Here is a 144,179-nt window from a genome sequence, read left to right on the forward strand (position 1 = left end):
AAGTAAAATTACCAGCATCTTTACCACAGTAAACACATGCCTGTCACCTCACAATTGAAAATGTCATGAAGCTTAATTGTATACAACAATGTGATTAGCTTACATGTTTGGCAGTTATAAACAGAGGTGCCAAAAGTACACACATGTTGTACTTAAGTAAAAGTGCAGTAAAAGCTGAGTAAAAGTAAAAGTACTGACTCAACGTCTTTACTCATATAAGTGTAAAAGTACAGAAATTAAAAAGTAGCTCCTTGAAGGAAAATTCTACCATCTAATTCTATGCAATGCTAACTGAAACCTGTCCTATATTAATATCATAATAATAAAATAATAGTAGTATGTGAGAATACAAATCTAAATTCTAATTCTAATAAATGTACTCAGTTTGAATCTGCTGTGTAGGACACAAGCAGTGAAAGATCATTTAAAAAGTAAGACTTTTTGTTGCCTACATTATAGGTGGTGACTTTAGCTTCACACATAAACAGGATATGAATACAGTCAGGGATTACAGTGAGATATGCCATATAACCCCAAGATTGTAGTGTAGTGGTTCAGCATGGGAAAAAGAATCACAACTCACAATAATTTCTGTTGAGAGCTCCAGTAGGCTCTGATCAGCAGACCTGCAGTTTTTGTGGAGTTACAACACTGAATTTGAGCATTTTCATGAGCCATGTTGGCTGATTTCCATTTCCTACACTAAAAGTATAGTGTCATTATACTATACAGTATAAAACTGGTATAGAGATGGAATGAATTAATCTAAACATTGTCACCTTAAATACAAATTAGTCTGCAACACTTGATGTAACCTTACACTGACCATAAGGACCACAACCATCGACAAAATAAATAAATTGACAATAAATTTAACATAGTATGGCAAGCTAAGCTCTTTATCCCATACAAGCCCAGTATTTTCATGCTACTTTTGAATAACACAAAGTTACCATACTTAGTTTACGTTTCACAATATGATACTTACATAATACATAATTATACATAATAATCTCAGAACCACATCCTAATAATAAAAAATAATACACAAATAAAGAATTTATCAAAACAGATCCTTACAGGTGATGGCTCTTACCTTTAAATCTAACCTCGCTTCTTCCTCTCCTGGCCTGTCTTTCTTATCTTTCTCCAGTTATCTCTCACTCTTCTCTCCCTGTGAAGAACAAGTATACCTATAGCTAGTAACACACTGTGCTACAGACTGCACACAACCAGTTTGTGTGTTTGCTGTTGGTGAGTTGATAGAAACATTGAATTTGTAATTCCCTGACAGTTAAAAAAAGTTTAGACATTTAAAGTTTCAAAAGTTTAAAACTTATTTCATGATCACTGCTGTTCTGTAGCTAGCTAGTAAATGCTACAAAGTAGCAAGGCCACAGCTTCCAGACACCTGCAGTCGCTGCTGCCCACTTTAATGCCCGCTTATGAGCCTGTTTTGAAAATGTAAGCAGTAAAAAGTACAGGTATTTGTGTAAGCATGTAGGGAGTCAAAATGAAAAGTTTTCAGAAAAAAAATATTCAAGTAAAGTGCAGATACCTAAAAACTTTACTTAAGAACAGTAACGAAGTATTTGTACCTCATTATTTCCCACCTCTCTTCGTTTTAACCTCCTAGGACCTGGCGTCCACATATGTGGACATCACATTTTGGCTTATGTACACCAAAATATTCAATTTTGCTCTACAAGGGCCTGATATCCACTTACGAGGACATTATATTGCTACTGTTCTATCAAAATTTTAAAGAAATATCCTCATATTTCCTCATTTTACTTAAAAACAAAAATCAGGTTAAAAAAAAATCTGGTAATTCGTTGTTTTTACATTCATCAGGTCCCAATCAGCCCAAATATCAAAGAGAAATTAAAAATGCATGCCGTGGAAGAGTTCGGGTCTTAGGAGGTTAAGTAAAAACCTGCCCAAGGTCTAAATTTTTTTGTCTGGTTTTTGATTTCATTGGCATTAAATCATAGTTTTAGTTTATGTGATTTTGAATCTTAGTTCTCAAAGTGATTTCCGAATTTTGGTTTTTCTTTGTTATTCTAGCCTCCCCAGCGTTTGCTTGTGTTTCTTCTGTCTCTTTTGCATTACACGTATGTTATCATGCTTAGGGTAGGCTCCAGATACAGTTATCTGTTGTTTATTCTCTGCTTTAAATCTCTGTGCCCTGCATTCTACTTAGTCCACAGCTCTACCCTCTACACACCCACTGTGGCAAAAAGCCATGTCGATAAGATACCCAAGTACTTTTTGACCAAAGTGCAGAATAAACAAGTTGATGCAAACATTTGATAAATTCAAACATTTCTACAAAATGATTTGGGATTTTGAAACTGATTGTGAAACCTTTTAGGCTTAAAGTATGGAATTCCTGCTTTATCTTCCTAAAATGTTGCAATCAATGGGCACAGTATTGCAAAGTATTTTTTATTATGTATCTATCTAGGCTAACGGGCCTCCAGTAAGAAAATAAAAAAGATTTTCACCTGTCTTAAAACTTACATACATTTCAATTAATAATATATTAATTAATTAAGTTATTTATAATATAGTATGTGGAACCAGCCACTTCAGTTGACTAGTCAGAACTGTTCAGACGCTTGTTAATACAAATATCTAAGCAATAAATCACATGGCATCAACTTTTACATAACTAAATACATTTAGGTATGTAGACGTGGCCTAGATGACCTGCTGACAACACTGCTGATCTGATAGGATTTTCCCACACAAGCATCTTTAGGGCTTACCAAAAATGGTCATAAAAAACAGGCAGTTCTCTGGATGAAAATGCCTTGTTGATGTCAGAGGTCAGAGGAGAAAAGCCAGACTGCTTTCAACTGATATGAAGGCAACAGTAAAACAAATAACTACCCATGACAACCAAGGTTTGTAGAAGAGCATCTCTGAATGTGCAGAACAATGGCCTACAGAAGCAGAAGATCACACTGGGTGCTGAGAACAGGAAACTGAGGCTATGATTCACACAGACTTTCCAAAATTGAACAACAGAAAATAGAAAAATGTTGCGTGGTCTGATGAGTTTTGATTTTTGCTACAAAATTGTAGGGTCCACGTGAAAACATGGATTCATACTGCCTCGTGTCAGTGGTTCAGGCTGCTTGTAATGGTGTAATGGTGTGGGGGATATTTGGTACGCTTTAGGCCCCTTAGTAGCCCTTAGTGAAATACCACAGCCTACCTGAGTGTTGTTGATGGCCATGTTCATCCTTTTATGACCTCAGTGTGCACATCTTCAGACGGATAATACATCATGTCAAATTCATCTCAAACTGGTTTCTTGAACATGACAGAGTTTGCTGTAGTCATGGCCTCCACAGTCACCAGATCTCAACCCAGTAAAGCACCTTTGGGATGTAGTGGAACGGGAGATTCATTCATAGAGGGTAGCTGACAAATCTTCAGCTACTACGTGACGCTGTCATGTCAATATGGATCAGAATATCGGAGGATTGTTTCCAGCAATGGCGAGTTTGATTCTTGTGAAGGAGTTGCTCACCTCACTCATCCAGTGACATCCCTCCCTAGCCAATCAGTGACGTGCAGTCTGTTGATGTCACGTTTTCATTTTGACTCAGCTCACTTGGAACCCTGGGCAAGTAGGTACCAAAAAGAGTACCTGGTACCAGGCACTACCACCTAATGGAAAACCCTAAAAAGTCGAGTTGAATTGAGCCAACCAGAATAGGTACTTGTGGAAAAGAGGCTATAATGACTTGGCCAGTGAGTGAGTATATATAGTTGTTGCTGTTGCTAAAGAACCTCTGACTTGATGTCTCTTGTTTTTATCTACAAAAAGGTTTTATTTGTGGTGTTTCTTCAGTGTACCCACTGAAAGTCTGAGGATTGAAAAAAAAACATAAAGTAATGATCAGTTTGAGATTGTTTTGGTTCTTTTATGTATCTTCAAAAGAATTCTCCTTTCATTTTCTCTTTTTTAAGCTATATATTGTGATGTGATTGTGAGGATTTTTTTTGTTTCAGACTCTGTTATTTACTCAATAACAAAGCTATCACTATTCTAAATATATGGATCTCTTTTTCCAATCCCACCAGACTGCAACGACTTGAAATCTCTGTTTTCTCAACTGCGTGCAGTGAACACCCAAACACACACTTCGCTCCTACCCTCATCCCTATGCAGATAAACCATTCTGACACACACAAACACACACACATTCACACACTGTCATTCTTTTTCAAATTGGATAGAGACACAGCCATGCGATATTTACATAAGTAATAACAGCGGCTGCTCCGGGGGCCAGAGGCTCCTATCTCACAGCACAGGATGGGTAATTGCTATTTTGGCATGGAGGTGCTACCTGTGTGTGCGCTTAAGCATGACTCTGTGTGTGTGTGTGTGTGTGTGTGTGTGTGTGTGTGTGTGTGTGTGTGTGTGTGTGTGTGTGTGGGTGTAAGGAAGCAGCATCTGAATAAGAATCAAAGTAAGAGTAGTGAATTTGTAAGGGATTTGTGTGTGTGTCTGTATTTGCATGCTCGGCTTCTGACAGAATAAAGCTCTTCCTCTTCCTCTTCTTCTCTCTTTTTTTCATTTGCAGCACATGTCTAGATGACTGTTTGTGTTAGTTTGGGTCCAGTGGGAAACAGCAGGCTGCCTCTGTAGCCCACAGCTACACAGCTTCTCCGCTTGATATTTAGTGTTGGGCTGGTGCATGTGTTATCAGCACATATTGTCCCATTCTGCAAGTGTGCTGCTGTGTGTTTTAGATGGTTGGTGTGCGTGGATCTCGCTGCTGCCCTCCCTCGCTTTACTTTGTGTGTGTGTGTGTCTGAATATGCTTTTTTCAAGCAAATATGTGGGCAGCTGTCAGTTGCTCTGGACGACTGCGCTTCTGTGTGTTTTGAATGAGTTTGTTTTTGTGTTAGGATGTGGTTGCGAGATGGGACTCTGAGCCGCATGTGTCTGTTTTGCCAAGTGTGTGTGTGTCTGTGCGTGCATATGTGTGCTCCATCCTTACGAGAACCTTTTACATTTGCCCACTAGCAGGTTTATTTTGCAGGAAAACATGCACCCTTTTTTTCTCAGAGGAAATAATTCAGTGGTAGTGCAAGATTAGTTTTAGGCTCTATTTAGAGTCTAAAGTTGTGTCGGAGGATAAATGATACCAATAGAGGGTCTTCACTGGTATGGCAAGCCAAACTGTGTTGTGTGTGTAATCCTCAGCGCTCTCGACACTTCTCCCCTCCTCTGTGCAACTCAGTATGCTGCTGTCACTGTGCAGTGGCGGGACGCCATAGCAACCAGCCCACCTTTAGGTGATTACCATGCTCAGCCCAACCTCATCCACCTCCATCAACACCCATGGTGCAAATACATCCCACCCCCGGGAGGAGAAGGAAGAGAGGAGGAGGAGGTGGTTGGGCAGGAAAGGGAAAGAATTGCTGGTCTAAACAAAATATTTCACCTCTGCATTTGTACAAAATTAGCTTTTCAAGATATTTGTTTTTTGTCATTCTCACCAGCTGTGATGATAAGATCAAAAACGGACAATAATTAGGCTACTAACAATCCTTTGCAGCGAAAGCCTAATGCAAAGATCTGTGTATTATGTAAAATAATATATATGGTTGCTCAGCAGCACACCAGATTTATCCATTTTCTTCCACTGAGTTTGGGTGGGAGGTTAAACCAGTCATCATAGGGGGTATTTTTGGATTTTATAGTTAGTCCTTTGTTTTTACTTCATGTTTTTAATTGAGTTTGGTTTCCAGAGTGGGCTTGTGCATTTTAGTTGAGTTTTTATTTGCTTCAGTGTGGGTTTTAGTTTTCTTTACTATTATTGGATGGAGGGTGTATGCCAGTGAAACTTAGTCCAACTAATACAATAAAAAAGCCTAATTGGGCAAGTTGTGGTAAGAAATTTTACTAAATGAACAGGGACTAAGACTAAGGGTATTTGCTCTATAATTTGCATATTTTAGTTATTTTTCCAACTTCACAAACTCATTTCAGTGAGTTTTGTTGTTTTTAGGAAGTCTAGATTTAATTTTTATTTTAGTTAGTTGAGTGAGTTTATTTTAGTTTAGTTATAACATTGAGAGAGACAACCATTCACACTTACATTTATAATCATGCCTAACCTGTCTTTGGACTGTGGACTTTGGACTACCTGCACATGGGGAAAATATACACAGTTCTGCAAACTTTATCAGCAAAAAAAGCACAAAATGCTTAGTGGTAATGCACAAATGACTTGTTGTGTTATTCATACACTGTTCTGTGATGCCAGGCTGAAATGGTTCAAGGCATAGAACCCTTGAACTAAAGTGATAAAAACAATAAGAAGTCAGTCATTAGTTAAAGTAGACACTGTACCTTTTAGTTAAAGATTAAAGTCAGCTTATTTTAAAGGCATTACCTGAAATGCAAAATTCTTCCAAGAATTACCCCACCTAGTACAATGTGATATGACTTGACTTAAGCTTTAATTTGCTGTGCTGCAATACAGACATGGCATGAAATTCAATATCTGTAAAATGCGCCAGCCCTTTTCTTTACTGTCAAACAAGACAGGATGATGTACTTATCTTACTGCAAAACCCAAGGAGGTTTGTGTTCTCTAGTGAAACACCTCACCTATTTTTCATACTGTTACTGGTTTGCTGTAACACAAAACACTGCCGGGTACACAAGCAGCTGCAATTAAAACATTCTGAAGAAGAAGACAGAAACTTTAAGAGTTCCTCAACACAGTAGCTAATGTCGTCTCACAACACACTGTGAGATAGACATAACCTTTAAAAAAAAGCAAAAAATACCCCACTAGGGTTACAGCACATATTTTTACAGAGCATTTGTATAGTTTTTTTTAATACATAATTGATTGTAAATATGATATTTGGTCAGATGTATTGTATTAGCTTGGTTAAGGTTTGGCATTACAAACTACTGAGTTGAGTTTAGAAAATGACATGGATTGGTTTAAAATACTCTAAAGGCCTTACATTACTGGTTTCCATGGTGATGCTTTGTCTGGATAAAATATGTTCCTCTGACACAAAATATGCTTCCTATTAAAATAATTTTAATAGATTTATGTTACTCATGTGACCATTTCTGTTCATGGAAATAAATAGATCAACAGATTGGCTTATTTGTGTCAGCAAATCACAAATATACATGTTAAAAGAAGTAAAAATAAAGGTTTCAATACAGAAACAATACAGTTGGCTTCCAATGTACCTCCAGTTCTGACTGATCTGGAGAAAACATCTCCATTAAAATACACACATACCTTGTGTTTTTGAATGCTTTTCTCTCTTTTTTCTCTCCATCCCCAGCTGCCCCTCCCTGAGCCTGGTTCAGCCCAGGTTTCTTCCTGTTGAACACGAGTTCTTCCTTCCCACTGTCGCTAATTGCTTGCATATAGGGGACTGTCTGATTGTTGGGGTTTTCCCTTTAATGTTGCATTGCTTTGAATTTATAAGTGTTGAAGTCGGCATGTATTTGGTTTTCATGAGAGACCATTGTTGTTTTTGTTGTGGACATTGTGTCCCATGTTGTATATGCTGCTCTTAATGTTGCATTTTAACATTTTGTTAGTCGGTACTTCTGCAATCTTGGCTCTTCTAGAGATTTTGATTTCAGCTGGACTTCCTGTTAAAATCATGTTTATAGATAGCATTTACTGTAACTGACGAGGCCAGACTACTGCTCACATGTCCGTCATCGTAAATACGTGATTTATTTTTTATGCCATCAGCGATGCCAATCCATGTAATGAATATGCAGATTTATGAATTCAGTCAATTAAATGCAGTGAAGTATGTGTCACCATTTAACATTAGTAAATCACTTATTCATTTGCTGCCTTGTTCTGCTGGTTTTGCAGCTTGCTCGTCTTGAGGCTGAGGTGGATTTGGCAGTAAAATGTGATTGTTTTATGGCTGGAAGCAGGAAGAAGGGGCTGTCCTTACGCCACATGATGATCTGAGGCTTTGCTTGGTTAGCAAAAATCACTGTGGCTGGGGAACCACTGGAAAATACAGTGTCAATTTTTTAAACCCCTTCTTTTGTAACATCAGTAACGCCAAGAGCACACCATAAAGGCTGTCAACTTACTTGTTATGAAGGCACCACAATTCTTCACATAGCACCTTCCATTTGTCCCAATTTGTCTGAGAGTAACAGCTGAAGGGCCAAATGTTCATTGTGTGCTCGTAAACTCCCACCGCCTTCTGTGCCGCCTCTTGATTCTCACTAAGTTGGGAGACGATGCGAGATGGAACGTGAACTCCATCACCAAATCACGCCACCAGCTCCGACGGTCAGCCAAGTGTCAGTTCATTTGTTACCGCGACGATGGTGTCTGCACATGTGCATCTGCGAATTGTTAACTATGCAATTAAAACAATGCATCAGACTGAGGGAGAGAAAGTCTGTGCATGGCTTTTATGGATGCAATGTGACTGACACATGTGCGCCTGAAAAGAAATCCATGTGAAGAGCTATACGTGTGCATTTGTACAGCTTATCTTCCACATGCATAAACTCACCAATCCACCTCCTTGTCTTTGAGGCTCCAAAGCAGCTGACACCATGCCATAAAATAGCTTAGAGACACCTTAAATCATCTCCCCTTCAGTGCTTATTCCCTTTTGCGGCTGCCAAATGTATTTCGCGTGTAATCTTTCACATACAAATTCGAAAGCTGCCTAGAATCGGAGGTGATTTGTAGCTTGTGTTGACGCTTTAAGCACTGAGCGATTGCACTGCCACAGACATCTAAATGTATCTAACGGCAGCGGTTTAATCTGGCAGCCAGTTGAGTATGCGCTGGATCGTTACCCAGCCCCCTAACAACCAAAAATGATGCCTCTACAACAAAAAAGTAGCATAAGTAGGTTTTCATGGGGTTACAAAGAATAATTTGTGACTTTGATATGACTTCGCAGGCTTAACGCCTCATAAAACAAGACACAGCAACTTGTAAATCACACATTTTAGTCACAGCTTCAGAATAAAGGTATCCATAAAAGATTCTGTTATACTTTGTATTTATTTATATCAGACTTTCCAGAAAATGCCATGCGACTTCGATATGTCTTGATCAGAGAGGTTATATCAGAGCGTGGAGAAACGCTCTGTGTGAGCACATACCACCTGCTGTTCACTCTCAAACCAGTGGCATTTCCCACAACAACAACTCAGGACTGCAACATGAAGGGTGGTAAACAACAGGGTAGACACAATAACGGCCCAGCTCTGAAAACCCCCAGGTAAATCTGAAATGACACAAAGGATCTCTAACTGGTCGCTTGCTTTTCCACAACAGCAGAGAGAGCTCGCGCCTGCTGGGCTCGACTGCCAAACCTGCCGTGATGCTTATTGATTGACACACTGCCGTCGGGGGGTAGAGAGCTGGGTGGCAGGGGCGTGAATAGGTCAGAGAACAACCAGTCAACATTTCGTGGAGCACACGGATGGATGCTGCACGGTGAAGTGCTTGTGGAGGGAGTTAACATGGCAAGGCTTTCTCTGTGAACTGTTTACCCAGTTGTGACACTAGCAGGACTTTACCAGTATGGACTACACATGTAAAACCTTAACCCTTTAACACCTAGTGTATCATAAACATACAGGTTTTTATGTAATATAGAAGGTTTTGAGTCTTCTACATTTACAATACATTTTTAAGCAATAAGTAAACAACAAATTGTTTGGTGCAATTGTGATACTAACTAATACGACTATATTCAAATTAATAGATATATTTTTTGTAAATTTGTCAGAAGGTTGAATTGACACACATGCTAATGCTACAACTGTTAGCATATCCTGCTGCCTACAGTAGTAAAGCAGTATTTTTCAAAGGCGAGGGTCTGCTGTTAACTGAGAGACTGTTTGCAGGTCGAGATTACAGGTGTCATTAGAAACATAAAATTTCATCAGTCTATTAATATTTATAGCCATATTGGGATCACGTATAATGAAAGTTTTTTTTACATGCAGAGTTACCTGGTGTAACTTTGCACAGCAAAAAGTAACTTTAATTTCTTGTAATGAGGGAGACAAATTTGAAGCTAATTCTAGCTAAACTTGACCACCGTGTCAGGGTTGTGTTTACTTTACATGTTCTCTTGTAAAAGTAAGGCAGAATGCAAAATTTTTTAAATATTATATAAAAGTAAAACACTTATAAACCAGTACAAAAATGTGAGAAAAGCTTGGCAGACAGCTAGTATCCCACTTGGTGCAGGTTACTTTTTAAGCCCCTCCTTTAAAATTTATATGAGCTGTTAAAATCATCAAAAATATTTTGCCATTTAGAACAGGTCTGCAAGTTGCTTCAGGTAACAGCATCTTCAAATGTAAGTAAAACCACTAGGAAGATGACTGTTTGAGCATCTGTTTGGAAGATAAACATGGGCATGAAGTGGGGCATACAATATGTTTTAAGAGCTTTGCTTGATGGGGATAACGAGTGTCCATTGAAAAGAAATACTGGATGATAAAAACGGTTAATGTAAGGAATGTCTTAATGTGGAGCCCAGTAAATCATAGTGACATAAGCTTAGAATTAATGGAGTTTTCAGAGTAATTGCCTTAGGACATGTGGATGATCACAGGCAAAGATGTGTTGAACTGAACCCAAAACAAATGTGCTTAGAGAGTATAGAGCTTGTAAGAGTGTATCCATGTGTTTGTGTGAGCAATGTTTCCAGTCCAGTGGATTTTATCTCATCTTTGACATTCTGGTTCAGAGCTTCTCTCCCGCTGCTTCTTTGATCTCCTCTCCCCTTTTTCTCTTCTTGTCTTCTCCGACTCCCACTCGCTCTGACCTCCGGGGACTGTCTTCCTGACTGTGGTCTCGAGGAACACGGCATGAAGCTGGGGATCCGAAGGCGGTGGGCTGCGCCTTTAGCCTGAGGGGGGGTCGCAGGCCAGCAGGAGGGACTTTAGATGGAACAATGAACCAAACTGTAGTGGGGAGAGTGGGAGAAGAGGACAAAAGGAAGGGGAAGGGGGGCCAATAAATATGTGGTAAACCTCCTGTAAAGGTGGAAGATTGGGCAAGTTTGTTGGCTCAGTGTGTGATGGGTTTGTTTGGAGACTTTCTGAAGGTTAGCTTTGGTAATTTTTATTTAACATTTTCCTGCTATAATGAACTTAAGACTAAAACATAATGTCTCTGCCATCATGCGCTGTGTTATGAAATATATGCTTCCCTAATCTGAAATTAAAGCTGAAGGTACAAGCTTCTGGACATAAAATGCTGAAGGGAGACGTTGACTTGGACTTCCAAAGTGGACTTGGTGAGAAACATCCAAACAGCAGGGAAATGAAGATTCAGTAATCTACAGCACAGTTCAGTTCACTTTTGTCTCTGGTTTTCAAGGCTTCAAAGCTGACTTCAGCATCCTCTGATATCATTTTACATTTCATAAAAACAGAAATGTCAAATGGACTGCAGTTATACAGTGATTTTACATTTTTTTTCTACCAGTCAAAACACTACAAGGCGCATTTATCCATTCACACACGCAAATACACATGTGATGCTTTGTGAGCAATACAGAGGTTTGATATCTTGCACTAAGGCAGGTAAAGCTTTAAGGCTGAAAATGAGGCTAAAAGCAAAGTGACAAAAGCTGCAGTTCCCGGAGTGGCCACTTGAGGCTGCTTCCAAACAGGAGTAAACAGTATATATGGTATAGTACAGGGGTCAGCAGCCTTTCACATCCCAAGAGCCATTTGGACCCGGTTTCCACGCAAACAACACACTGGGAGCCGCAAATACATTTTGACATGTAAAATGAAGATAACACTGTATATATTGTTTTTTTTTTTTTTTTTTACCTTTATGCTTTGTGTGAACAACTAAAGTGTGTTGCTTATGAAATCCATGAAGTGCTACAGAGAAAATTACATTTTATTTATGTAATTAACACATTTTGAACTCTTAAAGAAATATAGCAAAAGGAAAGACGCTGAACTAAAATGATCCATGTAGCAAACAAAAACTGTTGTGAGCCGCCACCCTTATATCGCCTTTGGGCTTTTGGAGCCTTGACCTGACTTTTAAAAAATAATTGGGAAAAAAAAAGCATTATGCTGCTGAAAAATGAAAAATAGATATTTGCAAAATTCTGCCTAAATATGTATTTTACCTGGTTAATGTGTGTGGCGGGGCGTGGTCTGCAGCGTCGCTGCAGGGGAGGGGACGCACCTGAGCGGCACCCGCAATCACGCCTCACCGCCTTAACGTCTGTGCCATCTATGCTGTTGTGTTGGTGTGCGTCGGGCTGTGAGCTGAAAAGCTACAGCCGGCTGTATACGTACAGCAACCGTGTGTGAAAAGTGGTCAATAAAGACATGCTGAAAAGCCTGCTCATGCAAACATCGTCAGGTCTGCCGTGATATGTTTACAATGGAACTTCTGCTCCTGAACCTCTGCGCACAGCGTCTGCAAATCGGGGCATCTTTACGCAGGACTGTAAGCTGTCATCTGTGAGGCGTGAGCGGTGTTTGTTTTTAACATAGTTCACGGTGGAGAATCGCTGCTGACATAATGTGGATCCGAAGGTCCATAATTGGCCTACCTGGGGTTGAAAGTCTCGATAAATTCACGGCGTTTCAGCGGGTACACCGGCTTCCGCGAGTGGGACGCTTATTTTGAGCGATGAAAAAATAAAAGAATATAATTGTATTTTTATATTTCAATATCACAATCATCTTCCAATTTAAACTACAAGTTAAAAAAGAACTAACATAAATAAAACACACTTCAGCGGAATACTTCCCGAGCCACACTGTAACGACTAAAAAACCGCATGCGGCTCCGGAGCCACATGCGGTTGCTGACCCCTGGTATAGTATATACCACAGGCTCAGCTTGTGGAATTAAACAGCATTAAAAAGCAGGTTTACAACCTACTACAAAGACCTGGTTTGGATTAAAAACAAACAAACAAAAAAACAACAACAACAAATTCCTCCATCTGGATGCTGTTGAGACTTAAAGGTAGGAGTGTGGCTGCTTGGACTTTTTGCTTCTTAATTCAGATAAAACTGAGGTTATTGTACTCGGCCCTGAAAAGCTTAGAAATATGGTATCTAACCAGATTCTTACTCTGGATGGCATTACCTTGGCCTCCAGTAACGCTGTGAGGAACCTTGGAGTCATTTTTGACCAGGACATGTCCTTCAACACACATATTAAACAAATATGTAAGACTGCGTTCTTCCATTTGCGCAATATCTCTAAAATTAGAAATATCCTGTCTCAGAGTGACGCTGAAAAACTAGTTCATGCTTTTATTACTTCCAGGCTGGACGACTGTAATTCATTATTATCAGGGTGGTAAATGGTAAATGGCCTGCATTTGTATAGCGCTTTTCTAGTCCCTAAGGACCCCAAAGCGCTTCACACTACATCCAGTCATTCACACACTGGTGATGGCAAGCTACATTGTAGCCACAGCTGCCCTGGGGCGCACTGACAGAGGCGAGGCTGCCGGACACTGGCGCCACCGGGCCCTCTGACCACCACCAGGATGTCCAAAAAACTCACTGAAAAGCCTTCAGCTAATCCAGAATGCTGCAGCAAGAGTGCTGACAGGGACTAGAAAGAGAGAGCATATTTCTCCTGTTTTGGCTTCCCTTCATTGGCTTCCTGTTAAATCCAGAATTGAATTCAAAATCCTGCTCCTCACATACAAGGTCTTAAATAATCAGGCCCCATCTTATCTTAATGACCTTGTAGTACCATATCACCCTATTAGAGGACTTCGCTCTCGCTCTGCAGGCCTACTTGTTGTTCCTAGAGTATTTAAAAGTAGAATGGGAGGCAGCGCCTTCAGTTTTCAGGCCCCTCTTCTGTGGAACCAGCTTCCAGTTTGGATTCGGGAAACAGACACTATCTCTACTTTTAAGATTAGGCTTAAAACTTTCCTTTTTGCTAAAGCATATAGTTAGGGCTGGACCAGGTGGCCCTGAATCCTCCCTTAGTTATGCTGCAATAGACGTAGGCTGCTGGGGGATTCCCATGATGCATTGAGTTTTTCCCTTTCCAGTCACCTTTCTCACTCACTATGTGTTAATAGACCTCTCTGCATTGAATCATATCTGTTATTAACCTCTGTCTCTCTTCCACAGCACGTCTTTTATCCTGTCTTCCTTCTCTCACCCCAACCGGTTGCAGCAGATGGCCCCGCCCCTCCCTGAGCCTGGTTCTGCCGGAGGTTTCTTCCTGTTAAAAGGGAGTTTTTCCTTCCCACTGTCACCAAAGTGCTTGCTCATAGGGGGTCATATGATTGTGGCGTTTTTCTCTGTATCTATGAAGCGCCTTGAGGCGACTTTTGTTGTGATTTGGCGCTATATAAATAAAATTGAATTGAATTGAATTGAATTGGACTGACAAGTGTTCTGACAGCTGTAGCTGATAGCGGTCTGCTAGGCCTCATCTCTGCTGGAATCACTGAATTGGACCTCTGAGCTGTATTTGTACTTCAGTTTTGTTCAGTGAGGTTCCAGTGTTTTATACGTCTGTTACACATCACTCATTAACACATATTTGCGTCTATTGCATTGTAGTGCAGTTTATGGATGGATGAATGTCGCTTGCTAACCAACGTTGCTAGCATTAGCTAACAGCTCAGCACTTTACCCATTAAACCAAATATGACCACTTCTGACTTCCTAAAAAGTCACACTAGTGGTGTCCATAACGCTGACTTTGAGGGTTCAAAACACAACTCATTTTACCTCCAGTCTTTCTAGTACTCACTACCCTTACACAGAGTTTGTAGGACTGTTAAAACTCTCTGTGGCCCATATGGTGGTCCTCGAGGTGACGATAGACATATCGTGTATAATGGAGAGACACACACACAGGGATCTGACAAAACTGCGGTATGTGTCACATCAGGATGAGGTATAGATAGAGATGAGATATGATATAGCCACTATTGGAAGATAGCTTCATTGTCCTCGAGCTGTATAAGTCCTGTGGACTAAATCATGAAATATTGTCTGTCAGGATGGTTTTTAGTTACTGCATGAGGTATGATGTTCACTTAATTTAATTACTGTTGTGTGCTATGAATTCTGTACACCTTAACTTAAAAATCAAAACTTACACAATGTTAAAGCTGGACTTTGTAGCATATCAGTGTGTTTGTGTGTGTGTGCAAACTCAAGCAAAAGATTTGGAGTCGGTGTGCATGATTGGCACACAATGCAGATGTGTGGGCAGCAGATGCCATCTGGAGAAAGCGGAGTTTGCTGGTGGAGGGAAGAAAGAGGGGTGGTGGTGGTAGTGTGTGTGTGTGGGGGGGGGAGTTACCCCCCCCCCCCCCTTCACCACCACCACCACCCACCCTCCCTCAACTCCAGAAAAGAAAACCACCAGTCTGACAGGAGCATAAAGGAAACGATGGGAGTGTAATCAATCAAAAACACAGCCGCTCAAATAAAGGGAGACAAGAGACACCACCCGCCCACTAGCAGCCTGTCCCGACCACCACTGCTGCCCCTCGTCATTGCTTCAAACCTTTGCCACCGTTGGTCTACGAAGATCAAAAGCACCACTCCAGTCACCGATCAGGCTCCACATCTGACTGACGAACAAGAGGTATAATGTATATTTTGGGTTGTTTGACCAATTTCAGTGGACACCAGATGCTTTGTCTGCATCATTACACTGGACAAACTAGGAAGACCATAAAGCCACAATGAGACAGAGTGTCCAGGGCCGACGAGAACAACATAAACCCACACACTCATCTCTCCATCTTTTTCTTAAATCAGCCTCATTTTTTGCAATCCAAGATCAGGACTCAAGAGCTGCCCTTTCAGAGCATGTGAGACACAAAAACACTCTATATGTCTTTCTTTTTTTTTTATTGGCATCTATGAGGGGGAAAACAAAGCCACAGTATGTCTGTTGAATCACTCAAGACAAAGGCAAGTCTATTTGCCATGAGATCACCACTGTGAGGGAACTCCTGGATGTTTCCTTGTATGGGCACATATAAACATATCATAGCCACGGTTTGGAAGCTTCAGTTTGGTGTGACAGCTACAAAAGCAGATAAGAGCTGGTGCGCTTGGCAATATATCCACACAGACACATTCATATATGTATGAAACGAGAAAAAACTAACAACCAGAAAAAAAGGCATTCACACACCTGCTGAGAGTGAGGAAAGTTTCTAATGGCTCTCGCCCTTGCTGGCTCGCCTTTGCAACCTGGGCTGTGAATGAAGCAGTCTAAATCCAAAATGCATGCAGGTGCATTTTGGATTTTTAAAACAGCAGTTTGCACACAGCGCTGGAATACTTTTCTGATCTTCGTGAAAAATTCTGTTTTGACTTTCCAACCCCCAGAAAGAACAGGCAGCCATACAGCTGATAGGGATACAATGACAAGCCCAAGGACAATGAAGGCAGAGGGCATGCTGAATCACTGCCTTCGTAATCTGTGAAAAGGCCACATTTCACTCCAAAGGAGACACAACATTCAAAGGGTGCCGGTCGTGGTTTGCGGAAGCCTGGCTGCAGTCACCGGCCGCAGTGTGTGGTGATGCAGAAAGCCCTAATCTGCCCACACAGTGACAGTCTTCTCTGCAGATCGTTGAGAGGCCGCCTGTCAGCCACAGCAATGGGCGCATCTCACGGGAGCAGTAGAAAGACCTGTGTAGGAGGACAAAGATGAGTGAGAGCACCCTGGGCAAAATCTTAAACGTGGACACAGCTGGCTTTTCTCAGATGTGAACAATGCCGCCTTTGTTTCAAGAAAAACTGCAGGGGTAACAACCATTTGCTTTTTGCTTTTTTGCAGCAGCAGCAGGAGCTCAACAGACAACCAGGTCTGCCTCTCTCACGCTGCACTGTGCCTATAGGTTTCATCGTAAATACCCATAAAGCCGTGATAATATCAGAATAACAGCAAGTGACAATAATCCAATACAAGCTCGCCACCCATCCTGAAACGTGCATTGTCAATTTTACAAAGTGCAATTCTGTGTAATGTTAGGGGAGGTCATGCTCACACTTGCTCTTTAATCCAATTTTTCCCCCTTTCATTCTTTTGGAGAACAGGCGTCGAGTTGTCCGCTAGGTGGCGACCTTGGTCCGGTGCGGCTCGCTCACCTCGGACTCACCTGGAGCCGAACTATCAGCACAGTGAGAGTGCTGCGAGCGCGAAGGACTGAGACTGACGCAGTGCATTTCACTCCCATACTGGAGAGTTCAGGAGCGCTTTCTACAGTTAGTTAAGGTGTTGCTTTTTCTAAACCCCAAACACACACACACACCAGGCAGATTGTATCTTGTAGCTCACAGTCAGTGTGAGTTGGACAAATGTGCGCTATGATTCCCAGTCTCATGCGTCTGAACTGTAGTGACCACTGTTTGGTGTGTGCAGAGGTGTGTGCCTATTTGTGTGAGTGTGTGTGTGTTGGGGGGTAGTTAATGATTATTTCCCCCCGTCTCTTCTCTTCCCACCCCCAGTTCTTCTCGTTTCCTATATGGATTGACGGAGTCCGCGTCAGAGCGCACGGAGTGGACCCGCCTCCTGGCTGTGGAGCGCTCAGTGCGTTTCTCTTCCCCCTCTGTCCGCTTCAGACCCATATTCCACTGGGAGAGAGAGAGGAGAGAGCGAGGGAGTGAGTGAGAGTGTGTGTGTGAGAGAGTGAGAGAGAGAGACAGCAGGACCTGGGAGAAGAGCACCGAAAGAAAAAGAGGAGAGGGGAAAAAACGCAGCACCGACACAAATGGCACTCATGGCAGGGATTTTGTTCACGGCCACTTTTCTTATTTCTGGGATTTCTACATCTCTTTCTTCGTCACGGATATATCCCCCAAATGAAGGTAAGGTCGCTGGGAGGAAAATTAACTGCGGCGGGACTTCATCCCCGCTCCCCCGCGTCTGTGCGGCTTTTGCGCCGCGGAGGCTCACTTCGCCGAGCCCCAGTAGTTGCGAGTGCGTGGAGCCGCGACGAGTTGGGTCACCTTTACGCACTCAGCGGCTTCTGCGGAGCTTTTATGCGAGCGAAACTGGAGTGAGAAGTGCCTGACCGAGCGCGCATCCGTTGTTTTGGGTCGGACTTGGATCGTGCCAGCAGCGGAAAGCCTGGGAGTACTGATACTTTTGCCCCCTCTCCCCTCCAGCAATACGTGCTGTTTTCTGTAGGACAGTGAAGGAGACATCTGCTCCCCCCCCCCCAAAAAAAATAAATAAATACAATTTTAAAAAGCACTTCGCACAAACATGTGTCGAAAAAGAGAAACCAAATGAATATACGAGTCAGTTTGGAGACTCGCAAACCACACATCCGACTGACAAAGCAGCTCTTAATCCATCATTTTCAGAAGCATCCGCAGCGATGTCTCCTGCTGTCACTTCGTCATTTAGGGGAAAAAATCCGAATAAATTCTAAAAGTTTAGCTTTCCTGCCTGGCGCATTACATTGACGCCGACACAACAAAATATTTGTCGTCGATTCATTCAAGATTTTTTGCCGATGATGTGTCAGATACACGTTTACTTAAAAAGGATCAAGTGTTAAAACGAGAACTATTTAAATGAAGTGTGGTGTATCTCATTCAAAACATGCGCTCGGAGGTCTTCGGGGCTGCAGTCGCCTGCTCGAGTCCCGGAGCGCCGCGTGTTAGGTCCGCTACAGATGAGGCTCAAACCCACTTTCTACTGTAAACACTAATAAAATCAATACTTTATTTTATTAAAGACGAGCCCATTAGTTGCACGTCTGTTCTCTGACGGACTCTTTGGTGTGCGTCTGTTCTGCTCGGCACAGCAAAGCTGTCCGACACAACAAGTCCACAGTTAGAAACCCCGAGCGCCGTTTAGTTGGGACTCAAAAGATTCAAATTTAAAATGAGTCTTCATTGTGCACGATGATGTATTTCATGTGCTTACGTGCTCGGTTTTTTATTTAATTATTTATTTATTTACAACACATGCAGCTGATTAAGCTTTTTTCCTTTCAGTGGGAATTTAAAAGAAAATTTAAAGGACCGCAAATATAAAATAAATTTGATCCCTTTTTAAATTATAAATATATGCGTGAATTTTTCTTGTGCGTGATGTTTTACTTTTTTGGAGAAAGTATTGTGTTCGGTTTTCTGTCTGTCACTGTGTTTTTTCCCCTTTTATAAAATGCTTTTTCTTTTTTTTAAATTTTTATTTTAAGTTTACGCACGAGGATTCAGTCAAACGCGTAAAGCCGACGGTGAGCAACCGATAAAATCACGATGTGAAAGGCTCCGGGGGAAACGCGTTTGTCGTTGATAGAAGATCCCTTTGCTTAACGAAAATCAATCAAACCACATCTCTTAGGCACAGCAAGGAATTACGCAGAACAAAGCCTTCACATGTACATCTTTGTAACACTTGCTGGCCCACAGTTTTTACTCCTGAACCATCATCATGAGAAGATTTCCTCAACTACATAAATCGCTTTAAAGCTTTGTGTGTGTGTGTGTGTGTTTGCTTTAATCATTTAAAAAAAAGGAAGCCATTTCTCCTCCTCAGAGTGTAAGGCCTAATTGGATTATATGCCAGTGCTGATGTTGTGTGGACGGTCTGAGACTGCATGCTCACTTCTCTCATTCTTGTTTTCCAGTCACGTTATTGGACTCCAGAGCTGTACAGGGGGAGCTGGGATGGGTCTCCAACCCGACAGAAGGAGGGGTAAGTGCTGCAAAGAAGTGTCCCCTTGTTAGGACGCATGGTCCCCTATTGGGAAAAAATAGAGAGATGATATCCATTGTTGGCAGGAGCTGTAGAGTGATCCGCCAAATAGATACACAGCCCCCTTTGATAAGATTCTGTCCTGGAGAGCATTTTATGGGAATATCTTTGTTGTTGTATTGCGTGTGTGTTGGTGTGTGTGTGTGTTTGTGTGCATCTGGGCTCAGGATTAGATCATTTCACAAAAAAATGAATAAATTCATTTTTTATCTTATATAGAGGCCACCTGTAACCCACCTCGAGACCCACATCGGGTTCAGGAAGCTGCTTTGAGAACCATGAGGTGTGTAAGCACCCCAGTAACCTCACAAGCCCTGTTCCTCTTTCTCTTCTGCTCCCCTCCTCTCCAACCACTCTGTAATGGTCAGATGTGGGGACCGATACTCCAGCGGGCGTCGGGTTTCCTGAATAGACCGTGGATTGAATCGGCCTTTGTGGAGAAACTTTATATCCCTTTCCACCATTGAGTCGAAGCGAAAGCGAGAGGGAGAGGGAGAGGAACTTGGCAGCTGAGAGAGGGTCCTCTGGAATGGATGAATGAGGGGGGGAAAGTGCAGTGGGGTTCAGCTCTTGCCTGCAGTATGACCAGCTACAAAGCAACGGGGAATAGGATCGACAGAATGTGTGATCTCTGGTGGTTCTAATTGGGCTACAGTGGATCTGGTACGAGAAAGAACAGGGGCCGCAGAGGGCCCCACGATGGCCACAAGTGTTAGATTTTAGTTAAACGTAAGGCACATGCAATGCCTTAACCTAGCCTAAACGTGACTGTATAGAAACAGGTAAATATGTATTCAGATGCATGCTGGGAACTAACCCTCACCCTAACTAGCCTTTTATAAATAAAAAAGTAGGTTTTGATGTTTTAGATAAAATATTCATTTTTTGTCCTCTGATTGTCCAAACCTGGGGGGAAAAAACAAATTTCAAAGGCCAATAAATAAATAAATAAATTTTAAAATCACAAATCGTCAAAGCTTAGAGGTCAGGGTCACTCAAACGACAGAAGGTTAGTGATCGTCAGTCAGAAGTCACTTCTTCCAGTTGTCCTGCTTGCACAAATGTGATGAAAACCACAATTAAGCCTTTTAATGTTTTATGAAAATGAATACAAATTAGCAACCGCCATGTCAGCTAATGAATATGAACCCAGGGGAGCAGGATCTCATCTTGTGCATCTGTTGCGAGCTCTGTTGTCGGCCTCTCTAAATGAACTTGATCGGTGCTGCGCTCCGGTCCTCCCCTCAGCCATTTTATCACAAGCAAGTGATTGACAGGGTCCCGGCAGCCGCGCAAAGCCTGCATTCACCCTCTCATTATGACCAATTGGCCTTATTCTCCCTCTTTCTTGCTATCGGCGGGGGGAAAGGTGCAGCGTTATCTCAGCGGTGCTTGATTTCCACAACAAAAGCGGGGCTGAAGCCAGAGAGCAGGAGGGAAATGATAGACATTTTTCTAAATCCTACAGCCACAGCTATGTTTAGCATTATCGTACCACTCTGCTTTGGGGAAATAAGGCTTAAATCCAGATTGTTTATGATAAGGCGTCAAGTAAAATCTGGCAGCCTGACTCACATGTTTCAATTTTTTTTTCTTTTTTGTGCAGTTTTCTAAATGGCTGAAACGACAACGGCCAAAAGCTTGTCTGCTCTTGTTTACAGCCCAGCTCAGTCAAAGGCTCTATTTAAAACACACGGTAAAAAAAAAAATCAGAGGCAGCGGGCTGCTCCGAGGCTCTCGAGAAATACTTGCGTTTCCTCAATGGTGCCGTGTAGAGAGAGAAACTTTATTACGAGTTGAACAAACATTCTCCCTGGGTAAAAAATAAGTCAGACCACACCGGGTAATCTGTGCACCCCCCGCGCAAGCTCATACTGACATCAGTGCCAATCATGTATGCAGATGTAGAGCAGGCGCACATTAGATCATTAGCAATCTTCTAATGCCTAGGTGTGTGTTTGTGTGTGTGAGACGAAGATTTTGTGTACAGCTCACCAAGTAATTGAACTGTAGGCATTGCTGAGCCAGAGACCTAATCACATATTTCCTTCATAGTGGAGGAGAAGCAATAAATATTAATATCTTTGCACAACTCTATTAGGTGTCATTCATAAAATATGCATTAATTTAAGCCATCGATGAACTGCTCTGCTTGGCTAAACCAACAAAATGCTCTTTTGCGCTGTATTGCTTGGCGCAAACTGGCACCGTGTAATATGTACTTGGTGCTTAATTGGTTACATATTACACATTGGCAGTTAGGAGAGCTTTTATGTCTGGCATTTTCTAGATGTTCTTAATGTTGAACAAATTTTCTTTACAGGTTCCTTTTAGCTGCTGTTTGGAAAATACCATTTTCACAAGCAGATTTAAAGTTTAAACTCTCGTCATCCACCCAGTCATTAGGGAACCACTTAGGGTTAGGTTGCTGAACAAGCACAGTTTAAACTGGAAGATCTAACTTTTCCAATTAGCTCTTCTATGCATTTGGCCCTCTGTTGAACACTTTTAATTTGGGAAAGCTACATACAGGAAAATTCCATATAAAGGGGTAGATTTGAAACTAACTCTAAACCAGTCACTGGTGACCTGGTGGAGATGAATAAAGTTTAAGAATTTCCCTCTGGGATTAATAAAGTCTCTCTGATTCTGATTTTAACATTTTATTATTTGTTTCCTTTCCCCAGTGGGAGGAAGTGAGTATTATGGATGAAAAGAACATCCCCATTCGGACGTACCAGGTGTGCAATGTCATGGAACCCAATCAAAACAACTGGCTCCGCACTGACTGGATCCCCAGAGGAGGTGCCCAGCGAGTCTACATTGAGATTAAGTTCACTCTCCGAGACTGCAATAGTCTCCCGGGTGTCATGGGAACCTGCAAGGAAACCTTCAACCTTTACTACTACGAGTCCAACAACGACAAAGAGCGCTACATCCGAGAGAACCAGTTCGGCAAGATCGATACCATCGCTGCAGATGAGAGCTTCACTCAGGTGGACATTGGCGATCGTATCATGAAGTTGAACACAGAAGTCCGGGATGTGGGAGCCCTGAACCGCAAGGGTTTCTATTTGGCTTTCCAGGATGTTGGGGCGTGCATTGCACTTGTTTCTGTCAGGGTCTTCTATAAGAAATGTCCTTTAGCCGTGCGTAATTTGGCCCAGTTTCCAGATACTATCACTGGAGCTGATACTTCTTCACTTGTGGAAGTTCGTGGTTCATGCGTGGATAACTCAGAGGAGAAGGAGGTGCCCAAGATGTACTGCGGGGCAGACGGCGAGTGGTTGGTGCCCATTGGGAACTGTCTGTGCAACCCTGGATACGAGGAGCGCAATTCAGAATGTCAAGGTAAGGAACTGATATTTGTCTATGGCATTTTTTTGGCTCCTTTCTCGATTTATAGACCACCGTCCCCCCTCTCCTCCAGTCCGTCCCACCCTTACAATATCCTGTCTCTGTCTTTTTGTCTTTATCTCGTGTGTTTTGTTCTCTTTGTTCTTCCCTCTCCGTTGGATGTTTTTATCTCCTTGCTCCCTAGCTCTCTACAGCCTTCTCTCCAGTGTTTAGTTGGGTGATAGAAGCGGAGATGACTGTAAATGGAGTAATTAGTGGGCCCACTGGGAGGTGTTGTGCAGTGGGATGCATCCCAGGAGAATTGGTGACACGGAGAGAGGAGACTAGTGCCCCAACTGGTTTGCACTAACGCTGTGTCTTTCACCCCCCCTAACTGTTCTTTCTCTCATTCCCAATAGAGCCCCAAGCTGTGGAAAAGAGATAGACAGCTTTAGAGGAAGAGAAGGAGAGAGAGAAAAGGGTTTATAATTCCAAGCAGGTATGAGAGGAGTAAAAATACACAGCTGGGAGATGGGGCTGAAATAGTTCTATTTGGTAGGAGAGGAATAGCCCTTTGTGGACAATTATTCTACTCTTGGCTTGCCGTGATCCTATACCAGGCAGTTTGATGAGGTTTTAAGGTCAGCACAGAGTGCTTCCCCCTTCAGACTTTTTAAAATCACAATCATGATAGAGCTTGAAGCCTGTTGGTGAATTTAAAATGATCCTAGGAATGCCAATCAAAAACCCACCAATGGATCATTTCAAATTTCTGTCAGTTTCCAAGCTCTTCATAAATGGCATTTTTGATTGCCTCTGACCCACTTTAACTCCCTTGTTTCATTGCACCCAGTGGTCTGTGGCTTATGGTATACAGTACTGTGATGTTAATAACATCTAGTAGGATTCAGCAGCTGTTTTGTTGATCAGTCTTTTGCCAAGCTGGGGGCACACTTGTAAGCTGGCCAGATGAGCGGATGCCAGTTCTGCCAGGAAAGTTTATTGGTAAACCCCGGTCGTCACCACCCACCAACATCACACAGAAAGCAGTGGGCCGCAGCAGTGAGGGGTCAGAGGCTGGGCACGGGTGATTAACAGGGGGGCGGACTACTACACCTCTCCTAATTTACGAGGCAGCCTTTATCTCGGAGGACTAATTGCATGACAAACAGGTCTGGTGATTTAGGGCTACCACTGGCTGCTCGGGGGTGGGGGAAAGGCAAAGGGGTTCAAGTAGTCACAGATGGAGGTTTGTGTGTATAGTTCAGAGTTTATTTGTTGAGCGCACTGTACGATCAGTAAGAATTCTCCTGGAGTGTTGCCACCTCCTCGGGGTTCAGATGGCTCCAGCCAGGTTTCTATATCCAGAGTCAGTTTTAGAGAAGCAGAGAGAGAGAAATCTGCAATCAGTTTACCACAACAACCTCTTATGACTCAGTATGAGAACCCTGATCTCATATTGTATACCATAACTTCCATTTTGTTGCATCATTGGAAATGACTTCTTATCTCTTCCCTTTAATTCTCGTTGAGATAAATAGCTGTTATAGTCATCATAGAAGGCAACAAAGGACTTGGAAGCTTTGATTTTATGTGACTAATGCAGTATTGTAGTGTTTGCCAGCTTGGCACCAGCACTGTTGCTCAAGCCAATATATCCATTTAGTCCCCATATCACTGCATCTGCTTGAGTTTGTTTAAGTTTACAGTGCCAGTACGCCCACTCTATTCACTTTTACCTACAGTTCTACTCTCTTTCTAAATTTCACTTTCAGCTGGATAACATGTGTTGGCTTTATTTTGATTGTGGGTCAGGGACTTGTGGGTTAAAAGGTGCTGGTCCTCAAGTGCACAGATGAGCTGGTTAATATTTCCCCATGTGACAGGCTCTGGGGGGGAGGGCCTCCGCTTTTCTATGCCCGTGTTGACAAACAGACTTACGCAGAGGTTTGGGGTTTCTTTGTGGTAAGGGTGAAATTAAAGGAAACATGAGTTAAGGTGTGGTTTTTTTTTTCAGTATTGTTTTGCTGTTTTGAAAATGTGTATGAGAGTGTCAGCCTATGAGGTGGTTTGATAAAGTTCAAACTGTTTTTGTTTAAAAGGTTTTCTTTGGTGCAGTTGTGTGAGTGGTGTGTGTGTGTGCTTGTCCTGTGTACGTGCAGGGTTACAAGGGCACCCTGGCCCCTGGTTCCCAGCCCAGGATGAATGGGCTCCCCTCCATCATTGTTTGGGGCAGCAGCGGAGCCGTCTGAGACTGGTGATGTTTGAGGGGGAGAAGGATTTAGAGGGGGAGCTGACAGGGGATGTAGGACTTGTATTCTCTACCCCTGGCAGAGGTCAGGGGTCATCCCCTTCCGCATCCATCTTACTGCAGTGTATGACAGGGTTGGGGATCCAGGATTGATTAAGATGTCAGGGTTTTGACAGCTGTGGTAGGGGGAGTGTGTATGGGTGTCTGTGCCTTAGGTGGACCTAGGGTGACTAGGGTGTATAGCCAGGGCCAAGGCAAGAGGGACAACCGGGGCACTGTGGGCCAAGGGGCCCCCTGATCTAAGGAGAGGGGACTGTCTGTTTGTGTTTGGGATCTCGTTCCCTGTTAACCACCTCGCCCACTCTGTGGGGAGGGCGCGGGGGTCAGCTTGTTGTCTCACTCCTCATCTGGTGAGGGAGTCCCTGCTGTTGGAAGTGCGGGAGTGTCTCTGAGGTAATGCAAAGAAGAGATTGGTGGGCACTTTGGCCCATCATGTGTATCATCATGGAGAAATGATAATTGCCCGCTTTTTTCTTGATTAGAAGATTGATCGAAATAACGTTTTTGGCAGTTGTTTTTTCATGAATCAGATTTTAAGTTGTTTCCCTCGAAGCTGCTTCTGTTGTCATGTGTGTTTGTTGGGGATGAGTAGCTTGTTTAAGGTGTGAAGTTGACAGATGCTTCTGACACTGCAGAATGCTTGCACATAGTTGAGCTGTGAAGCTTTCACTCATAACTGCCTCTCATCACAACACAAACAAGTTTCTACTTCTTTGTGAGCTTTCTCTAGAGCCTTATCCTAATCCTAACTATCAAAACTAAATGTTCAACCTTTAGTCTAATTCTGTTGTAAACCCAGTTTTAACGTGATTCTGATTCATCAGCTGTGTGGTCTGTCCCACAGATCAGACAGAAGGCCCTGCCTTGCATGTTTTAAACTGTCAAAGTGTATGAGAGGACATTATATGAACTGAGGCTTACTCTGACCATAATCACTACTTTCCAAAGACCCTAACCCCTTATTTTTTTGTATTTAGGTTTAAATACAAACATGTAATATCGCCCCAAAACCCTGCTTGGATGCATCTTGCATGTGACATCACACAGAGCCAAAAGTAGGAAAAACTGTCTGAAACACTGATCACATCATTTAGTATTATTATAGGGTCTTTACCACACAACATAAAGCAACTTGAGGCGATTGCTGTGGTGATTTGGCGCTATGTAAATCAAATTGAATTGGATCAAATTGAATAATCAAAACTTGTACCATGTTTAATATGAGCATCCACTAATGTAACAGCATATAAAAGACAGAAAATAAGCAAATGCATGGTAAAATCCACTTTAAATTCCATCTGTGCATTTGTGTCCTCTTTAAATCCTGCTTGTGCACGTGTGTGTGTTCAGGACCCGATTGTGATGTCGGTGTGCGATCGGAGCATTTTTGCTTCAGCAGTCTTTGCTGAGCTGGAAACTCTCATTGGTATTGGATTAAGAGGTTTTACGGATGAAGTTTCTCTCCTGTGCTCCGTTCATTATATGTGTGTGTGTGTGTGTGTGTGTGTGTGTGTGTGCGTGTGTGTATCTAGGTCTCCCATTCTATCCCTCCCTCTGTTGACAGTGTTAAATATGCGCTTGGGAGCATCATTCTAAATTCACCACGTAATTCTATTTAGCCCGCCGGTCCCGGGTGACTTTAAATCCACAAACTCTCCCCCCACCACCACTCCTCCAACCCCTGTTTTGCTCCCTTTCTTCCTTCTCTTCTACATATACACAAATTAAGCATTTGCATCTTCCTTTTGGTTGTCTTTTTTTTTTCTTTCTGTTCCATGTCTTCTGTCTCTTCAGATTTCCTGTTGCTTCAGCGGCTATTCACAGGCGTTCCTCCTCTTTTCATATGTCTCTTTCTCCTTTCATAGCCCTCCATTTTTACTGCCGAGTTTCTGTAAGCAATTTTCACCCATTCACGCTGTCTTTTTTTTCCTCCTTTTCTCTTCTTCTTTTAACCCCCCTTTTCTTCTCTCTGCTCCGGCCGTCGAGGTGGTTAGTGTTTGTCAGCCTGTCTCTGGTGGCAGCAGCAGGAAGTGGGCTGAATAATGAGATTACCTTCGCTGTGGGGAGGGAGGCGGCACACCAAACATCATCACCCGTCACTCTCCCAGCGAACACACATGCGCGAGTGACACCCGAGAGCGTGCGCACAAACCCCAGTCATCTACATCTTGGGATAAACATTTGCCACACGTATGCTCGTGCAAACAAACTCTATATATCCAGGCAAATGCATGGAAATAGACGAAGCAGTGAGACGCATGCACGCGCGCACTCACAATCTTTAGTTTTAATTTCGTGCGCACACAGACCCGCACTCCGAGCAGAGTGCAGCAGAATGGAGGTGAATGTACTCATCACTCTCGCTGCCACCAGAGAGGCTCATTTTGTGCCGCTGAATAGAGACGAGGAACGGAGGCTATTACCAACGGAGAGCAGCAAAGAACAACAGATGCAGAAAGAGAGGACAAAATGTCTCACGAGGAATCCTTCAACTCCTCCTCCCTTCTTCCTCGTTCCTGCTAAAATAATTGCTTAAGGGATTTTTAAATATTCTGCTGTTGTTTTCTTCTGATTAAAAAAAAAAGAAGCAGTCCTCTCAGCTCACACAAATCTTCCCTCTACTTGAATGGTAAAGAAGGGGAGGAGGGAGGTGGGGCGGGGATGCTGGTGGTAATACAGCCATCATTAGTCGAGGTGCTGAAATGCTTTTCCTGCTCAGGCGGCCGTCCTGCCTCTGTGTTTGTTCCCTTCATGGCTCGACACTCATCACCCTTCTCTGTTTCTTCTCGTCGTGCCCTGTTTAAGGCGGGAAGCCACCGGTGATCAAGCATGACCCGGGTTGATAGCTGGAGTACTCCCACAGTGCCAGCTACACCTCAGGGTGTATGACTATGCTGCTACAAGTATCCATGTTTATCCATGTTTTTCCTTCTTTCTTTTTTTTCTTTTTCTATGCAACTTAAGCTCCTCTGTCACAATTTACAGTTGGGCCTCATTTCTGTTTCTAACACCAGCTGGAAGAGAGATCTAGTAACTATATTTAAAATGAGCTAAAGGATTCAATAAATCACCAGGACTGTTTTCTGAAAAAATTATTTAAAGGCGCACTAAATGTTGTTGTCATTGGAATCAGATTGATATAAGTGTTTTGAATAGATTTAAATCGAGCGCAGCACTAGGTCAAGCAATTCAAACTCCATTCAGTTTTTATTTATACAGTACCAAATCAAAACAACACTTACCTCAAGGGCTTTATACTGTAAGTAAAGACCCTACAATTATACAGAGAAAACCCCAACAATCAGTTGAGTCCCTTAGGGCAAGCACTTGGTGACAGTGGGAAGGAAAAACTCCCTTCCCACTGTCACCAAGAAATCTCCCGGAAAGTGGTGGACTTCTGCTGCGACAGGACAAAGACACACTGTGGAAGAGAGCCAGAGATTAATAATAATTAATGATCAAATGCAGAGTGGTGTATATTACACTAAGGTGAAAAAAGTTGAGAGAAGAAGAAACACTCAGTGCATTATGGGAAGCCCTCAGAAGTCTATTACTAAGGGAGGATTCAGGGTCACCTGATCCAGCCCCAACTATAAGCTTTATGAAAAGGAAAGTAGCTACCAGGGGGGCAGATCAGCTGATCTCAGTGCTAACCCACATCAGCTGACTGCTCAATACATTCTACACATATCTTCGGCCAGACTCTCTATGAGCCCACTCTTTATCCTGCTTTAGCCTCCTGCTGCACATCTGCAAGCAGATTCACAATCCACTTCCTCCTGTCATGCTGCTTCAATCTGTGTCATATCTGTTATCGTCAGGGCTTGCTCTGTTCTGTGCTTTTTGTCTTGCTGCCGCTCTCCCATGACAGAGCACTCCTGCCAAAGACAAGTTACTGCAGACGGAAATCTTTCTTTGATTACAGTGGGTCTGACTGAAAAAGCAACAAGTGTCAAATCGGCTCCATTCGATGCTTTGTTTAGGTTTTTCATTAGGTAGTTTAGCCACACTGGAAAAAATGACAGGTGTTGTTTTAGCTAAATTAATTAGGGAAATTTGGGGACTTCTGTTTTTGGTTGGACACTGTGGTACACAGTGGGAACGAATGATCCACAGAGTACAGAATATACCGTTGCTTCCCTATTAAGGCCACAAATCTCTAACACTGTACAGCAACTGTTGATGAACTTGGACCTGCTTTAAACTTTTGAATAATCCGTTTTTTGTAATGATCTGCTTTTTCAACCTATAATGGAGCATTTAAGCCTTCAGCTCATTTTAATTTCATTGAAATACACTCGATATTGTGAAGACACACTACTTTTCTTAAGTACACTATGTTTGTAACAGTGCAGCTTACATGGTTGTCAGCTGGCATTAACAACATATGGGCCATGAGGATGATAACATTTCTCCTCTCCTCTCCTCTCCTCTCCTCTCCTCTCCTCTCCTCTCCTCTCCTCTCCTCTCCTCTCCTCTCCTCTCCTCTTTGAAAAGCATCCTCTCTTTGAAGCCCGCGATGGGAAGAGGGAGCGATTAAAGCAGTCAGCAAGCAAATTAGCATGTCAAAAGGCCCTGAATCAATACCCCAGCTCTCTACCAACACAACCCTGCAGTCCTTTCACGCCCACCCCTCCACCCCCCATGCATCTCTGCCATTCCCCCATTCCTCAGGCTGTTCCCCTTCTTCTCCCTCCTTTTTTCCTGCACACTCTCCCTCTTGCTCCTTTGCCCTTTTCTTTCTCCTTCGCTCACTTTTCAGATTTTCCTTACCCCCCCCCCCCCCCCCCCCCCCCCCCTCCCTAAAAAAAGCCCTGTTTTCTCCCCGAGCTGGCAGGCAGACGGAGAGAAGAGGTGGCGTTTGTGGAGGGAGATGGATGGATGTATAGGCAGAGAAAGGCCGACGGAGAGGGAGAAGTGGACAGCCATCAAGTGGGCATGGGTGAACTGTTTTGGAGATGGAGAGAGAGAGAGTGGTTATGAAAGAGAACGAGGGCCTCTGCCACCTTCTTTGTGCTGAAAGAGAGGCAGAGCGGACCTCACTCGCCAAGAACAGCAGAGGAGATCCGAGATGAGGAGACAGGGAGGGAGAAAAGGAGGCAAAAAACACGGGAGGGAGTGAAGTGGAAAGAGATTTAGTTCCAGTCTGGCAACCTTGCCTTTCTTTTTTTTTTTGCACTTCATCTGTCGGTTCACCATCGCACGGAAATCCCTTCGATCTGGGGCAGTGTGTTAGTGATCACCAGCGCAGACGGACGCGGAGTAAATGTGTGTGTGTCTGAACCGTTATCTGGCCCGTGTTTATTCAGTGCATCTGTCTCAGCAGGCGTATCACATGCTGTATCAGAAACTTCTATTAACATCCCGAATCGCAGTGCGCGATCTCTGCCTGCAGACAAAGCAGCTCAGCAGCCCCTCAGATGAACGGCCGGCTCTCCTTCAGTATCTGACAATGGGAGGCTGATTGCAAACACCTTGAAATGTTTTATCTCTCCCTCTCTCTTTCTCCTGCTGATTTCCAACTTAAGATCCCCCCCCACCCCCCCTTCCCACCACACACACAATCCAGCACCATCCAATAGTATCTAGGTGGTCTTTTTCTTCTCTTTCGTCATCATCCTTTTTTTTTCCTCAGAGGGCAAAGAGTTCAGTGGCCAAATCAAAGGCAGCTCCGTAGCAATCAGTTAGGGGTTATGACAAAAAGCCTTGCAATAAAGGGCGGCTGTGTAATCTGATGGGCCCTGAGACTGGATGCAGTGCCCATTCTAATGAGCCGAGATCCCCCTTTTCTAATCACAGCATAGGAGGAAGTGGCACAGTGCTTCATTCTCCCTGGAAAAACACACACACACACACTTAGAATGTGTGATTAGAATAAAAGACTACATGCAGATTGTTGCAAGGAAAACAGATTAAAGATGTGAAGTGGGAGGAAGTATTCTGGGCATCCAAAGCCTCCTTCATCTTAAACAATGGAAGATGAGTTTGGAGAGCCTAAACTGACATTACGCTCGCCTGCGTGTGAATCGGTGCTTCAGCGGAGGAGTCGGTGCATTAGGTTATGGCTTGTTTTTTGGTAATGAGAAAGCTTAAACAGAGAAGCTGGTTACAACTTACAGGTTGCATTTACAACACAGGCTTAAGTGCAGAAATTAAGACATGTAGGGCCAACAATAAATAGTAAAGTTTATTTTTTTAAAACTTAAAACATATGTTTGACTGCTTAAATTGACACTTCTAACAGAATTCAGCTCTAGCATGTTGATTTCCTGCCTGTTGGAACCATGAAGTAAATGTAAAACTGCTCTGACGAGTACCGCCTCTGTTCTAATAATGGTTGAAGCTCATATGTAGTGCCATATTTAGAGCTATCCACATTGCCACACCAATGGACCGTAGCTACATCTGTACTGTAGATGATGAACAAGGAGAGTATTCTCTTTGCCTTTACACTGCAGTCAGTCCCTGCAAGGTCTGCGGCTGAAAAATGAAGAAATACACAAGTGTCAAATGCTTGTAATGACACTCAAGGCTGGCTAAAAATGCAAGTCATTGTTGGAAGCTTCCCATGTTAGAATTCCCATCTTTACACTGCAAATGAACGTGTTTTCAACTCAGTACAAAAAACAAGAAGTCTTAAAGTTATGCCAGATTAATGGTGACGTAAGTAGCTGTGGCTGTGAGCTCTCTGCTAGACCTCATGTTCACTAGCTTGAATAACTGAACAGAATTGTTTTGCTGTTGGTGCTTTTTGGTGCATGTGTTGTAATAGTTATTATATGGGATATGGGATGATAACCAAAAACCATGTGGTTATTTGTGTAAACAGGCTGTCAGTGAAGTCAGATTTTTTTTTTTTTTGTTAATGTGAGAAAATTTGGATTTTATATGTTTCAGTTAGCCGGTATCTGTGTCTGTCTGCCATCTTGTTGGGGTTTTCTCTGCATTTCTCTGTAGGTCTTTACCTTACAATATAGACCAAATATAGACCATTGACCAAATACAAAACTTTCAGATTGTTAGTCCACAAACCAGTCGGTCATGTCTACGTCTGTTATTTTTGTACAGTTGATGATTCCGGTGAAAAAACAGCCTACAACTACATTAGCCCATGTGCTGTATCCTCAAGGTCTGCAAAGCTCACTGTCTGTTAGCTGTAGCTTTATATTTCTATTCAATGTGTGACACCAGTTTCTCCAAGAAAAGCAAAGCTTTCTTTCTTACCTTTGTTAACACGTTTTTTGCCGTCTACAGTTTTGATTTCACCCCAGAATTTTGAGAACAGGTGGCTGACACATTGCTGAGATGGGTATGCACACAAATATGGCAACGTACATGTGTATCAAACACACCGTGGGCTTGCCTCTGAGGTGTAACCTCTGTGCAGGAGAGCTGAAATGTAATTTGGGGATGTGGAGCTCTTGCTGCGCCGGTGGACCCAAAGTTGCTGATCTCCAGCCAGAGGCTGAGGTATGTCCGTGGCAGGGCACATCTCTGGGATTAGAAACCTTGATCCTTCCTGATATCTAGTGAGTTTTCAAATACTGCTAGAAGGGGAAAGAAAAAAAAAGTAACGTGTTCCCTTGAAGACTTGTATCGCTGGAAGAAAAAAAGAGGAAGGGAGAGAAAGCGAGGCAGACAGATAGGATCAAGCTTAAGAGAAAAGACAGCGATTGAAATCAAACAAGGGCACCAAAAAGTGACTTTATTTGACAGAAGGAATGTGTGTGTGTGTGTGTGTGTGTGTGTGTGTGTGTGTGTGTGTGTGTGTGTGTGTGTGTGTGTGTGTGTGTGACAATAAAAGAAAAAGCAAGATGAATTGATTCCTAGTGGCCTGATAAATGGCTGGAGATGTGAAAGGTGAAGTGGGGAGGGGGTATGGGTGGTGATCCCTCTTTGAACAAGCGTAGTGTAGTCATGTCATGACCTCTGGCAGCTGCGGTAGATATTACAGTCAATATCAGCTGTGTGTATTGTAGACTTGATTCACCTGATCTTGAACCGTTTTCATTGGGCCTACAGGGAGCATGAGTGAACTGACCCTTTAAAGAGTGCATTGAGTTGGAAAGACACCAGAGCTAACCTCCTCAATAAAAGCAGCTTCTGCTGTGTTTTTTTTTTTAAAAAGGAAAAAAATTTCAAACCAAAGCTATATGTCCTGATATGTTGTGTTTACATTAGTATTGGGTTTTAGTGTGCTGAAATCATAGACTGTATATAGTAACAGACAGACCAAGCCACCAGGGCATTTCTTCATTTTTGGATTCTGCTTTTTGAAACCTCAGCTTAAGCATTTCGGCTGCCACCATGTTGGGATTTTCTTTTAGAGCATTCTTCCATTGGCATCTATGGGCATTGGTTCAGCCTCAAGTGGCCACATTAGGAATTGCAGGTTTTGGCTTTACTCTTCTTGGCTTTACTTTTCAGGCCTGGAGGTTGGAGCTTGATTATTGACGGCATTAAGCGGGAGAATAAAGGAAGTTATGAGCGCTTTTCTTTGCTTTCACAATCAGCAAAGCTGATAAGTGCAGAACGTCAACTTAAGAGGTGATAAATCGCAACGATAAGAAGAGATAAGGAAAGGCAGAGAGAGCTGTAGATATGCTTGTGTTGGAAGAATGTAAAGAGTTAGAGGAATGTGAAAAACACGACACAGAAACTCGACCGCGGTGGTGCCCACACACTTACTTCAAAGCACGCTGTGCATTTTACCTCATATCCCTTTGTTTGCCCCCTCCAATATCATCCTTGTGCATGTGTGTCTGCTGTCACATCAAAGCTAAAGGCTAAAACACATTAGCAGAGTAACCTTGTCAGAGCAGCAGCCATTAACCCGAGGCTCCTGTTACAAACCCTGCACGCCCTTCACCCCACACACACCCTCTCCACTCTGCCCACAAGGCTAGGTTTAACTATTCTGGGGGTTAGGCAAGGTAGCGTATGCATCCAGCTGTTGGACACACATATACGCTGCCAGCTTAGGAGTGTACACACATCATGTCAAGGCATGCAGCATGAGCAGGAGTCAACACAGTTTCAAACTGGGGGGAGGCTCAGGATGGGAGGTGTCATTTCTATGATGGCAGTGACCTCGTTTCTGTTTCAAGAGGAGAGAGAGACAGAGAGAGGGGGAAAGTGGTCTGATGAGGCCTGAGTGACACCAGGTGAGGTCAAAGGGCAGGGCAGGGACAGTCGCGGTGGAGACCAGCAGGCCGTCACTGGGCTGACATGAGCTGTTGAAGAGCCAGTGACCCGGGACAGTTTTTATGTAACCTGTGTGTGTGTGTGTGTATGTGTGCACTCACACACACACACATCCAGAGCATCAAAAACGTGTCCCCCAGTGCAGAGACACAATGGCAGCGCAGCATTCCCAGGGCTACACACACACCTCATGTGCACACACATGCACAATAGAAGGTGTTTTGAGGCCCCAGACAGCCTGTCGTCTGGGAGCTACAAGTAGATTACCTAAACAAACAACCTAAAAATACCTCCCTTTTTCACCCATAAGTCGACCCTTTGCAACCTCTGCACCGAGCTGCTTCTGAGAAACCGTCAAGGTTGATGTTAAACTCGCCCCCGAGACCGCAGACAACGAAGCAATTTAAGTTTTTGCATGTGCGAGCTTAAGCGCTGACAGATGTGCGCGCACTTTCATTTGACAAACTGTACGTCCCGTGTGCGTGTGGTGGAGCGTGTTTGATTTACGACGGGGTCGTGGTGGAGTCATCTAAACTTACATGTAAGCTCGGTGTAAATATTTTACGTGGTGAATTTGTCACTGTGGAGTCGTTTTTAATGATCCAAGTGTAAGTCGGAGCCCTTTTTCTTCCGCTGTAACTAATAAAGATTAAATAAACCATGTGTTCCGTTTGAAAAGACAACTGAAATTAATGTTGAAAATCCACAGCTACAGGCAGTGGTTTAGCCATTCTGCTTTCATGTTTATCTGGATATCAGAATACATGTGATGGAGGTTAAGGTTTATTTTTGCTTTGAGCTATCTGCAGAAATGTAGCAATTACATCATATTTGAACAATTTTCCAGCTGCAATGTTTCCACCTGAGGTCACACACCTGTGGCAACCAGGCCAGAGAGGGCGGATTTATGGGCTTTTTTGGAAAAAAAAACTTTAATTAATTTAATTTACGCTTTGTTTAATCTGGACATAAGATGTTTGAGTTTCCCAGCAAAAATGGACATGAGAGTGAACAGTGGTTCCAGAACAACACCCACAAGAAGACATATTAGTCTTACACACATACATAAAACAAACAGTGCTCATCCAAATCCACATCACCTTAAATTTATTTATTGAGACCAGCTGCTTAGAGTTAGTTTCTTTTGCAGCTGGTTCCACGCCGAGTTTGCAGATAGAAGGAACATTTAGAGATTATTATGTTAGTTAAAAACTACTCATATCTAGATCTTGAAGCACCTTTTAATAATTATTGAGGCTCTTCTTTCTGCAACAGAACAACAGAAATAGAAAAAAACACACGAAAGTTGACCCAACACAACAAAAGTGTTTTTAGGGTGACAAACCAACCAGAATGTAAGAAGCTAACAGGAAAAGGTTAATAGCAAACATGTAACTACAGTATTAGATGAATGATGCAATTAAAAAACACATTACCTTACATCTCCCTCACAGCGCCGGTGAATCCTCCAGCAGTTCGTCACATGTTTTGGTCTCTGTCGCTTCTGTCACAGCTGGTCTGTCACATTAATGTGTCCCCAGAAACACTTCTGTTTTTTTCTTTTTCTTTTGTTTATTATTTATTTTGTGCTTTTGCAACCTTTTTTCTATATGTTGGTGTTTTCTTATGTGTCATGGGCCACACTACTACCAAGAAGTTGTCATAGTTTTGTATTTTGTAATTAGTTTTTGGTTGTTTCATTTTGACTTTTTGCTTTTAATTTAGGCTAGTTTCAGTGAGTTACCAGAGTATTTTGGGGTTGTTGTTTTTTTTGGTTTATTGTTTGAAAATGTTTAGTTTTAGTTTAGTTTTTATTAGTTTCAGTCTTAGCTTTAGTCTTTATTAATTAATAATGTATGGGAGGGCATGTGTCAGAGGCAAGATTTAGGAAAATGATTCCAGGTATTAGAATAAAAACACTGAACCTTTTGAAAATAGCAGATTCACAGTCTTATAGTAATCCAAAGTCTCAATAAACACCACCATAAAGGCCTCAGCAGGCGGCTTTTAATATTGACTTATTTTTTTTGGCAAAGTAGCAAACACTAGAAATCAGGATATTTTGTCTATGCTTTCATTTTATTTTAATAATTTTTTTTTAATTCACAAAATTGTTTCAGTTAGTTTTCCTGTTTTGGTGAAAGTCAAATTTTTCTTATTATTTTAAATAACCAGCTAACTAACAAAAATGATTTTTTCACATCTAGTTTTAGTTTTTAGTTTAGCTTTTGTTAATCGTGCTTCCCAGCCTCAGTGGTAATCAGCAGCAAGCAGTCAGTGCTACCCTGCAAGAGAAATAGCAACATCATCATACACATGCATTAATCACAAAGGCACATTTTTTGTTTGTTACTTGCATTAATCTTACCAAGTTCGCTTCGTAGTGTGTGATGTATATATTCAGCTGACGCATAGCTAGATTGTCCTTTGTTTAGCTGTCGTGATATTTTCTCCCATTTTGCGCAGAAAGCTCGTGATGTTGATGTATTTCCCAGTTTCAGAACGTATGTGTGACGTATTATGCACTGTGCAAGAAAAAATGGATATGCGAGTGAACAAGCTGTGCATTGAGCATGTGTCACCTTGAGTCTGTGCAGTGATTTGTTGTGTATTTGTACTGCAATGTCACAAGTGGTTTACACTTGTTTACAGAATTGGCTACGAGGCCCCATTGAGACCGCTTCCCTATCACTTCCTCTTCACCTATTCTTAGTGTGTGTTCTCCTCACACATGCTCCCCTTTCCTGCCTCATTCTCCTTGACTCACCGCGAGCAGAATAGTTAAACTCCCCCAATTGTTTAGCAGCGTGTGCGCCCCTGCGAGTGTCCCCTCACACAACAACATTAGCATACCACCCCACCTCCCACACCTATCTACCTATTATTTATTTTTTTTGTCATAACTGAATTGAAATGCGGCTCTTTTCATTGTAAACAATGTCAGGAAAGTATGCTAAACACACACACATGCAGACACACACATATCCAACATGAGACACTAACCCCCCCCAGAGAACCTGAGGAAATTGGACCAAGACAATGCCATGATTGTGTTTGTTTACCTCCCCTGGTCCCTGCTGTGCTGCCTGTGCTTAACCTCCTTACACAAAGCCTGTTCAGCTGATATGTGCATCTTTGTGTGTATTTGCATGCATGCATGGCTCTGCAAAGTGAATCTGCATAGTCCAGAGGACGTTTGAAGGGCTTTTGTGTTCATACCTGAGGGTCTGCAGGTGCACAGAAGTTTGCATGCCTCTGTTTGTGTATGTTTCACTTGTCTTGTTTGCCTTGAATTATAGCCCATTACCCACCTGCTGTGTGAATCTCAGGTCACAAAAGGTCCTTAGTCAGTTGGCACGATGCCCGGCTTTGGGTGGTGCCACCCTTGCCGACCTGGCATGGGCGCAAATGTGGAATCTGAGTGGCTCCCACCTAACGCAGCCAAGTCAAATAGTGTTTCACCAGACAAAGATGGATCTGTTTGCCTGCACCTCTTCCTCATCTTTCCATCCTGTTGCTGTAGCTCTTCTCCATTCGTTTCAAAGTCCTAACAATTTCTGCTCTCTACCCTCCTCTCTTGAAGTCTTTTTTTTTTTTTTGAAGTGCCTCATTCTTTTCCTTACATTTACTTTCAGGACTCTCATTCTTTAAGCAATTGTATTGTATGTTGTGAAGTTGGCTGGGTGGAATACTTTAGATTTCTGCGATATGACCATTGTACTAATATTCCTTCTTAAGGTGAACTTAGAGGAATTAGGGAGGAAGTTGGGGCCTACGTGTCAATAAGAACGCCGAGACCTTGGTCTACAGGAAGTCCTCAGAACAATATTGCAATTTCTTTTTACAATATGGCACCACACTGTGCTCTTAGCAAAAACGGCTTCATAATGAAGCAGGAAACTGTTTGTTAGTCTCTTGTATTATTTGAGCAGCAACTCCTTGGGATGAAAAATGAAGACAACATGTCACCACTTGAGCTTGGCTTCAAAAGTACCTCTGTTCACAACTGGTTTAGTTTCTTCGTTCATATCCACTATACATCGGGTTAACTGATGGATACCTCATTCAGTTAAATGCTACGAAAACCCTTCCTGTCTGACATATGCACACAGTGAGCTGCTGTTGGTTGCTAGGCCTAACCTGTGTGGTACAGTGTGGTACACGACCATCCAAGTGGTTTGTGCTTCAGTTCTAATAAACTTAATCGTATTTTATTAGTCTGTTATTTAGCACTGATTAGCAGACAAAAGCTAGCAGGAATTGGTAACTGAGCACTCCATGTGCTCCAAATTTCATCGCTTTTGGCTCCAAAAAAACCAAACTCACCAAGGCTTCACTGGTTTTGCGGAGTCCAAAACCAATAGGTGGCGTCACTGTGGCTGCGTCCATATTTCATATCCAGTCTGCGGTATAGTCTATATTTGGGTGAACAGTGCTGTCAAAGGTCTTTTACAGTGTCTGCAAAAATTCAGTACTGACTTGTGGAAACGCTGCAGGTTAGAACATTTCAGATCTGATGTTGAATTTGGATGAAAGGCCAAGGCATCAGCACGAGGGAACAGTTTGTTTTACAGGCGTAACCTCGGTTCTCGGAGCCTTCTTTTGTTATAATTCTCCTTTTTTACAACACGCTTTGCTCATCTGGTTCATTGGCCGGTGCTCCTATATGTCAGGTACAGACATTTTAATTAGGGCAGCGTCTTGGGTGGTTCTCGGGTGATGGATTGGTGTGGCTGAAAATACAGTTATAAATCATCTGGCCTTCGACAGACAAACTGCTGGCAACCCTCGCGCTTGCTGGCACCGGCCGCCGGTAGCGAAGCATCGGTGATTGTCAGCAAGGTTGGCTTGGGTCTTATTAACGTTGTTAGCCTCGATGGCTTTTGTTTGAAGCCTTCATTAACACCAGTGAGGATGTCGGCCCAGATGTCGCTCCCAGACTTTTTCACTTTTGCATCTTAAAGGATGCTACAGCTAATATAGGACCTTTTCCCCTGCCAGGTCAAGGTCAAGATGTGTGTCGAGTGTATGTCATCAATCATGGTGATCAGTTTCGGTGGCCGTGTGTCCCTCATCCATCACGCTGATGTGTTTCGCTGGCCGTGTGGCTCTGCGTCGCTGTCAGGGCTGGAGGTAATTAATAACCAGAGTGACAGAATTAATGAGTTAACCTGCTCCACTCTCCTGCTGTCCCAGTGACAGACGCTAACGGTCAGCAGCTAGTTAGCCCCGATAATATGCCACTGGCTCAGGTGTGTCGATATGGAGGCTATTTTGTTTTATACATTCATGTTCGTGTGGGGAATATACGTTCAGCTTGTGAGTGTATATTCCATAGCTAGGGGATAAAGAGAAACATTATTGGAATCGTAATCTTTTTTAGCAGGAGTCTCACCTGAGCAACTTGCCTTCCACAGAGAGGGTAAAAAAAGAGATTGAAAACACACAAAGGCAGGGGGATAAGGCAGAAAGGCAGTTTGAATAGAGATCGTTGGCTCCTCAAGGTGCAGGAGAAGGCGAGACTCTCCTTGCCCTCAGGTCCTGAAAGCCGATCGCTTGGTTTTTTGAAAGAGCGGCTTTGTGAGGATGCCTCCAACCGCTCCTCTGAAGAGCGCTCACTGTCTGTTATGACTAAAAAAGAGTGACCGAGTTTTCATCACCTATAGAAGATAAAGCACGGCTTTGAAAGCGGGGGGAAAGGCAGCAGTTTGAACTTAATTCTCCCTTTTTTTGATTACAAGAGAGGCAATTGTTCTGCCTGGGCAGGCCTGGTTATTGTGCGCCGTGCGCTGGGTGTTACATTCCCGGGGTTTTCGGATGCTTATTGTAGTGCAAGTTCGCTCTCATGCTTTCATTCCCTAGTGTATTGGTTACTTTGTTGTGTAGGCTGCAGAATAGCTTGCCTATCAGGCTTAGCATGAGGGTCACTCAAGGTGGGCTGCAGTAGGTGGGTGTGTGGGTAGATGTGGATTTATTTGGCGGCATCTATCGCTGTTCAAAGCCTGGTGTGTGGGTTGCTGCCACTCGGAGGAAAACTTAGCTGTGTTTTTTTGTAGTTGGCTCGCCTGTGGGTAGCTATCATTGTATCGTTAGCTTTTTCTGTGCTCCTATTTTTTACAGATGGACGCATCGATGGTCCCATTTCCCCCCCTCTCCATTAAACTAAATCAGCCAGCAGAGTCCCCGACTGCACAGACAAAACTACTCATTAACTCTTGCAACTCACTCCAGTCTCCTTTTCTCCAAACGGGCTTTAGCTCAGAGACAACAGGGATGGGGCAGGGGAAGGAGTGACAAAGAGGGAAAAAGACTAAAGCTAGAGAGGAGGATTGAATGAGTGAAAGAGCTGCTGGGGTAGAAAAGGGGAAGAATGTGATGTCCCCGGTCTATGAGGGATTCCATTTTTGCCTTTCTAGAATAGAACAGTAAGTCACCAGTCTCTTTGTCTGTCTTTGATCTCTCAGCTCAGGGATTTGGCACCTGACAAACCCCTCTCTGTCTCTGAAAGGAGGCTTGCTGAGAGAAAGCCTCTGAGAGCGGGAGACAGAAAGAGTAAAAAAAATTAAGGAAAAAAAGAGTTAGAGAGCATCGGGAGCGAAAAAAGAGACGTATAAAAAAGATGGTGTGGGGGGAAAAAATTGGGTTAGACTTTTGAGGGCTGCATGAGAGGATATGACGAGGGCGTCTCAGCTCAGATCCCATTAAAACTCAATACACATGTGTTCCTGTGCGCCTCTATTTGCGTCTGTATAGGTTTGCCACGGCTGGTCCGGACAGTGATAAATCCAGCAAGTCTTAAGGGAGATTCCTCTCTGAAGCCACGGTCTCTTGGACCACCCACTATTGTGGTCTCTTTCCTCTCACACACACACACGAAGGCTCCTAATAGGAAGCAAATTCCCCCAGCTTTACTTGGATATCAACCTCTCTTTTCTTCCAGTTATTCCCTTTGCAGGGCAGTCGCTGCTATAAACAAGCCCTGATATGTTGACATCACATTTTCAAACACAAGTTCTGAAATCCTGAGTTTCAAACCACAGATGAAGATGCCAGAGCCTGTCTATGGCAAAACGGGGGGATTTGGAGTTCTGCAAAGAATTCTGGGACAGCCTGTGAGGGTCAGCTTGGGACAGCTTAATAATTGACGGGCAAAAAAAAAAAAAAAACCTCATCAACCGTGCACAGTTTGAGGTAGGCTGCTCTTAGACTGTCTTTAGACTTTTAAGAGGCTCAGACCCAAAGGCTGTGAAGCATGGGACTCAATTAACTCTCCCACCAGCTTTTAGGATTCGGGGGTTGGGTGGGGGGCACCTTCTCAAACAGCTGCTTGACCCCGCTCTCAGCTCCGGACACTTTCCTGGTCAGCGCACATGTACAAACCCTGACTTTGTGTTTTGTCGACTGAAGCGGTCACAACCTCTCGAACAAAACCCACAAACCCTAGTGTCCTCCTGTTTCTAATGATGACACCGGGCGCTGAAAGATTCCTTTAGAGACAGGGAGATAAGACAAAGTACCCCCTTACTAATCTCCTCACTTTTTTTTTTTTGCTACTGTGAAGAAAAAGAAATGGAGGCTTCACGCACCCCTGCGGGCTACAGTCAATGAGGCCCTTAGCTTAGTGCTAGCGAGCAAAGCGACAGGGATTTAGAGCTGATTGAGGGAATGGGACTGGGCAAAGAATGGCTCAGCAGGTAGCAGCTAGCTTTGGCTCTGTTAACGCCACGCTATGCTAATCCAGCAGCTAGGGAGGAGAGTCTGCAGGCTAAATAGCCTGACTTTATTGCGCCTCCAAGACAGGGATTTCCCAGTATTTTAGAGGGTTTGTGGATTTCCTCTGCTGTTTGTGTGTGCAAGTGTGTCAGCCGGGTGGCGGAATATGTGTTTTTGTTGGAAGACCCGGCTTCCCTCTTGGTGCGGTGAACGTGGACAGGCTCTGATTTGATTTCTGGTGTGGGTAACTCATGCAAAAGTTTGTTTATTCGACTATATGCAGGTTTCCTTGATGTATTTATGACTGTGGTGTTGAAATCCATATGCCTTTCAAAACGTACTTTGAGATCCGGGTTGTGCGTGAGCTTTTGAAGAAAAGGGGAGATTGCTTTACCCCTGCAGACTGTGAGTGTGTAATTATCTGACTTATATTGGGTATGAGTTTACCCATCTGTCTTCATTGGAGTTCTTTTTTTTAACACCATAACAATATAGACAGACACTCAAGTATTTCATTCTAACAAAACCCAAACCACAGCCCTCTGGCCTCCATACCATTTGTTGACCCACTGCCAAGCACACGGCTGCCTCACTGACTGACAGGTTATTCGGTCCAATCGGTGTTGCGACTGTCTGCGCCGCACCTTTCGGAGAATTGTTCTATTGTCCTCGTCTTTCTGGTTCAGCGCTCAGGGGCTGAAACGTAACCCTGCTAGGTTTCTCCGACCATTACAGAAATGGATAGAGGAAGGAGAAACTCCTTGAAAGACGAGCCCTCCAATCAAACTGTCACTCAAAGGAAAGGCGAGCAATGTCGCCAAAAGTAGGAAAAGTGTCACTTAGGTTACCATTTCAGGCTGTGAGGTGTGTGTGTGTGTGTGTTAGGCCCGGGCTCACAGCCTTGTGAGAGTGACAGAGCTCCCGGTGTGCCAAGTGTGGTGGCATTTGTTTGTTAAATGGTCTGAAATGCCATCGGCTCTGGTTTCATTGCAGCTCCACATCTTGCCAACAGAGCATAGCCTAAATTTGTGAGAGAGACAAGAGGTAGTTATTTGATCTTCTCCTTTTTTTTGGTCAGAGGAAATAGCACCCTTTCCTCCAGTTCTGTTGTTTCTGGTAATGGAACGCAGGCTGGTGAGAAAGGTGAAAAGAGAGAAAGCGCTGAAGTAGAAAAACGAAGACAAAGAGAGAGAGGAAGGGGGGGGGGACTGGTGAAAGGAACAGGGGCCTCTCTGCAACATGTTGTTCTCTGTTGCTAATTGGGGGGAATTGGTCAAGCCCACACTGCTCTCTTCTTCTCTTCAGGGATAAAATACAGGTAAATTTCAAGTTCAGTGAGTAGGTAATAATCCTTATTACTGAAACTAGTGTTGAGGGACACGCTGGCGAGTCTACTGATTTAGCCTTTGGGAACAAGAGGCGATTTCTATGGGCTTTAAATGTATCCAAGTGATATCTAATAGTCCATTCGTCGTTTATGAATATATAGGTAAATCTGACATAATTTTTAAAAAGCTACACAGAGAGATGTTGCTGATGCTTTTAAGATTGCATTTCAGCAAATTCAATTCCTTTTTGGCACACACACTAAAAAAAAGATTCTTCATCCTCAATAAATGTGATGCAATAATTTTGAGTAAATTCCAACTAATATCTAAAATCAAATAATTAATCACTAAGGAAGATGTGCTTGGTGTAGACAAATCAAGGCCATTTCATTTGACTAGATTCCATTAGATGTTAGTTAAAATTTTACACTGTACTTATGTAACAAAATTACATGGAAAAGTGGCACGTAATTAAATTAGTTAAAGTCAGCATTTCATTATTCATCCAAAGCCTTTTCAAGTGTGATCAAAAACTACAAAGTAGCTACACAACCAGAAACCTTCCAGTTCTAAAAATCGTGACCACTGCCTTCAGATTCTCCACATTTGTTTCCAGTTTGCAGAGAGTACAAACCCCAGGCGACTGCATATATTAACTGTGGGTGTTTCTGCTGTGTTCACCCTCTTTGGTTTGGACTAAAATATCTCAGTAACTATTGGATGTCTTGCCATAGCATTTGCTGCAGTGTAATTGGTCCATTGCAGTCCATACAGTGGGTAAAGATTTTGTGGACTGTTGTAATAACTTTGGTGTTTCGCTGACTTTTAATCTTAATCTATATAATCAGATCTAAATTTTTGTTCCATACTTTGATTTGTGAGCAAAAACCCTTCAATGACATTCCAATGAATTTTAGCTGCAAATGCTGTGTCGAAGGACAGAAGCATACAGCTAAAACCACCACTAATTTATTAGTGGGCTGCTTGGGAACTACAGCCTCCCAGCTTCTTCCAGAACTTTCCCCTCTAGTACAAAAGCATTTGAGTCATAAACATGTATTTCATATTGTCCAGATTTGCAACCCTAACCCGACTTCCTCTCTGTGTTTTTGCTATCTTTCAGCTTGTAAGATTGGTTACTACCGTGCTCTGGCCACCGATGGCGCCTGTTCCAAGTGTCCTCTTCACAGTTACTCTGTCAGAGAAGGCTCCACCTCCTGTGCCTGCGACAAGGGATACTTCCGCTCCGAAACGGACCCGGCATCCATGCCCTGCACCCGTAAGTACACCCACATGTAGCATAACGATACACAGCACGCAGTTATGTTACCAGTAGGCCGTGACAGGCTGTGGTTTGCAGTGATTTTCTAAACAGCCAAAGATAGCTGTAACCAAACACTGTTTTGGAAAGGAACCCCGACACACACACTGAGATAGACCGCCTCCACCGAAACACGGGCATTGATTCTAAAACATGCATTGCCAGGCCCTCACACCCACACACACATGTACACGTACACGTATACACACACTGACAGATAATCATGCAAATTGTGCAAACATAAAAAAGGCGCATGTTGGTTTAATAGGCGTCTTTTGATCTCAGGTGGTACTTAGTCATCGGTCACAGTGACATAGAACTAATGAGGGTAAAAACCGCTGCATCCCAGATTCAGTCTTCCAGACGGTGAACAGGAATGAAACTGTTTGGGGGAGGTGATGAAAAAGGAAAACAAGGGCAAGACATATGTAAAATAAAGCAATGGGGACCAGGGGGATAAAGGGAAGAAAGCTAGAAGACAGCAATGAATCAAGCTAGAGGAAGGTGTTCAGTGGTAAATTCATCTGTGTGTGTCTTCACTTTCCTCCTTCCGGTTGTATGAGTGAACTGCTAGTGAATCTGGTCCTTCCAAGCCTACCCCACTAACTCACCACGTCTGTGATAACAAATATTGCCAACAATCCTGCTGCCTAATGATACCTCTTGCCTTTTTTTAGACCTCGTTCCCACTCTGAGTCACAGAACTGGGAGTTCATAGTGGCAGAAATGCACACAAACACGAAGAGAACAGGAAAAGCCACATAACACCCGAATCCCTGCACTCCCATCTTACGGGAAAATAATAAGATTGATACATTCGTTTGAGAGCCGTTTGTGTTATGAATGAGTAATTTTAGTGTCATGAAGTAATTTTAACAACGAAAACATCTGTTAAGGTGCTTAGCTCATAGTTGGCTCGCCTTTCTGTCAAGTTCCTGAGGAGTCATCACTCAGCAAATCAGCTCACTGAATCAGAGTGGATGAAGTACCCCCCCCAGCCCTAATTATTTCCCTCTAGCATAGTATCTATACAGGATCCAAAGCAATACACCACTGTGAGCAATTTGTAAAATTGGAAATGTTCGACTTTGCTACAAAGTACTAGAGAGTTTACACGTATTTTCCAACTGTCATTAAACATGAAAGTAGGAAAGTATTTACTCAGAGCAGCGAGTACAAAAGCTTTTATGCAGTGGCTGGATGTGTCACATAAAGTGGCAATAGAAAGGAGTGAAATGGGTATTTTATTTGAAGGATAGACAACAATGTAGAGCTTTAACAAAAAACTCCATTAAAGGGGACCTATTATGCATTTCCTCTTTTTCTGAAGTACACGTACTGTTATAATGGTGGATGCTCATTAAACATGACCGAGGTTTCAAATAATCGGCTCGCCGTGTAAACACATAAATCCAGAGGTGGGACCAAGTCATTGTTTTGCAAGTCTCAAGTAAGTCTCAAGTCTTTATCCTCAAGTCTCAAGTCAAGTCTCAAGTAATGTCAGGCAAGTCAGAGTCGAGTCTCAAGTCACTGGTGTAAAAGTCCGAGTCAAGTCACAAGTCTGAAATTTTGAATTTCAAGTCCTTTCGAGTCTTTAAAAAAAAAAAAAAAAAAAAGTATGTTGCAGTTATGCTAAATGTAAATATTAGACCATGTAATTTTTAAATCTGTGTTTTTCTCAACACATGACAAAATAGTGAACTTAGAAAATATACACAAATTGTGAAATTGCACCTCTTTAAAATGCAGCTCAATTAAACCTAGCTCCAAGAATAATTTTCACGGACAGTTCTGAGATAAGCTGCATGTTATTCTTGGATGCGGTTGTAGGACCGGTGTTGTGCCAAAAAGTGATTGTCTGCCAAAAACTGATTTCCGGTATTTGCCAAAAAGCGATTGCTCATATTTAAAGTGCTATAAGTAACTTGTTGGGCTATAATATGTTAAACATATGTCAAATGCATCCCTTATGGATGACATAAAGTCATCTTGAGCCACAAACAACATTCGTGTAACAAGATACAAGCCGCAATCAGTTTTTGGCAGCGACTTTTATATAACCTTTATTTATGCAGTAAAAAAAATCTCATTAACATTAAAAATGTATTTTGTAAGAGTAAGTTGCCCAACAGGACAGCAGAAATGGCAGCAAATATTACAATAGTTCTGTAAAAATATTTTAAGTGGGGATAAAGGACCGGATTGGTTATAATGTAAGTACAAGTTGTAAAGATACTTAAAAAACAGATAATTTTTTAATTCTTTATGTAACCCCTTTGTATCCCCTGTTCACCGAAGTCTATTTACGAACATACGTAAAGATATTACACATAAAAAATACACAGAAACACTGGAAATCACTTTTTGGCACAACACCGGCTTTAAAATCGCATGACAAAAATATCATATACATTAAAAAAACTGCATCACCAACGTAGCCTGGACAACATTTGCTAGTTAGATGAAGTCAGCTATCTCATCGTAGCATATTTATATGCATATTTATAATTATACGGTTCTTGTGAGTGCATACACTCGTGAAGTTTAGTAACTTCCGGTCACTGCAACAAGCCCAGGTACAGTTTACCGACGGATGGGTACAGGACCTTGAAATGCACCGTGTAGAACGAAAGACCATCGTACGTATCATAAGTTTACCAGTCTCACAAATCGTCGTCATAAATACACAATCGTTAACCGTTTATTAATATAACCTTTGAGCTTAACGGTAATTAATTAGTAGTGGAAATAATTTCTGGTACGCGTTACAGAAATGTAGCAGTGACAATAATATTGTATGCTGTAATCGCACTGGACAATTAGTGATACAAAACAACTGTCTTATTCTGTGAATAAAAGTATATGTTTTTGTCAGTGTACCATAATAACAGAAGCGAAACGCAATATTGTGTCAGGACAATTCACTATTTATGCACAATAAATAAAGGAGCATAGCGCGACAATTTCTGTTCAGCGCCAGACTTGCTTGTAACCTATATCACCAATTATGTTATGAAAATGACGCATTAACTACAACAGCAGACTGACCTTTGTGTAAATGCTTGGAGCAGACTAACCTGTGAGCTGGAGTGTTCTGGGACGTTATATTTGATCTTTGAATGGCTGCAATCCAGTCGCGTCTTTGTTACTTCGGAAACATGGCTCGAACAATTTCTCTTCAACGACGTAATCCGATAACAACCGATCTCTTTACCCGTCGGCTTCCCGTGGCTGTCATGCGACCGGCTATTGTAGTTAATAATACAACGGCTTCTTGACATTTTTGTGTTTCTTTTTATCGCTGTGTGACTGATTTCAATTGAAAGCCTGCGTGCGCTAGTACCGCTTGCCACGAGTTCCCAGAATCCTTTGCGGTTCTACCCGTGAATGACGTCACATTTTCAATCTCTATATAATATGCATGTTAAATTTTATATTTGGGGTAAAATATCAAGTCTTTTCAAGTAAACCGGTTCAAGTCCAATTCAAGTCCCAAGTCATTGGTGTAAAAGTCCAAGTCAAGTCACAAGTCTTAGAACATTTTTTCAAGTCAAGTCTAAAGTCATAAAATTAATGACTCGAGTCTGACTCGAGTCCAAGTCATGTGACTCGAGTCCACACCTCTGCATAAATCCCTTGAGCCAAACCTCAGGCTTCAGACTGCTCCAAAAGGGTCAGTTTCTACTCTGGGCTCTGTATGACGTCACATGAGCAGATATCCCTAATATGGCTGTCAGCACAGAAGCTCCGCCCACCTGCCATGCTAATTTTTGATTCTGAGAAGCAGCCAATCAGAAGAAAGACATCTTAATACACACATTAAGGATAGGTGTCCAAATTCTGACTTGTAGTACAAACATATGGAGTTACAAGCATTTGCAAGTGCACCAAAGCCCCCAGTATAAGAGAAATGACGGTTATTTTGAACTGTGAATGATAGAAGGCTGTTCTAGTAAAGTCTAAATATCTACTGGACATGTAAAATCTGTGCAAATATTTCATGTGGTAAAAATATTTTTCAGACTCATCTACTGTTAGTGACGTCATACCCCCCCCCCCCCCCCCCCCCCTTCTTTTTCTTGGGCAAAAACATCAGTACCTACAGTGTGTATATACGTTACATGAGAAATTGGCATTAAAAAAAATCAGAATTTTGTTTCATTTTTTTTTGGCAATGAGCTTGATGCATAAAGGCCTGAGGCAAAATAAATAAATGTTTTAAATCTTGTGCTGTAGGCTGTTTGAGAGCTTGATATTCTAGCAGGAATTCTGCTTGGATGCTTTTCATGCTGCATAAGGACATGTAATGTTTTCAGCAAACAATCTCCACCTGGGCGTTCAGCTTCCTGTAATAGAAATTAAAGTTGAAAACAAGAAGAAGAAAAATAAGTGCAGTGCTGCTGATTATGAATCACTGAAAAAAACAAGATAGTTCAAAAACAAAGAATCTGTGCTGCAAAACATATTTTTGAAAAAAAAACAAAAAACAGGATTCCCTGCTGTTTATTCTTTAATACACTTACACCTGATTTGAATTGTTTTTCAATTGCAGTGCAAATATTGATAAATCCCCAAGTATTCATAAATGAAAGTAACAGACTGCTAATCCACCCTCCTGCCTCACTGTTCAGCAACATCTCATATAAACTGGATTACTAGCCGTCTTTTAATGGACGAGCAGGGAGGTCATCCCCATTGTATCGTTAGTCAGTACGGCATTTCACAACGGCGGCTGCAAGTAACAGCTGTCGAAGCTCATTACTCGACTGATTTTATAGGACCCTGCTTTGTCATTCCAGCTACATTCCTAACTTGGCGGTTAGGAACTGAACATTAGCCCGACTCTCTCAGCGACCTTTGCCCTGCCTCGTCAGCCGGTCAACATTTGATCTTTGAACTCTCACCCTGTCTGTCGACTGCTGTTTTCCTTCCCCGTACATTTCTTTTTTTGTTTTTTGCACATCTCATCCACATGTTAGAGCTCTGTAATTACAGCTGTCACTCTTACATCCCTACTCATCCACATTTTGTTTTCACTCTCTCCCTCTCTCTGTTTCTCTAAAAACCCACTCAGAGTCACGAACAGAGCAGATGAAGAAAAAAAGCCTCTTAAATTCATTTCCCAGTTTGCTTTGCTGAAGGTCAGGCTGGGAACGAGCCAGCATCTCTGGTAATTGGGGAGCATGTCTTTGTGTGTGTGTGCGCGTGTGTGCGCGTGTATGGGTTATTGAAAACACTTTTCCTCTCTCTTAGTTTGCAGTCTAGCAAAGTAACATTATGATTAAAACTGGATGTTGTAGTTTCATCATTTGCACGACTCCAGCTGTATTCTAGCTCTCAGTGCCCACACCTTTTTCATTGGGATGTTCTTTTGGCCAGCCATTAATGCACGCTGCATGTGAATGGAAACGTTGGTTACTAGTCAGATAGTCATCTTAGGAGATTTTATGTACTATAACAATTTTTTTTGAGAATTCTGGGGTTTCATTTTTCTTTCTTTTTTTTGTTCCATCAACCTTGAGCTCTAGTCTTTTTCATAGTTGGGATACAGGTTTTAGCTGTGGTTACTTTTGTTTTCATTTTTAGGAAAGATTTTTATGTTCTCAGCAGGGGTGCAACCAAGGTTTTGCCAGAGGGGGGGCACTGGCCACTACTATGGCCACCCTAATTGCCAGAATTTTCTGGCAATTATTTCATGCTTCAGGCTTTACAGCCGTAAACAAGAATAATTATTTAAGGACTTTATATTACATAATAATATATAGAGATATGTAGCACTCATGCCTTCATAAGTAAATGACAAAAGAGATCAAAGTGACCAAAAAATTGGTTATTTGGACCTCAGTTTCTGTACCACCCCAGTCTATGTAATAGTGTCTAATAGTCTCAGCCTGGCCACCTCTATAGAAATGATCTTGCTCTGCAGCTGGAGCACTGAGATCCATACACGCATACACTTCTTTTTTTTTTTTAATAAAGTAATCAGGTAGAAGATATCACCGAACACAATTTAGTGTACAATATTAAAACTAGGTAAAATACCCATGTGAGTGGGTATAAATACACCCACACACAAAGCAGTAATGAGGACCAGCGACAGACACCCGTGGGAGCTGCTTGCTCTGCTTGTGTTCAGGTTATAAGGAGGGGTTGTTCTCCATTTTGGGGTTTCTGTTGGCCCTTGATGTGTTTTTCAGATTTTTCCCCAGTTTTCTTAGCGGTGGTTTTGTGGAGGAAGGAGGTACGGAGTAAGGAATGAACGCAGACTGTGGAGGACTCAAGGGGGGCATTGAATGAATCCCAGCCGGATGGTAATAGCAGGGTCGTAGCTCTGGCCAATTTAGCCCGGCTCTTTAACTTGGTCCTGCGCTGCACTAGGCTAACAATTACTGATAGAAAGAGACAGACAGACAGAGATAGGGGTGGAGAGGGTGGGAGCTTGCTGTGGGGAAAGATGGAGAATGGGAGTGGAGTAAAAATGAGAAACACAGATTAAGGTGGGGAGGGGGGGGGGAGTATGGAAGTGAAAGAGCAGCAGGAAATAAAGAAGTAATGCTCTGAGCAAATTGCTAGGCCATAAACGAACAGAAAGGGAGGGAAAAGAAATCACCAACTTTCTTTAGGAGAAACTTTCCAAGTGTCCCCCTGGATACCTCCCATAAGGAGCGTGAATTTTGAGGCCATGTTGAGCTAACGTTGTATGAAGGTTGTGCGAGCATGAGCTCCCGTCTCCCCCTGCCATTCTTTCTCCCAGGATTAATTACCGGGTGTCAGTCACAGCCGACGGCTCTCCCACGCTCCCTTGTTCCCAATGGTGCCTTCTGGGAGAGCGACAGGTACAGGCAAATGTAGTTTGCGTGTGTGTGTGTGTGTGTTTGCAAGGAAGAATACTGATATGGTATTTAAGATTTAGATTTTATTTTTATTTGTTTATAAAAGCAAAGCTACATAGTGCAGTTGTTAGGTTTGTATTAGCAGAACAAAAAATTCTTTATGGGATGATTATACACATTCTCCTGTCAATGGACATCCTGCCCCCTAAAGACCTTTACACACCAAAAAATTGCTACTTTTCAAAAAATTGAAATTCCAAACTTTTTGGATGCAAGCTTGTTTTATAACGTACACACCAAGAACTGAATTTTTTCGAAACATTTGTCCTACGAAAATGCACTACGAAAAAAATTGAATTGACGTCAAGCAATGATGAGCTGGTACTGATGTTTCTACAAAAGAAAAGGAAAAAAACGATTCTCACAAGCAGCAGCAGGGAGAATTTTATTGTTTGATCCAGGAGTTGAAACTGTATCCCGACTGCTTTTGTACACATATTGGGAAGTCAGTGGGACAGTTTGAGCTCTTGCTGGCAGAGTTGGGACCACATCTGAGGAGACCGAGTAATCATTTCAGAGAGTCGATTGAACCGGAACAGCGTCTAATTGTGTTTCTGAGGTAAACCGGATTATTTTAATATTTGGATATTCAATGCTGCGAGTGCGCTTGTTCCTAAATGCAGTGGTCTGATTGGTCAGATCTGTTTGTTTCATTCAAAAATCTGAAAAATCCAGCTTGGATAGAAAAAGATGAATGCCACAAATTTGTTTAAAAAAGCAAAGCAAATACAAATGAGTTTGGATAATAATATGATCTATATTTCTCAGTTTGTACATTTTTACCAGGGAGCTGATTTTGGGGTTTGAATCATGTTTGATGGATTAGTTCTGTCTAACACCCTTTCATCAGCACAGTATATGTAATTGTTCAATACATACACAAGGGAAAATTTTTCCTTGTGAGTTGTTTTTTTTTAGCTGTCTCTTATATGAAAAGCTAAAGAAAACTCAGCTAACATAAGGATGTCTAGTTTTATAGATTTGAGGTAATGGAACTGCGTCTGTGTTTCCATAACATTTCAATTATTAATTTAACAGCGTAGCACTGCTGTGCAAATGATCAGCCACCTTTGTCCTGTTACGTTTATGACACCTGAAGTCCAGATAAGAGCCCAGTATCTCAGATAGTGTGTCAAGAATTGGTGTAAAGGTAGTAGGTGTGAGTTAAACCTAGCTCACTGACAAAGCCGCTATTGTGATAACGCTTTGAGTGGGCACCTTAAATTAGAAATCCCATCTGTAACTTGTTCCCATTGTCTGGGCAGCAGATGTGGGGAATAAGGTGAAAGAGCAAATGAGGAAAAGTGGGCGAGGAGATGAAAAGGCAGGGGCAAAGGATGGTGGATGAGTCCTTTATCATGATTTTTAATGGGAATGTATTAATAGATTTTCATGGAGGGCTACACTTGGTAAGGGGAGGCTGAGCGGTGGTGCTATTAGCGCAGTCCATTCTGCATCCTTTCATCTCAACGCTCATGTACTGGGCAGTTAAACCGATACCTCTCCTTACCAGCCACGCTCATTATTTGCTCTCCCTCCTTGTATCCAACCCTCCAGACCTGCTCCTTACATACTAATCAGGTTTTTTTTCTTTTGCTTTCTGGGTGAACAGACGGTGTTTGTCTTCTCCATCTCCTTCCTCTCAGCCTCTGCCTCCCCTCAGCATTTGCGAATTTACCGCTATCTGCCAGAATAACGCTGGAGTCGTGTCCATACACGCACAGCCAAGCGCCTTCCTAGCGCACAGTTACTCGTCTCCATTAATACGCTGACACTCAGAGCGCGCTTCTTCCTCCTCGGGCGACCGTGCGTGCACAGCCCCACACGCGGTCCTCCCTCTGCTGCTCTTGGTGTCTCTGTGAAATCATTCATTGCCATTCTCCTTCTCCAAAAATAACACTGATAATTAATTTCCGTTGTGAAATGATTCGTCTGCGGACTGACTAGCTTTCATATTTCACCCTGCATCGATCCCCCCAGCCAGCTCGCGTGCGCTTCATTAGTCAGAGGGAGAGAGAGAGTGGAGAGCAGTGAGACAGGGAAAACAGAGACATGGGGAGAGAGAAAGTGAGAGTTAAGTCAATTACCGCCGCTTATGTTTGAAAACAACGCAAAAAAACACACTAATTACAACGGAGCTGACATGTAAATTGGGATTGATGTGCCAGGAAGTTTGTCACATAGCTGCAGAGCTGCTTCCATATAAAACTACAGCATGTGGCTTTTTATATCAAAGCAGGGACTAAATAACAAGCTCCAAAGCAAACTTTGTTTAAAGTTATTCACTGACTGCCATAAAGTCCCACTGTTAGCAGTGGGCTCAGGCATCCCACCACTTTCCAGCTGATTCGACAGGAATCTGAATGAAAGTCTGTTGGCCTATTGGATTTCTGTTAGCATTCTGAATTAACTGAGGTGAAACTGGATCCTCCCATTCTGTAATGGACAGGACATTAAAAGGTAACTCAAGAAGCTTCAGCTCCCAATAAACGGAGAACCCAGTCAATTACAAATTCACAACTTATGCATAGAGAGGATTAATTGCCACAGGTATTCATGAGGATTATGACAACTGTCCAGATCAGCAGTTAATTTCAGACCTTGATGTTTTTTTGCGGTTTGGTGAATATGATGACAGCCTGTTCCTTTAACGTGTTATTTTTACTGAAGTAAAACCTTGCAAGTTAAGGTTCACCTATTGTGCATTGTGTGTATCTTAAATCTGTAGGCTTAGTCTGCCTTATTAACTCAAGTTAATTCATCATGTTTTACCAGTTGACATAATTATTACATAACATAATTAAGTTGTTCCAAGAATTCTTTTTTTGTGTGTCGTGAACATTAGTAGATGGATACTGAACACAGTATTGCCAACTTAGCGACTTTGTCGCTATATTTAGCAAGTTTTCAGACCCCCTTAACAACTTTTTTCTAAAAAGTGACTAGCAACAAATCTGGCTACTTTTTTCTGGTGTTATTGGAGACTTATGACGACTTTTTGACGTGAAAGCACATAGGAGATATTCACCCCTACTAACTACTACCCTACTAGCTAACTCTGCCAGAGGGCCTATTTCATGTCACTTTTGCCGGTCCCAAGTCCAGATAAAGAAGGAGGGTTGGAATTGTGACATAAAAAAAACCCAATAATTGCTAAAAGAAATTTAATTTCTAGTTCTAAATATATTCTAAATGCTTTTAGGATGATTTTTTTTTACTCACTATGTCTCTTTCACAATGTTATTTCTCTCTCCTACAGGGTCTGTTACAATTACACAGGCATGACCAATTATGCAAACTGGGCGATGACGTCATTTAGTGACTTCTAGCAACTTTTAGGACAGCCAATAGCGATTTTACTTACTGAGGAGTTGGCAACACTGGCTGAACAGGCCTGTTAATATGTGTAAAAACAAAAAATGGTTAACGGGAACACTAGCTGAATGTGCTACATTTAGCTCATTTAACAGTCTTTGAAAAGAGTCAGTAGTGGGGGTGGGGGTTGGGTTTGAAATTGTGTCCATCTTGCAATAAATTGGCAGAAACCCCGCTGCTTTAAACCATACGCTAACCACTGCCGCTTTAGATAGCTTATTAGCATAAGCAACATGAGCACACAGCTAATTAGCTTATAATTACTTAACACATTACTGAAGCTGCTTCTTAAACCTACAGATTGCTGTTTAAATCATTACAAAAATATGTTCTAAACAAAAGCTGGCTAAACTCAAGCTCAATTAAACTGCATATTCCACCACAAAGCACCGCTAACACATGAGTAGCTAACAGCTTAGCAGTTACTGTAAAAGTAACTGACAGAATAAAGGACAGTAAAAGACAGAATCGTGAAAGTGTGGCTGCTTGTATTATGGATTTCTTCTCAATTTCAGTAACCACAAGTCAATGTTATTGCATCTGTGTGCTTTTTTAGCATTTGGCATGCTGCTTTTTACAACGCCAGCTCTCCTCCCTCCCTCTGCAGGCCCTCCGTCGGCACCTGTGCATCTCATCTCCAATGTGAACGAAACCTCCGTAAACCTGGAGTGGAGCCCACCCCGGAGCTCTGGGGGTCGCCAGGACTTGACATACAACGTAGTGTGTAAGCGCTGCGGTTCTGACGGCCGGCGCTGTCAACCCTGCGGAAATGGAATCCACTTCAGCCCACAGCAGCTGAGCCTGAAGGGAACCAGGGTGTCCATCAACGAGCTACAGGCCCACACCAACTACACCTTTGAGGTGTGGGCGGTGAATGGAGTCTCACCTCAGAGCCCAGGGCCTGAGCAGGCCACATCAGTGACCGTCACCACCAACCAGGCCGGTAAGGCGATGGGAGCTGATTCAGCCGATCCTAACATGGTTTCCTGTGACCCCATAATCATCAAACATCTGTTTAATCACTTATTAACATATATTCCAAACCCTCCTTACGCTTGCTTACTTTAGTGAGTTCAGGGGGGTCTTCTGGTTTTGCAGGAGATCACAAAACATAAACTCTCACACTGTGTGAGAGTTTATGTTACCAGAGTGTGCTGGCTCATGTATGATACAGAGCACGGGTTCATTTGACTGAATGCTTGAAAGTACTTTTTGGGGGGCATGTCAAAAACATGTTTATTAAAGTTGTGAATAATTGGGGGGTAGGTTGGGTGATTACTGAGGAGGATGATGATGGATTTTCAGCAGAGGGAAATGATTTTATGCAATATTTCACTGGAGTTTTGCATAATTAGGCATAAGAAGCCAGGGCTGACGATGGGGGCACCGTGCTATATTTAGCACCCAAACTAATGAATTAGATGAGTGGTATTGATCTGGGGAGGATTCATTACAAATTCTGCTGGATTACATGTGCCTGGGTGCCTGTGTGTGTAATTATTGTCATAGAATACAACCACAGGCTCCCCTTCTGAGCAGGAGAAGAGCCCTCCAGCTTCCATGCTGTATTCAAAGCCTCCCGTTATTTAGTCATTTAGCCATTTTGTGACCAGTTGTTGTGTAAATGGATTTTATGACCCGGGTCTTTTCTCTTCATCCCTCCCGTCTATCCTCCGCTTATAGACGATCATTACCTTGGTCTGCTTTACTGCTCTGCTCTTGGGTGGCAAGCTAAGTGCCTTTTTGTGTCTTCTTTTATCGCTAATTTCCATCCCTGGGAAAAGCGAATATCTTCAATAGGGCTTGGACTGGCAATTTAAGGACACAGTGGCTTGATTTATCAGCCGGGGTCAGGAAGATAGAGATGAATGGATGTACTGCCTGTGGGAGAGCTGCGAGTACTGCCAGAAAGGCCTATGTGGGAGCTGTAATGCAGCACACCCTGGAGTCCGGGCTGAAGGCTCATAATAGCATGTCAGCGTGACCATGCTGATGCACAGTTGCACAAAAAAATGCAGATTTTTTTTTTTCTTACAGAGATTCAGTCCCAAACACACACACACACACACACACACACACACACACACACACACACACACACACACACACACACACACACACACACACACACACAGAGCCCCCTAAGGTTGCTGGAGGCTAATGTGCTGACTTGAAGTTGTAAGATACAGATGATGCTGCCTTTGGCTCGTCACTGGTGCATGTTTCACAAATGTTCGCCAGGATTAGTTATATGAAGCTGCAGCTGGAAGCTCTATTATAGTGTGTGTGTGTGTGTGTGTGTGTGTGTGTGTGTGTGTGTGTGTGTGCGTGTACTTGCACATGTGCAGCACTGACTGCATGCATGGTGAGAAGTAAAAAAATGTTTTGCAGAGATGCTTGCATGAATGCAGATGATCTACATTTGCTTCTTAAACAATGTCCTCTGTGTGTATCCGTGTGTGTGTGTGTCTCTTATAATTTGTGTGTGTGTGTGTTAAAAGAGAATAGCTCCAGACTGATTGGATTTCTTCCTGCTAATGCTCGGTAGGGGCTTTAGAAGCTCTGGTTTCAGCCGCTGGTAATCCAGCCAGTCATCTGTGGCTGTCCCTCTCTCTGTATCGCCTCCCCTCATCCAGACACCGAGGATTACACATTTATTATGATAGATTTATTAGGATTTATAAGTGCTGTGGAAAAGACACCCCCGCCACCTCCCCGCCCCATTAAAGTTCAAATTTCGGCTAGGGAGGAAGAAGTGAGTTAGGCAGGTTGAAAAGGATCTGGATTTTTTTTTTTTTTTCGGCACGAGAGGAAAGTGTAGGAAGGTGCAGTGGAGAAAAATGAATGCCGTCAGATAAAAATGAGCAGTGCCGCTTAATGTGCGTGTGTGTGTCTGTGGCCAGGCATGTATTTATGCGCGTACAAGAAGGTCAGATTCCATGTGTCGCCACGAACAATTCCACTGTCGTAAATCAGGCGGGGTGTAACCCTTTCACCCGGGCTACAGGAGGAAAGCGAGGGGAAACGGGGATGGGGAGGGTGAGATGTCCAAGCTTTGAACTGACCCCTGGCTGTAAATGGATGTTTTCTTCCCCTTTTATAAGATCGAGCGCTCTATATGTCGATGTGTGTTTGTGTGTGAGAGAGGGAGGGGGCCATTTATGTCCTGATACAAAATACTTCAGGTGGCTAAAAGTGAATTCATGCATAAGGATTGTGTGTGTGCGTGTGTGTGGGCACTTCCATCAGTGCGTGTGTGTGTTTCCATCGTTCTGGCAACAAATGGGCCGGCATACATGTGGAAATGTGTTCTCGGGAGGTGGAGGCTGACTCTAGATAGGTGGAGGGGGCGAGGAGGGAATCTTGTAAGCAGGAGCCATTTTCTCCCAACACCCTGAAAAATGGCTCCCTCCTCGACTCTTTCTCCTTGGTGGCGAAGGCAAAGAAAAAAAAAGAAAAGAAAAAAAGAGTGACTCAAATCTGGCAACCAGGCTCCAATCTGGCAACCACATGTGCAGCCCCTGTCTGTTTTAATGTCAAACTGTAATCGGCCGCGTATTCGCGCAAATCCTCCACCGCAGATGCTCCTCGCTGCACAAATACTCCGTGATGAGCACGCCCGCTCAACGAGCTGGAAAAGGAGAAAGAAGAAAATAAAAAATAAAAATCTTTTCTGCCGGGAAGGTTATTTTTCAAACCAAACCCTGAACTCTGTGTGCCTCTGCCAGGTTTTTACCGATTATAATTTATGCATGTGCGCAGTGATTGAGTTTTTTTTTTTTTTGCTGTCTGAGCTGTGTGAGATAATGGGGCTAGGTGTGTGTTTTTCTATGTGAATTTCTATCTTTCTGTTTGTATAATGAGTTCCTTTGTGTTGCTGGGATGTGTATGTCTGTGTGTGTGTGTCTGTGTGTGTTGCAAAGCATTTTTTTTGAGAGAGAGCACAATTCTGAAATAAGATCTGAATATTCATTGCGTCTAACACTTATTATTCCACCGGCGTGTTTAGCCCACGCGTTCAGAGGGGGGCGGTAAGAAATTACAGATCTGTCCCACATATTTAAATTCATCTACAGAGGTGCCAGCAAGTCTAGCACGCTGTGCCTCAGGTGAATGTTTCAATTTTAGGATCTCAAGTTTAGCTGTGCACAATTTGTCTGTATGCATTTGTGCACAGTTTTGTTTTGTTTTTTATTTTTACCACGTTTTTTGTTTTTGTAGTTTTTTTAAAGAGACCTTAATGGATCTCTTCTTCTGTGTGTGAGCCGAGCTGCCTGGTCGTGTCCATTAGAAGGGACCACTCAGAAAATCTGTCATCTTTATCCTCACATTAGTCGAGAGGAAAATAAAAACGCAACAGGAGCAGCAGAACACGATTAAATTGCCATATCTGTCATCTTCGGAGGGGAAGATGGATGTGTGGATTACCTCCAGGGAATGAAGGCCCGTGACCTCCTCGGGGGTTTTCCTTTCGGAGTTGGAGCATCCTCAGTCGGCCCCAGGAGGGCCTTCAAATTGGCTCTTGCTGCCGGCTAAGATTGATCGGAGGGCTACAAATGGCCGCCGTGTAATTGTTTAAGGGAGACGCAACACATTAGGCCAACAGGATGACACAACCTTGGGTTAATCTATTTACTAAGAGATGTCTGCAATCCCATCCCTCTCCATCACAGTCGACCCCCACCAGTCGCAAGCCCTCTGCCTCCCCCTCCCCTCTCCCATCTCCCCCTGTCGCTTCTTCACCCCAATGAAACTCAATCCCTTGGTTGGTGCTTGAATTCCAGGCCTGTTTGAACTCAATCCCCCAGCTAAAAGCAGGGTTTTGTTAGCATTAGCTTGTGGGCTAGGCTCCCTGGAGCCCCCGCTCAAAGTGATGAGAATGTATATAATGTCATAGATAATCCAATCATAATCGGTGGACTGTGAACCCCTCATTAATCATCCCCACTGTAATTTTTTAAAAGGCAGATGGTCTGGAACGAGTAAGGTTACAGTAATCAGCGAGGGGCAGAGGTCAAAGATCTGCTCCGTTTGGAGTCGTAAGAGCAGATGCCATAAAAAAACTGTGTTACCTGGGCGTTAGTGGGAATGTTTGTCTATGTGGTGCTTTGTTCTGACTCTGTGGGCGAGGTTGTTGGGAGTATTATTTAACCCTCTGTGGTCTCTGTGCCCTGAGTCCTAACCCTAACGCCGTGTTATTAGAATATGTGACGTTTGGTTTTTGCAATCAGGGGCCAAAACCAAAAGCAAGCATTTTAACTGACACAAGTATCACAAGTATTTGCATTTTTCCCTCTATTTTACAGGAACTTTGCTGATGATAAATCCATCATGGTTTTATTTTGGTCTTTTTGTCTGTGTTTATCTGTGGAGCTTTATTCTATCATCTCGTGACTGCACTGCTATATCTCCCAAAACTCAGTCCTTACACGAGTTGTTCCTCTGTTTACAACTCTTATCTCTCCTACACCTATGGATTTTCTCTTCGTAAAGTCGTGAGCGTGTATGACCCAATTTACGTGTTGTCACACTCCCCGGAGATAGAGGTTTGATTTGTGCAGCGGCGACGCACTTGGAGGGAGGGGCGAGCATAAGCCATTATCTGTGCTTTAACCTTCATGTGTTAAAGGCGTCTGAACACAGATAGCACGGCTGCTTGAAATATGGCCTCATTATCAGCTGCTGCAGAAAAGGCTCGAGATAAGATCGCTCTCTGGAGCTTTAATGAAAACCAATTGATTTGCTCTCTTAAAGACAAAAAAATGCAAAGGTGTCGAGCCCATTTGATTTTATTCATATACTTTGCGGTTGAGAAAAGTGCCTGAGACGCTCGTGTCACGGGAGAGCTTGTATCGGTTTTATAGACGCCAACGTTTAGTTCACGCTCCTTCTGTCAAATCAACTGTGTGGCCGCACGGTTTCGCAAGACCCCTGATTCTGAATGAGAGCCAAGCTAAAGAGAAGTGGAAGCGATTGCCTCGTGGCTTGTTTGACTTTCTCAGCATGAGCAGGAGAACGCGTGGGACAGAACAGACTCAATGTCTCCAAGGGTGAAAACAACAGCTAAACATATTTTTTCTCTTCTGTTTCCTCTTTCTTTGATCGTCTCACCAGCTCCCTCTCCAGTGACTTCCATCCAGGCCAAGGATATCACAAGACACACCATTTCCCTGGCCTGGCAGCCACCGGAAAAAGCCAACGGGGTCATTCTGGAGTATGAGGTCAAGTACTACGAGAAGGTGAGGGACGGTGCGAGAGATTTTGTTTCTGCTGAACCGTCAAAGCAAAAGCAGCCTCTGAATAAGTTGTATTGTGTTCTTTCTTTTTTTTTTCCTGTCCCGCTGTAGGACCAGAATGAAAGAAGCTACCGCATCATAAAAACCTCATCAAGGAGCACCGACATCAAGGGCCTCACCCCCCTCACCTCCTATGTTTTCCATGTGCGGGCTCGCACAGCGGCCGGCTACGGAGAATTCAGCGGCCCGTTTGAGTTCATGACCAACTCGGGTGAGTTAAGTCACACTGCCTGTTCATCTTCGTCTTCTTCTCCCTGCAGAGCCAAGAGAGGCCTGATTCCAGCTCCGCCACGGCAGTGTCTGAAAAATTCCTACAATGATAGCATCTCTTACAAGTTTGTCTCTTTCATTGGAGAGTCATTAATCAAAATTGCTGTTGTCTATAAAAGATAAATGATATTGTCCTCCGGCACCTGACTGGCAACTTGAATATCTTCCATTATTCACGTCTGAGTATCAGCCTCAGTAGACGTGCCAGCTGATGTTTAAACTGTATGAAGCTTTGAAGAATGGCACCATTTGTGGCGATTTCAGTCAGAAGCTGCTGCTAGATAATTCTCACTGCTCGCCAGAACTCTTTAATTGAATCAGTTTCAAGCCAAAATAAATGTATTCATTTCTCTACCAGAGTCTAAGGCACACAAACCCTGTGATAACCGGAGCAACAGCGCCTGTGTAGGTGGACTCTGATCACAATTTCAGATTAGCCTCTCAAACCTCACTAACCCACTAGTGGGTTACTTACTACAGTGATATAGAGTGCAGCCAAAACTTGTTCAGACCCTGAGAAGTTTATTTGAAATTCTAGTGGAGATCCCACAGTTTCCAAAGATTTCCATTTGATACTGAGTAGCAAAAAAATAAAAACTTGGGAAAATCTGTTACAAAATAAATCAAATGCTATAAGACAGAGTGGAATAACATGACCTTATAAAACTCCTTTGAGGGGAAATGAATGAGGAAAACTGTGCAAGATGTAAATGAAAGTCTGTTTTTTCAGGAAGAATTTTACTACTGACTAATGCCCGACTTGTGCTTCAACTTGAAATCTGCATAACCGGGAACCCCTCTTAACCCTGAGGCCACAACCTTCTACGTAACCTGACGTGCACCTCCAGAGAAATGTAACTACACGCAACCCGCCTGCAACGACTCTCATTGGCGTGGAAGGTTTTGGTGCAGGGTTAAGAGGGGTCTCTGATTAAAGTTACGACACAGATTTCTCTCTGAAGCAAAGATTTGGCATCAGACTGCATTTGTGGTGGTGAAAGGGGCACGAGTTGGGCACGTCTATAACAATACATATCGTACATACTTTGTGACGATAAATAACTGAGTAGTAATCTCTCCAGTCTGACAGCACGGTACATACACCAGCCGTCCACCTGCTAGAGCTTCTGTTTATGGTGGACTTGGCCTCTAAGATGATGGTCTGTGTGCCAACGGGTGACACACAAAACAGTTGTTATGCACCCGAGTAGCTTGTAAGTAGTGGTAAACAGCACCATCACTCCAATAATAATATGTGGCCTATTAAATCTAATCTCAGCTTTCTGTGTTTTCTTAGCATTCAGCTTTTGGTCCAGTGAATATATTTCCACATAATGTTTCCCGTTACTGATGACACAGAGGGCTAGAGAGATCCACTAGAAGCCCAGGTGTCCCTTTTGTAATGCAGATAGAGACAGCAGCGCATGATAATGACACGGTCAAGCTCACATCCTAATGGGCTGTCATTGTCTCCCAATGAAGCATGCGAAACAGTGGACTTTATGATCAGAATAGTAAAATGGAGGGAGAGCGAGCAAACACTGCGTGGGGACAGGAGGAGGCGGAGGGATGAGGGGTATCGAGTTACTTTGCTCTTTTTTTGTTGTTTCTCGTCAACCTTTTTTCTCTCCTCTCTCTGATAGTCCCAGCTCCCATTATCGGCGACGGGGCCAACTCCACAGTGTTGCTGGTGTCAGTGGTGGGCAGCGTGGTTCTGCTCATCATCCTCATCAGTGCTTTCGTCATCAGCCGACGGTGAGCTTCGCTACCCACCCCCGCCCTTCCATCGAACTCTGTCCCTTCTGCTTTCTGTCTATCTCTCTTTCTCGGCACACAGATGAGGGATGTCTTACTTAGTGCCGTCAGGAAATGGAAGTCACTCAAAAGAGCACACACATACACACACTAACACTCCCAGACAGCTAGTGCAACTCGCTCACGTCGGATGAGTGATGACTCGCCACACCGGAGATGTGATTGACAGCTCCGACAGCTGAAGGGATGCAATCAGCGACCCTTCGCTCCCTGTCCTCTGCATCCAGCCCGCTCCCTTCGCATAGTCCCACCCGCCTCCACTCCACCCCGTCCCTCTCCCACTATCTCTCAGCTAGTGGCTGTAATCCTGCCGCTAGTTATTTTCTCCTGCTGCACCTTGCTGACCGCCGCGACGAGAATGAGAGAGCGACGGGAGGGTGGACAATGAGATAAGCGGGAAAAAGTAGGAGATAGAATAGAGCGAGGACGAGGCTGAGAGGCATCAGGTGGATTTGCAGTGACCCAATCTCAGGGTGTTAACCAGCGAGCAGGACAAAGCACCATCACACAGATGGGATTACATGCAGATGGGGCTGCCTCACCTCAGGGTGTAAAACCACACACACTCTCTGCATGTGTTTGTGTTTGTGTGCGCTTCCATATGTGTTAGGGGTGCGAGTGCATACATCCTGTGGAAAAAAAATAAAGTTTTGTGTGCGTGTGGTGTGGCAGTGGGGGGAGGGGGGTGTCAATGGCTTGTGTGTTGATTCTTGAATTGACCAAATCACTGTTTGCATGTGTGTATTGGTGCTGTGAATGATAGGGAGTGAAGGGGGCTGTTGATTGTGTGTGTGTGTGTGTGTGTGTGTGTGTGTGTGTGTGTGTGCTCTCTTTTCCATGTGATTGCCTCTCTCTGCAGCCAAGCAGGTGGTTGTCTCAGGCTTTTTTATATGCATGTGACGGCCACTGTCATTGTGCTGCCGCGTTCATCCTGTGATTGTGGGGAGGGACTGTAATCACGTAGCCGTTTACCATCATTACACAGCCGTAGAAGAGGACAATGTCTCGCACATCTGGTCATTTCCACCACTGACCTTAACACGTCAATAATAAGCACAGGTGTCAGGCAGCCTGAGGGATTCGCAGGGATTTAAGTGCATCTTCTCTAGAATTGATTTATAGCTTTTATATTCGTTCAGCTTCTCTGCTCCATGTTGTTGTTATACGCTCAGTGCCCTTCAGGAAGCTTCAATGTTGGAAGATTTCTCACTTGACTTTGATGCAAAAAATATATCGAAGTAAAACTGTTATCAACAAACATCTAAACTAAAGGCACTTATAGTATTTATTTGGATTATTACTATTATTGTTGCACTGATATGTATTTTATGAAGTAATCATTTAGTTTTTGCATAATACTAATAAGACTGTATTATTATTACACAGTCTTAAAGGGTATCGGTACATATTTGTGCTATATTTACGTCTACAATTGTGGATTATCATCTTTAAGCATGGTCAAAATCTCAGGTAACAGGGTCAGAAAATGGAAAAAGTAGTCCACGTGTGCAATATGAACATAAAGATTAGGGTTTGGTTTCCAGCATTGTTTTTGTCACCTCACGAGGATTTCTTTAGTAACTAGTCACCTGAAACCCTTCCTTTAATGGGGACACAGGTTCATGTTGGCCCCATAGATTTATTCTGAGAGCTATAGATGAATTTCCCTGAAATATGGAGGAAGAGCTAAGAAGTAACGTCTTTTGTTTGAGGAAGTCTGGTAGCCAATCAAAAACACACACATGCCCCTTTTTCCAGCCAACTGGGGGCAAAATATCAAATCAAATCAAATCAAATCACTTTTATTGTCACATCACATGTGCAGGCACACTGGCACAGCACATGCGAGTGAAATTCTTGTGTGCGAGCCCCACAAGCAACAGAGATGTGCAAACACAACAACACAAACGAGCAAAATACAAGAATGGCCAACCTGAAACTAATAAATATATGTACAATATATAATAGTGTATGCATTTCTGGATGTGTATACTAAATATTTTCCTACGTGTTTGTGTGTGTGTGTGTGTGTGTGTGTGTGTGTGTGTGTATACACATTTTTACAAATTAAATAGTAAAAAAAAAAAATAATAATAATAATAAAATATATAAAATATACAGAGTTGAATATGTGCAAAACAAGTGGCATTTATATACAGTGTGGAGTGCATAATGTTGAAGTTCCAGTAGTGAAGCTGAGGTGTCTATGACGTGTTCAGCAGTCTGATGGCCTGATGGAAAAAGCTGTCTCTCAGTCTGCTGGTACGGGACCGGATGCTGCAGAACCTCCTTCCTGATGGAAGCAGTCTGAACAGTTTATGGCTGGGGTGACTGGAGTCCTTGATGATCCTCCCCGCTTTCCTCAGGCAGCGCTTCCTGTAGATGTCTTGGAGGGAGGGAAGCTCACCTCCAATTATCCGTTCAGAGCACCGCACTACTCGCTGGAGAGCTTTGCAGTTGTAAGCGGTGCTGTTGCCATACCAGGTGGTGATGCATCCAGTGAGGATGCTCTCAATGGCACAGCGATAGCAGGTCCTGAGGATGCGGGGGCTCATGCCGAATCTTTTCAGTCTCCTGAGAAAGAAGAGGCGCTGCTGCGCCTTCTTCACTGTTTTGTTTGTGTGTACTGACCACGTAAGATCCTCAGCCAGATGTACTCCAAGGAACCGGAAGCTGCTCACTCTCTCCACAGCAGCGCCATTGATGGTGATGGGGGTGTGTACTTCTCTGCACCTCCGGAAGTCCACTATCAACTCCTTTGTCTTTGCGACGTTGAGGGTGAGATGGTTGTCTTGACACCAGTGGGTCAGGGCGCTGACCTCCTCCCTGTAAGCCGTCTCATCACCGTTGGTGATAAGACCCACCACTGTAGTGTCGTCCACAAACTTCACAATGATGTTGGAGTTGTTAGTGGCTGTGCAGTCGTAGGTGTAGAGTGAGTACAGGAGAGGGCTCAGTACACACCCCTGTGGAGCACCAGTGTTCAGTGTGACGGGGGATGAGGTGATGCTGCCCAGTCTGACCACCTGGCGTCTGTCAGACAGGAAGCTAAGGATCCAGCTGCAGAGGGAGCTGCTCAGTCCTAGATCCTGCAGTTTCCTGTCCAGCTTCGAGGGAACGATGGTATTGAATGCTGAGCTGTAATCTACAAACAGCATGCTCACATACGTGTCTCTCTTCTCCAGGTGTGACAGGGCAGTGTGTAGTGTCAGGGCTATGGCATCATCAGTGGACCTGTTGTGGCGGTATGCAAACTGTAGAGGGTCCAGTGAGTCGGGTAGTGCAGAGCAGATGAAGTCCCTGACCAGCTTCTCGAAGCATTTGCTTACGATGGGGGTCAGGGCTACAGGTCGCCAGTCGTTCAATGAGGAGATGGTGGAGGATTTGGGTACAGGGACGACGGTGGCCATTTTGAAGCAGGCTGGGACTACAGACAGAGAGAGGGAAAGGTTGAAGATGTGTGTGAACACTCCAGCCAGCTGAGCCGCGCATGACTTGAGGACGCGGCCGGGAATCCCGTCTGGACCAGTAGCTTTGCGTGCGTTCACCTTCCTGAAGCACCTCCGCACATCCTCCTCAGACACAGTGTGCGCACTGACGTCATCCGCGGTGCGCACACTGTCCGGTCTCATGGTGTTCGCTGCGTCGAATCTAGCGTAGAATACGTTTAGATCCTCACACAGAGAGGCCGTGGTCTGCGGTGTGCTGGTTTTCCCTCTAAAGTCTGTGATCGTGTTTAGTCCCTGCCACATACTCCGAGGGTTGTCAAACTGTTGCTCCACCCTGTCCCTGTACTCACGTTTGGCTGCTTTGATCGTCTTCCGGAGTTTGTAATGTGCGTGTTTGTAGTCCGATGTGTTCGATGTATTTACTTTACAGACATAAATGTGCCACACATAAGCAAGAAAATGAGCTTGCAAAAGGTTTTAACTATTTTTAAAGGTTTTATCATAACATGATATTTTAAATCATCTTTCCTGAGAGCTTGAAAAAAGAAGGCAAGTGGACTTGGGGCAAAAGACACATGAACTGGATGATTGAGAACCCACAGACAATTAAAATCCTTGTGATGAGCATTGTTTAATTATATTAAAAAAGGAATATCCATATCTCATCTTATATGTATAAGATATAATTGTGTTCTAACTTCCTGAGATTTGAAGCTTGATTCCCTGCCATGAGTGATCATTCTGCTTTTCTTTGCCCCCTAGAAGGAGTAAATACAGCAAAGCCAAGCAGGACTCTGATGAAGAGAAGCACTTACATCAAGGTAACTCATAGTTAACACTCCGCCTACAGACCTTATAATTGTAAAACATTATTGCTGTCAGGTATGCTCGTGTGCACAAATGAAGCCCATAAAATGGGAGGAAAAACAAACTGTTTTGAAGTTAATGTACTTGCAACCCAACATGCTCCAAACACCTCATTATCAAGTCATCAGCATTGTTATTTGTGTGCCACAAAAATTTCAAGTTAATGAGCTCCATCTTCATTGGAGTCAGCCATAGTGACATGAAAAGCGCTGGAGTCAGTGTGTGAAGCGAGGTATGGAGAGAAGAAAGGAGGAGGAGGAGGAGGAGAGGATCCATAGAGGAAGGCAGCGTAGCCTGCAGCACGATGGAAATAAAGAACAGATGGAGAGTAGTAGTCGGAATAAATTAACCTTCACTTTTTTTTTTAACTTCCTTCTCTCTTTGCTTCCTTTTTTTTCAAACTTCGTTCCCCAGGAGTGAGAATATATGTTGACCCCTTTACCTATGAGGACCCCAACCAGGCCGTCCGTGAGTTTGCCAAAGAGATCGATGCCTCCTGTATCAAGATTGAGAAAGTGATTGGCATTGGTGAGGAGATTTTTTTTTCCTACATTACATGCATGAATACCTATTGGAAAAAGATCACATTTTGTATTTGTTTCATACAAACACACCTTTCTCTGTGATATGTGGACTTTTTGTGGCCTCTTTGAGATTAAAATCCATTGTTTTCCCAGACTTTAACATGTGGCTTCTGGCTCTAGAGAGGTCAACAAGTTAAAAAAAAAAATCAACAGTGGCTAAATACGTTGTCCATGCTATTCCTTGGGCCAGAGAAAAGTCATCCAATGACAAAATAATAAAGAGAAAGAATCAATATCCATTTCCCCCTCTCTCTGCTCCAGTGGGTGGAGGGAGGAGGGGGAGTAAAGGATTAGAGACCCTGATCAATGTTTAAAGTGGAACCTTTCTAACCTACAGACACACACACACACAAACAGACGTGTAGGGGCACACTCTTTTTGATTTGATTTATAGTCTGTGGATCAGAGTGCTCGTGTATCAGCACTTCACATTTTCATCTGTTTTTTTTTTTTTTTGCTGTTCTTGCTGTTGATTCAGGGGAATTTGGAGAGGTCTGCAGTGGACGCCTGAAGATGCCCGGCAAGAGGGAGATCTGCGTGGCCATAAAGACTCTGAAGGCTGGCTATACAGACAAGCAGAGGAGGGACTTCCTGTCCGAGGCCAGCATCATGGGCCAGTTCGACCACCCCAACATCATTCACCTGGAGGGCGTGGTCACCAAATGTATGTCAAGGATTCATTTTTACAGAATGTGTTTCAAATGAGGGGAGGAAAGTGTTTTGCGCAGGTGAAATTGCTTCTGGAAATTGCAATAATGCTTAGCTCACACACATACAATTACTATTATATTCTAAAAGGGCAGTCATTTCTGCTGTCTCCCTCGAAAAATGTAGCAATAAATCATCACAAAGTGCAGTTCTGGGTGACTTTGGAGAAAGGTGAGCGTAGGGACAAGCCTGTTTTTACTCACACGCCTGCGCACTAGTGTATATCTTAATGCTTCTGTGCGGACATTTTACAAAGATTTCACAATATTCTCAGATAAATGCGTATTTTTGAGCATCGTCCGCACGTCCCATCCTGGCTTATCCCCAGGTGGGTTTCTGTCCAGATGGAAGGGGTCCAGCATTGCCGTGGAGGGGGAGGTGGTTGTAGAGGTAGCTGGGCAGTTGGGAGAGGGGTGGGTGTGGGAGTCTAATGGGCCCAGGAACAGGCCCTGTAGCACGGCACCAGACTCATTAATCATGGTGTCAGCTGTAAATGTGTTTGGGGTTAGGGAGTGATACCCTATCCCTTCTCTATCTGCTGCTGCATGGCCACAAAACACTGGCCAAATCTCCCTCCTCCTGCCCTCAGTGCTCTCTCCGTTTCTCCCCCTCTTTTACACCTTCCCCTGATGTTATTTGTTCGGCTATAGGTATGTGTGTGTGGGTGTGTGCTGTGTGTGTGGGTGTCTTGTCAGCACATGCCAACATCCGGTACCTTTGATTGCATGCATGTGTGCCTGAGTGTTACCATGTAGCCTCGGCTACATGTGCCTTAATGTGTCGTGATACTGCTCATCTCTATCTGTGCTAGATAAAACTGCCATTCTCACTGTAGAACACACACACACACACACACACACACACACACACACACACACACACACACACACACACACACATATATGTATAGATATACCCACACACAAACATGCAGCCCAGCCGGAGCTGAAAGTGAACAGCAGCACAGGCAGAATTGCTTATCACCTATCACACCTCACATGGCGGGGAATGACCTCTCAGACCTCGCAGCGGCGGCGTGAGAACGACAGAGAAAAAAGGCGGACAGATGGAGAAAGGAAGAGAAACCAGAGACGAGCTGCTGCCAGGGAAGGTGCAAATAGAGATGCCGGACAGTTAGGAGCTGATGGATGAGAGGAAAGACAGGGCGACGCAGAGAGAGGGAAAGCAGAGGGTGCTCGAGCTACTCAACCGGAGGCTGAAAACAAAAAGATGGGGGGGAGGAAGGAGCGACGCAGCGGTGACAAGAGAGCTGGAGTGAAAGGACGGCGAACCAAACGCAAGAAGGGCGTCCGAAAACTCCCACTCCACCTCCTTCCACTCTTACTTTTGAGAGCTTGACACGAGGTTTGGGCAAATTAGTCCTTCACACTTGAGTGTGTCAGTGGAATCTATTAAAAATCCATTATTTGAATTGCGCCCCACTCTCCATTACAATCAAGTTAAAAGGAATTCTCAATCTGGCCTCAGTTTGCTGGCATGTCCAACAGAGCCAATTAAGGCTTATTAATTATGGAGGAACTCCAAATAGGGACTAAAATACATAAATGTGCAAAAATCTCTCGCTGAAGACTTGCTGGCTGTGGTCCACCATCTTGAAGGCTATATTTAATGTTTCTATCACGTTGGTGTGTAATTAAAAATCGAGCATCCATTAAAGCTTGAAATCAGACGTGATGTTCTTAATGGGTGATTTACATGAAGTAAGAGCGTGCTGGTTTTTTTTTTTAAAAAGGTCCGCTTTTAAAACCCAGATCTTTGTTTGCTGCTAACGCCAGGGCCTCCGGAGGACATTTGCCCAACGTTCCCCCAATATTGTCCCCCTGACGCGTTTTTTTTCCCCCCTCTGCCATCTCCCTGTTTTGTTGGCAGGTGATAATCGGCCCACTGGTGGGTTCCTCGCCCAGAGTTCATTGCCAAAGGCGGCAGGGCGTATTCAGTAAACAAGGAATTAGCATGCAAATGGCCTGGAAGGAAGAGGGCGGGGCTGGGAAGGCGAGAGTTTAAGGTCGCAGGTCAGACTCTCCTCAGACTTGATTGCGGAGCTGTCAATCACCGGCGGCCCTGAGGCAGAGGCACGCAACAAAGGGAACAAAGATGGCTGACAAAGACGGCCCCCTCTGCTCTCATACAACTTTCGCCGAACTTCCTCTTTTTAGGGCATCGCCGGAGTGCCCCGTAATTAATGGAGTGCCAATCACGCAGCGGGTAAGGCAGTGACTGACGGCCTCTTGGCACGGCCAGAGACCCGCAGCAGAGCAGAGGAACTTCACCTTCTCAGCGGGCTTCTGCAGCTCTCGACATTCTGCTGGAGCACTCGAGAGGCTTCATACAAGCTCCCCTTAAGGCGGAGGCTTTAAGTCAGCAGTTTTCTATAAGGCTGTAAGCTTTTAAGTCCACCTTAACTGTGCCACTCGAAATGGAGCACAAAGAGCGACGCTGTTCTAGGAGGCGAATGTGTGGCAGCACTTTTCAGCATGTGTTGTTGCCGTGGCTGGTTAGGCACCAGCTTGCTGCAGTTTTGGGACAAAAACAAGCGGGTCGCCCTTCCTTTCCCTTTTTTATCTCTCTTCTCCTCTGATATGCCCCTCCCTCCCTCCGTCCTAAGAGACAAAGACAGACAGACAGAGACCCACCAGGGAATGTCCACCCTCCCCGCCGCCTGCCCCGGCTCAGATAAAGACGCAGACGCTCCCCCAAGAGAGACAGAGAGGGATGGGGTGAAAAAAGGCCAGAGAGGATTGGCAGGGTTCACGGAGGATAAAAACGAGGAGAGGGAATGAGCGAGGGAGGAGTGGGGGAAAAAAGAGAGCAACAGAGATGAGCTAGCAGGAGAGTGACAGATGCGTCGAAAGTTGGCAGAGGAGAAAGAGGGCAAAGGGACAGTGAGTGACAGAAATAGCGAGTTAGGGGGATTCTGGGTGGGTGACTGTGATGAGACTTTGGATAATACGCCCAGAGTCAGATCATATTTGCATAAACACAAGATGGTGTGTGTGTGTGTGTGTGTGTGTGTGTGTGTGTGTGTGTGTGTGTGTGTGTGTGGTGTTTTGTTTCAGTGGAGATGCCTTTGCATGTTAAGGGAAAAACGGGGGACGTCAGGGCAACGGTAACACACAGCTAATTAAATCACTATGGGACAGAGATGGATGGCCTCACACACACAGACACACATGCATTTTCCCTGGAGAGCCCCCTCCTGCTGCGTTGAGCTGTGATGTGCGTCGTTTACCTCTATAATCATCTGCCTTTCCTTCTCTCACTCTTATTCCCACTCTCTCTCTCTCTTTCTAGGTAAACCGGTGATGATTATCACAGAGTACATGGAAAATGGATCCCTGGATGCATTCCTGAGGGTAAGTCATGCGTTTCTGTCTCCACACACACGTGTTCATGCGTGTTTGTGCATCAACGCTGATCCCATGTTATCCACCAAATTTACAAGTGTCGGTTCACAAACATTCGCACTTTGTCCTTCCCATTTATCGTCTCGCTTTTCTCCTGACAATGAGGTTGAAACAGGTGAAACTTTGTGTTTCTCAGGTTCACAGCACTACAGGTCCACTATACATCTTAACCAGTTGCACAGTGCTAGTTAAAGGGAGATGTGGAATGGAGTGGACTTTTTATAGGTCTTTTCTAATCTTACGGATCTTTACGCTATAAAGTTAAACCTTAAGACTATTACTTATTACTATACCCAATGAGCTATTAGGAGTGACCCTTCACAAGTGTCCCTGTATTTACTTAGCAGACATTTTTGTCACAGTGTGGACATTTAACAGTAATAAGGATGAGCGTTTCTCTTTTTTCCCCCGCAGAAGAACGACGGTCGGTTCACTGTCATCCAGCTGGTCGGCATTCTGCGTGGCATCGCTTCCGGCATGAAGTACCTGTCAGACATGAGCTACGTCCACCGTGACCTGGCCGCTCGCAACATCCTGGTTAACAGCAACCTGGTGTGCAAGGTGTCCGACTTCGGCATGTCCCGAGTCCTGGAGGACGACCCCGAGGCCGCATACACTACCAGGGTGAGTGCAAGCATGTTTGTGTGTTGGCGAGCATCTGTCTGACTGAGTCAGCGGGCTGTCTGTACCCTCACTTGTCGGCTTTCATTAATCAGCCCAGCTTTCAATTACAGGGAGGAAAGATCCCCATCCGCTGGACGGCCCCAGAGGCCATCGCTTATAGGAAGTTCACCTCGGCCAGTGACGTGTGGAGCTACGGCATCGTCATGTGGGAGGTGATGTCATACGGCGAGCGGCCATACTGGGACATGAGCAACCAAGATGTAAGTCAGAAGCAACGTAATCATATGCAGATAGTCATGAATAATGCACAGGGTGAATTACTGTGAGATATTAAGGCTGGGTAATGTCAAACAACTTTATAAGAATGCTTCATCATTTTAACGTAGTTATACAATTACCTGCAGCTGTGATGAAACACCAGCAGAGCGTTCCTCTTCCTTATTGCAGTGAGCTCACATGTGTGGTTCCACTAATTATGAAAAAGGGAAAAAAAAAGATAATGTATTGTGTAGGTGTGTAAAGTACAGTAATTAAGAAAAAAGTTATAAAAATGACAAAGTAATCAAACTGCCTGAAGTTTTTATAACACTTCTGCTCAGTCATAAAGTCTTACAGCCACATTTATCTGCTATCCAGGTGATCAAGGCCATTGATGAGGGCTATCGACTGCCCCCGCCCATGGACTGCCCCGTGGCACTCCACCAACTCATGCTAGACTGCTGGCAGAGAGAGAGGGCCGACCGGCCAAAGTTTGGGCAAATAGTCAACATGTTGGACAAACTGATCCGCAACCCCAACACCCTGAAGAGGACCGGGGGAGAGACCACCGTCAGGTGAGAGGAAGGAGAATGACGCAAGGGGCTGAAAAGAGGAAGAGTTTTCAGTTCCGTTTGTGCTTTGGAAAATGAACGATGACAGGAAATATCATAAGGTGATGGTTGAGTTAGTGTTGAGTGTGTTTTCAGAGGATATTTTAATCTTAGCAATGAGCAGTCCCAATATTGGTCACACAGTCTCGGGCTTAAACAGTATCAGTCCATATGCATAAAAGCAGGAGAGTGAAAATAAAATAAAAAGCAACATCTTAAAACAGTTTTCTCTGTCAGACTTCTAAGATTGCTCTGATTGCGTAATAGGAATTAATTATTTAATCAGCTTGCTGCCTTGTGGCTGTTAAGGGAAGATCGCTCTGGAATCCACTGAATGAGCTAATTAACATTATCAGGAAATTTGACAATTATATAGGTTTATTACACTTAATTTAAAATAAATTGGCAATTGTGTTACAGGAATTTCCCATTTAGTTTAATTAAACAGCCTGGAAATGTGCTAGTCACACATTCACTGCCACATTTGCAAAGTACAGCAAATTGTATAAAAGTAATACAAATACTGTTTGGATACTTCAATGGGTTATTTTCTGTTTGGGCTCTATGATGGTTCTCGAGGACCGGCCAGCTGCAGGAAAATGAGAGCCGTATGTTGAGAGTGGGCCTGAGACAAGTTAAGATGCTCTGTGTGAGAGCAGAGTCTGAGAGTGAGGTGACTGCCTGCTGTAACACGTGCGTTCACCTGTCAACCTCGATATCACGTTGACATTCATAATTAATGCATCTGTATTTTATACTCTTCATCATCTGCTTCTCGTCTACATACAGTTCTGTATGAGAGCATCAAAATTTCCATAACACATAATATTTGAGAAGCCACACCAACGTACTGACACGCGCACACACACAGCGTCCCACTCTGTCACCGCTATTTACATTCACCATTAAACATTATCTGCCAGCACCGTGTGGCTCGTTACAACGCAAACAACCTCCATAATGGCTTTCTCTGCAAACTAGCTTTAATGGTGCTTTACACACAGGAATCTAGGCGCTCTAACAGGGGGAGGAATTACAACGTTACACCGAGTTAAAAACAAACACGACCCTACGTCTCCAACACCATTACTCTTGAGCAGCCAAACGTGTTAAGGATGACCTTTGTGTGTTTATAGACTCGACGCAGGCCGACGGGAGTCTGTTTGAGTTTAACGAGTGTGCGAGCGCACACGAGCGGGTTGCGCGATCGCACACAGATGCGCACTCCTAATAGGATACAGCGAGAGCAAGCGTGGAGTCTGTGTAGAGTAATTAGCAGAGCTGAATCCTATAACTGCAGCTCTACGGTTACAAAAAGGAAAGAAGAGTATGTGTGTGTGTGGGAAGGTATCCCTGCGCATAATCTTTTCCACCTACTTAGAAGTGACGACTTAATAAAGAGCCTGACATCCAGTTCTCACAGCTCTACTCGACATCCTTTTTAAAAAGGAGAGAACGATAAAGAGGCCGAGAGCGCAAGACTTACCCAAGCGGGACAAGTGTGACTCAGACTCACCGGCCTCGTGTAAATGTTTCACAGCTGCTGCCACAGAAAGGGAGAAAGGCAGGGAAAAAAGAGGGAGGACAAATATGCTGATGAATATCTGAATGTGAAGAGGGACTCCAAGCACACTGTAAAATTCACCGAAGTGTGCCCAGGTTGTGTGTTTTCCGTGAAATAAGGATTAACTAACTGTATCGGTGACACCAGAGGAGGAGCTGTGTTTGACTTGGCTCAGTTTTTGGGTGCAGCCTGCAAAATACAGACACAAAAAAAATACAAAATTGCTAAGCTGACACATTTGGTGTTTCAATCAGGGAGGACAAGCTAGGGAGAAGTGTAGCTCGGTGCTTTTTACAGCTTGTAATTGTCACACATTTTTGACACTACAGCACAGAAGCATAGTTAAGAATTATGGAATAATTCCCGCAATGTGGCCGTTGCTGCAGTTGAGGTGAATCGGAGGTAATCAAAGATGGAGATGATTATGCTTCAAGTAAAAAGCACTTGAACAACTGGCTTTCATCATCTACATGCAAACAGCTGCATACAGTGCAGTAGCTTTAAACACAACGAGGAGTTTGATTTCGTGAAATAACCTCGTCACTTTTCTCCACCTATTACAGGCCCACTACCACCCTGCTTGAGCCAGGGAGTCCCGAGGTGTCCGCGGCTGTGGGCACAGTGGAGGACTGGCTGCAGGCCATCGGCATGGAGAGATACTGCGATAACTTCACGGCCGCCGGCTACACAACTCCAGAGGCCGTGGTCCACATGACGCAAGAGTAAGCACTTTGCCCACAATCATACTTTTACCATGCTGCAAGTGATTTTGAAGGATGAGGAGAATGAAACAGAAAACTAAAGGAAATGCCAAGCATCACAGTGAAATAGGAAAGTTTTTGTAAAAGTAGGCAATTTTATGATTTTTCTTTAACTTGTTACGCTATTATTGAGTTTGTAATAGCTCACACAAACCATTACAAACAGTTTACAAAGAGGGTGCTGCACCACCTCCTTGTGATTGTTTTGGTTACTAGTGGGTCGACAGGTCGCTCTTAGTTTCCATGGCAGACGGTGACTTGTTTGCAAACACCCACTTATCTACCACAGAGCAGAAGAAAAACCTGCAAAAGTGTGGCACAAACCGGAAACAGAGTAAGTGAAAGTTGTTTCAAAAGATGAAACATCTACTTTTAAGATGAATGGTCTCCCCTTTCAGTTTGCCATCCAGTTTGCAAGTAGTTGGTGAGAGTTTGCAGGCAAGTCAGTGCCTGCAGGAATATCCTCACAACCAAAACAACTGTGAAGAGGTTTTAGGGCAGCATTACAAAGCTGTTTGGGAACACAGTTGCCAACTGGCTGGGGCAAGTGGTGTCACTGGGATCCTATTTAGACATTACTAGAGATCTTAGGAGACATGATTAGCAACAACTGTGTTTATCTATTATTTTATGACAAAACAGTGAAATCACATTTTCTCATTAAACCTTTTCAAAGAGAGACAGATTAAAACACCTTCATAAATATAAAGCTAAGCTGAGCATAAGACATGAAAACAGCCAACCTGCTGTTTCCAAATGTAACAGCTTAGAAACATGTTGTGTTCATACGCAAACACTCGGTTTTACGTCAGGCAAAAATAAGCTAATTTCCTGAAATACTCCTGGCAAACTGTGCTTTTAGAATTTACACTAAAATAAGCTAAGCTAGTTTTCAAAAATAATTCAAGGAATTAAGCTACTATGTTACCTCTGCTTCAGTTATATATGAACTAAAATAAACTAAATGAATCTAATCCAGTCACCTCAAATAATTTGAGCACACTGCTAGCGACTTAACTTTGCTTCAGATGTTAAGGATAAGCTAAGCTATGCTAGTTAGCTCAAGTAATTGGAGCATGTTTTTGGCTGTTTCCCTCTGCTTAAGTTTTTAGTCAAGTTAAGCGGTTCCCCCGGTGTCTCTGCTTCATTTTTAGCACACAGTTTCTGTTATCCCCTTATTAAGGTATTCTGTGACACATTTAGAAAGGAAAACATGAGTTAAATTTGTCACTTCTTTATTATATCCACATTTTTCTTCTGCTAAGATTACACGATTAGAGTTGCCGTGTTGGCAAGTGAAATTCCTTATACAGCAGTTAAACTGTCAGACCAGTTTCCACTGGTAGGCTGTAAAATTCATCATGTGGATCAGGCCTCCGTGTGCATGTTATTGTTGTCCTCGGTCCTAAAAGGCCTCTTCTCCCAATCCTTTTCAGGGACATGGCACGCATAGGCATCTCCTCCGCAGCGCACCAGAACAAGATCCTGACCAGTGTCCAGGGAATGCTATCCCAAATGCAACAGATGCAAGGCAGAATGGTTCCCGTCTGAGAAGATTAAAACAAAGAAAAAAGGAAGCAAAACGACTTTGTTTCTTATGAAAAAAAAAACAAATAACAAAAAAGATTAAATATTAAAAAAAGAGACAAATCAACTATGAAGAAATAGTTTACCTCATCCATGCACTTTAAATTGGATCTAAAAGAAAAGAAGACATTGATGAAGAAGGGAAAAAGTGTTGCAAATGGCACCTTTTTTTCAAAAATCATACCTTTACCTTGCCCTTTTAGTTGTTTTTGGAGAATGGGACACTTCTATCTGCAGCATTTATGGATAGATGGAGGGGACGGCTGGAAAAGTGCTTCCGAGAGGCCAATCTGGAGTGCCTTTAATGGTCTGGAATGAAAAGCGGGGGAGGGGGATCGTACCTTTTCTTCCTCCTTTTGCAGAGAGTGTTATTTCTGGAACTTTCTCTCTGGAATAATCCACAGAGCATTTTTTTTTTTTGATTTTCTGTGTTTATTGTACATGAATTGTTTCTGTGGGACTCAGAGGCTGCCCCGGCCACCATTGTTCTCTCTCTCAGCTGGAACTGTTTGATATCTTCCAGAAAAAATGGACAATCCTAGCCGTCAGATATAAACAGTGAATCTCTGACAGGCTGGGGGTTGGATTCTTCGGGGGGGGGGGAGGGGGGGGGAGGGGTCAAGATGGCTGTGCAGGGAGGGCTTATTTTAAGGAGCTATTTGTGTTGCGTTTTTTTGTTTTTTGCTCTGTTCTGGCCTGTTTTTTTTCTCCCAGATCGCTGTATTATGTTGCCCTCAGGACATTTCTGAGAATGTCTTTGATCTTCCAGAGGAGCCTTTCCACTCCCCTGTCTTCCCAAAAAAACAAAAACAAAAACAAAAAAAACACAGTCAAAAAAAATAAATAAAATCCCACCCTGCTACACCTTCAATAAACACGCAGTTCGGATTCTCCCATCCATCTCCCCACGTGGATCGAAGTCCCATCCCCATCACTACTGCAGGACCAACCAACTCTTCCACACCACTTTTGACGGACGCCCGTTTGGACCACATGAGTTGGTTTTATAAGCGGAATGTGAGATGAAGAAATTTGCCAAGACGTTATCGGACACGGGGGGCAACAGGGATGCAGAAAGAGTCATCAGCGTCAGGAAATATTCAAAAAAAGAAAAAGAAAACGATGGAGGATCAAGGTGAGAGTTGACAGTCTTTTGTTTTCATTTTGTTACCAAAACTTAGCAAAGAAACAACTCTATTAAAGAAAAGAAAATACAGACATTGGATTAAAGCTCCCTTTATTATCGAAGTGTGCTTCTAATATAACCACAGAGTGCCTGTGAGAGTCATTAGATCCCCCTATCACTGGCCCCTCAGCTCTAGAAGCCGTGTTAATTAACAAGCAGGTTGCTCCACCTCAGGCAGCAAGAGCGGATCAATAGCCACTGGTCTGTGATCAGTCTGCGGGCCTGATGCCTCTGGCATATTAATGAGAAAAATTTATCAGCGGCTGACTCCCATTGAGCCTGACAGAGCCCAGCAGAGCTCCAAGGCACTTTCCAAGAACGAAGAGAGGCGCTCTGGGGTGTTAACTTTCTTCTGAGCCAACACACCAGCACGTTGTCACGGTACCAGAGGGTCCTAACGCAGGGTCTTAATTAATTTTGGCATATCAGATGCTACGTACTGCTCTCTTGTTGGTTAACCCGTGGCCAGATTTATTTGACTTTTTTTTTTTTAAATAATTTGAGCATCATAATTTATGTGCATAAATTAGCACTTGCCCACAAGGTAATAAAGTGAAGGTTAAGCTTACACAGTTCAAGGCTTAGTTTCATTTATTCAACACTGATTTATTGGACACAGCTACCACTTTGATACTGGTAAAGCAGTATGGATGTGAAACAGCTGACTGTCCTCATTGACAAGAGAGAAACTAGATACCAAAAGTAATTGTTCATATTTTACGTGAGTACAGTGCCAGTTAAACCCCCAGATGCAAACCCCCGTCTGGTTCTGTGATGGAAGGTTGTTAACACAGTGGAAAGTAAGATGAACCAGATCTAGAAAATGAATGTTTACATGTAGGCGAGTGGAGTAAAAAGTCCCTACTTTCTGAAAAAAGCCAAACTATCTAACACTGTGTGCAGTATTATGGAAATCCTAAACTTCTCAGTGGCATTTAAGTATACATTCAACTCAATTCAGTTCTATTTATGTATCACCTCAAGACACTTTGTATTGAGGCAAAGACCCTACAATAATTCCAATAAAGAGACATGTAATAAATATCTTTAAAGAGAATGTTTCAGTTGTCAGATTGGCTCAATTAGGAGTGTTTTCATACTTGAGGCAAATCGATCAGTTGTAACATGCAAAAGATCCTCGGTTTGAGATTGTGAGGAGACACGGATCCCTGGGAGGGTTGAGTCAGGAAGGGAATCTGGTGTAAACATTTGATTTATCTGCTGTGGTGACTCCTTGCAAACAAGTGAGCAGCAGAACCCTCACCAGCATTCTCTCAAAAACTCTGTTATTAAAAGTCGAGTGTTGGAACGTTTGGTTACTTCTCGCTGCGTTTTAATTAATTAATTTTTGTCTATGCAGGATTAGCCAAAGCTCAAGCCGGTGTAGTCGCATTGCTTGTTTTGTCTTAGCAACACACCAGAAGAGTGTTTCTGGTTTTGTTACTGTATATGTGTGACTATATACATGTTTTGTTACACAGGCAGTTGTTTCTAATTATTAGTGTTTCTTATTATATCAGTGTCTATCATTTATTAAAGATCTTCTTGAACGTGTGGTTAATTGTAAACGATCAATCACTTCTTGCCTGTGAAATGTTGACAACTTTACAAAGGAATTAAATCGTTGAGTTTTTGACGTGCGCCAATAAGTCGAGGGCATGTTTCATATATTGTGCGCACAGAGCAACATGTGGCACGCAGAAGTTAGTACACTTCTTGCCTGGAAATCCATATTTCGCCCCCTCAGGCCAGCAGTTCGCAGACTCTGGACGCTCTGGCTTTGGCGCTCGGTTTTTGTTTAGCAGATGAGTCGAATGTTCCATGGAGCTGGAGCCGGCGAGCAGGGTTGTTGGTCAGAACTGGATGCCAAGCAGAAATTGTTTATGTTCTAAACCACCGTGACTGATGCAGCCTCTCATTCCTCCTCCTCTTTTTTTTTTCCTCTTTTCTTCCCAGCTGCTGCCGTCCATCACAAACAGGATCCCATCCTCCCTCGCTCCCTCACCACAACTGGATTTCTTCCCCGCTATTCCTTCTTTGTCTTCCTCCTCCTGGCTACCCTTCCACTCCTCACCGACACAGAGATGACAAATGTATACCCCCTCGAGCGTCTGAGACGTCCGCTGTCCCTCAAAACACGTCAACTTGACAAACTCGTCGCCGTCCATCAATCCGGCCCCGCGCTGGAATTACTCTGAATGAATTTAACAGCATCAAAAAGAGAACAAAGGAAGAATGTAAAATAACGGAGGAGCCCCTCTCCAGCTGATGATGATGATGATGATTATTTTTTTCCTGAAAGTTTGGTTTTATTTTGTGTGTTGTTTTTTGCTTTTTTTAATTATTGTTTCATTCTGTTTGCATGTAAAGTAACAAGAGTTTTATTTGAGCGAATGCGATGACGAGTGTGCACGTGGGTGTGTGCGTCTCTGTGAGTGGCAACGTCTTTGAAGTACTATCAGTAAATGTGTCTGTTTTCATGCCACTGTGCAGGAGGAGGAGATAACAGAGTTGTATAGTTTTTGATATTAAAAAAAAACACAAAAAAGACTTTTTTCTTTCTTTTCTTTTTTTTTTTTTGCTTTTTTGTGTCGTCTAAAAAGAAAAAAAAAGGAAAAACATTGTAAGGTGTGTCGGTCATGTTGTGCAAACTTTACTCAGCAACAGCATTTGTTAAAACAACTTTCATGGAATCCGACCCATTCCTGCTCCGGCAGCGACGACGGCTTGTGAATGGACACATGGAGACTACAGAGCTGCACGTGACTAACGGTCTCCCCGTGCGTACAATCGCATCAATCTGGACCTCAGACTACTGCGAGCCCGTGACAAGTCGAGGAGGAAACGTTGGCGCCGTCTTCTCCACGTGGATGTGGGGTGGGAGGGGAGAACAGATTCTAAATGACACACCTTTAAAGAAGCAAGTGGCGTGAGGAATATGGTGTCTAAGGAGGGAGAACTGTTTATGCTTTTTTTTGTTTTTTAATTTTGTTTTTTAATTTTGTTGTTGCTTTTTTTTTTTTTTTAATATTCAGACCACAACATACAGTTACAGGTTTAACGATGGATATTTTGCTCATTTATCTCTTTAAACTATACTTATGTGAATGTTTTGAACTCGTAAGTGATGCTTCATGTAATATGAAAGAAACACCTCCATCCTTAATACAGCTCTACTGTTTCCTTTTTTTTTCTTTTTTTTTTTTTTAGCAGTGTGTTTTCGGATGTTGGGGTTATCTGTGGACAAAAGGACCTGTTTGGAAATATGCAAGACATGCTGGGAAAGAGAATGAAACTAGAATGTACTGTAAAATACTTTTTTCCTTTACTTAAATGTCAGATGATTTAAAAAGAAAAAAACCAACAAAAAAAATCAACAACAAAAAGCAAGAGTTAATGTTTGTCATTGTATGCCTTCCGATGCCATATGATCTAGCCATGTAGATCTAACATTCTCTCAATCTTTTTTTGTACTTGTTTTTTTTGGGCCGGGGGGGGGGGGCATGGTCATGATTTTTTCAGTTTTTTTTCTTTTGCTTTGTTTTTGTTTTGGTCAATGAACTCTAGGTACATGTAACTTATGTCATTTATTTATGTCCTTTTATATCTAGTTTGTAAAATAATAGCCTAAAGTGAAGAAAAATAATGGGGTGCCAAAGTGCATTCTTATTAAAGTAGAAAGTACATGATGATCGTTGTGCCTCTCATTTATGCGTGCACGTACGTGGCGTTCCCTTCATCTGTTGTTGGAGCTATTATGCCCGTAAAGGAGAGCTGATAACCTAGCTATCACACATGGAGCACCGTGTTACATGATTGGGTGTAATTGATGGCTTATGTAACTAAAGGAACGGGCCAAGGTAGCACATCAGGCAGATTCGTAGCTGTGGCCCGTCTGTTGGCAGTTTGTTCGCTCTTCAGCACACGCTCAGCAGATATCATGACTCTGGACAACTCCTCTCGGGCCAAGAGGCAGCAGCAGGGGCTGCTCACTTGGCATACAGTATGTCTATTAATGTGTGTGTGTATGTGTGTTTAATCAGAACAACATCTGCTTCCTGCACTCATTTCCAGCAGCGATAAACCACTGATTGTCCTCAGTCTTTGATAAGGGCCGAGGGGTTGAGAGTGGTGGTGGGTACAGTTTCAGAAACAGCTTGTGTGAACGTTGAGCCAAGTGGCATTTTACACGTTCCTTGAGCCATCACCAGCGCAAGGCAAGCGTACATTAAAGCCTGAAGTCTGCAGTGGGAGATGGTTATCGGCCTCAAAGGGGGAAAGTATGCCTCCTTTGGAGATTATTGGCAAGCTTAAAGGGGGAACACGAAAGACGATTAGTCAGAAGACTTGGGTTGATAAATTTTCCCTGAAGCTCAGAATTCTTTTTTTCCTTTTTGATTTTGCATGTGTAAAGCATGCATTTAAACACTGGGAATATTTTGTGCATGTCAAGAGAAAGTCAGGTTTATCTATGTCATGGGAATTGACAGTAGATTCTTTTCTGGGAAACGGAGACCTGTACAAAATTCTAGGCCAGTGGATCCATGGAGATGTCAAACTATTTCACTGAAAGTCATTTTAAGATATCCACAAGGGAACCTGAATATCTGTAGCAAATTTCATGGCAAGTTGTAAAACAGTTGTCAGGCTTCTGTGCTTGAAGTCAGAAGTATATGCCTGAGATGACCATATTAGGATATTCCTTCATGTGACGTCAATGAGTAGAGAAGACAAAAACAAGCTTTCAGAGCAGTTAGAAACCTAAGATTTTACCCCAAAAAGATTCCTTTTATGTATCTTCCATTTTAACCGTATATGTCAGAAAACAAGGAAAGGCATAAAAGGTTTACTTTAAGATTCGCCATCAGGGGAGCGTGAATGTGTACTACATCTAACATTGTTGGCATATTTCAGTCAAAGTGGTAAATCAGCATAACTAAAATCAAGAAGGTGTGAAGCTTAAAAAAAAACAAAAACCCAAAAGGCAGGAAATAAATCAAAGAAAAGTTCTTGATGCAGCCCTAATTGAAAGAAAAAAGGAGAACAGAGCAGAAGAAACCGAGACACTGGGAGTGCAGAAATACTTGGCCGACTGCTGGACTTGGCTAACCAAAGTCAGTTAAAAGTTCAGGTAATGGCCATTATTCAGCTGGACTGCTGCCTTCCTCTTAACAAAATCAGTGCAATCCAACACCTCTGTCAGTAAAGATTCTCTTTTAGGGCCAGTTTCTCAGGGAGATACTGAAAAAGAGGTCTCTCAGGTACTTCAGCATGTGGCCCTTTTTATGGGTAGAAATAAAACACAGATGTTGGGGGAAAGAGACAATCCGATATTTGGGTCACTGTTGACTTTATCTACCAAATAATGAGAAGCTTTCCATCTCTAACAAATCTCTAAAGATTACTTGTAATGTGGGATACACAGGCCTAGTTGGTTGGAATTTTCATGTTTTACTCCCAGTGTCAGTGCTGAAAACAATGTTTCTTTTAGTGAATAAGAACATGAATTAACAATCTTTCACCAGGGACACCTATGCAACTATTATTCCCATGAAACATTGTTTCAGGGGTAACATCCAGGGGCGTGGCATCAGAAGGCTCCCTGGTTAACAGACTTGGTACGGTGGTGCAGTGGTGGTGTAAGGTTCTGTATGGATTGCAACCTTTCTGTGACTGTTACCGTGGGTTTCCTCTGGGTAGTCCAGTTTCCTCCCACAGTTCAAAACAAGCATGCAAGTGGTGATTCTAAGTTGGCCGTGGGTAGTTGAAGTGTGCAAAGCACTGGGTATGGCTTGCAGTCTAAATCTCTTCGTGCGGTAAGACTAAAAAAGCCAATTCATTTCCATTGCAATATGTAAACTGTTATATCCAGACCTTCCAATTCCACCTGTTGCTGGGTGCGTTGGTATAATATTTAATAATATATAATTGGGATGGCTGTGGATCATGTGGTAAAGCTGGTCATCTGCCAATAGATCAATCCCTGACTCCTCCAGCCTGCACACTCAAGTATCCTTGGAGCAAGTTGCCCCTGAGGCTTGCATCAGATGCTTTATGATCGTGTGTGTGACTGAGTAAATGAGAATTGACGTACAAAGCAAGAATTACAGTACAAAGTGCCTTGAGTGCTCAGTTGAACAGAGTAGTACCAATCCATTTACCATTTAATAACATTAATTTATCGCTATTGTGCTAATTATAAATACAGAACATAAACTTCTAATTCACATGCCTACTATTCTCTAACCTACAGACAAATTACCAAGTATTAACCTCCTTAGCTGAAATATAAGGCCAGTGCCGAGGTGCCTATGACAGCAGTTCTTCTAATGACCACTTGAGGCTGGCTTCAAAAACAAATCCCTATAAGGCTCCCATGTTGGGCGATCGTGGCTCAAGAGTTGGGCGTTCGTCTTGTAATCGGAAGGTTGCCGGTTCGAGCCCCGGCTCCGACAGTCTCGGCTGTTGTGTCCTTGGGCAAGACACTTCACCCGTTGCCTACTGGTGGTGGTCAGAGGGCCCGGTGGCGCCAGTGTCCAGCAGCCTCGCCTCTGTCAGTGAACCCCAGGGCGGCTGTGGCTACAATGTAGCTTGCCATTACCAGTGCGTGAATATGTGTGTGAATGGGTGGATGATTGTGTATAGTGTAAAGCGCTTTGGGGTCCTTAGGACCAAGTAAAGCGCTATACAAATACAGACCATTTACCATTTACCATGTTAAAATTGCCAAACAGACAGCATTAGAAAGCATGTTAACAGGCTGCTGCATAAAATGGTTTTGGTTTTTGTGGATAGATTCTTCCTCATAATAACACAGAGGAGGGTGATTTAAAAATACTGGTGTCTGCGTTTATTGACAGGCAGCTATAAGGTCTCTCCTCCATTATTTTGATTCACAAAACTAGATCTTTTCACTTTGCACTATTGGTGCCTTGAACATTTCTAATAGATTATCTAGTACAGCTTGATGTTTGGTGCAGACCATGGTGAAATTCTTCTATTTGATTTGCCCATTAGCGCTAATTATTTAATATATGAGTTGAATGAATGCTGCTTACTAACTAAGATACTTTGTGTTAGCTGATAACTTAGCATAAGGTAACTTCTAGCTCTAACTAACATGGCAAGACCTAAAACTTTAAGTCTAATAATGTGACTTTCAAGGTTAGGGTAGGCCCTAGTCAGCCTGTGCAAGCAGGTTACCCTGGTCTCCAGTAATTTGCACAGAAGACGTAGACTTGCGTGGAAACATTTGCCAACACTTTGCCAAAGGGGTATGAAACTGTGAAAAAAAAGTAACACAAACCAGAACACGGGATGAATTGCCTTTAAATTTGAAGTTATCCCTTTCCAAATGTGTTGGTTGCAGCGGTAATGCAACCAGCTCTTAGTATGAAGACAAACAGTCTCTGTTTCCAGTTTGCACTGTGAGTAAATGGTGAGTGTTTATAGAGAAGTTGACTTTTTCATGCTAACTACAGGCAACCACAGTAATCTGTTAACACCCAAAACAAGCACAAAGAGGTTTCTGATGCAACAAGATAGTATGTCACGCTGGAAACAAATGTTGCCTATCCCTGCTGTAACCCCTTTATTTTATTTATCCCGAACACGACAGGAAGGTTAAGGTGAACCTAAATTAAAGTTTATGGGAGATATTGTTTTTTTTTTTTAATCTCTTCCTTCTTTCAACCTCTAGCTGAATCTGGTGCCTGAGATGAGAAGTTGTCATTACATCTCCTAATGTTTATGTAGCTACTGTGGCTCTCTAGAACTCGCTAAATTTGTAACCAATTTTTAGGTAAATGTTTTGGGTTTTTTTTTTACCCAACCATGCCCATTCCTTCCCCGGCAAAGGGCCTCTGGCTACATCTCAATCAAGCCTCTCTTCAGTAACCCCTCTCACATGCAGACCTGACAAAGGAGTCTAAAATGATGACCAAGTCAAGACACAACAAGCCTACCACTTCAGCCCTTCTTCTAGATACACCCACACAATGCTACAAGCCTGAGTGCTTTTGTCATCCAATCTAATTAAGAAAGCCTTAGGTGAAGTGGCAGCCCTCAAACAGGCTTAACCCCCACTGTCACTGCAACCCCTTTTCATCGGTCACTTTGCTTCATAATTCAATTTTCTGATCTAAAAGATGAAACCCCTCCAGGCTCGTCCTCTAAGCCGCTCACAACGGGGCACAACACACTGACAATATTACTCTGTCTTTTGTGTTGTCATTCTAAAGTGCATCCTTAGGTCTGAACAATATTATAATCCTTAATCCAAACACTTCAGTGTTAATCCCCAGTTGCGTCTGACTCAAGAGTTTTCTTTTTCGTTTTCGATCGTTTTTGTTTTTGTGAAGGGCGAATGAAGAGGCAAACAGAGTGTTTTTTTTTATGGAGAAAGAAAAAACCCCAAAACGAAACAGAAAAGCTGGGTGAAGAAAACAACAAGAACTGAAAGCTTCAGTTGGGAAAATAGCCAGGCAGAGCCCCTCAAACGTCTGAGCATATTGATTGAGAGGCTTCCGGCACAGAGTTGACCTTGTGTCTGGTCCGCGAGATATTACGTCTCCGGGCTTTCGATGGACAACACACATGTAGCATTAGATGTGAAGGGCCAAAAAATGTCTGTGCTGGAACAGAACATGAGAAAATTCTGGCAGCAGGACAGAGTGTGTCTTAATTTAGCTACATTTGAAATCACTCTGTTCACAGTCAAATGTTGTGTGTGTGTGTGTGTATCCATCAAGTGCGGCTTTGGTTCAGAGAGACAGAAACTATCGCAGACAAACACCCAAGAACATGAAAAAGCACTTACGGGAGAAGCACCGTCTTTTCGTTGCAACCGCGCCTAAAGGCAGCTTTTTTTCCTTTTCCTCCTGCAGAGCCTCCTGTGAGTAATGGAAATGAATGAGAGACGACTAAGAATCACAGAACAAAAACAAACACAAGAAAACAGAGCTTTGAGTTGGTATAACAAAAGAAACAGAGAGAAAAAGAAGATAAAGGGAAAAGTGAGCGAAGATTGATCGGTGACAACTTCGGCACAAAGCTAAGAAGACTGAGTCGAGAACTTTACAAGTAATTGGCAGCAGATCTCAGAACACTGATTCAAGGATGCTTGAAAACAATAAAAATAAATATCTAACAGATGTTAAATGTTCATTGAAGCTTTTTCAAGGCAAATACAAGAGAAACTTCTGGTTTCTGTTGTGAGAGCAACTTAAAGAAACAAAAGGGCGGAACAAAAATGCATCGCTGAACTTATATGTCCAGAATTTTACATATTTAGCTGTACTGATATCTATTTGGGTTCTTCTGGTGGCTTTGTCAGAGTGATGGATCGATGGTGGACCAGTCCTCCACTGCAGTTCAAAGTGAAATATCACACAGAGGTTCAACACTTACCTTTAGTGCCAACTGAAGACACACAATTGTACATCTACGAGATGTATCTATGAGATGTATTGGCGAAAAATGTGATGCCGGTGTTAACTGTTTCCATATGATGTCCAGTGACTTTAGTGATCCCCTGACAATTCCAGTGAAATCAAAAGCTTGAACTTTTGAGCTCAGAGTGAAATGTTTTCCCAATTATGGGAATGGATTTCCATGAACTGATCCACAGACTTTCCTTCTGGCATCAATAATCTTTTTCTTTTCTTTTCTTTAACTGAAATATTATCACGACTGTTGAATGGATTGCGGAAAATTGTAGCACAGAAATCAAAAATCCCTGGAAATGATTTTTTAAAATAAGCTTTGAAGACTTCCTGACCTTTCGTCTAGATCTAGTTCCAGCATCAAGTCTAAATTTACCTAGTATTTTGGTCTATGACCAAAAAGCTCAAAATAGAGCTGCGTTTGGGCACAGACACTCTAGAATTGAAATCTTTTACCTCCTAACATCCACCAGATTGCCTTTGGTGTTGGAGTGTAGCTGTTGGGGTAAGATTTATAAAGTTTTCTCCTATTTGGAACACACAAAGGGGAAAGCATTTAGTAGAGGAACTACACTGCCAAAATAAATGTATTTATGAGAAAAAGATGTACTCTAATAGTTTCTAAAAGTTTGGTTATTTAGTATGATGCTAAAACAAAACTGCTAATCACAGAATCACAGAGCAAGATGAACTTGTCTTGATCTTGGTACCGTCGCTCTTTGCACTGCCAGTGACTAAACTAGCAGTTTATCCCTGCAGGACACAGAGGGATGGAAAGGAGATTTTGGGAAAAGGTGAATGAAGACTTTCGGAGGCTTCCACAGTTTATGAACTCACTATTTATCACCTCATAAAGCATGGCTGTTTTCAGAAATGTCATGGCCATGAACATCTGTCTGAGAGTGAAGACGTCAACACTGGAAGACACATTTGTATCAAAGCCAAACTATTTGCAAGTTGAAAAGGTGACCAGTCAACGACTGCACCTTCTTTTCTGGGGAAAAAAAAGCTACAAGGCTACAGACGGTGAAGCAATAACATGAAGAGCCATTAAGTATGGAGTCTTTTCATCTCTCCCCACCTGCTTATTGTGGAACCCGTTTCTCTCCAGGAGCATAATCCTCACTGATTGTTGGTCCTCTGGGAGAACGAGAAGCTTTATCAGCCCCACCAGACTAATCTCACCTCCAGGCCAAAGGGTGCTGGAGGGTGGCTTGTTCCCAAATGAAGCCAAAGGGAGGTCACCTACTTGACCACTGAGTGGCTTCTTATCCATGGCTGCTGGCCACACGGATAGACTGACCCCACCTGATAGGCTAACCTTTGACCTCCCTGAACGCACACATGCACAACACAACCAAATATACAAACATGCTAATCTTAAAAGCAAAATACTTTCTCTTAGCACCAAGTCTCTTGTGTGAGGCCTTCTCAACATGCAAGCTGGATGACAGATAATCAAGTTAGCCCTTGCACTCTTCTTCATCCTCCCCCTCTGGGTCTGGATGGAAGCCTGATGAAGGTCCAGCAGGCTATCAGCTCAAGCAGAAACCTGATTATCACGGTGAAAGCAATGTTCAAAATCCCCTTGATAACTGTCTGATAGACTGAGATGGACAGACAGCTATGTATATACAGAAAGACAGAGGGGGAAAATTGGAAAGGAGGAGTGAAAAGAGAACTGTTGATGAAAGGAGAACTTGGGAGACAGCCGAGTGATTCAATTCAAACTCCCAACAATTGCCCCTCAAACTAGTTTTTTAACCTCATTTTATTTAAAAAGTTGGGGAGAAAAAAGGTAAGAAGAGCGAGAAAGCGATAGAGTGAAGGGGAAAAGGTAACATGTGACACAGCAGCCATCCATCATCTGCTGTTTTGATCCTCGTGCTGAGAAAAGGGAGTCTAGATTAAAAGAGACAGAGAGCTCAGTAATGCTGCTGAGAGTCGGGCTGTGGGATTTTCTCTGTTCAGCACAGCTTTGGCCTTTGGTCTGTTGACAGCAATAAGATTCCTATCACTGCTCACATGTGGGCTACAACACATGCAACCCAACACACACACACACACACACACACACACACACACACACACACACACACACACACACACACACACACACACACACACACACAAACATATGGACACATGATCTGTACAATTTTAATCCTTAGTTTTCAGCAGGTTGGGGAATGGAATTAAAATAGCGCTCGTGCCAGGGAATAGTGATACAACATTCTATGATAAGATCATGAGAAATATAGTATGCAACAGCTTAGCTCATTTGTGTGTAAGCATTTCTTTCATGTCTGGCTGCTTTTTGTTAAATTGGGATATGCACGGTTGTGATATAAAAGATAAAGTGGTTTAATATTTCACATTAAAAATGTACTACAACTTCTACAGCCATGCTAAATACAAACATGGGAATGGTTTGGCTTATAATATACACAACGTTCCTGCTGAAGCATTTTCAAAACAAAGAAAAAATACTTATGGGACATGGAAAAATATACAAAAGAGCATTGCCCAGTAATGTCATGTACATTGGTAGTCTCTATCAGTAGATAGCATTGATAGCTAAAATATAATCAATAAAATCTCACTCTCAGCATCACCTTTGGGTAGTATGTGTGTCATCTATCTATCCTCAGTATTATGAAAGCAGTGTTGGATCACATTAATAGAGAACAAAACAAAAGGCAGCCAACATCCAAAAAAGAGGTTTTAATGTCCTTGAAGAAACCTGGAGAACTATCTCTCCAGGTTTATTGGAGACTTTATTAAGGACTATGGTCACGAGCTGTGGGTAGTGACCAAAAGAACAAGATTGTGGATACAAGCGGGCTTCTTCTGAAGGGTGGCTGGCCTCTCCCTTAGAGATAGGGTGAGAAGTTCGGTCATCCAGGAGGGGCTCAGAGTAGAACAACTGCTCCTCCACTTCAAAAGGAGGCAGTTGAGGTGATTCGGGCATCTGACGAAGATGCCTCCTGGGCGAGGTTTTCCGGGCATGTCCTACCGGGAGGAGGCCCCGGGGCAGACCCAGGACATGCTGGAGAGAGATTATATCTCTTGGCTGGCCAGGGAACGCCTTGGTGTTCCCCCGGATAAGCTGGAGGAGGTGGCTGGGGAGAGGGAGGTCTGGGCTTCTCAGCTTAGGCTGCTGCCCCTGCGACCCAGCCCTGGATAAGCAGAAGAAGATGGATGGATGGCTGGATGGCTGGATGGATGGATGGATGGATGGATGGATGGATGGATGGATGGATGGATAATGGAAGACAACAATGGTACTTAGCAATGGGCTGTTTGTCGTATCTCTCCTATGACAACCTGAATCCTCACAACAAAAAAGCACTGCCTGTCCACACACTGAACAAACGTGCTACAAACTGTGAAAAAATGCACAGCTAAAATGAAAATGCGGCGGTGTAACTAACAATTTTCTCACTGATGATTAGGAGCAACAGTTCATTACGGATTCTCCTTCATTATATAACCCCCTTATCCTCTGCAGCCTGCTAACAGCCCACTTGGGGAGTTCTAATAACAGATGCGATGTTTGATCCTTAGCAGGGAGCACAACTCAGGCTTTCACTCTGTGTACAAACTGCTATATCCAAAGAAAAGCTTACCTTTCTACATTAGGTTAAGCCTTCCCACATATTAATTAGGGGCAATGACAAATCAATTAAATTGATGTTTTTTGGCTCCCTGTTTGAAATAAGACTTAGGTGCAGCTATTGTGCCTCAAGCAAAAAGTTTTACCTGAGGGATTGCGATGTCTTGATTGAATCATTACCAACAAATCTCTTAATAGAACACTCACAGTGTGGGTACTTATGTTTCTGCTGTTTGGATTCTTGATGGATTCCCCAATCACAGAACAAGAAGGTCAGCTCAACAACAGGCTCTCAGTAGGCTGTGGGTACAGTATGTTTTTGTATGAAAAATATCCTGATGCATGCTGGAATGGGCTCCAGTCCCTCTGTGATCCCGAATGAGAAATTATTGAAAACTAATGACTCACAGAAGTTTTTTTCCTTAAGATCAGGCATCACCAAAAGCAGCTGAGCTAAGCTCTGACAGAGTGATATAATCTGATTTGAGGCAGGAGGAGTGTGCTCAGCTGGGCAGTGAAAATGGAGTGCTTAATAAAGTCGTATAATAAGCATCGCCGGTAGTGTGCCGACATATTTATTTACAATTCTTTCACCCACCCTCACTCAGCTTGTGTCCTTACATCCCGTTGAAGACATCATTCAATCTGTGATCTCCAACCCCTGCTGTCCTGGCTCCTGCACCCCCCTCAGAGTGAGGGATTCTGGGACCGGTCTGGGTTCTTCACCCATGCGCGACCCCATCGACTGAGCTGCTCTACACCGCCTAAATGATTGATTCTAGGCTTTGCTAACTAGACTCCTGAGTCCAAAAACAACTAAGGCTGACTGGCCAGTCGGTTGCAGCATGTGTGTGTGTGCATGTATAATAAGCCCAGGAGACCCAGTAAAAATAAATGTGCAGCAATGAGCCAGAGTGTGTTTCTATATGTTTGTGAGAAAATGTGCTTATGGGGATAAAAGTTTAAGATAGCAACCCTTGTTAGGTAATTACGGTGTGTACATTGGAGGAGTGTGTGTTTGTATAATTTTTAGTGAGCGTGCGCTTGTATAAAATGTATCAAAACAGCTATATTTCACAAAAGTATCTGCAGATTTCTTTATTATTTGTCTCTTTGTTGTGGGAGCTTTTTTTTTGCCTGTAAATCTGATGAGTTGACTTTAGTTCAGGGGGACCACACAGCATGTACTGATGGAGACAGGGCTGTGTCATAATAAGATTACAGCCAGGCTAATTAAATGAAGTGGCTCATGCTTTGGTTCACCGGTTAGCCTGCTAGCGCTTTTTGAACCCATGACACTGATCGTACAGTCCATTAAGTACTAATAAAAGGCCAACAGTAAACGTGCCCAAAGAAGAGGGGCTTTGCATGGAAGTTTAAGGGCAGAAATCATTACAAGTGACAGCAATATGAAGCACAAAGCCACTGCTCCATGAAAGGTTCAGTTTTGGTTATCAGGATGTAACCTTTATTTTCAGCTCAGCTCTGTTACTGTATCTATTAATAACTATAATTGCTGTATCTATACCATCATTACTGCAGGTCAGCGGAGCTATCAAGGGAACTTGTGGCTAGACTATTACCATGGAAACCAAACCCTTATTAATTGGCAATTAAACTAGGTCAAGAAACTTGTCTTAACAAATCACAGAGGTTCACTTTAAATGTCCTCCTCGTCCACGAGCATGTGTGATATTACTAAAAGAACAGTGAACAGCTAACCAGTGAAGCATGAAGGCGAGGTTTGCATATTAGCGGGTACACGGGCAAGAGCAGGAAGTAGATACATGATTAATGTGGACTTGTTAATCTTTTCTTACTTGTGTCATATTAAACGTGGCCAAAGATTCAAATAATGAGGTCAGCATATGTGGACCGCTAATCCCTGTGAGACAAAACCTCAGGCAGCAGGCTTTAAACACTTACATATTTTTCTACTCGTGGATTTACAGTGATGTCAGTGAGAGGGGACATCCCTTATAGTATAGCTGTCTCAGGCACACAGCTCTGACTGTGAGCAAAGAAACCCCCACCTACTATTCAAATATTTTCCCTGACAGGGGCAGAGTCCGGAGAAAGCTGGCTTAAAGGGAGAAGTGAGCAGAAACAGCTTGTTTCAGCTCAAGGATTAACTGGGGAGCATGCACTAAAGCTCAGAGAAAAACAAATAAGGACTGCTTTGATTTGTGAATCATGCTAAGCAACTCTAGTGGAGCCCAGCACTAAATATATAGAGCATGAAATGAACATAATAGAGTTTTCTTTTCTCCAGTCAGAATTCATAGTTAATTATAAGTGTAGAGTGGATTTCATTTTTCTTCTTTGAGATGTTTTTAAAACTTAAATACTGGGAACTTAATAGGATGAAACTTAAAAATAGTCAAGATTAGAGGAACTGTTGTCTCTCACATAAACATCACACACACTGCAGTGTTGAGGTCATTACTCAGAAAACAGCGTCACACATTACTTAGTAGTGCAGTATGTTACTTAATTATGCACCAGAGTAAGTAATTTGTTACTCTACTCCATAAAATCCATCTATTCTCTTGTGCTTATAGAATGAGAGGTGGGGTACAACCTGGACATGTCAGCAGACAGAGAACATGCAAACTCCACACAGAAAGGCCCCAGCCAAACGGTGGATTTGAACTCAGGAGCATCTTGCTGTGAGGGAACAGTGCTGACCACCATGTTGCCCTGGCCTGAAACCCACTGTCACAAAATTATAGGTTAGCAATATAAATCTGAGTCTACTTGATGTAATGTAACAGAAAACCAACAACACAAGCCGAAACCAGCCCAAAGACGCTTCAAAGCAAAGTGATTCTCTACCAGAAATATGAACAGGTAAAAAGTGACGCTGCAACCTGATGATTGTTCAGGCTCTGGCTGCTGGCCTGGGGTCTGCATGCACTCTGCTTTAACATCACTCTGGGTTCTTAGTGTTATCATGCTGTCTGTGCACATGTTTGCTAACACAAGTTGTGTTAGCAGCATAAAGTAATTGTAATTTTTATGTCATGGGTCACCCTCCCCTGACCCTCATTCTGACCGTGACATTTTAGGGTGAAGATCCACAAGGGAGCAATCATAAGGAGGTTTTCGGTACAGCACTCACTTTGTGACCAATTTCATTTAGCAACAGCTGGCAACCTCCAGCAACTACTTGCTGACTGTAACAGGTGCTGCTAATTTTCAGGTTCTTAGGTGTTTCTGCTGCAGGCCACAAAGAGTCCTGAATATTTTCATAATTTATGCTGGCTACATGATTGTGAGATTGTTAATTCTATCAACAGACTCCTATAATCATCACCCCTCAACTTTCTCTCTCTTTCTCATCTAAATGAAGTTTCTGCTGGACTAATTCAAGCCTTGAAACAGAGGAGATTAAATATCCATTGCAGACAATTGTGAACAGTGCAGGTAAAAGAAGCAGAAAGTGTGATCACTGTGTGAATTCAGTTTGCTTAAAAACAGATTTATGTTTTTTTCTTGATGCAGTTTATGTTTGAGGGGTACAAAAGATGCACTTCTGCATCGTAACCACAGACTGTATGTAAAAGATCAATGCAGCCACCCTGACATCACCCATAGGTTTGTGGATTACAGCATTGGAACCTTAAGTTTAGCACCCACAATTACATGTGATATTAAATGGAATTATCATGTTTGACTAGTAAAAAGCCAGGTTTGAAGACATTGCTGAAAAATCTGAAGGGTTTCTTTTGAGTTTTGAGTCAGTGCTGCAACATAACTGAGCACGGCACATTAAAAATGCATACTTTATACATATTTACATATATTTATGTATACGTATATATATATATATATATATATATATATATTAGGGGTGCAACGATATTCGTATCGATATTGAACCGTTCGATACAGTGCTTTCGGTTCGGTACGCATATGTATCAAACAATACAACATTTGTAATTTATTTTATCAATTTTCCTTCTGACGATGCTGTCTGTGTTGAGCGCTCAGTGAATCTGCGTTCGACTGCTCCGCCTAGGCTGCACTGTCGAGCGCAGATCCACTGAGCGCTCAACACAGACAGCATAGTCAGAAGGAAGAGCGCAGGGCAAGCTAGCGAGACAGAAGTTAAGCTCTCCTTGCAACAGGCAAATTGAACCTCATTCAGATCTGGCGTTTGGAATTATTTTGGTTTTCATGTGACGTATGACCCTGAAGGTAAGCGTGTCATGGACTAAAGTAAAACAGTATGTTGGATGTGCCATGCAATGCTCAATTACATTGGTGTGAACTAGTGTGTTAGCGCAGTTAGCTCGTTAACGTGTTGGCCGTCTAGCCCCATGCACGGAGCGATCGGCGGTAGCTCGTTAACGGAGATTTGCCGTGTTGTGGGGTTAAGGTCATTTCAACGAGATTAGCCTGAAAGCACTAGTGGGAACACAACGAATATGACTGCACATTTACGCCGACATCATCCTAGTGCAAAGACAAGTGGAAGCAGACAAAAAAAGCAAGCATGCTACTAACTTTAGCCGAGTCATTTAGACAGCTGTTAGCACATGATTCTCCTTATGCTGCTGAGAATATAGCCCAGAAGAAGCGGATAGTATAGCTTTTATTTTGGAAAGAGCCATTTCTCTGTAATAAACTCTCTTTTCCAAAGATGAGTGATTCCTCAATCAGATACAGGGCTCGCAATATCGCTAGCCCGACGTCCCGGAGCTAGCGATTTTTTCAGTCGGGCTACCAAAATCTATCTCTTCCCTGCCCGTCGGGCTATTGTAGGAAAAATATATGTCAATGCTTTTGCATTCTTTCAGAAATGTAGCTGGGTAATTATGTCATTGGCATCGGTGGGCCACTGTCAATATGTGACATATTGAAATCGCGTTTGAATTTGCGCTTGTTTTTTTGCTTTCACTTTGCAATCGAGCGAACTGTGTATAGAGAGCGACAGCACTGATCTGTGAGTGATGATAATTTGTGCACCAATTCCTCTGACATCGTCTTATTAATCGTTAGCTTACTATGCAAACATGACAAGTGAAATCTCCCGCAGCTTAAACATGTGAGAGGTTGATCGCGCAGAGAATCGCTGAGCTTATGTGAGTGCGTGTGTAAAAGCATTTCAGTTCTGCTGAGCCAAATAAGACAGGTCAGGGTGAAGAAGTGACAGCCAAAGAAAAGCTTACCACAAAACGGAGAAGTTATGACAAATCAGACTATAAGGCAAAAAGAAAGTGCAGCTTTATGGTTTCATGGACAAAAGAATTTCTGTGGCTGCAATATGATGAGCTAAATAACCAGGGCTGCACATAAGTGGTCCGCAGGTGCGCATTCGCTGTCAAAATAAAAAACGCGCACAAGGGTTAGGGTTAAATTTAAAAACTGTACTTTTGAGTTAAAATATATATTTATAATTTTAATAAATGACAAATTAAAAATGCATGAACATTTTTTTGTATCGAAAAAATATCGAACCGTGACACCAAAGTATCGAACCGAACCGAACCGTGAATTTTGTGTATCGTTGCACCCCTAATATATATATATATATTTATCTGTACAGTGAACTTGAGATGACCACCAACACTGACATACACATTCACAGTGTGTATCAGTGTCAATATTTACCAATAAACTTAAACAATGAGTTTTAATCAAAGAATCATGTTGTCATAAAACCTTGAGGCAGAGATATTTGTAAGGAGAAAGGATTTCTGCATGTTTTGAGGAAGTGCTGAAGACTGAAGTGACACAACTTCAACTTTATGAATGACACTGATTGATTTTATTATTTTGATATGATGTTGCATTTATTAATGATGGCTGCTGCTCCTGTCTCTTCCATCAGGTGAAGAATGCTACTCATGCTCGTCCGGCAGGTCGTGCTACTCCTGTTGCATCTCCAGCCGATCCTGTTCCTCCTTCAGTTCCTGTTGCTCCTGCAGGGACAGGAAAAACGCGTGGGAGCAGCGCCCTTTCGCACATTAGCGAGAGGGCGCTGCTCCCACATAAAATCTGGGCGCACAAGATTACCTACTCTGAGCCCTTCCTGCACCACACCCATGCCACAAAAACACTCCTGTCCTCTCCACACTGAGTTTAGAAAAGTTTAACATAAACGTGGACACTGCATGTCCCCTTAATAATTCCACTTTAGCAAATGTCACTTGTCGAGCGGTCCTTACCTTAAAAAATAATCTTTTTTTCTTTCCTCTCCTCTCTTTTTCTCCTCTGTAATCCAAAGTGCATGTACCGGCAATAATTACCTGGTATATTTCTCGATGTAGCACAGTGTCTTGTTAATTTATTAGGTTGAGTCGTTTAAAAGAACATGTCACAAACTTGTATTGATTCACAAATACACTACCTAATCATATGTGATAAGTTGGGACTAAATTTAAGTTGTGTAATTGACTGTGTGCACGTTAGCATATGCTACTTCCAGTGCGGAAACTCCTGTGGGGAGCTTTGTTTCCGGTGTCCTATTCGCGCCTGGTTTATGGTCCAAAACAAGTTAAGCAAATGAATGAATCAAGCGGCGATTTACATTTCTATAGATGTCTTGGGCATTTACCCAATATATCTGTAAATGATGTTCATCGACTTGTTGATATTTTTTCCCCGCACCTCAGGGCAAAAGAGAAAAGGGATTCAAATGTTATATTTCTCAGCTGTCCCTCGTTTATTGTGGGTGTTATGTTCTAAAAATAACCAGCGATAGGTGAAATCAAGTTGCCAATTTTATTTTTTGACGGTGCAAAACGTTTCGTGGACATCGTGGACATACAGTACTGCACTTCAGAGTCACACTGCTAGCGATCGATGCAGCGATTCTGTACTGTACAGGAGAGACGTCACGGAGGAGATCGTCTGCAGCGATCAGGACGCAGGACACAATGTGATGTAAAAAAAAATAAGCATGCAAACTTGCACTAAAAATCTGCGAAACAGCAGGTGAAAGGTGAACCGCGTTATTAGCGAGGGACCGCTGTAATTTTTAAGGTAAGTCACAACATACTCTTCGTAAATACTAATGTATAGAAACCTTTACCAGCAATTACATTTTTTGAGTCATTTCACCCTTGGATGCACAACCTACCAGTACCTACTCTCTTCCACGAATGGGGTCAAAAATGACCCCAAATAGAAACAATGCATTTTGCTATAAACTCGGTTGTTATTCTTCAAAATCTTTAAAACAAAGAGTTGTAATATTTTCATATTTGAGGTATTCCTCATAAAACATGATTGTGACATGAGGCCCTTTGCATTTTTATTTATTTTTTTCATTAATTTTAAGAAATTGTAGTTTTTGTATCACTTGTATCACTTTTGTATGCTTGCTCTGCATATACTGCAGAAGCTGGGTCTTCCCTCTGAAAGGCACAAGTTGTTCATCCACTGTAACACAATCACTGAGGATGAATTTCTGCCTGCAGTTGACCAGGAACAGGTCCCATATGTAGCGGAAAGCTGCCATGTGGTTTGTTTTCAGTCCATAGGCTCTGGTCCTCTTGTCATCAAAGTGCAAGAAACTGCAAAAATCTTTAAATCTTTGAATTGACATAGTGGCCTTGAACAATGGGTTATGCAGAGGACTCCCAAAAAACACACTGACTGGTACATCCCAGTTCTTCTCACTTTCTGCAAGAATGGTCAATCAAATGAAGGCCAGGAGCTTTTGTTTGATTACATTTTTCCACTCTTTTCCCCTGTCTGTGGCTACTCTTCGTGCCTCCATGTTTGTGCATGTCAGCACCTCTCCTATTATATTATCAGACATGAACATCTTCCATGCATCTATTGGAGAGACAGTACTAGACCCAGGTGCAAGCCCTGGCCGACTAATTCAGAATATTGTGGCTAGAGCAGTAAGATGGGCTCATTCTGTTAGACTAAATATTTATTTCCTCTTCAGAGGACTCATCAGAGGACTCCTCTGTGTCTGACTGGCCTTGTTCAGTGGGGGGGGGGGGGGAGATGTCAGATTCTGAGTCAGTGCCTCCGATGGGCTCTTCATCCCATCCGTCCTGGATCATTTGTAGGGCAAGGTCCACAGCTGGCCTCATAGCAGCCATGTTACTTTAAATATTAAAAAAAAAAAAAAAATCAGAAAGGACAATGTTTGAAATGCACAGGAAACTTTAAACAGGGCTGCACATAAATGGTCCGCAGGTGCACATTTGCTGCCAAAATAAAAAACGCATACCAGATAAGAAGTTGGGACGCTCGTTTGTGTAAATTAGATGTTCTGGAGGAGGACAGACATTTGTTCAGAACTCTTAAAGATGTCGAAAAAGCAAGCTCCGTAAGCAATTACTTTGGTGTTCCTCCACCGCAAAAGAAGTGTGTATTCTCTGAATTTCCGGGAATACTTTTATTTTGACAGCGAATGCGCACCTGCGGACAACTTATGTGCAGCCCTGACTATAAATCATATATGTTACAGTGTAAAAATTAATTCCTGATCCATCAGAAGTGTAAGTGGGACAGTCAGAGTTGCTAAGAATGAAAGTTCCATAGAAGATTCCATAGGAACTGCTTGGGGTAATTTTTGACCCCACTTGTGGAAGAGTGGGGTAGTGATACAAAAACTGCAAAAAATAAATAAAAATGCAAATGGCCTCATGTTACAAACATATTTTATGAGGAATACCTGGAATATGAATATATTACAACTTTGCATTTTAAAGATTTTGAAGAAAAACAACCCATGGGGTCATTTTTGTGTGCATCTAAGGGTTAAAAAAAATAAAATAGGGTGTTTAAGTAACTGGACTATATGAAATATATGGGGTCATTTTAGGAGAGAGAAAAAAAATATTACCATATGATTTATTTTTTCACAATCGATTTATTAATGAGCCAACTTTTTATATATACTAGCTACTTTCCTTTTTTTCCTCAAAAAAATCTTACATTTACATGATAACTTGTCACTAAAACTGCCAAATAAATGTAAAGTACAATCATTTTCCTTCTGTAATGTGGTGGAGTATAAAGTTGCATGAACTAGGAGGGAGGATAGGGTGAAGGAGAGATGGTTTCCTTCAAGCCAAACCATCCCAGCCATCCAAAAAAAATCAAATAGGCGGCCTGACAGACAATCCTCCAATTTCTTTAGCTCACAGCATGCTACCGGAGGAAGGCAAGGCTAAAATGGAAACTCAGTAACTGACCTTTAATGTAATACGGCGCCGATGGCTCACCAAAGAAAGGCTCTGGAGTAACGGCCATTGTGCGACTGTGTATGTGTGTGTAAGAAAGTGTGTATGTGTGTGATGAGTTATGACCGGCTCTCATGGCGGCATTTGGAAAGTTGAGAGGCAAAGCCAGGTGGATTAAGAGAACTTGCCCCTGTGAGCACGCTGAAAGCGGGTGTGTGTGGGTGTGCGTGTAAGAGAACTGAAATGTATAACAGAGGCATAAAAATGCCGCCTTAAACAAAAGAAAACAAAATAAAGAAGGCAAACCACGGGCACTACATTAAATGAAACAAAATAAAATGTGACTCAAATAAAATGTGCACTGAAAACCTAACCAGACAACATAAACAGTGGTTGTGTCGGCTCTGAGTTGGTTGGAAACTCTAAAGTCAAGGATATGTACTTCCCCTGCCTCTTCACCTGTAGGCCATGACCTTTCTGACCTCTAAAACAGGTGTGTCAGTGGGTCCTCACAGAGGCAATTTCTTAGAAACACAGCTTCAGGCTCAAAAACAACAACAAGTGACGGATGGCACTGAAGTGGAAAAAAGTCAGAAGAGGAGCGATTGACCTGAGAACGTTAAAAAAAAACACACAGAGGAGGATTACATTCTGATTAAATATATATTTGAAATACATTTATTTGATTTAAATCAGTGACATTTATTTCCTGTTGGCTGAAACATTAACATCATGGTTTTTAAGCCAGATGTCACAAACTATGAGTGATTCTGACTGAGGACGGGCGTACAAGCTACGAACATGTCAAAAACAACACAGTCTAAAACAGATGTAGGATACATAAAACCTTAGATAGGCTTTTTGATTTTATTCAAATCATAAACTTAATGTATTATTGAAGAAAACTAAGATATTTAGTCTATATTAGTGTTATTTTTTTGTAAACATCTGTACAATCATATTACTTTTAGGCAACCAGATATGTAGCCCATCTTGGCATTCTCTATTTGCTTTAATTTTTAGAAGCCAGACCCATATTTTTCTTTATTCTTTTATTTTTGCTGCTATTTAACAGCCTACTAGCCAATTTGCTATATGCAAGAAAGCTAGCCAATTTGGTCGCTAACAGGAATATAGCTCAAAACATTATTGTTCAGAATATGTATTTGTGTCTGCCTGCTATAGGGAATTCTTCAGCAAAAAAACAGTATTGGAAATGTCTAATAAATCATAAATCGAGTGTGTTTATGTTTTCATGTACGTCTAGAAAATAGCAACTACTGGCACTGAGCAACTATAATGCTATTGCTCTAGTTGCTAAGTGCCAGGAGACTACTGAAACAAGTCACGGTTAAAAAAAGATGTACATGCTCTTTAAATTCTAAAGGTGTTATATATTATAACATAAAAACAATTGGGTCCATCTCAGGTATTAAAATTTGATAAATGCAGCCTCAAATAAAGTACAAAACGTGACATATTAAACTGTTTAATTGTTAAATAAGTGTTATATAGTTACATAAATAATGGCACAATGTTATTTTTCATGTGTTTTCAGGTTTCATCTCTGTTTGTACTTAAATAGTATTTAGCCCTAACAAGGACTAGAAGACTGACTCTGAGGTAAGGACTGATTTTCATTATGTCCTGATATATAATATCTTAAAAAATTATTTTTTAATGTACTTATATCTGTCTGCTAAACTAAACATCACAGTGAACATTTCTTCACTAAATAACAATATTCAAACTGTCAAAGCTGATAAGATGGCCTTTAATTTTGATTTTGTAGCTCTCTGTTCCTTAAAAGAGAAAAAGAGTAGCTGTTTTATGCAGTTACTGGGCCCTAAATCATAACGTTGATTCTGAAAGATTTGCAACCTGTCCTGACCACTGAGCTGGATAGCAGTAGCAGTAACAGTAGTAAAACCCTAGGAAAAATATCAAATGGGAGAAGCAACTGTAAAAATCACATAAACGATGACAGAGTAACATACAAAACACTGATGCCATAGGAATAAATACTGAATGAAAACAGGCCCGGTAGCAGAATTAGACATGTAATCTATAGTCAAAATCTAATGTAATACAAATGCTCAGTAGAACATTTAATGCCGGCAAACACTATGGAGAAACTGAACTCAGCCCTCTCACTGATGGATGAGAAAAAAGGTAGAGGCAGATGCTTCCTTCACCTTGACTGCAACAACTTTCATGGAGAATGCATAATTTCTATCTATCTGGACAGGATGAAGGATGAGACTCCAGGGCCCATCAAAAATAACAGAGTTTGACAAGTATGAAAAAAATTAATATTTCTAGAAATGATATCATGTGAATGATAACAGTAATTAGCACCTAAATTACACCTTTTTATCCTGTGCTGTAATCCAGAGATCATACTGTTATTGCATTCCATTACATCAGTTTCTCCCCTTTCAGACGAGACGCATTCTCTGAAAGAAAGAAAGAGAAGCTCCAATCACTGCTTGTCGTCCCCGTCTCCTTTCAGGCAATGAATAGCATTTACTTATTCATCTGTTTATCCGTTTCGAGCGACGCATCAATGCATTCATCAAAGCTACCCTAATCCCATGTTTTGCTCACATGTGTTTTTGTAAGCGCGAGTGATGTCGGATTGGTAAACATTATTATCCCGGGACGAGGTGTAAAATGACAGCGAGACACAGAAAAAGAGAGAGGCAGATGAGGGAGCTGCTTAGAGGAGATATCATTTGTGTCAGTGGAAGTGAACACCTATCGATTTACATCCAGAGCTCCTCCGCGCCACAATGAGAACTCATGTATAATTCATGCAGGACCTGTGAGAGAGCCATAAATACAGTCGCTCCGCTCGTCAGCATGGCACCCTCTCAGCACTTATGGTCACCCAAACCCCGGCTAGTTAGCAGAGCAAGTCAGGGAGAGTTAGGGATGAAGACGAGAATATGATGATATAATGTTTTTGCTGCTGAGCTGGTTGCACAGTCACACGCTTCCATTGTAACAAACCCATGGATTGGAGGGTGGGGGGGGGGGGTGGGGGGGGGGGGGGGGGTGTAGTCCTTCATGATTTTTGAGAAAGGCCGACATCTTTTGTTTGGAGTTGTACCCCAGAGTCATAGGGGCCTTCTTCAGCCCCTCCGCTTTGACGACCTGCACGATTTACATCCCTCACTCTGTCGTAAAAACAGTTGCTCGCCTTTCATTCCCTCCACCCTGCCTTTACAATCTGGAGGGGAAAGGGTGGCTGAGTTATGGGTTTTGTTTGGGACAGAAGAAAAATAAAAATGCTATACGGCCCTGCTGTGTCAGAGATGTCAAGGAAGATTGTCTGCTTCACATGTGTGGAGAATTTAAAAGGGGGAGGGGGACGTGTCGTGCACGTAACTCTTTGCGCATGCTTGGTGCGGGTGCTGTTGCGTCAAATTGTCATTACATCCCATTAGATAGACGAATAAATCAACTGAATGGAACACATGCAACAGAGTTGTGATAATATTTGATCACCAGGTTTGCATGAGATGCAAATGCAAAATACAAAGCTGGAAAAAGGGCACTAGCACTCTCCTTTTCAATACAGTACACACTTTGTTTGCCTGTGCCGCAGTGGAACCAGTGCTGGCTAATCACCTGATCTCCATTTCTCAAAACAGTGCATTGCCCTACACTAAATCTCCACACCACCGAGGTCACCACCTCACAATGTCTCGCCATCCATCTCCTCAGGCTTTGCGAGACCCTCATAACCTCCCAGTTTCCTCCCCTGGAGTGCATTTTCTCCCCTCGCAAACACAGAGTAGAACAAACCTTTGTTTCATCTCCTCTCCACCGTAAAGCATCGAACGACTGCTCCGTCCTTGAACGTAAAAGTATTAGGGAGACAGACAAGGTGGGTGGAGGTTGCAGAGGAGGAGGAGAGAAAGTCAGAGAAGGAAAACAAGGAAAAAGAAAGGGCTTTTTCATAATGACAGTCAGCTTAATGAAATAGCAGTTAGGGCTCATATATCTGCCGGCCCCAAGGTTCAGCCATCCCATCCTCCCCTCGGTAAGAGCTGCTCGGCTGAGGCGAGTCCGATTTGAATGAGCAGAGCAGAACAGAGCCGAGCCAGGCTGGTGAGGGTCAAAAGAGGCTGGGGAGGGTCAGGTTGAGCTAATGGGAGCCGAGCCAGGGCTAAGGGAGGGTCAGGGAGGGGCAGAGCCGGCCTTGAGAGCAGAGCAGTCGAGCACATCAATCCACACAGGCAAGACAGGAAGGACGGGACATCAGTCACCGGAGCTGCAAACCGCAGAATGCAGCACACCACATCCAAAGTTACACACACTGAGAAGCTCGAACACGTACACACGGCTGTGCACACTGACACAAATACTCCATTTGTCTTTCTTGCTTTGTAGCTTCAGATCTCTGCCAGTTTTACTCCCCCTAACACTCAGCTCTTCCAGTAACTGATGCAGTACGGGGTAAAACACACACGGCTTAATTAGCAGCAACCGAACGCATCAAAGAAGTCACCTGCGGTGCACACTGCACACGTACAAGCCTGTGTTTTGAGCACCGCTGCAGTGTGACTTCGCAGGGTGATTTGTGGGGCTTTTTGCACGCCACCAGGTGAACGATGCAGCCATTAATGCTCAACAGCACGTGAAACGGGCCTACACGGCTGCCATATTGACGTGCATGTGATGAGCTGCAGATGAACTGGGCCAAGGGTATCTGCTACAGTCAGATGAAAAGCCATCCTGCACACAAGGGAGCCTCTATCCACAGAAGAGCACCCTCATTTCTAGGCCAAGAAAGTTGTATGCAAGGAAAACTGAGACGGGAGGAAGCCTTAGCGTGCAAGCGCGAAGCCATTCGGTAATGAGGAGTTAGACAGGATTTTAAATCAATAAAGTATGTGTTTGTGCAGGACTGGAAGGGCTTAATGTGTGGTTTTGGGTGTAATTAGCTCATGCAACAGCCAGTCAAAACAAATAATGCAGTATATCAGAATGTGCGTTTCTTCTCTTTGGCCTTCAAACCCCTTGGATATAATATATCAAGGTAGAAAACCTCAACTGAGAAAAGACAAGGCTATGCTAGAGCTAACAGTCAACGAGCTCTGAATCATGGTGTGATCATTAATGTAAATTATACAATGGTATAGCTTGAAACAAGCGAAGCGAAGTTTTTTTTCCGTGGCCTTGAATAGAGCTATTTATCAAAAGCATACAATTTGAAGACAGCAAAAAATAAAAAATAAAACAACAGGAGAAAAGTGAAAGGTCCCTGTCAGGGATGCCAGGAATGCCTGAATCTAAATCAACTCTCTTTAAAACAACTATTTGTCCTTCATTCTCAACAGCTCACATTCAGAGTCATTCTTTTAGGTTCTCTGAGGGGTCACTAAACAAAAAAGAAACAATTCCTCTCTTATAACTTTATGCAGTCCATGTGTAAAGATTATCTTGGTGTTACTTGGGGTTAAACATACCTTTAACAAAATGCACTTTTAGTCAATACACTGAATTGCATATGTGAAAGCACTGAAAATGTTTTACTGCAAAAGGCTTTTCAGATTTACCAGGTCCTCACCAACTATTGAGTCCTGCTTTGGGTTTGTGCCATTTTGTTGCGTAAAGCTTCTAGGTTCCAGCTGGGTATGGTTCTGGTTATTTTCACTTATATGTCATTTATTAAGATATTTCTCCTTTCTGCCTTTATGTTTGTCATGTGTTGTAAGTCGATCTACAATGCCCAGTGGGGAGTAAGAGATCAGGACACAGCATGGCAAATGTGTTGCATGAGCCTGGCATGGTAACAGTCAGTCATGATGAAGTAAGCGAAAAATATAGCCTCCAGTCTCAGTCTGGGTTTCTTTTTTTTTCCAGATTTGGCAGGAACAGGGAGATTGTTGCAGCAAGTCATTCTGACAAAAGCCCTGCAACAACATGTGTTTACTTTCAAGATACGGGCGGCCATGACTAATGAGTCATGTAAGCGATGAGCAAGAGTGGAAACAGTGTAAAATTGTTATCGAGTCAGGAAGTCAGGAGACGTAGGAGGCTGGGGTTGTAGGAAGGGTCAACAAAACATCAAACTTCCATTGGGAAACCATTGTTTGCTTCCTTTTTTCTGCAGTTAATGTTGGTTTCCTTTGACCGTGGCACCGCCAATAAAGAATTGTCTTGCTCAAGTCTTGATGACCATAATTTGAAGTCAAAATTTAATTTCAGCCACTTTGTTTACATAAGTATACTGGTTATGGCCAGGGTTTATGAGCATGGACATGGATATCCTTCTTGGACTACAAACCAGTATATTATGGCCTTTTAAACAAAGAGCCCTTATCAAGTTTTCTCAACATTCAAGAAGGCTGAGACGTGAGAGGTGAAGGCCTGCTAAATGTAATCAATATCAGGATTAAAAATAGGGATAGCAGTCGACATGCAAACACACTTTGACACCAGTGAGTGATCATGAAAGGCAGGTATTTCTAGGTGCTTTGAACGTCAGCAATTGTTTTACATGAGACAAGCAGGCATTTTCACCCAAACAATGATCGTTACTCCATATTTTTTTTTCTTCCCTTTTGCTTAAACAAAACTTGAACCTCAGTGGTTCATTTTTTATACTTAATGAAACACACAGGCAAATGATGTCTGCACATTTCTTTGTTTAATTTGGAGGAGAACCACTCAAATTTGCAGGGGCGGTCATTACTCTAAACGAGCCACACAATAATCTGTCAGCATTTTTTATAGGATTTTTTCTGTAGTGTTGTAGTACTGTAGTTCAGAAAGACTTTGAAGAAACCTCTAAATATCTGAGACCAATAAATAAATAAATAAACCTAACACACATGACTTGGCGAGCTACCGCTTACTGAAAGACAAAATGCACTTTGATTATTTGGTTTAAAGGGATCCTTTGGGTTTATGCCGCTGCTTTTCTCTCTTTTCTCCGTCTGCCGTGTTTCTTTGCTTCTGTTTATGTGCAGGGGAACGCCAGCAATGAGTTTTCCATTCATTCTCCTGCATAGCAGCCCATTTAATAAACACTGAATTTCAGGCCGGCCTTTTTGCCCCATATGTGAGTTATGAAAATGTAGGAGTCTAATAATATGTAAGTGCGCAATAATAAACACTGAGTACATGTGTGGGTTTACGCTCTGCCGCTGACCCCGAAACCTGAATGTGTGATAAGACGTAATGAATTTCTCTGGCTTGACATAAAACATAGCATTGACTTTGTGTTTACCCTGCAGTGGAATGCCAGATACACAGACCTGCTTCTCTCCCTGAGGCTTTACATATCGGATGACCGCCATCTCACACTGACGCACACACCTATAAGAGTTTTAAATTCATCACATTTTTATTTGTAATTTTTACAACGCTGTTAAAATGAGGACAAGGTGTCTGGGCGTCTGTGTGTGTGAATGCGTGTGCGTACGATGGTGCTTTTGCCTCTGACTTTGGTTCCGACTGTGGAAATATTTCTTTCAACCTCTATCTTTATTGTCTCAAAATCTATTTGTCTGTGAGCCGACCTTCAGAGCTAACTGTATGTACTTTTCCCCCCAGTGCTAGGATTGATAACTGGATTATAGGCTCAATATTAAGTACACAATGGCCGTCTTTGATAAAGGAAACACAGTCAGAGCAGGAGGCTGGGAGGGGAAACTGCGCTTCGCCGAAACCACTGTGGATTACTAAATAAAAGAGCCATAAAACACAGCCCTTTGGCTCTACCGGAGGAAAGCTTATGCTAACACACAGCGGTAATAATTTTAATATCTGCATTTAGAGCAAGAGACCACACGCTGTAAATTTCCAATGCACCTAGTGCTGTGAAATACACCTCTCCACTGCTCTCACTCCCTTTTTTAGTCTCGGCCTTGCGCTGCATTTTTTCCTCCCAGCGCTCTCCTGGTGGGCCTTTCCCTTCCTTTTTCTTTAGACATATGAGAAATATGCAGAATCAGCTACACAGAAACAGATGGTCTTTTTAAAAAAAAATTATTATTAATTATTCTTTTTCTAGTCCTCAGAGCAAAATATGGATTTCTTTAACTCAAAAACATCTAACCCTTTTTTTTGTTTTTTAAAGCCTTAAAATTGAATTTTATGTGTTTATATTAATAATATCTGCATGAAAACGGTTTTGTCTTTCTTCTCTTATCAGGAGCAGGTTGAGGAGTGTTTGAGGAGGTTTTTTTCTTCAGAAGATTCTGACAATCCCCCCATATGCCAACTCCAAAGAGCGAAAACAAAAGAAGTGAGAAGGTAAGATGCAAATTTAAAAATTGCCTCAAATATCTTTATTATTTGAACAGCAGTTGTACATGAAGCATGTTTAACTTAAAAAAAATGCTTCTAACTTCCAGCTGTCAGTTTTTGTTTTGACTGGATCTGAGCACGAGCAGGATCTCTGTTTCTGGCCAGAGTCTTCTCTAACACACATTTAGCAGCATTTGGCATTTTAAGGTTCAGAGGTGGGCTGTACTCATCTATCCACCATGCTTTAGCCACGTTGTCTCTATGCAGAGTTAACAAAACAATGGTGACGAGCACATTCACGGTTCTACACAAGCCATTTTAGTTAATGGGCCACATGCAGCCCAATATGAGCCAAGGTGGGCCTGACCAGTAAAGTGACCGCATAAAACCCCATCTTTCTTTAGTGTAAAGTAATGTAAAGTTTTTTGCTTTGTTTTAATGAACCAACCACTTAAAAACTAGATGCCAAGCTGTCCACTTTCAGCAAAATTAATTATTATCTCAGCCCAGGAGGTTGAGTTTTGGTTGGTAGCATTTGTGCATGTCTCATCATTCTGTCTAAAACCCCGACAGCTCAAAAGGTTTTGAATTAATTCTGTTAAAACCTTGTTGGGGTGTACAGTGGGGTTATGTCAACAGTCCATTCAAATTTGGCTCACATTCACCAAGGTTTTTAAGATCAGCTTAATGATTTATTGGCCCCAAATTGACAAAATGCCTTATAACTATGATTCTCATATGTCAACATATATTAAAGAACTGTATAAAGATTTAAAATATCATGTAATGTCATTGTTTAAAAATTATAGTTTTGATTGTTTGGCTCATGTGTTAGCTTGAAATGAATATCCACTATTGCCCATTGACGAGGCATTCACAGGAAATGTAAATCCAAGCGCCATGAGCTGTCCTTTGGACCGTACCAATATCAGACTGCTAAACAAACAAAATGTGTGATTTTAATGGACACCTGATGGTGAATGCTGTATTGCCTTGTTTTATTTATAATAACTGTCCTGTTTATGGCCATAACATCTTTTCAAACTTTTCAAACTTTTTCTTGCTTATTTCTTTCAATTATATCTGCAACTCTGGACAAAACAAAATTTGTGTATAATCTACAAGCTAATGGTAAAAAAATGTAAGAAAATCCATTGATTTCTGTCAAATTTCAGGCAATACAAACTCATTTCCTTTACTGTATTTACTGGTCATGCTTACTATGTCAGCTAAGAAACACGATGGAGTGAATCTATTTATTTTTGAACACACAAGCAGAAGAGATTTTATCAAACCTTTGAAATTTTGAGCTTACTTTGAACCCATTCAGGCATCTGGAAAGTCATATCAAACCAACTTCACAAAGTCCAAATATTTTGTTCAAAGTAGTTTTCCATTAGCCTACAATTTTGCAAGAATATGATAAGAAGTGCAATTACAAATGTTAAGAACCGTGCATTTACTTTCTGTCCTTTCTACTCTATCTCTGCATCTGTTCAGTGTTAGCGAGATAAAGATATCAGCATGTAGCTGCTTTATCCTGAAATTCTTAGCTAATGTTGCTTATGCCCATAGAAGCATCAGTCAGTAAGCGCTGCAAAAATATTATTCTTTCTTTGTCAGGAGATGTTGGGAGTTAATGACTTCTACATATCTGCACACACACTCCTATGCAAACCTAGCTTTCACCCAAATCACACATATAATTAGTAATCTTAGTGTAACTACCTTCTTCTTGTTTTTCTATTTTTCCAAAAATCAAACTCCATCTCTTAACGAAGACCATGGAGTAATACTTGAAGTAATTCCGAAAATAATAACTGTATAATAACAATTTTTTTTTTAAACATGTTAAAACGCTGGAAGGAAACACTATAAAAGAAAATGTTAACCCTAAACTACACTGCAGATTCCAAGCCTAGTCTTTAGTGGTCTGCATTGTGAAATTGTATTTATTTGTTCTTTGACTCCAGGAAATGAGTCCAAAATGACATTGCTAGATAAATCTGCATAATCATCATAAAGTATTTTGGTTTTCCAACATCTGAGCTAGATTATGTGACATTTAACTAAAGATTTTATGTATTTACTGTATGAAAATGCTCAAAATTTCATCCATTGTTATAATTTTTTTCCAGTTAGTCTTTTGTAAAGCAGTATAATCAGTTAAAACTGACTAAAATGTTATAAAACGGTCTGGAAAAAGGAGTCTGTCCTGTAGATATTGGTCCCTAGGTCATAAGTGCAAGCTGTTAAATATTTTAAAGACCTCTGTTAACCTCTTCTGTCATGTGTTGAACATGTGCTGGTGTAGTCACAGTTATATGGGGTGGAGCTCAGCACACTGGTGCCCAGAAAATGGAGCTTATCATGATATTTCTATAGTCTAGCCAAATGTGACTAAACCTATCCAAACAGCAGGTGAAAACGAATGTAATCAGTAACTGAAAGTACCCCAGGAGTCAGCCTCTGATGGTTGAAAGAGGGTGTGTTTGTGCCATACATGAGTTTGTGGCTCAGTGCCTCCTTGCAGAGGTCATTTCAGAACAGAAATCATCTCTATGTTCACTTTTTCAGAGGACTTGATGGGAAAAAGTTGGTAAGAATACACTGTGTACTATTTCCAAGGTCAGAAAATGAATTTTCACATACAGCATAGATCCTAATTTGGGCAAACACTCATGACAGCTTTTATGTGCCTTTAAGTCATGAGACTTGACCATATTATTTATGTTCCATATTTTCTCGCTGCCCATCACATCGCATTCATACACTGAAACACACAAGTCCCCCCCGCACCTCATACACGCAAATACAATGCAATACACCACACACACACACACACACACACACACACACACACACACACACACACACACACACACACACACACACACACACACACACACACACACACACACACACAGTGTGGCAGTCCTCTGGCTATATCTGTCGGTATTGGTTTATAGAGGGAGCCAGGCACCTCATTAGTGGACAGCTGCTGCTGCGTCTCCTTCCATACTTCACATCCTCCATCTCTCCATCCTCTCCCTCTTTACGCTGCCCTCACCCTGAACCTGTCCTGAGGGGAAGATAGGGAATGAGGGAGGAGGAATGGGATACGGAAGAAAGAGGAGAGGAGTGATATAGCCAGAACTCTTCCTTCATGGTCAGTTCATTTTGTCTGGATCAAAAGAATGAATGTTTGTGTGTGTGTGTGTGTGTGTGTGTGTGTGTGTGTGTGTGTGTGTGTGTGTGTGTGTGTGTTGGTAGGGGAGGATACTCCTTTTTTACTGGTCCATGTGGGTCAAGGTCTGCTGATGATAAAGTGTGCATTCACACTATGCCGATCACATAGTGAATTAGATGAGTCAAAGTGAGACTTATGACAAAGCTGCGATTCCTTCAGACCTGTTAACCCCTTTTTGAGTCGCCTGCTTTTACACACATGCACAAGAGAACCAAAGGAAAAATATATGAAACGTGTAAGATGGCCACAGAGAAAGAAATAAACATGAACTTTCTGATCTGAAACATTATATCAGTCGAGTATCGTGTTTTCAGCAACATCCATCTGACAAAACACTTATCTGTCCCATCTTGCGTATCTTTTTCACCACTGGAATAAATCCAAGCTGTTCTGCTCTGAGAACCTTTCACCAAAATCCTCCCCTGAAGGGGAGCTCCTCTTTCATGTCTAATCGACTTTTACAAGCCTCGTCCCTCATAGGCCGACTTTTACAGTTTCTGCTCCTGATTGGCGGGATGACTGAGTGTGCCGAGTGGCACAGGTGCAAAACATTACTCCCTTAATAAGAGCCAATTACAAACAGGTGTGTCTGCGGCGCAGGCAGGGAAGGTGACTCTCTTTCGGAAAGGGGAGGGCGCAGCTTCTGAGGCAGGGGAATCGTTACATGACTGAGCACGGCGCTGCTTCGTGAAGCGAAGCGACTCGTTTTAATAAGGGGTGGACTTCTGCCTTCATGAGACTGTGGTCAGGGGCACGTTTGAGGCAGCCGAGCCCCGGTGAGTCAGTGGTTCTGCTGCACATCAACGCCGTGAATGACGAGTCGGTCCCGATCATTTAAAGAACGATTAGGATTCTTTATCTTTAGCCTTTAGCGTGTTTCAATTCCTGTTTAAAGCTTTAGGGATTCTAAAACCTTTTAATTCATGCATTTTTTTTTTTTTGGCACTCACCACTTATAAAAGTGTCCAGACCATCTGAACTGAGCCTGGCTCCTTTAATTGTCTGGGTCTGAGTGCTACAACTGATATATTAATCAGAGTCTAATCAGAGTCTGTGTCCATAAGAGTAACGGCATGGATTTCCATCTACATCATCTTTGACTATCAGTTGCCTCATAATGATTCCTGCACTGGTTGGCAACATGCTGGCAGCTTCCAGTTGCTAGGGAAAAATGTGCATTACCTGAAAGGTTGGCCAGTGGTTGCTGGACGTTGTTTGCTGTTGCCAGGTGAAATTGTTTGCAAAAATGAGCATTGAATCAAAATCTGTGTCTGATTGGTTTAGTCACTAGCAGACTTGCCACGATTGCCCGTAGTTTGCATAAAAGATGCTGGTTTGTCTGAAAACAGACCAGAATCAGAAAACATTGAGAGCAAAAGCTTTGCCTTATTATTGCAACCAACGCATCTCAAAATCTTGCAACTTTTACTTTGAAGGCAAAGGTTTCCGAGGCCTTCACAGTTTCGCAACATCTTACCAAGCAAAGCTGGAAGTGTTTGCAGACAAGCATCTTCTGATGTCCTACACCCTACGATGTCCCATGTCTACTAATTAGCCTATAGGAATGCAGCATCATTTAGAGATTTGGGTTTAACGATCAATGTGCTCATCATGTTTGAACGTTACCGATTAATTATCCAGTCTGTAAAATGGATTGAGAATGACTATATTAGTCAGCGTAAATCTCACAGAATCTAAAACAACAGCATCAGCTTCACTCATAACTTTATTTTGTTATAAAGTTCAACAGTGCTGAATCTGTCAGTGTGTTAAACTGGGACTGCTCCAGGTGATTATAAAGTCTTTTGCAGGATATTCTTGGAGAAATCCTTGCAGCTGGCACAAATGAGCACAGAAAATATAGGCTGCAACTGTTGGTCAGACTGCGGTAAACAAATCTCCTCAACATCTTCAAACTGACTGCTTCATGGTGTTTCATTGTAAATAAAACCGATTTTCTGTGTATATATCAGATGAAGGCTGACATTATAAAATTATTACAGCAATCTTCTACCAGTGCTCCCTTATATTAGTCTGACAGCATACAATTAAGACTTGTACAGAACTCGAAATGACAACACATCACATTGATGTCATGACCACATGCCTGAAAGGAGGTTAATGCAATAAGCCTTTGTCCCTGCAGTTCGTTTGACTACTTACACTGTAGCAGAAAAAGCACTAATACCATTAACAATAGCTCAGTTAAGCAACTAATCCAAAGCAATGAAGCTGTAATGGTATTAGTTAGACATAGATTTGAAAGACAATAATACAAAAAAAGTCTTGAATTGAAATATTCATACATTCATTTCCTATTTATCCAGGTCACATGGGCAGCAGTCTAAGCAGGCCTCCCTCTCCCAGGTGCCTCCTGCAGCTCTTTTGGGGGATATTGAGGTTTTCATAATTGCACAATGTCCAGTATCTTCCCTGGGCAGATACAGCACACTGTGCAATACTGAAAACCAGTAGGAAGAAACTATTTAGGCTCTGACCACCATCCCAGGTGATACAGGAGCCTCCTCTTGAAACAAGGCCTGGGCAGGCTCACATGGTACCTGAGCTGGCTCAGTCAATGGTTTTGGAGAGCTGAAATTCAAAATGTCCCTGTTTTCAAATGTACGTATAAGTTATCCAGCTCAGACTTCAAGCTTCCCTAAATGCTCCACTTTTTCTGCTCTTGAATCTCTTTGATGTTAAAGAGAAAGGAATGCGCTTAAACAGACTATGAGCTTGGCAGCTCTATCTACCTGCCTTTTCCACCACTCTGTGTAGGAGTACTCTGTAAGTGATTCAAGGATGATAAGAATCACTGCTGTAAAAAAAGAGATTTTTCACTTGTAAAGGAAAGTTATATTTTGGGGGCTTTTCTAAAGAAATATATATTTAGCTAATGTTAAAATCCTGGGCTGTTTTATCTCTAAAGTATATTGTTGAGGAGTCAGAAGAGTAAGCTGTAACATAACAACCCTGAAATATTTGTCCTTTATTGATATTTATGATTTATTGATTGGTAACAGCCACATTTACAAAGTATCTATGCTGCTCTTTATTGTTCTGCTAACTCCTGCAAGATGTTTTTACATGTATAAAAGGGTAAGGAGAGACAAGAGAATCACTTACTAATAGCAGAACAACAGTTTTCCTGCTATGATACCATTAAGGTTTTACTTCAGTCAGCATTTTAGCACATTTCATTTCCCTCAAGTACACCTATTATATATGCGGTGTGTTTTCGTGTGTATGTATACACATATATTTAGAACGGCCCCAATTCTTTGTGGCAACATCATGTAGGCTGTCATGCTTAAATGAAGCCCGGTTGTTACTATTCTCCTCTGTCCTCTCACATGTTTCTGCAATACATCTTGTTGCTGCAAAAGTTCATAATGTCTACTCTATGTTGAATTTTTGGGATCAGATACAATCTGGATAAGATAAGATAGGATTTAAATAAAGAAAATACAAATTATATTCAACCAATCAGAGGACGGTTTGTTTGAATGAGGGTGGCATTGAGGAATGGGAACTAAAGCAGCTTCTTTCAGAAAATGGATCAACAGCGGATGCATCAAGATCAAATAGAAGACAATTGCTTTTGAACAGTTAAAACTCCAAGAATAAGAATATCGAGCTGTAAACGTTCATAAAGCTTTTTCTAAGCCTCCAATAAGATTTATAATGGCCTTCGCCACAGATTTCTTCTTTTTTTGTAACATTTAAAAATACTGCATCTAATAGACAAAACAGGTAAAGGCCACTGGGTTCACTCTAAATATTTCAATCCAATATGCTGTTTATACACTTGGTTCCAAATATTCAGTTGCATTGTCTTTGTGTCACGGCCAACTCATTACCAAAAATGATGTTCATGTTACTTTGAGCACTTTCAGCTAGGAACAGGAGATTTACTGCCGAGCAGCGGGGGAACTGTTTATTTCAAACTAAAAGACAAACATGACATAAAATCCAGCCGTAAATTTATTCAACATCATCTGAACAAAAGCAAACACTGAAGTGACCTTTGTTACATTTGGTGTTAAATGGAAATAATCTTTGTTTTGTGAATCAACCAAGTGACGGGAAGTTTAGTAAGTAAAACATCATGGTCTCTAATGGATCGCCAGGATAAGGCGGCAATCGAGACAAGGTGTTTACTGGCACTTTTACAACTTGTAAATATTAAGAGAAGGAAAGACAGACATAATCTGCGTTTTGGCAAAGGAAAGAAAAATCCAATTTGGGTATGTTGCTGGCCGATTTGAATGTCAGGTGAAAATGTAATTCAGCTTATTGAGACATTATCCAGATGTAGCACAAAAGCTGCGTTCTTGCCAGATTTCTCAGGAAGAAACCTCAAGTGTTCCCAGTCAGGAGCAAAAGTTCAGTCAGTAGAGACAGATGAAGGCAATGGTTTCATAGCCACCAAACAGACCAACCACAATGTGGAAGTTCTTTAAGAAAGGGGTAAGTCTCATAAGTCTCATCTATCAGGCTAAGTAATTAGCAGCGCTTTTTGGAGCCAAAGACAACCTTCTCTGTGGAATACAAGCCATATGTTATGTTCTCTTTATATAGAGAAAAGCAACATCATTAACCAAAACTATGGCAATAAACAATAAACAACAATTGATTTTTTCTACATTAAGTACATCATTTAAAGGGAGCCATGCTCTCAGGTTTCTGGAGCCACAGTTGATTCCATTCATCTCAACTGTACACGTTCGCTGTTGGCAACTGATGGTTGCTTGACCAGCCTCATGGATGGGCTGATTTTCCCACCAGACATAAGATTTTATCATAAACAAACATGTGAACAAGGGGATGCTCTGGCTAGCCAAGCAACACATTACCCTACATTTATTTTTGATCATAGTATATGTTTCTCTGTTCCCTAATGCCTCCTAGATGCGTTAATCAACAGTGACATTATGTGTACGTTACGTGTACGTTGTTTTTTGTAAATGCATTATGCTAAACAATCTGTAGTGCACTGGCACTTTGGGGTCACTGCAATGTGTTGTTGTATTTCTAAATAAGTTTTCATCGAACAGTGACGCTGTTACTGCTTACCCCGTCTTACAAAATGAATATGTAAGACGCTAGTGCCAGCTAAGGCAAAATAAAGCAATGGGAAAAACAAATCTCATTATTTCTATTCAATATAAAACATAAATATTAATTGTCATGACACTAAGGTTTTACAATTACATCAGTTGGAGTTACTGAAGGCTCAAATGTATTAATCATATCAGGATATCCTAGAAACAAAACTGTATGTATGTGAAAAACAAAACTAATTTTTCAGTAGCTGTTGTAGTGCGTTGTTGTGTTACTCTGCTGTTTTCAGGACATAAATACTTTTACATGACTACTACTCACCAAAATGGAGACAAGGACATGTTATGGTCTTAAAGGTCAAAAGAAACAACAGTAGTAGGTCTGGACTTCTCTAAACCAAAGTGAGATGGCAGTGTCAGTGAGAGGAAGAATCAATCCCACAGCCAAGTTTGATTGGCAGGTTTGTATGTAGAGCCAGCCTCAAGGCAAGACACAGAAACCACACGGTCGCCGTCTTTGTCGAAATCAATATGTTTTGTTTTTCTTGAAGAACAGAGTGGAATGCAACAGGGTAAAGAACAAGAGAGAAAATAATTTAGCCACGCAAATAATCTTAAGGAGCACTTCATTGGAAATGCTGTGCTGATCCTGGGTAGGGCCTCTATTTGCTCCCAAACATCCTCAGTTCTTGGATTCCACATGATGTTGGACACTCATCAGCTACACGCCCATGCTGCAAATCTACGGTATCCCATAAGGTCTACTCTTGGCATGACATGTGGTGATGGAAAACAAATAATAAGATGGTATATCATAGCAACGAACGAGATGCATGCGGTCAACAACAATACTCTGCACTGGATGCGCGTGCTGTTCTTTTTTACACATTTCTGAGTAACTGGTGAGTTAGTGTTGTGGTGAAAATCCCAGGAGGCTCAAACCGACCCATCTGACACCAGCAAAAATTATCACTGTCGTCGTCCCTCCTCCTGCCGCTGCTGCCACATGTGGCTGGCTGATGGAATGACTGTATGAATAACCAATGTAGGCATGACTGATGAACTGCTTGGTCAGTGTAAGCTAGACCTGACTTAAGAGGCTGTTTTCTCTCTTTCGCTCTTTTTTTGAGAGGGCATTCATGATTCGATTAATATAAATGTTTTTCAACTTAATATAGAGCACTATTTACCAACCTTTTCCATTGAAAGAACTCTGATAATGTGACCATTACTTAATTAGTTTGAGAATTTATTGTGTAGCTGATGCTAATTTGTTTTCAGTCTCTCGGTTGAAGCTCGCTTGGATTCAAACAAACGGCAGCGTGATTCATTTGCTGACAGAGGCCTGCGGCTGAGTGAAGCATAAGCAGTTTTACAAGACTGATTAATTTTAATTCCCTCACCCTGATCCGACTGGCTTTTAACTCGGGTTTTACAGCAGATCCTTACAATAGTGAATGATGTGAAAATAAAAGCTGCCGAGGAGTGTGCAAGCCTGTGTGTGTGTGTATGCTGCTGTTTGAAAGGCCAGTGGAGGACTAAAGGCTTTACACAGAGTCCAAGCCTGAAACTTGTGTAAACAGAGCAGCGGCCACAATGACTCCCCTGCCAAACGCTGGATTTCTCATCAACCTCAACTAAAGCACGCACAAACACACAAATACACAGCGACAGCGAGACAAAGTGAGAAAGCAATGCAAACATGGCTGTAAACGTATGAAAAAAGAATACAGGCACACTAAAAGATAAACACAAAAAAGAAGTGCACACGATGTGAAACAGACAAACACATACACATGAGCTAGCAAACTGACCTTGAGGTTCACATCCCATTGCATTACAACAGTGTGAGATGTAGCAGGAGCCAAGCAAATCACAATCAGCCTGGATCCAAACTAAACATGAAACCACATTTGCCTCTGACCTTCTGGAGAGCCGTTCGACAAAAACAACAACAGCACATAAATATATACAGATCCAAAATGTCAAAAGGATCCAATCCATCCTCCATTTTCCACATATTGATTCAGACAAAATATACCGCGAACGTCGCAACCTTAACAGGGGAGAGCAGGTTGGATCGAGAGGTGGAGGGATTTCCCACGTGTGAAGAAGAGAAATACGAGGTTGGAGTGAGGGAGGCAGAGAAAAGGAGGATGAGGAAAAGGGAGCTGTTTGTGGGATATCCATCCAGAAAAGTTCCTGGGACAGGATTGTGGAGTTGGAGGGTGGCCGTTTTCCATCTTGACTTCCATCCAACTGCATGGTGTAAAAGATCAGAGAGAAATGCAAGGTTGAAGGCCCGCAGGCAAAGACTTGGGAGTTTCCGGAGTACGTGTGGCCAATGTTTGGCTTTTCACTCCGGGCCTGACATTTGGGAACAGTGAAGCTGTTTCGAGGTGGGGGTGACAGTATTTTATTATCTGAGGTTCACAAGGCATGTGAACGTGGCATGGGAATAGTAAAACAATAGCTGTTGAACTTGCTCCTAAATGATAAAAATGATGAATGATAACTTGGGTCATTTCACAGTCATAATGACACATCACTCCATGTTGCTATCACAGATGTATGTGCTTTCTAGACTCAGTCTTCTAGAGCTTTAGTGTTCCCTTTGTTGGTGATTGGGAATTAGATGTCTCAATATTTCGATGCAAGAGTAAGTGCTAAGTTATCTTAGCTTAGTCAGCAAACGCAGACACACGTGCTATGTAGCAGACCAATACAATACAAGATCTTTGCACACCAACACAAATGTCTTGGACCAGCTGGACCACACAGCACGTCATGCTAGTTGTAAGATAGTTCCATTAAAAAATGCTCCAAAAGGTACCAACAGCACCAACACAGATGAGAGGCCCAGTTCAGTGAACTGTGCCTTGAGGCGACTTTTGTTGTGATTTGGCGCTATATAAATAAAATTGAATTGAATTGAACTGGAATAAGCACCGGTCTAGCTGGTCACAGCACCCAGAGTGGGATGAGTTATTTTTTAAAAAAAAAGGTCCACTCTGACATTGTTATGAAGGGGAAAAACCAACCATAAACTTTCAATACTGTTCTATCAGGCTGTTAACATGGTTTTTAATCTTGTTTAACTGGGAATTTTAAAATGGGAGTATACTGGGACTGACTCATTTGTGGAGCGGGCCTCAAGTGGTAATTAGAGAAACTTCAGCTATGGTTTCATTTAAAGATACGACTGTGGGATTGCACCAGTGATAGAGAGCTTGCACCTCTCATCTACAGATTCAGAAGGTAATCAGTAAATCAGACTGGTATAAGAGTGAAGAAAGAGAGGGAAGATAAGGGGCTAGGTCTGGAGAGCTTGTAAGAGGGGTTGAGGCTGATGTAATGCTGAGATTCTTCCTGCTCTTCTTCTGATCTCCTGATGTTGGTGAGGTTATGCTACAAAGTCTCTGGCAAGATTATAACCAGGTGATCACAGGGTTCTGTGTTGGCCACCGGACAGTGTTGTGTTAATGTGTTAGCTTTGCTGCTTCAGGAAAGCAAAGTCATCAGGCACAATCCCGCCCCCGTTTGGCAAATCTGATCACGCTGCCATCTTCCTCATGCCAAAATACAAACAAAGGCTGAAACAGGAAGTTCCGGTTCAGAGGAAGGTCGCGTGCTGGACGGATCAATCGGTGGTCGCGTTACAGGACGCACTCGATGACGCAGACTGGGGCATGTTCAGAAACAGCTCCGACGATGACGTCAACGTGTTTATGGAAGCGGTTGTGGGATTCATCGGGAAACTAGCGGTGGAGACAAAGATACCGTGGAGACAAAGACTATCACAACGTTTCCCAACCAGAAGCCGTGGGTGGATAAAACCATCCGCGATGCTCTGAGATCCCGCACCGCTGCCTACAACACGGGACTCATGACGGGGGACATGGACCCGTACAAAGCCGCGTCATATAACGTGCGGAGGGCGGTGAAAGAGGCGAAGCAGCGCTACGGGAGGAAACTAGAGTCACAACTCCAACAGAGTGACTCTAGGAGCCTGTGGCGGGGACTAAGGACAATAACGGACTATAAAGCACCAACAACCGGTATGACGAACGCGGCCGTGACTCTGGCAGACGAGCTGAACACTTTCTATGCTCGCTTCGAGGCTGCAGCTAAGGTCTCCAACAATGCTAGTGTTAGCGGCGCTAACGGCTGCAGACAGGAAGATACTGCCAGCACCGGAAACGTGCTCGTCATCTCCGAGCATGAAGTAAGGAGAGCCTTCAAGAGAGTGAACACCAGGAAAGCAGCAGGACCAGACGGCATCCCGGGTCGTATCCTAAGAGACTGCGCATACCAGCTAGCTCCTGTGTTCACTGAGATATTCAACATCTCTTTATCTCAGTCGGTGATCCCCACATGCTTCAAAGAGTCCATCATTTTTCCTGTCCCGAAGAAACCCCACCCTGCTTCTCTCAATGACTATCGCCCTGTAGCCCTCACCTCAGTAGTGATGAAGTGCTTTGAACGCCTGGTCAGAGACTTCATCATTTCTTCACTACCAGACACACTGGACCCACTACAGTTCGCTTACCGTCCAAATCGTTCCACAGACAATGCCATCTCTCATCTCCTCCACACATCACTCACTCACTTGGACACTAGAAGGGGGAATTATGTTAAAATGCTCTTCATAGACTACAGCTCTGCATTTAACACCATAATTCCCTCCACACTCACCACCAAGCTGGAGCATCTGGGACTCAGCTCATCTATGTGTCAGTGGATCTCCAACTTCCTAACTGGCAGACCACAGGCAGTAAGGATGGGCGGACATGTCTCAGCCTCCACCACTCTCAGCACTGGAGCCCCCCAGGGATGTGTTCTGAGCCCCCTGCTGTACTCTTTGTACACATATGACTGTGTGGCCACTACCAGCTCCACCACCATCATCAAGTTTGCTGACGACACCGTCGTGGTGGGCCTGATCTCTGATAACAACGAGACGGCCTACCTGAAGGAGATTAGGAATCTGGAGAACTGGTGCCAGAGGAACAACCTCCTTCTAAACGTCAGTAAGACAAAGGAGCTGATAGTGGACTTCAGCACTAAGCAGGAGAGGAACTACCAGACCCCCGTCATCAACGAGTGCCCAGTGGAGAGAGTGGACAGCTTCAAATACCTCGGAGTTCACATCACGCAGGACCTGTCATGGTCCTGTCACATCAACACCGTGGTGAAAAAGGCCCGACAGCGTCTCTACCACCTCAGACGCTTGAGAGACTTCCAACTGCCCTCCAAGGTGCTCAGGAACTTTTACTCGTGCACCATAGAGAGCATCCTGGCGGGAAACATCTTAACCTGGTTCGGGAACAGCACCATGCAGGACAGACGAGCTCTACAGAGGGTTGTGCGGTCAGCTGAGCGCACCATCCGCTCCGAGCTCCCTGACCTGCACTCAATCTACAGCAGGCGGTGCTGGACCAAGGCCAGGAAGATCGTGAAGGACCTCAGCCATCCCAACAACAGACTGTTCTCTCTGTTGAGGTCAGGAAAGCGATTCCGCTCCCTGAAGACCAACACAGAGAGACTGAGGAGGAGCTTCTTCCCGCAGGCGATACGGTCTCTCAATCACACCACCACACAGTACTGACCCACACATACAGTTCTTACACACACACTGGACTTTCTGGACTTTGGTTTTGCACAACACTGGTCACTATATTCTTCATTTCCGGTTAATACTTGTACAGCTGCTGTTATTGTGTATATATTTATTTATATTTAGATTTCTTCATACATTCTTATATAGTTCTATATTGTGTATTGTGTATTTTGTTGTACAGTTATTTTATTTTCAACTTTAATTTATATATTTATCTTTATCTTATTCTTCCCAGTTAAATTTACCCTTCATTCTAATTTGTGTTGTACAGTTATTTCATTTTTAACCTTAATTTATATTTTATTCCTTCCTAGTTAAATTTACCCTTTTTAATTTTTCATATTTATTTCCTATCTTATTCATAGCCTTTTCCTTTTTTGTTCTCTTTAGGTCACGAGCAGTTGTCCAAGCATTTCACTACATATCGTACTGTGTATGACTGTGTACGTGACAAATAAAATTTGAATTTGAATTTGAATTTGATTTGATCATTTAACTACTTTCAGTAACAAGTAGTTTATTTAAGCCTCTGAGGTCTGACACTGACATTTTGGACAGGACTTTGGGGACTCAATAATTGCAGGCTTCTAAAAATCCTCTGACATTAACATCAGCACAGAAAGTGTGTGCTGGGAGCTTCATAGCATGGGCTTCCATCAGCAAGCAGCTCCTGCTGGTTTAACCAGTAGGTGGCCCAATACTACTTTCCATAATTTGTAGTTTTAAAGCAGGGGTGGGGAACTCCAAGTCTCAAGGGCCTTTGTCCTGAAGGTTTTAGGTATCACCCTGGGTCAACACACCTGAATCAAATGATTAGTTGATTACCAGGCCTCTGGAGAACATCTAAAACCTGCCGGACACTGGCCCTTGAGGCCCCGAGTTCACTGTTTTAAGGCATGGCCTCACTTAAAAATTGGAAAATGTGGAAATGCGTTCAAGATATTGAACCTCTGTTTTGTGGACATGGCATGTCACAATTATACATAAGTGACAATATGAAAGCACTCTCTCTTTTGTTTTATTTTTGTCTTTATTTATTTATTTTTTTCAAAGGTGGTTGTCCATTCAGTCCTTGTCATTGGTGACAACCCCAACCCTAGCTTTAACCCTAACTCTAACCCTAAGTTACCATTTTATTTATTATCTGTTTTAATTGTCCTCCAAATCTTTTCATCAAGAAGAAAAGGAATTCTCTGTGACACATATCAAAAACTATTTACATTTTTCGTTAGAAAAAAACCCTCTTTATACTTTCTAGGGTTAACCTTAAAGTTGTCAAAGATGATGACTTACATATCAGATAAATAAAAGCAGGTTGGCTCATATAACCTCGACCAGAATCCTCTAAACTGTGCATGTTAGGGGATTAATGCCACTACAGCTACATTAAAGCAGACACTGGCCAGGCAGTAGCAGTATTTTCTTTTTTGTATCTGTAGCCAAGCTGTTTCCATGTAACCTGAAGAGTCCACAGAGTGTTTAGCTCAAACTCGTGAGAGACACTGGCGCATTTGAAAATATGAGGACCAATGTGGATACTGTATAAAGCAAAAGCCTGAAAATGTCTGCAGTGTTTATGGCTTGCAATAGAGGCATGACATAGTTAGGACAAAGGGTACTAATTGAAGATATAAAGAATTTTTGGAGTGGGTGTAAGAGGAAACCGTGACTAGCTTAATGTTTTCTTTGCGTAGGACTAAAATGTTACAAAAATTAAGGTTATAATTAAGGTTATAATTGAGGTTATACACTCTGAAAAACAGCATTGTGGTATACTGCCTGTTTTCCACTCGCACCTTATTGGCTTGACTCACTCTACTTGGTTTGTGTCATTTTACATTACAGTTGAGTACCACCTCAGTGTGGGTGGGTTCGTTACTGCAAGGCGGCCCAAAAGTCCCATGACGTCTGAGAAAAATGTAACAATGGAGGACATCATGGTGATGGCATACCAGCTGCTAAACTCATGGTAAATGTAAGAACTTGTCGTTGGATTACGGTGTCAGTTTGTGTGTACAGTTTGTGTGTAGCTATGCCATGCTGGGTTTCAAAAATGTTGGGTTTAATTCTTGTGAAAGGAGTCGCTCTTATGACGTGGCATGCAGTCTGTCCTCACGTTTTTGGCTCATGTCAAATTGGTTGGACTCCCGGATGAGCAGGTACTAAAAGACACCTGGTACTGCCACCTAATGGAAAACCCTAAAAACCGAGTCGAGTAGGTAATAATTAAACCTTAACATCCAATTAATTACAACATTTAAATTACTTTATGGGTTTAGTTTAAATATATTACTTGTTGCTAGTTTGTACAGTTGGTCATTGATACGAATGGAGTGTACTTTTTTAGGGTGCTGTGAACGTGGTCGTCTCCTTCATGTTAGTGCTCGTCAAAATCTTGCAAGTTTGTGACGTGAAATAGAAATTTATCCAGTAATCTGTTCTTCCTTGTTCCCCTGGTGAGCGCTGCGCTCTCTCCCTGTCGTTCTGTCTCACTTTGAGCAGTCACAGGCCGCTCTCATTGGAAATGATGCAGTCCATCTGGGGTGGTCGTTAACATGCTCAGCGGAGAGCGAGCGATTGGCAGGGGACACATGAAAACATCTTATATACTGAATCCACAGCAGAACCCAGGGGTGCTTTATAATGGAGGAAAATCAGTTTGGTGGGGAAAATGTCTGGAAACACAACAAAGCTGTGGGAAATGTTACCGAGACAACCGCATAGCCACTTTATTTTCTTCTGGTTATTTTCAGCAATCCGAGTTGGAATTGCTCATGGGGAAAATCAGATCATTCATAAAGAATCATTCCTTCATGTCTTTGCTTCTTCTGTGAAAATAAGCGGTTTAGATGTTTACTTGTGCCTTTTCCTCCGCCAGCTCCCTCAGTCCACTTAAACTCTGCGACAGATGCACTCAGCGTGACTTTTGGGTACGGTAGCGCTATGTCACCGGGCTGCAATAAAACGCCTACAGACTTCTAACACCATCCCACTCCGGCATTCAAGATCAAGTGACATAATGATGACCGGTTGTATTTAACTGACAATCACAGAGGCACACATAATGTCATTCAGCTGACTAAAACCCAGTCAGATGCTCCTGGAAAAGTGATGAGATCATGCAAGTTTAAGTTTCCTTTAATTCGTATGCAGATTTATGCTTATTAAATGGGGCTTCGCCTAAATAATGAGCTCAGCAGTGTGTCATGCTGTGTGTCAGTATCTGCCATCATAAATCTAGCGCTGGTCTTTAATGATAAAGCGCAATGTGACACTGCCTTCATGAGAGGTGATGTAATGCAAACTGCGCATCAGGATGCAGTTTCAGAGGTATTTTTAAAAAGTTTTCATCACTTTCTCGCAGACAGTACAGACTGTGTATAAAAGATAGATTAGACTTCTGGGTGTGAAAAGGGAAATCAGTGCAGGCATTTTCTTTCTAATGGTCAACAGTGGGGGACTCCTGTAGTTGCCAAAAGAAGTCAGCTTATAGAGAAATCAGTGAGAAAATGACCCCACTTCTCACTCAATTTCTTACCTCATAACTACTAATTAGGTTAGAGTCTCAACCATGACTTAACAAGTACTCTTTAATAAGGATCTCCAGTTTGTAATGTAATATGACCAAAATTAGAGTTTAAAATAAAGTATAAAGTAAGATAGAATTTAGTGCACCAACCACATTAGCATGCAATGTCCTTTGTAAAAATCTACTCTTCGTTTTTGAAGTCTCATTTCATACATGGCCAGAATGCTAAACTCAAGGTTCATTGTTTATTTGCCGTCTATTGAAAAGGGAAACAGGTGGAAAAATAGTGTTAGCATATTATTAAATCTGTGGACGGTACAGTGAATCCAAAAAGTCGCACAGGCTTTCTGTGTAACCGTAGAAAAACACATCTTTATAATTTGGAGTTAGAGCCAATTAAAGAACCGGACACAACACACAAATATTTGTCAGCCAATCACACAGCAGCAACTCAGTGCATTTAGGCATGTATACATCGTCATGGTGAATTTCAAACCAAAGTTCAAACCGAGCATCAGAACGGAAAAGAAAGATGAATTAATAGCTTTGAATGTATCACGGTTGTTGGTGCCAGATGGGCTGGACTGAGTATTTTAGAAACTGCTGATCTACTGGGATTTTCCAGTACAGCCATCTCTAGAGGTTCACATCAAGCATGTGCAGCAACTGTGTGATATCAATATGGACCAAAATCTCTGAGGACTATTTCCAGCACCTTGGTTAATCTGTGCTGCAAAGAACTAAGAACTAAGGCAGCTCTGAAGGAAAAAGAGGGTCCAATGCTTCATACTCACTGATGTATTGTGTCCAGTGAGTGTATAATATGTTCATGAGCTTCTTGTTGTTATTTCTAGACAAATAACATGCTTGTTTCCACATGCTAAGCTAATCAGTTTATTCTGTCTTTCTGGTAACAGAGTAGGTGTGGTAGCCAAAAATATCTTGTCTCTGCAAATATGCACATTTACATTTATATGTAAATAGACTTTGGACCGTTTTCATGTTTTGTAGTTTTTATTCTTTCTTTTTCTGCTTTCTTTACTGGCAACTGGTTTTTTCCAAAAACATCCAGCACATGCTGAGCAATGGAGCTAAATGGTGCTTGATTGGTAACACTTCACATTTAATGCTGGAGGATAAGGGCCCTTATGTGCTTTCATATGGTAGGTAAAAAAAACGGGGTAAATGATGTGTATTAAAATGTAAAACAGGCTGGAATATCTATTTATATGGGCTAAAGCAGCTGTAACTGCTAGCTAAGTGATTCATTAGTAACAGCACTTTCTTAGCCCAGGGGAGAGCAGTAAAATAACATAAGCAAGTGTGTGTATGCACACTAAGCGGCATTAACACATACACACCCACATCCCCATTCCACAGGAGACACATTTGGAGGTGTACAAATTAACCTCAAACTATCATTAGTCACAAGCAGCACATTTGTGCGATGCTACAGAAAGCGCATGCTGATTAATTTGTTCCTTCCGTCAGAGTAAAATATATAGGTAAACACTAAAGAGCGAGAATGTGGGCGGCAGCGCTGGTAGAACAAGAAGAATCATCGCCTATACTGTGTATTCCTCGAGGAACGGTGGCTAACCTTAATGGGTCAAGTTATCAGTGTCTACTCGAGACTAACACTGCTACTGCCGAAACTGTTAAGAGACAATAGCCACACATGTGCACTGGGGTTAAAGTGGGATTTGGCAGGTCCTTAAGAGGCTGTAGCAAAAAGTCACTATAGATTTTTCTTTGTGTAAGGACTATGATGAGCTGACCTGTACGGCTACCATGATATTCACTGATCCTTGTGGATTTAGCCGCAGTCAGCTTTTAACGAGATACAAGCAGATGCTATATGGCTGATTTCTAGACACCACAAAGCGAGTTTGAGTTGTAGAATTCAGTGAATGATTCTGATCTTCACTTCAAATAGAAATTTAGTTATGCTTCCTCCGATGTAACCAGTGTAACGTAGTGTGTTGCTGTAAACAACTTTTATCCCAATACATAGGCATGCATTGGGATAAATATATGCCTATGCCTATGTATTGGGCCCTAAGTGCCTGGTTTGTGTAGATCCACTATCTGATTGAAAAACTCTAAAGTGCTAAAGCACAGCAAGCACATCTATAGCATGAACACATAAAAGATGTAAGCGAGTAATAGGATGTCATTATTCTAATATTAAGCAAGTATCTCCACACTATAACCAAAGCCAGGCTGCATCATGAAAACTGTTAACTCATTCAATAGTAACCTGCATTGACCAGCCTATAAGATTTAATTACTCATTAATTGAAGGTACTGCTAAACCGGATCGTTCCAGCCCACTTTTACTTCTACCTATGTAGCAAGTCTTGGAATTTGATTTACAACTGGAACAAAACCAGGTGCAGGTGCTGGATTAATCCAGTGTTAGTACCTTAGGGCAACATTGTGAAGTGGGCTCCACCGACCTTCACCCCTGATCTTTTCTCCTACTATCTGACCGCACAACTAAAGTTAGAGGCATATCTTAGAGCTTAATGCTAACCTGGTACCTAAGGCAAGCATCTGACATATGCCTCATAAAAAATGTAACTACATATCAAGGTTATAACACTGAAGAGGATTGCATGTGGGAACTGCAAGATCTGTGATCATTTAGCACGGGCTGTTTGTAGACTTCTGATTCTACAGGAGAATGGTGAAAATCAAGGAATGATTCGGGAAGGGAGGAAAAATTCTCCCTTGACTTCTTCTTTCTCCATTATTTAGCTGACCCTAAGCTGACCCTGCAAACGTACTCACAATTGAATGTACATGTTTGGTGGTGAAATTAGACTTCAAACATATTCAGGGATGGATCATAATATGATGGTGAAATAAATTTTATTTTATTTGCTTTTTGAATCCCTGTATAAGACAGAATGTCAGGTTTGGGGAATAATGATGCAGGATTTGCCATAAAGGCTGAGAAAACCTGTTTTTCCAATCAGCCGCATACCCTGAGTAATTTGGTCCAGCATGAACACATGATTTTCTGCCACAGCTCAAACCATTTCAGTTGCTTCATTACCAAAACTGCCTACTGAAGCTCTTCTCGCTGGTTTGAAGTGGGTCGGGCTGGTTTCAACAAAGTTAACGACTTACATTCAGTAATCATAATTTGGAAACATCTGAATTGTGTAACAGTGGCATAGTTGCTTATTTTCCAGAGCCAATGTCAGATAATTACGTGAAGAAATGCTTACATTTTCCAGCGGTTCAGTTCAGGGTCATTTTTATAGAAAGAGAATGACATAAAATAGCATTTTATCCAATTTTCATATTGTTTCTGTTTATTGTGTATTACTGTATTACTTTTGCATGTTGTTATAGACTGTACATAAAAGACTGTTGTAGTCTCCAGATCTGAGATGTGACCCCAATGTGGAAGTAGAGCAGCACAGGGCGACTCTCTGACTTCCTTGATCTGTGATGAGATCTCAACATCATATGTGATGTCACTAGTTGTAGATCTAATTGAATGCAACATAATGTTTATTTTGTAAATAAGCTACTCTTCGGCTATTTAACATAGAGGTTAGGTCCCAAAGGCGTTTGGATCTCCTCCCAGGATCAAACCTGAGATCTGAGAATTCCACATGTGCCCAATGCTCTGATTTTTAGATGGGACTTCACTAACACTGGTTAACATGGCGGTAAGTTCCATCTGTTATATACTGTTAATGCATGTTAATAAACATCTATGCAGTTACTCTGATTACCATAAATTAATATAGACACAGTGAATCAGTGAAACTCAAAGCAAATTGTCTGCTTTTTTGTTGGTAATCATAAAAGACTTAAAAAGAAATTCATATTAAAGCTATTACATACTCTGTCAGACTAACAGCATAGCTCAAAAGTTTTAGTTAGTTAGTTTAAAGGTACCTTTATTTTCAGCCAGGAGTGACATACTGGAGGAGAAAATAATCTTCTGTTCCTTTGGTTTATACTGTCCTGTTCACTTTTCTTCTTTCTTTTTTCCCTCAACATCAAACGCCGCATCTGTTTCACACACTGGCTTTAAGGCAAGAAACTGAGGGGAAAAAACTTCAACCTTAATTTGCCACTTAGCCCATGTAACACACCCTCGGCCAAATCCTTGAGCCTCGGCCTTCTTTTTGCGTTGCACCAGAGTCCACTCCCTGCATTCCCCCCAAATGGCTCAGCATCAATTTATAAATTCATATTAAAGCTAGAATTAGTTTGTTTCCATTTCAAGCGGGAACATGACAATTTGAATTAAATCATCGCTGAGCCTCCTCCCATTCTGACTCCTTTTCCCCCAAAACATATTTTCTCTCTCTATTTAGGAGTTTCTGCACACACACACACACACACACACACACACACACACACACACACACACACACACACACACCAGCCCCCACCGTCTTCTCTCTGAGTTCAATAATCTGCTTAAAAACCTCTGGGCTGTGCTGTCTATGCAGCGCGATCAGCCATGGCCAAACGCATGGAGACAAGGGAGAAGGGGGCGAGGAGAGACTAACGGGGGCGTCTGAAATGAATCTGGATTTGTGCAAGGGAGGAGGAAGGGGGAAAGGGTGGGGGTGAGGATAGATTTCCATTTAAATACATCTCACTCACAGGATTTGTCAGGTTGTTCCCATGGCAACAGTGGCCCATCTTTGGGTCGTGTGTGCGCCGACTTATTGTATGTGTATGTGAGTCATGACCTCTTAGCTCGACACCTTTAGCCGGTTAGTTTCGCCGCAGAGGCCGGGGCCGGCCAGTCGCTCTCGTTTTTAGAGGAGATCTTGCTACTGCTCTCTTCCCCGACATTAAATATTACTTCTCCTCCGTTGACTCTGAGGTCGCCTCTGAAATACTTAGACTGCAGTCAGAGTACCCACTGCTCTCACTGCTGCTCACTTTTTTCCCCAAACAAAGCAAAAGGATGAAGGTGTCGCTGGCAGGTTTCTGTCACAGGAAAAGAGCTGAGCGTTTCAGCTGGTTAAGGTTTATTAAACTCTGAATCTTTATGTGTGAACAGCAGTTACTGTGCACAGTGTATGCACTGAATGCTCCTGTTCAGTTCACAATTAACAATTCAAATTCACATCCATTTCTTACATTATTTTGGCCTGCTGTAAACTTCCCATTTTGCCCAAATCTGCACCACATACTCTAATAAATCACACACCAGCTGAAGTACATTTAAACAGTGTGCAATCGCAAAGCAGGCTCACTGATGGTGGGTCAATTTACAAGTGTTTTTTACTTTTATAGGAAGTTTTACCTGTGGTGACTTCCTGTTATGATCAATTCCACACATAAATCTCTCCCCCTTAGATATTTCCCAGGACTGGCCAGATACTTTGATTTGATGTGAGGTTTCAGATTTCCCTCAGCACCCCAATCTCATCTGCTCTTGGAAGCTTTGGAAAGTTAGGCCTGGTTGGTACTTGGATGGGAGCCCGTCTGTGAATATCAGGTGCTGCAAGCTTGGGGTGGCTATAGTTAAGGATTGAGAGCAGGTCATCTACTAAACAGAAGGTTGGTGGTTTATGTCCTTGTGCAAGATACTGACCCCAAGTTCCTCTCCAATGCATCCATCAGAGTGTAAATGGTAGATAGAAATACTTAAGCACAAAAAAAGTGCAACGTGTTGTATAGAGTAGAGAAGTGCTATTTAAGAACCAGTCCATATACACGATTGTTTGACAATGTGACACAGTCTGTCACAGTCTGAGCTGATTTGCTCAGGAAACTCCATCACTAGTACAAGAAACCATGCCTACCAGTTAGCTGTTTACACCGCATTACATGCACCGTCACTTCACCTGCTCATTCTATAGTAGCAAACTTAAGCTTTGCATTTTACCATTAAGTGAAAGCATGTTAATTTTAATGTTCAACTTTGAGGTTTATATTCGATTTCCAGGCTTGTCACGAGGAATGCACTGGTAGGACACTGCTTAGTGTTTGTGCAAGTAAGGTCAGGCTTCATGTTCCTCTAAATGACAAGGTTTTCTACTCATGGCTCTGACACTGACAGTAGATATCCTTCATATGGGCAAACCCATCAGCTTGCAAGGAGCAGCCAATCAGAAAAAAACAAAGCATGATATTGGAGAAATAAATATTTTGAACTGGTCCAAAACTGCTCTAGAAGAGTCCAAGAAAGAAAATACACAGGTGGAAGTGAACACAGTAGGTGTACTTTAAGAGCTTTTCTGTAATGTTTTTCTAACCTTGACCGAGTACTTTGCATCTTAACCAAAACTGCAGAAAACCAGAATAACAGTGATATAAGATATGAGTACAGCTTTTGGAGGGTGGATGTTGAAATGATGGAGAAAACACACTTTTGAAAGATAATGACCAATGACTATCATGCTGTTTGGTACATTTTTTTTAATCTATAAATGGGAACAACAGTCCCTAATTTGAATAGCATATTTGGAGTGGATTATTCTCAGTCCAAGAACAGCCGTCCAATGTAGCAGATGTTGGAGAGTGGAACAGAATCTGACCTGGCTTATTCACGAGTCTGACTGAAAAGACGAAGCCAGCCATGCGCCGATCAGTTCAGCCCCAATGCTTCTGAAATCCATGGCTGCAGCATCATGAGACGCAGCAAGGAGGGCAGGCGCTAAGGACGGGCGTGGGTGGGGTGGGGGTTAAAACACCAAAATGGAGGCCGCGTGCACAAGCTAAATGGATTACTTCCCCTTAAATTGAGAGATCATTGTGTGTCAGGAAACTGGGACCCCATGCTGGTTTTCGTGCCAGGGGTGCATTGAGGTTTTGGGGGGTGCGAGCGAGCAGTTGGATTCACTCATTTGCAGGCGGAGCGGCGAAGACTGACGAAGCAGGATCTGACAGACGGCGGGAAGGCAGGGCTGGGAGGGAGCAACCTGACAGAATATCTCAAACAGAGGAGAAGCTCGTAGAGCTGGTGCTGATTGAAAAATCTACAGACCCCCCTCCCTCCTGCTGCGCGGGTGCAGCGGTGGTGTCGCATGTTAAAAGACTGGCAAAGAATTGGGGTTTTGGATGGGGGTGAGTTTAGGTGTCAAAGAGAATGTGAGACGAATGTGAACGTCTGTGTGTGTGCATGTGTGTGTCTGCTGCCTGAGCACCAGTGTTGGATGGTAGAGGCCTAAGCAGCCCATAGCAATATTATCAGCACTTTCCTTGGTGATAATAGTTTTATTATCAGTGTCAGTCACCGCATAAGTTTAAGATGTGAAAAATGAGTTATGACTTTGGCTATTATTGGCTGAAAATCCTAAACCAGAGTTATTTAACCAAAAAATCAAAATCTCTAATTTTTGTTAAATGAGTCATACTGCTAGTGACAGTGCTGGATTTATGTAATAAATCCTTAACATCTAAATGAATGTTTTTCCCAGAGAATGACACTTAAAGCTTCACACGCCCAACACTTCTGCCAGTGCACGAGCGCCTGTAAATTACTCAGCTCATTAGGTACTGGGAGACTTCTGCATTAGCCAACTCAGCCCCAGCATGTTATCTAAGCTCACAGTTCCCACTGCCCCAAAAGGGCATGAATCATGTGCAGTGTTGGGTGTAACACTGTAATCATATTATATTTTTTAGCAATGCAGTAAAGTAGCGGTCCCAAACCTTTTTTGCACCATGGAAATAAATAAAATGATACGACCAAGACAAAAACTGTGGTATTTTGTAAATATAATAATAAACGTGAATTCACTGTGTAATTGTGTAACTTTATTAGCAGCATCCTCCTGAAATGCACCAACAATGTTGAGAGTAATATCCTCCTCTCTGCCGCTTAATGCTCACTGGTCGCTATGGTAACGTGTAAATAATTCTGTCAAAATAAGACACACAACTACAACACAGGAAAAGACCCAGGGAAACAGAGTTAATGATAAAAACCCTGAAAACCATAAATCTCCCACCCGTGCCTCAACTCTTCCGGCCCGGTACCAAACAACTCATGGACTGGTACCGGTCCATGGACCGGGGGTTGGGGACCGCTGCAGTAATGTAACGTTTTAGTGCAAATTCAGTAATTACTGGTGTTACAAAGGTCCTTCAGTTATCTGCATGTCAGGTGGATACAAAGAGAAATGGTTCAGCAAACATGTTTTTTTTCTTCCTGCGCACTCCCGCTACTGCCAGCTAATTCTAGTTTGTGTGAAGGACGAAAAAAGTGGAGCAGTCAGCAGGGATATGGGCAGTCTTTTTAATGTTATTGCACAAAAGAATAAAGAGTGCGATGGTGAACTACATCCAGGACAGAAATAACTGCATTAGGCTACGAAGACAACTTCGGCTTTTTGCAAGCACCTGCGCAGACAGCATGCTAACACTAAGCTAGCCAAGTACCTAGAGTGACCCCAGCCCAGCAGCCACGGCCTCAACTTCAGAAGGTAACAAAAGCAGTGATGAGCAGCGAGCTTCCATTTTTACCTGTGCATGTTTCTAAAGTAGAGTCACTGTGGCGATCGCTTTGTAGCCTCTCTGGGCTGGGTTTCATCTTTGCCTTGTGCTGTCAAGCTTTGTGTTTTTACAAAACCAGCAAAAGAAAGACCATGCGTGTTAACATAGGGATTTTTGTTGGTGTAACGACAAAGTAATGTGCTACAGCCAGCTAATGCCAACTTAACAGTCCAGGGCACATTTTAAAGAAAAGCTAAAAACGATGAATAAATAAAGGGAACTCGCAAATTCATTTGCAATTTAAATGTAATCTTAATATCAACTATTATGAAAAGTTCATTTTTATTTCCCCTGTGCCTGTCTGTAATCTGTCTAAAACACAGTGTGTGTGCTTATAACTTTATCTGTCTGACCTTTTACAGTTTACTCGGGTCTGTTTCACACTTGCTTCTGCTTATACCAAGATCAAGGCTGAAGCCCAAGGGGAAATCATGCCTTTGTAGCTGTGGCCCCTCACCTCTGGAATGAGTTACATGTTAGGCTAGGATGGCACCTAACACTGTCTGCTCAGGCTATTCTCAATCCAGTAACATCAAGTAGAGCAGTTCGCACCAGAGCTGTCTCTACGTTCTCTTTGGTGCTGGCTGGTGACACACTAGTTTAGGTAATTGGCTCTGAGCACTCTGAACTTTTCTTTTCCCCCCCAGTGAGCAGGGTTGTCAAGGGATCTATTTTAAGCCTAACCATGACCTTTTCCTAAAACTAACCAAGTGATCTTTAGTGTATAAACGTAACCACATGCCCGTTAATGCCTACTCCCAAACAAGCACGTCTTAGTGGCTAAACCGAACCAACATGTGAAACTTATTTTCAGCTGGTCCCTTATTCACAAGAGGTCGCCACAGCGGGTAGCTCCACATTTTTGATTTGGTGGATTTTTATGCCAGATGCTCTTCCTGACTCAAACCTCAAGGGATTTGTGTCTCCTCCAGGGTTAGGCAAATGTGGAAACCACACATGAAAGCAAAAGGAGGGGGGGGAAAAGTAATGTTCAAAACAATCCAAACTGGATAGGAGCCAGTGTTCCTGTCCAAGTTGAACAGCCACAAGATTAAAACCTCTGACTTCACCTGTCAGTGGTTTTAATGTTGCAGCTGACAAGTGCACGCAGTGTACAATGTGGCCAGAGGTCTTTGTTTGTCTTTTCAACATTTCCTTTTTCCCATAGATTACATCATCTGACCTGAGAGCAGACCTCTATTACTCAATCCCCTCCACCTCAGATGATTGACGAATGTGGGTATTGTGGGAAACAATAAGGCTTCAGATACACTGTGCGTGTCCTCAGAGGTCAAGGGGTCACACAGAGGGCCACCTGTGCAGTGCTGTTAGCGCTCAGCCCCGACGGAGACACGCACATGCAGCAGCGCTGAATGACATGGTTCTCTTCCTCCCTGGAATGGCAGCAGACAACGGTAAATTAAAAAGCTTTTTTCCTAATAATTAGCCCCTCGGCGGGGGCAACCTTTGTGCCTCCCTCAGCAGGAGAAGCACACAGGTAATTATTGCCCCCCCCCCCTCAGCCCCACCCTACCCTCCTCATCCTGACACACACAGACACACAGATACCGTGCCCTGTGGGGCGAGGGCTGCACGGCCCAGTGGGTCTCCTGTGAAAATGATAGCCTGTCCTCTGTGCCCCCTTTAGGGCATCCTACCTGGGCATCCATGGGCAATGGCAAGGAAATTGTATGTGTGCGTATTTGTGTGTGCTTCTTTGTGAGCGCAAATTGTGTTGTGGGCTATTTTTTGGAAGAGAGAGAAACACAAAGATTACTTGCATGAGGGGGTTATTTTAGAAATGACTGTGGTTTGGAAAGGAGAACACAGTGTCTGCTATTACTGAGTGTGCTTTTGCGAAAGTGTGCGCATGCACTTGAGCGTGCCAGCGTGGGCATCCGTGCTCGTTCATGCGTGCGTCCACATGGGTTGTGTATGCATATAGAATATGCCTGTGTATATTCTGAGCAAATCTATTGAAGCATGTGAGTCCATATGGGTGGTGTGAGTCTATATGCTTGTGTGGTGTGCGCGCCTGTGTGTGTATCTGTGTGTGATGGTGGGTTTTAGGCTGTCAGAATAGCAGTGTAATGGTGCGTGGTCCCTTTTGATAAGTCCTACAGTTGTGACCGTGGCCCCGTCTTCTTATCTCCAGAGGACGATGTTGCACTCAGAGCAGCTGCCGCCACCAGCACAACACACACTAGCTCACACACTCCTGCCACTTCACGGCTTCCCATTCATCTCTCTGCACGCTCAACTTCACACAGACATGCAGATACACAGACGCACACAAGCGCATGCACGCAGATTTTTACAATCACCGAAAACCGCACGCACACACACACTCAGTGACAATGCACAACCCAACGCTCCACTGCAACAGAAAAAAATTCCCCAAACGCTCACATATGCACTCGATCAAACCAACTTCCCAGTCTAAACAACTTAGTTCTTATCGCTCCAACTCTTTCTGACTTCTGGCACGCACCTCCTTAAATGGTAATAATTGATAAAATGAGATTGATTAAGCATGCTATTAGTGCAGGATAATTGGTTTGATAATGAGCAGATTGCCTGCTAATTGCTGAACAGATAATAAGGCTCAAATTTGCCCCGGGCGAAAACAGTGAAATACCGTAGCAGATACGCACTCGCTGAAAATGAACAAACCGCAGGGAAAAAAAACGTGGCCTGATACTCGCTATAGATTACCCCTCTGCCTTCCAGCCACCCAGTTCAGTGGAGCCACCATGACTCCATTACAAGCATGTGAGGAAACCAATGTCCAGCACAGTTTGGTCAGACATTATATGATCTTTAAACTGCCTGCTTCCTAGGACAAAGTCTGTGTGATGTCAGATTATGTCCATGTAAGAACAGCACGGCTAATTTTCCTGTGCATTCCCAGTGAGTGGACGTCATTGCTTCCTTCCTCGTGCACACTTTCCTTACAGTCCCAGAAAATAAGTGCCTTATTGTACCTTTAATGGCTTATCAATGAGGCATAACCCTCCTAGGTACTGCCATTGTACCCTTGAAAGTACCAGGCTTGTGGTTTGTACTTCAGGACCAGTCTTGAACCTCGTCTGAGAATTTTCTGTAATGGTACAAAAACAGACATTTAAAAAACAGTATTTGTAATCATGAATTTATTTTGTATTTGTGCTAGTCTAGTCTTACTTGACCATTCAAGGTAAGCCCTACCAGTGGTAAGGGTAAAATCACTTATTAGCTGGTTTTTACTGTACTCGTTTTCGTACGGAGTGTGTGAACATTTCGTACTCCTTTTTCTGTCCTTTGAGAAAAGCCAACTTCAGACGACGTCCAGACCTGATTTTTCCAGCACTGTCTGGAATTCATGTGTGAAAACCTCTACAGTTTCATTCGCTTCAAGCATTTCATTGAATCATTCACATGAGGAAACCTTTGGGTAATTCACAATTTCTGTTCTACTGATTGTGCCCTGGAAAATCTCAGTATCCATTTGCTTAAGGCAGGTAAGTTTTCACGACCTTTACAGGGAAAACAATGAGCAAGCCTTCTTTTTTATGATGTCAACATGAACCCTTTCGACATTAATTCTGACTGAAATAGATCTTGTTCAGTTTTGGTTCAAGGTTAAAAATTTCTTACATCACCATCATTGTGTGACATCAGCGCCGTCTGAAAATGAGACTTTTGTTTAAGTGAATTCCCCAAAAGACAAATATAGGCTAATTTAGCTTTTCCTATGCTACAACCTAATCTGACACTGGCTGGAAAAGACTTGTGGGTGCAATCAAATATGTGAAACCCACATTTTGAGTCCTTTTTTTAAAGAACAAAAACACTTTACCTCTTTATTTCTCCACAGAAATACACAAAATTTGCTACAATCCAGTTGTAAATTTCACTAAAGTAGTCCCTTCTCACAAATGGTACCAGCGCTCACACGTGACTGTTTCTCATAAATTGCTTTCAGTCTTCCATTATAATTATTCATCACTCCCAATTTCATTCTGATTAGCTGTATCACTGTATATAATAAACCACTGTTTAGTTTTCGTCTTCCTAATAAGCCTTTAGAATCGCATTGCTGCTTCTCTGTGACAAAAGAAGCCAGTTGAGGTGTTTAGGAATCTGATCATAATGCATCCTCAACTTTCCCTTTAGAGGTTTTCCAGACATGCCCAACTGGGAGGAGATCCCGGGTAAACCGGAACCTGCATTTTTGTCCTGGGACTGCCTTGGAAATGGTTCCTTGGGAGAAAAATGTCTGGAATAATCTTCTTAGCCAGCTGAGATTGCAGCCCAACTTTGGATAAGTGGGAGATAAAGGAGAGGTGGATATATGACCACAATAAATGAGTGCCAACTAGCTGTCTGCTAGGGCTCACCTTTGCTAATTTGAGACAATATGCAATATTGTCATCTATGTTTGTGGTGTTGGTGCTCTACAAACTTGTTCTAACAAAACTGTACACATTTATTCATGAACTCTGTGCTCCACTTTTGGTGTGTGAACCTACTAACAGTAAAGAGCCAACATCTTTTAAGGATAGACAGTTTATATGTGGTTTATATTAGCGACAAGTCAACACCCCAAAACCAAAAGACTCTGAGGGTAGGCCTCAGAGTCTTTTATGCCCAGGTAAAACAAGCTTTGTAGAAGCTGTCTGTATAAATTAAGGGGGAGAAAAGCCTTGATGATTACTTGTATGGCTCATTCATTCTAAATAAATGCACCTTTTTGAGTCTAATATTTTGTGGAGAAAAGAGAGACTGTGAGATTTAGGCTGGGTTTGTGAGTCTTGATATGGCGTTTCTGCCTTCTCAAACCTGATTGTCACGTTAAACCCAGAAACATATGTTTGGACATTCTGGTGGCATTAAAACGGTAACCTCAGGCACCTTGCTTTAACATAGGATTTAGTGAATTGATTCCTCACGCAGCTCATCCATTTCCCCACCATTTGTTTCTGTTCTTTTTCTACTCGTCTATTGGAGGTGTCTTTCAGCATCCCTGTCAATACGTTGGCCATCAATGGCCCTCTGTCCTCCTGCCTGGGCCTCTGTTTGCCTTAGGGCTTCCCCCTCCCTGCTCTGAGCAGCCTCCCTTTGTGTGGGAGAATCAGAGGGAAAGAAAGCAAAGATGACAGAGAGTGGAGAACAGAGGGAGAGTTTTGGTAAACAGTAGCCTGTCACAGCTCAGCAGGAGATGCTATAGCCGCTGCCTCCTCCACCGCCACCGGGGAGATTTTTAATCGCCGGGGTGTCTTAAAGAGCCAATTAGACAAAGAGGGGTTTTGTGTTGTCACTGCAGAGAGTGCTGGACATTGACAAACAACTGTGTGAGAATTGAGGGGTGTTTGGGGAGATGTATAGGGGGTCTGTTATGGTCAAGAGCTGTCTGATTTATGCCTTCTTGTATACTGTACTGATGGATGGGGTGGGTAGTCTTAAGGAGCCTGCTGAGAGGGATCTGTGCAGAAGTCACCTATAGAAAATGTATGAATATTTCAGGCTTGAGAGCGCACTGCACTCTATTTTGGTGTCAGTTGGGTAACAGTGAAAGGTATGTGAACTTGCACAAACTTTATGAAGCCTTGTTAGCCTCAACAATTTCAGTTTTACCAGGAAAATAGGGCTTTTAGAGGCATCTGTTCCAGATTCATCCGACTTAAAACAAGATAATAAAAGGTGGCTCATCAGCACATATAGCGAGAGGAAGAGGATGTCAGATGTCCTAGTCTGGATTCCAGGCGTGTTCCCAGACACCAGGCCACTGTGGCCGACGCAAGTCTCCACTGTCATTAACCTACATCGCTCTAAATTACCTCGCATTCCCAATGAGGGGGGAAAGGGAAGTGTGTGGTGGCGCAGAAGAAAGAAAGAAAGAAAGAAAGAACGAAGAAAACAGAGGACAAAGGAGGAGGGAAAAGGAGGTAGAAGTAACGTTGGCAGGAAATTCAGGGGGTGCAGGCAGGAGGAAGCAGAACACGATAGATGAGGACAGTGATGGAAGCTGACAAGGAAGGGAAAAAAGGAATGAATGTGAGAGGCGAGGCCCGAACCATTAGGAAATGAAAACCCAGCATAAAACTTTGTCATATTTTGTCACCGGATCCTGCATTAAATGTGAAAAGTGTGATTTATTAGTGTTGTGTTTTCAGCATGAAAATATAATTCATTGGATTGTAAATACTGAGGCTGCCTGTGTGTGTGTGTTTCACTTTCATGACATTTGGGAGCTCTGGCTTTTAATTAAAATGCTGAAAAGGGAGAGACAGAGACGGCGTGTCCTTGTGTGGGTTTCCTTCCCCGTACATGAGTGTGGACGCTCTTTGCCGTGTTTTTATCTAAGTGTAAATAATGTGGCGTGCTCTATTGGTTCCTAATGCTCAAGCTGTGCGCTGTTTCACCATCGTGGCCGCACAATGCTCACACAATGCAAAAAAGGACGGAGAGACAGGCTGATGGAGTTGACTAGAGTGAAAAGAAAAGCACACTCACACACTCCACTGCCTCAATTACCAAGCAGAAAAGAACAGAAATGATTATTGAATTCCAAGACAATTGCAACTGAGGCAAACAGCAATAAGTGATGGGCATGTTGTGCAAATTGATTATGGAGGAGAAATGGGCATGAAATTGAAAAACAACAGTAATCAGAGAACATTAAAAGGGGGCCTGTTTAAAAGGGAGAGAGGGGAGAGCAACAGTGGAGATACTCAAGGGGCAGCAGGGGAGGCGACCCGCCGCTATTGACAAGGTGATTGGCAGGTAATGATAGGCTCCTGCACCTGATGCCTCAGGGTGAGTGGCCAGGAACAGGAGCAGCTCAGGTGACACAGTGAAGTGGTGGAAATTCCATCCATGACATAAGCCATTCACATACTGACCACACATGACGGGTCGCAAATGTTCACACACTCCAGCGTCCTCATGCATGCACGCACACACCCCGTCCCACACACTCCACATGCTGACAAGCAGGCTTTGTTCTGCTGAGGTGATAGTAGACTGACTGTTGAACTGTAACTCTTATAATAATCAAATAATCTTAGGAATATATGTGTGAGGAGGTTTTTAGTTTTATTTAAAACTAAAAATTAGATTATTATTTAATGCAATATAACAAACTGAATTCATATTTATATACTAAAATTAGACCCGACACGCTGGACTTCAGTCAGAAAGTCAGAAATGAATCAAGCATAACATTCAACCACTAAAGCCCATTTTTCTGTTCAGGAATGCAAGTAAATACCCGTAAGTTGGCATCTTAATCAAAAAATAATTATGTGCTTTAATATTTTTCTGCTTTTTTGTAAAACACAAAATGTGAAAATTCATGAATAACAAAGATAATTATATTTTAGCATAAAAAATATCATTTTGATTTTAAGAGCTTGCATATTAACCATTACAGAAACCTAAAACAGTGATTTTGTTAATTATAAATTTGTTAAGGACTGTATTTATAATATGAGCAGCTGAAAAAAATGGAATATAAAGTTATAAAATATAAATATATATTTTAACTCAAACGTACAGTTTTAAATTTAATGTTGCTGAAACAACAAAGTAATAAAAAAAATAAATCTATCTGATCGAGAAATCACTCATCTTTGGAAAAGAGAGTTTATTACAGAGAAATGTCTCATTCCAAAATAAAAGCTATACTATACGCTTCTTCTGGGCTATATTCTCAGCAGCATATTAAACATATCAGGTCCCCATAAGGAGAATCATGTGCTAACGGCTGTCTAAATGACTCGGGTAAAGTTTGTAGCATGCGTGCTTGTTGTTTTTGTCTGCTTCCACTTGTCTTTGCACTAGGATGATGTCGGCGTAAATGTGCAGTCATATTCATTTTGTTCCCACTAGTGCTGTCAGCATTAATCTGAAATGACGTTAACCCCACAACACGGCAAATCTCCGTTAACGAGTTACCGCGGATCGCCCCGTGCGTGGGGCTGGACAGCGTCAACACGTTAACGAGCTAACTGCGCTAACACACTAGTTCCCACCCATGTAACTGAGCATTGCGTGGCACATCCGACATACTGTTTTACTTTTGTCCATGACGCGCTTACCTTCAGGGTCATACTCACATGAAAACCAAAATAGTTCCAAAGGCCAGATCTGAATGAGGGTGGGAGAGGTTCAATTTGCCATGTTGCAAGGAGCTTAACTTCTGTCGTGCTAGCTTGCGCAGTGGATCTGCGCTCGACAGTGCAGCCTAGGCGGAGTAGTCGAACGCAGATCCACTGAGCTCTCAACACAGACAGCATCGTCAGAAGAAAAGTTGATAAAATAAATTAAACATTTTGTATTGTTCGATACATATGCGTACTGAACCGAAAGCACTGTATCGAACGGTTCAATATTGATACGAGTATCGTTGCACCCCTAAGAATTAGCTCAGTTACACATTTGAATTGTGTTGCAAACACAAAGAAGTTAGTGTTTGAGAACAGATGTGACGTCTTTTGT

At 42.5% G+C, this 144,179-nt stretch overlaps 1 protein-coding gene and 2 long non-coding RNA genes across 4 annotated transcripts; 2 read left to right on the forward strand and 1 right to left on the reverse strand.

The window, feature by feature from the left end:
• The first annotated feature begins 17,577 nt into the window (after window positions 1–17,577).
• Window positions 17,578–78,281, forward strand: epha4l (eph receptor A4, like). 2 transcript variants are annotated; one of them, XM_004562817.3, is made up of 17 exons: window positions 17,578–17,881; window positions 19,657–19,724; window positions 22,472–23,135; window positions 44,800–44,955; window positions 55,873–56,208; window positions 61,380–61,504; window positions 61,613–61,772; window positions 63,475–63,586; window positions 67,858–67,916; window positions 68,377–68,490; window positions 69,025–69,210; window positions 72,567–72,628; window positions 73,094–73,303; window positions 73,414–73,563; window positions 73,940–74,136; window positions 76,300–76,458; window positions 77,934–78,281. In XM_004562817.3, exons 1-17 carry the CDS (start codon window positions 17,785–17,787, stop codon window positions 78,046–78,048), a joined length of 2,970 nt encoding a protein of 989 aa, XP_004562874.1. In that variant the 5' UTR covers window positions 17,578–17,784; the 3' UTR covers window positions 78,049–78,281. The 2 variants fall into 2 exon arrangements, with proteins under 2 accessions (XP_004562874.1, XP_012777775.1); XM_012922321.3 differs by having other exon boundaries at window positions 67,861–67,916.
• Window positions 77,732–78,392, reverse strand: LOC143422027 (uncharacterized). Its single transcript, XR_013101623.1, has 3 exons — window positions 78,275–78,392; window positions 78,171–78,195; window positions 77,732–78,044 (listed from the first exon to the last, which is right to left on the reverse strand). It is a non-coding gene; the product is annotated as an uncharacterized LOC143422027 (long non-coding RNA).
• A 298-nt stretch (window positions 78,393–78,690) lies between these two features.
• Window positions 78,691–82,963, forward strand: LOC143422026 (uncharacterized). The gene is made up of 2 exons (XR_013101622.1): window positions 78,691–79,219; window positions 81,227–82,963. It is a non-coding gene; the product is annotated as an uncharacterized LOC143422026 (long non-coding RNA).
• The last annotated feature ends 61,216 nt before the right edge of the window (window positions 82,964–144,179 follow it).

Source organism: Maylandia zebra, linkage group LG14, assembly GCF_041146795.1.
Source record: "Maylandia zebra isolate NMK-2024a linkage group LG14, Mzebra_GT3a, whole genome shotgun sequence".
Classification (NCBI taxonomy): domain Eukaryota; kingdom Metazoa; phylum Chordata; class Actinopteri; order Cichliformes; family Cichlidae; genus Maylandia; species Maylandia zebra.

What these genes read in the sequence shown, in the direction of transcription:
- epha4l (XM_004562817.3), top strand. Translation starts at nt 17,785, where the DNA reads ATGGCACTCATGGCAGGGATTTTGTTCACGGCCACTTTTCTTATTTCT. An exon ending in GGAGGGCGTGGTCACCAAAT is followed by an intron (nt 69,211 to 72,566) that starts GTATGTCAAGGA and finishes CTCTCTTTCTAG; the next exon opens with GTAAACCGGTGATGATTATC. An exon ending in CCCTGGATGCATTCCTGAGG is followed by an intron (nt 72,629 to 73,093) that starts GTAAGTCATGCG and finishes TTTCCCCCGCAG; the next exon opens with AAGAACGACGGTCGGTTCAC.